This window comes from Anabrus simplex, chromosome X, assembly GCF_040414725.1.
Source record: "Anabrus simplex isolate iqAnaSimp1 chromosome X, ASM4041472v1, whole genome shotgun sequence".
NCBI classification, from domain to species: Eukaryota; Metazoa; Arthropoda; class Insecta; order Orthoptera; family Tettigoniidae; genus Anabrus; species Anabrus simplex.
Window position 1 is genome coordinate 124,928,692 of NC_090279.1, and position 144,179 is coordinate 125,072,870.

Below are 144,179 nucleotides of genomic sequence, written 5' to 3' on the forward strand. Positions count from 1 at the left end.
TTTTGGATCTGTTGACGTGATATTGCGTATTGGTAATTTTACTTGGAAGGTTCATTGCTTGGTATCTCCGAAGCTAGCTTGTAGTATTATTTTAGGCACTGACTTCTTGTCAAGGACCGGATTCGTTTTAGACCTCCAGGCTAGACAATTCTACTTTAAATTTTCCTCAATTTGTAACGTCGATATTATTGATGCTCCTTTGGGTACCTTCAGAATTTCTTGTGTAGGTAGGCCGCCACCAGGGAAGAACAATGAAATCGATCAGTTGGATCTTGATCATTTGGATTATCAACAAGCTAATAAAGTCCGTAACTTGTGCCATCAATTCCCTGAGGTATTTACCAACAAGTTAGGACTGACGGATGTATTGGAGTACGATACTGAACTGTCTGACAACCAACTTGCTAGAACTCCTCCTTACATCTTTCACCTCCTCGCATACTAGAACTCTAAAGGATTATCGACCAAATGCTTGCCAATGGTGTCATCAGACCGTCCATTTCTCCTTATGCCTCTCTGGTTTACCTGGTACCTAAACCCTCTGGAGGATACCGTGCCGTTATCGATTACAGATCTCTTAATCGCACAATCATCCTGCAATCTATTCCTTTGCCAGATTTACATGTTTTGGGTGGTTCTCCGCCCATGTTCTTTACCGTGTTAGATCTAAATCAATCCTATTATCAGATTCCGCTCTCTAAAACTTATATTTCCCTGAACCGCCTTCATCACGGACTGGAATATTTATGAGTACCTCAGGTAGACGTTCGGACTATCTTGCGGAGCAGCTGTTTTAACTAGATTTCTGAATTCTATTCAAGGGGATATCAAGTTTAAGTTTGTTTTCAATTACCTTGGTGACTTGTGATCTTCTCGAATACCTTTGAAGAACACGTGGATCATGTCACGGAAGTCGTTGAGCGTTTGAAATAGGCTGGTCTTACTGTGAAACTATACAAGGTAACCTTCGCCAAGCTATATACACCTTTCCTGGCCATGTCGTGTCGCCCGACGGAGTCTCCGTTGATCAATCTAGGACCCAGGCTATCAGGGAATTCCAACCACCTAAGGACGTAAAAGGTGTTGCACGCTTTGTGGGTACGGTAAATTTCTTCCGCAAGTTTATCCCGAATTTTGCTGTGGTACCTCACCCCTTAACTATCAGAGGCGTAAGGATGTCAAGTTCACCTGTGTCCCTCCCAGCAAGAAGCCTTTGAAACTCTGAAACTTGCCTTATCGAATGCTCCTTGTTGGCCATACCCGACTTTAGTAAACGTTTCATTGCACAAACTGATGCCTCTGGAGAAGCTGTTGCTGGTGCACTCTTTCAGGACCATGAGGACGGTCGTAGACTCGTTGCCTATGTGTTTAAGATACTCAATAATCTGGAGAGTAAGTACTCAATCTATGAGTTGGAATGTTTGGGCGTGCAGTTTGCACTTGAGAAATTCAGACCCTTTATTGAACATGTACATTTCGACCTTGAACCGACCCAAAAGTGCGGGCAGAATCACTAGATAGGCACTTAGGATTCCCGCTTTTAGTTTTCAGGTTAAGCGTATCAGAGGTTCGGAGAATGTCACCGCTAACAGCTTAAGTAGATGTAATATTGTTAGTGTGGGCGCCATTCTTCCGGATCTACCTTTGTTATACCATGAGTTTGGCGATCAAAAAGCTGATCCTGAGTTGAATGAAATCACCGACAAGCTTAGTGACGGAATGGTAGTAAAACCTTATTCTCTGGTGAAGGGTGTTCTATGTTGAAAAGGTCGAATTGATGCTAATTTCATTATTGTTCTTCCCAAGGTCCTAGTGCCAATCTTCAAATATTATCAATGTTGACGCATTGGTGGTCACTTCGGCACATTTAAAACAAGGCAGAAAATTAGAAAATTCTTCATTTGGACAATGGTTAAGTCCTGTAAAACTTGTGCTATCAGTAAACCCAACCTGAAGAACCGTGTTGGTTTATTTTCATCTTCAGAAGCCTCTCGGCAGATGGAAAGGTCATTCATCGATTTTGTAGGTCCGCTCCCTCGCTCTACCTTGGGAAACATTCATATCTTTGTGTGTATTGATGCGTACTCGGTTTTCCGGGATTATTCCCACTAGATTTATGACTTCTCGTACGTCTATTAAGTTGCCTTAATTCTATCTTCGCATCCTTTGGTCCTCCCAAGTTTCTGGTTTATGACAATGCCAGAGCATTCACTAGCCACTTGTTTAAGAAGTACCTATTCGAGTTGAGCATTTCCCATGTTACTACAACTCCAAACTATCCAAACCCATCTTACGCCGAGAGAATGAACAGGAACCTGAAATCTTCCCTGATTGCATATCATCAAAATGACCAATCCAAGTGGGATTCTTGCCAACACTGGTTAGCCCATGCCTTCAATTCTGCCACACACGAATCTCATAGTAAAACTCCCATGTTCCTTATGTTCTGTTACACCCCGTATTCTCCTATGTCCAACGAACTTGGTACTGATAATATTCCCGACCTGTCTAAACCCAACTATGTTCAGAAGAAGAAATTGTCGGTATCCTGTAAGACAGGCAGAGATAAGTACAACGAATGTAGAAAGTCAACTAGGTTGAAAGTTGGTGATCAAGTTTTTGTCAGGTCCTATACCATTAGTACAGAAATTACCAAATTTTATGCTAAGCGTGCTCCTAGGTATCAAAGTCCCTGTACTATATTACATTTTTTGTCTCCAGTATCGGTACTGGGGAGTGACTTCATCACCAAGAGGATTAGGCGAGTTCAATTTTCCCAGTTAAAATCAGGTTATGTTTGATCCCTCATCTCTCTTAAGGGCTTCTTGATAATACGTTTGGTATGTAGTTCGGACCTGCGGATGAGGGCTACATTTCAGTGAGAAAATTTGTTTAATTATCTTTAGATTATTTTGTAACTACTCTGGTTGCCTGTGAATTTTATTTAGTAACTTTTCCATGTATAGTATTTTTGTTTTGAGTATTGCTTCCTGACCGTATGACCTTTTTCTCTCCAGAAATTGTTGTTTAGTAGTGTGCGAATTAATTACAACGTGTTATGATTTTCTGCACCAAATCTTCTGCATTCATGTCTCATGTGAATCTTAATATCACTGTGTAGTAGCTTACTACCGTGTACTTGTTACCATTGTATTTTAAAATGCGATTGTGGTTCGTGGCGTGTGGATCCTTTCACTTGCGCTATTGGCACCTATTTATTTAATCGTTAATATCTCATTGCTCCTTTGGTTTGGGTGCATGCCTGCTCTGTCCATCATAAATTGATTCTATCCTGATCATTGAAGATTACTAAATTTTCATCATTAATTTAATTACGTATTATGTAGTAGCCTTTGTCTTGTAACAAATTTTGGAAAATTGTATATAATATTAGGTCAGTGCATTGTTGTTCACTGGTATGAAAACTGTTAAGGTGTCGTAACCTGTATTTATCTTGAACTGTTCTAGTATTCTATTGCCTATGCCTTGTTATTCGACTTTAATTTGGTGATATAACTGTCTATTCCGGTTGTGGTATTGTTAGGTGTGCATTAAACGAACCGAGTAATCTGTTAGGTTAGTTTCTTTATTTGGGGGGTTGAGTAGGAACTGGATAGTACCCGGTGTTAGATCCCATTTGTTGAGTTTTGGATTTGCCTGTGGATATTGGTTATTGCGGAACTCAGTCGATCGGACTTGGTGGTGGTTGGCTGTTTGCCTTCACGGCATGGACTTAACTGTCTTCACTGCTTTCGGTCTCCAACTTCTGGTGGTATGATTTCCTAATTTCCAATTGGTCCCATGCCCAACTTTTAATAATTTCTGTAATCAGTTGTGAATTACCCGTTAACTGAGTGATCTATTTCTAGTCATTCCTGTCCTTTTGATTTTCTGGTGAGTAAAATTTTACCCCATCTACCTTCTCAAAATTAGGCATCTGGGTTTTCCAATCTGGTAATGGTGGTTAGCTACGTTGTTATTTGTTGTATTTTTGGGGTGCATGTGGTATTAATTCTGCATTCTTCTACAGACCTTACTTGCCTGGTTTCTGTCTCTAAATTGGTGTATTATTCATGAAGTGTGTTAATCTACTGAGTTGTAACGTCCATGTCGTCCTACCTCGTCTACTTGTTATGGTGGTGTTATTTTTCACAAATTGCACCAATGGATCCTCTCCTTTCGAACCTAGTAGGTAATGGTTTTGGTCTTGAGTTAGTTATGTTGTAACGGTACGTGATTTTGTTTTAAGTTTGCATTGTGAGGTGGCATGATGGCTTCACGGCATGTCGTTGAGGATAGTTAGTGCTCCCTTCCCCTCTTTTTTATTACGCATGTCCGTTGCGATTCATTAAGGTTGTATTGTTATTGTGTTGTATAAGTAAATGGTTATGACACTTCGGTATGGTCGGTATTGCATATTATTTACCCCTGTGTGCCCGTAGATTGGGAAATAAATACCGGCATGGGTTTACCACTCTTCTTAGAAAAACCTGGTCTGCTTGCATGTAATTTTTGATTCCTGTATGACCTGGTCTATTCTTGTTTTGTTTTAATTATCTGCATACCCAGGTAATCTGACGTCATCATGTATTTATCCTGTACTATAAAGTTCATTTTGGATTAACCTGCCAGTCTATTGGTCCTTTTCTCTCCGGAGTGTTAGTATCCGTTGCTATTAATATTGGGTCGTTTTGCCGTTCTGCGGGGCGCCAGTTGAGTATGGGATTAACTAGTGCTTCATAGGTGGTACTGAAGCCTCCCACTATTCGATGATCGGGTCTTTTCGTGGTGTTTTCTCTTTCTTCACCGTTCTATTGAGCGTTTTCCGTCCGCCTAGTTCATGATCAACCATTTAAATTTTATTTACCTTGTTTCATATATATTTCGCACGGTACCTGTGGCTGTGTGGCTACAGTGTGAGTCTACGGATGTCACTTGTTACTATTCCGGATTTGTCCGAGATCCCTTGTGGATAACCGGTAGGGAATCGTGTCAGGTCTCTGCTCTCATTTCCAAATTGGCCACTTAATTGAGGGGTATTTCTAAACCATTTATTTAAATGAGTATTCCATTGTTGATGTATATGTTTGAAAATTCGGTGAAGTTGTGAGGAATATAATTTAACATTGGGTGACACTTCTGAATTTCTTTCTGCCATTTTCTGTCCTGCTCCACCATGGTGTTATTATGAGTTCCTATATCCTTATACTATTCTTGACTTGGTGTTGCTGATACGCGTATCCACCATCTGAAAGATCTTGAAGTCTCGAACTGCAGCTAACTATATTCACCTTGCCTTGAGTAATTATTTACCGTAACCCATGGATATTGATCTTTTTCTCATATCCAGTTTCTCAGTGTTTCTCTTATTTGTGAGTATGACTATATCTGATCTTATCTCTTCTTTAGACGGGTTATGCATGGAGTGTATACGTAGCATTACAATTGATTAATTGCAAAATATAATTACTAGATTTTGGTCGTGTATTTAACCCTCAAGCACACGCGCCAGATCTTAGGACGCAGAAACACGCGTGGGGGTGCTTTCCACCCCACATATCATTGTATTATAAAATATGAATTACTGTATTAATTTGATATTTTAAGTTAGATTATGTAAGAATGACTCTCTCTGCGGGGATCCAGCCAGAAAGGTACAAGAGCGGGGTGAGCCCAGGAAAGTTATTTGTACATTTCACGAGGAAATAAAATGACCTGGGATGGATTCCACCCCATACGCGTGTGTTTGAGGGTTAATGGGTTTAAAAATGTATTTATTGGCTCACTGATTAGTGATTCTACTCTACTGATTTAAAAAAATTAATTGTAATTTTAATTAACTTGGATTACTGTGTAATGTGTTATTGCTTCGCAACATGTTCTCCCTTGGTCAACGTCTGGTTATTTTGAAATTATGTGTGGATTGCTGTTCTCTTAGTATTTCAATTCTGGAAATGATTTGACATCTCTGGGTAGGTCATCTATATGAAGAGTACTGTCGGTGTGGCTGTGTTCGATAATTTGATGTGTTTCTTGCTGTGTTGTTATCATGCATTGCTGGATCGGCTGTTATGACCTGTAGCGTGTTCTTACTTGATTGATGCCTGGACTTATTGAAATTACCATGTTTGTGTTTTGTTGTAATCTGTCAGTATCTTCTTTCCTAAGCTTAACTTATTTCCGTGTATTGTGTATGTTTGAAGTTGTATATCTATGCAACGGTAGCTTCTCGTTTTCATTGTTGCTGGTGGTGTCTTTATTATGTGGCATTCCGATAGGGTTGCTGACGTGCACAGAAAACTAATTTGAGGAGATGACTATCTTTAATTTTCAAGTTAATTCTTTTCCTTATATGTTGTGCATCAAATTTCTGCCGATATATTTAATTTTAGCATGATATATTTATGGTTATATATTTCCTAGTACCTGGTCAAGGGCCGTTTAGGTAATTATTGTATTCTATTGTAATCCTGTTCTCCTTTTGCTTTTACTAGTAGTTGTATCCAATGCCATACTGTAGTCTTAAGTCAAGTTAATCCAGTTTAAGATTATGTAAAGGATTTACCTGTTGGATCTTGTGATCTTATTACATGCTCACCAATTTTGTTTTTCTATATTTGTTCATTTCTTTTCCTTGCCCTTCTCGGCGTTTTTAATTTGTTAAATTGGTTTATGAGACCCTGGCAATAATAATAAAATGGAAACCAAATGAAGGCGTTTCTTAACATACGCAAGTCCGATAAACAATACTAAAATGAATGTCTAACATGTGATAATCTCAATTTGGGTTTATAATCGCGTGCATTTAAATCTAAGAAGGTTTATTATTCTACCAGTGAACATTTAAGAAGTTGTTCAGTTGTGTGTGTGTACCACAAAGTAACGAAATCTTTGAACAGTTGATACATATGAACTTGCGAGACTTGTTCATTGGAATTAAAACTTAGCAAATGATCTGGAGCATGAGTGTCACCATTTATCTAGAACATTAACAGATTTACCTGCGACTTGCGTGTAGCACCACTTTAATGCATGGGACTTCTTAATGATTGAAAGTAACTGGACAGCTAGTGTCATTGAAATGCACTCAATTGTTTTTGGTTCTTAATTGACTATTGCATTCATCTTGCTGGTGGTGCATAAACTGGGACATGTGATCGGTGGTCATTTTCTTATTCGTACTATTCCATTAAAAACTCAGCTTGTATCCAGACCACCACCTTATGAAAGTTATTATATGTTGTATATGTGGAGCTTCGGGGAGGGAGACTATTACCGGATTAAGAATTTATACCTCTCTGTGAATACATTACTGCTGGCTGCATGGCCATTGAAATTCGTGTCTTTAATGTGGTTTGCCGCTGCGTTATTCATCAAGTGATACATGGTCACAGATACCATGGTTTTCAATATTTATAAACATTAACTTCCGTCGGCTTTAATGTTATTAATGTGCCCATCTGTGGTGTATGGCCAGACAGTGCCTTTTCCAGTATTCTCATGCATTCTAGTGGCGTCGGTATGAACCATCTCGCCACTCTCCCCCTCCACCGAGCGAGTATGCGCACGTAAACATTGCGACTGTGGTCTGACATGTAGGCTTCTGGCCAGTCGCCATTAAGGTTTTGCTAGTGAGCTGTGATGGAAGGACGGCGTGCTTCTCCACTTGCCGGGATGGATAGAGCGATTATCATGGACCCAGGGTTACGTTCGCTTGATACGGCTTATGCAATCTTGAACTGTGAAAGTTAATTTTAAGTTTTATTACCATTTAATGTACCTCGCCTGGAATTTTGGAGTGCACTCTAAGGATTACCTTTACAATACTGTACCATTACGTTACATTTGAGGCAGTAACTATTATGGAAATACAGTGGACAAATATGGCGCGGAGCAGCTTCAGGCGGCGTAAATGCGAACGGAATATAATCTTACTGCAAATCGATCTTGATCAGTAGGCGGAGGTAGATATTGACCAGCAAAAGAGTAAAGAGTTTCCAAGATTGAACAACTATGGACCATGAAATAATTTAATTGACTCGATTCTTGGATACCTTGAGAAGAAAAACTGCGTGAAGGAAGAACTGTACGTTTTACTACGAGATAGCGAAAGAAAATCAACGAATTATAAATACTAAACTAATTTATATATAATAAATCGAAGGAATAAACCTCCAATATCTGCAGGATACTGAAGGAATCAAAGAAAAACGCCAAGATATTGAAGTAAAGTGTGACTGCAGCCGAGTCAGATATTGACGTAAAGAAAAAGGCCGGAATAGCATAATAAGTGGCCAATCTACACTAAAAACGCAGAAAAAACTATTTCAAGTTATAAGCAGTACCTGTTTAGGCGACATAATTGACGAAAAGCAGACCAAAATTGAGGAAATATATAATTTAAGAGAAATATTTCTATCAGTTATAAAATATATAAACTCAAGTACACGTATTGGAATACCTGCAATTCATCAGAGAAATATGTATTCTACAAAATATTTGCTGTCTTTTCGTTGCACGATCCCTGGTGACGTAATGAATCTCGCCTAAACGGATGGAGGAAGATTGCGCAAGATGAACTCAGCTCAAGCCAAGATGCCCAGGCGAATCCAGCCGTGACGTGATCCTAGGACATGATTGACTACTCCGAGATGTCCTAGTCGATGAAGGAGCCAGCAACGGGAAAGTCGACACGAGATAAATAATATGGTTTCGAACTTTGCATTATAAAATTTTAATTATTCGCTAGGATATATTTATTTGAGTGCAGAAGTGCCTACAGATATATATAAAGTGCCAATAAGTGAATACTATGGTCTGGATTTAAATAATTAACCGCTGAGATGTGCTATTTTAAGTAATACAAACCCTGTGATCGTGAGATATTTGTAGGTTGTTATAAACAAGATCAATATGAGCATATCCATGTTTTATATGCTAATATACTTGAGAAGACCAATTCATATCGAACTATTTGTGGCTAAGAGGAATGTATGCGATGTAACGTAACCTAGTTTTTATGAGCACTTGATCGGCAGACATGGCCAGTACGATTATTGTATTGAAAGGAAATGATGAAATATTAGGGAGTTGCAGTTTATGAATGGAAATTCAGGCTATTGGACTGTTTTCACCGTAACACAGAGGTTATTGAAATGAAGTTGAATTTGTATTGTTTTTATATGAAGGTATCGGGAAGAATTGAAATATGAGAATTGCATAATGTTGTTAGCCTGAGGAAATGTGAATTGTTCTCGGCGTAAGCAAAGCCTAGATGAGGTTATTGCGAGTTTCTGTGTCGGTTACGGTTTTTAATATAGAGGTTAACAATGCAAGAGATGGAATTAGGTCATGTTTATGTGAATGTATGTTACAGTCCAAGCGTTATATGGTCGATAAATAGCATTGATGCCAGACATATCGCTAGGTTATTTGTGTATTACATGCAATATACTCTGAATATACGTACAGATGAAGGAACATCGCATAACTAAAAATATGTCTTATTATGTGAATGTATATCGGTAGAGTAGGTTTTTAACCTAATTTTGGCACAGCGATGAATAACTTGAGAGTTGGTTTTATATGCAATGGCACGTATTTATGAAAACATTTGGCACAACTTACGCGTTTACAACTGATTGATCATCGTAATGGTGGCACTCTATAGTAAGAATACTTGAATTAATCTTGCACATATGAATGTATATAATTATAATAAGCTTGATATCGGTATCGATAGGTACATTTATAGTTGCATTGATATATTTTTTAAACCGTAATTAAGAAACATATTACTGATCTCATGTCGTGAAGAAGTTATAATGAAAATCCAAACCAAAAATTTCAAATGAGAATCCAGTGGATGTCCCAAAGCTAGCCCAAATAATACTAACAGGAAGATATACCACTCCCTCCATGATAAATAAAGAATTATCCCTCTCTTACCCAATGAAACATATTAAAATAATAAAAATGGTTATATGACCGGATGATATTCAGTTTAATGAATATAATATGATGAATTCAATTATGTTTACTATGAAGATTACGAGTTCAAGAATGATATTATAATATGAATCCAATTTCTTTTCACTATTGCTAATAATTTAATTCCTATTTTAATTATAAAACATTAGCATGCTAATAAATTATATCTAGGCTTATTTATCTGTTCCTTTTCCCAAAGTAACTTATAATACGTAGAAATAGGATAGAATTAGAGCTATTTAAGGTTAGATATGCTGAGAAATGAACATCATATCAGGTTTTCACCTACTTGCGGGGGAATTGAATGATTGATTAGAATCATGACTACTCTTCAACGGAACCTACGACTGTTTTGTATAATTTGAGAGTTTAATGAGATATTTTACCCTGAGAACCAAATGTATACCTCCGACCATCGTACTTATACATGCGAGAGACCCCCGCGTACATGATGGTTATCTTAGTTTTGGGTCATTTGCAGCCGAGGCATGATATTATGATCGCCCAACGAGAGTTATATGAGTAGATAGGTGCCGATGACAGGAGAGAAGATGGTTTGAAAGGTGTAATACGTAAGTAAGGATATGACACTGAAGCGAACTCGCGACTATGGCAAGATACTACACTGTAAGTGTTTTTCCAACTCATCCTTAACTTGTTCCAACTGGTGAACTGAATATTTCAAAATGTGAAGTGCGTACCGCAACAGGATGTAACTTTGCATCAACTAAACTCTTAATTTTAGCCCTGCGGTGTTTGAACACTTTTCGAGTCAAAAACTTATATATAAACTACTTTTGTTTACCAGGGACTTGCATCTGCTGTGAATTAATATTAATTCTTATTCTTGGAAATTGTAAATTTAATACTCAATGATTGGTAGCGGTTTTCTAGCCCTAATAAGTAGGGGTTAATGCAATGTTTTGGCAGGGTTATTAACCAAGCGGGTTGCTTCAAGGATGTGGAACAAACGTTCGTTTTCCATATTAATTTTCCTACTTCTGGGTTATATTATTAAATTAATTTGTTTGGAATTTTCGTGATTTTTCGACGTCCTGTTTTTCTTTTGTCTCTTAATATGTACATGCCTATTGTTGTTTGGTGGCCTATGATTGGCCATTTTCTTTAACTGCCTAGCGTGTTTTCGTAGCCATGAGAATATTATGTTGATTGATGGTGATGTTGATTGTTGATGGATGTTGGTGGAAATGAATTGATCTCCCTGTTATGAATTTAGTATTGTGGGTTGTTTGACCTGTTTTTCTTTTAATTAATTTTGGCATTTTTCTCTCCCTGCTGGCATATTTTCCTACCATGTGTCGGGGACCTTATTATTATTATTTTGGGGTAAACTAATTCTTGGAAAAGTGATCGTAATATTCCAATCTTCCTTATGGGAGCTCCTTGGAATATACCCCAAATAACGTTTCAGTATCAAGAAAATCACTATTTAAGTACAACTATATAACCATTCTCTAAAAGAGGGGGTGTTTCACTGACATGGACATGACACATATGAAAAAGATTTCAAAGTCTTCTAAGACTTCCTGGAATCAAAACTGATAACCTCCCTAAAACCAGTAGCTAATTATAATGAAACTGAAGCAAATATTTATTTAAATCAAGAGAATTGGTCAAAAAGACAAAGGTCAGCCTTCCAAAAATTAAAATTACCAAGTTTCGACAGAGACACACTGTTGTGACTATACTTCAAGGGCAATTTTTAAAATGAGATCACTAGAAATTAAGGCCTAACTGGAATCAAAAGTTTCAAAATATCACCTTGTCCCTGAAAGTTTAGACAAAGAAAACCCTAGTAAAATATTGCCATGATTGAACCAAATATAACCATACTGTAGACCTTATTTCATAACCACTACTACTGCCCTAAGCTGATTGTATTGGAGTATGCGAAGCACATCCTTGAATGTACAAATAAGCTCTGCCCCACTTGTAGCATTATAATGAAATTAGACATTATTATCAGCATCTCGACATGTTCATTATGGCTCGTCTCTACGCCATTTAATCCTTCTAATCTGAATGGATTGCATCGACCCACATTTAATATTCAATTGCTTGTAACTGACAAAATATGAACTGTATATGCCAAAAAACTTGTGTATTTGTTCATCTCCTTTAGTAGGTATTGACACGATTTAAAAGTATTTTTCAGTTGCTGACTACTCTACCAGTTCAAAAAATTACATCTATGATGAATGGATCAAAAGGACATATCCATTAATATCACTGCTGCCCTACCTGCTGGTCACTACACAAACAATGTTCGACTACCCCCACGACTAGGGAGTGCTGCATTGTTTCTGTGATCAAATATGGATGGTCATCAGCGGTTAATGAGAAATCTATATGAAATATATTATATGAAATTAGTGAGAGTAAACATGAAGAGGAAGCTGATGATGCATTGGCTTATCCTGAATTTGTTTTTTCCAAAAAACGGATGACGATCACGTTTCTCTGGAGGGAGAAGAAAATGACGAGCTCCAAGTATCTGGTTATAAACTACAAGATGAGACTGACTCTGTACAAAAAGAAGTGTACATATCTCGAAATGGGACGGAATGGAGAAAACAACCATATTGACAATCAGGTGTAAGGTACGTTCCACATTCAGCAGAACCCCTATTTAACGTTTTTACAGGGACCTGAATTTTTATTGTTAAATGGGGGTTAACATATATTGTGCCATCATACGTTATTTACACAATGACAGCAAAAAAAGAAGGAGATATCTACATTATACACTGTACTGTAGTTACAGTTTGTGCTTCATTTTGGCAATTTTTTGTTGATGAATGCAAATTTCTTCCGTTTAAGGTTTTTCTTATAAGGTGATGCATGATTTTTCATAAAAGGCAGGAAAGATACCGAACTCACACAAACCCATTAAAATTACTACAGAACAGCAATCAGTTTGTTTAAACATTATTGCGGATGTTTTCCAAGCAGCAGCTGACTCATTAGCATGTATTTTCTAATTCCAATAGACTGAACACCCATATTACATTTCCTTCTTAAGAACTGCAATAGCATCAGTCCAGAGGATTGTTGCAAACATTGCCAGTTTCCTATTTCAAGCGGCATCACCTAACCTAGGTTTCAATTGCAAGAAATCACCTTCATTTCCCGTATCAAATCTTATTTACAAAGAAACGGTAACAGTAAAAATGTCCACATATTTGATACTTCTATTTGCATTAAGCAAATCAATTAATCACACACAGAACATGTATCATTCCATTTTGGAACATCTTCAGATCTATTACATTGCTTAGGTGAACTCATTAAGTATTTATCTTTTTAAGAACATCTCAAACAGGTACCTTGTTTTTCTTAAAATCTACATAAATTTAAAATTTGAAATAAATTAAAATCAATGTGGATGGTTGAATGGGGTGGTGAAATGAGAGGGAAATGGATCTGTTTATGGTTAGCCTATTTTAAAAAAATCTATTCACTTGAACAGATGTTGTAAAAAATGTTTCTAGCACTTTTATCACCAAAATATTCTGCTTGTCTCCTAATAAAAAGTTTTTTGAAAATATAACTTTCCTTTGTCACTGTTCTGAATATTACAAGGTGTTCTCTTCGTTTGCTCCTTCAAAGGTGATTGCTATTTGTTTTAAATTTACAAAAGTATCTCTTGAATTTGGTTCGTTCAGGATCCCTGAAGCTGATTGCTGTTTTACTTACCCATAATCTTGTTGCTAAAATCTACTATGTCCTTGGAGGAGCACAGCTAATGCAGCCTTCGACCCCATTCAACCATCCACATTCATTTTAATTTAATGCAAATTTTAAATTTACGTAGATTTTAAGAAAAACAAAGTACCTGTTTGAGATATTCTTAAAAAGATAAATACTTAGTGTTTTCACCTAAGCAATGGAATACAGCTGAAGATATTCCAAAATGGAATGAAACATGTACTGTGTATAATTAGTTGATTTGCTTAACGCAAATATAAGTATCAAATAGGTGGAAATTTTTACTGTTATTGTTTCTTTGTTACATAGGTTTACCGCGGACACTTTATAAAAATAAATTTCAAGCTCCCTGTAGAATAATAACAATTTTACTATAAATATACAAGGGAACCGCCATTCTGAAATTTAACAAGATGCAAAAGTACATAACCTAACCTCTGAAATAAGTTATGCACAACACTGTATCTTGAGAAGTATCACATTCTTATTTTATTTCAGAACATAGTAAATTAAGCAATCTTTTACTTCAGCTTTTATTTCTACGAGTTAACAAGTGCTGTCATTGCACTTATTGCAAAAATATGTTATCCCTATGTTTAATACACCAGTCCGTGTTGTGAGAAGACCTCAGACTCACTCAAGATCAATTCACTCATGCGTAGCAATGAATCAACACAGAAGACGATTGATCACATTCAATATAAACCCTGGAGTAGAGTGTATGGATATTGGTAATGGATGAAAACTAACATCCCTGAATTCGCCTGTGATAATGGATGAAACAGTAAAAGGATTCTCAGTGTATTGTAACTAAAAGATATTGCACAGATTAATACAGGGATTCTCATAGATTATAATAACATTGTCATTAAAACGGGGGTTCTGTTCTACTACATCGGCCGCGAACAGATGTCAATCAAAGTCAGACATCTCACTTTAGCTGTAAGTGCCCAGGCTCCAAATTCCTCTTCTGCCTTGAATCCTCCTTAGCAAGCTTATGACGTCTTTTGCAGTGGTTCTTAATGTCCCATAACCAAAATGAATAGAAATATAGGAAAATTTTAACATTTCCTTCCTGCTAAATGTGAGTTTTGCCCTACAGTATTTTGAATTATGTAAAATTGAATATAAAATTGCATTGCTCTTATGGAATAATTTTCAGGACCTGAAATTTCTTCCATTAAATGCGGGTTTATGCTAAACCGAGGTCACACAAAACTGGGGTTGCACTGTAATATGAACAATGCTATTGCTTCATTTACATCATGGACCTATATCTATAGGCCTATATGCTCTTCAATATTTTAGTTGTTTATATTAATAATACTTCAGAGAAACGTAAATTTCAATTATGCATATTCCAGATTGAGTAACATAATGAGAATTGCACCTGGACCCACGAGATATGCTCTTCAGAGGACAGGTGATCCCAGATGTTGGCAATGAAGTTATTCATCATTGATAAAATGCTGGAAACCACTTTATGGGAAACAAATTTTGAAATGAAGAGGGTTTTTGCAGATAAAGAGTAAGCTACAAGCCCATTTCTTTGATAGAGTTTGAAGCATTTCTACATATGTACGATTTACACAATTTGGAAACAATAGCAGTTTCTGTTTTTTGTTAGCTGCGAATAATCACAATCAACAATAACATGCAGTTATCTATATTTGCAGGCTTGATTTTGCTGGAGTCTACAAATCAGTGGGCAAATCACTTCGAGAAGTATGGAATGAAACAGACGGTCACCCTATCCTTCGAGCTACAATATCTCTTCAACTGTCCTAAATGATAACCCAGTTTTGAGCTTCGATAATAAGGAAGAGAGACCAGCCCATAGATGTAATGGCAAGTTAACAGCAAAAAGAGAAGTTCATGACATGTTCGTTTCACAACTACCTAAAGTGTTTGTTCCATATGAAAATAATACTGTGGATGAGCAGCTGGCTTCCTTTAGGGAAAATGCCTCTTTAAGCAGTATTTATCTACCGAACCAAGAGGAAAACATGGAACAAAATTATGGCTCCTCTCGGATTTGGGCACGGTTTATGTGTGCGCCTCTACAGTGGACAACGCTACACCAGTAAACAGAGAGGGAGAAGTGAACAATGGAAGGAATGTGGTATTGAGACTTGTCAAAGATATTGAGGGAACAGGGAGAAACGTCACTACAGACAATTTCATCACTGACTTTACCCTGGCTAGTGAGCTTCTGAAAAAGAACCACAATTTCAACAATGACAATTTCCTACCGGAACATTCCTAGAGACTTAACACTTGCTGATCCCATTTTGCATACTCCTCAAATGGACCTATTCCCAAGAACTCAAATTTTCATACACCATTTAATAATGTATCAGCAAACTCATAAAAACTAACCACTTCTCCAAAACACAAAATTGAGATGAATCTCTGATGGACAGGTTAGTACAATTACTTACGAAAGATAAAAGGTGAACATCCAGGAGACATATGCACGTGCTGGCCAAGAAATAAATAATGCACAAGCAGTCAGGAAAATACAAGGACACTAGTGCATGAACAAGAACTGGCTACTTCAGATGTATTGAAAGACAAGGCACAACAACTTACAAACAGTACAACACAAAAAAAATCAAAAGGTAATTCACAACCAAACACAAAGGAAATATTACAAAGATCAGTGAGAGTGTCACTAATATTTACAATTAGTTTCATTAAACAGAACACACATTTCCTAACCAACAGCCTTTCTCTTGACAAGACTATTCAAAGAAAACATTAAAGGCTCCCAGTTTGAAGTTGCTAAAGATACAAATGAGTGGCACCATGTGCCGTCCAAAGAGAAACCCGCTGACTTAGTGTCCAAACGACCACAAATGAACACAATTGTCAACAATACAGTTTGTTGGCATAGTTCTGGATGGTTGAATCAAGATCCTTTGGGTAGGAATAAATGAAAACATGATGTTCGAATTAATCTCCCAATTCAAAAAATGCCACAAATGCTTTTAGAGACTTGATGATGACTTATTCATAACAAAAGTTTCAAGATTAAAAAAGGTACAGAGAGTAGCTGCATATTGTTTTTGATTTATCTCAGATTGTTATAAACAAGAGTGAAATTCAAGTCCACTGTTCATATCAGAGTTGAACCCTCCACTCAAATGTTGCATTAATGTTCTCTAGAAAATATTAAATCATATTGATTATAACCATAATCATAGATCAAGAAGCCATCTCCTTGTCGGCAGAAGACTGCACAATACCTTAATTCTAGTGGGGAGGAAATATTAGATCATTCTGTATATATATCATCATCTCACTAATCTAATTATCATTGCGGAACAACTTCGACTACTTCATCATGGCACTCAACCCTTAATCACATCTCTGAGAGGCAAGTTTCGGATCCCATCAGCAAGGGGGGCGGTAAAGAAGCAACATTTATGCACGTCTCAAGGGTCGTAAGTTGAATGCAGATACTTCTGAACAATTAACGCGAAATACACAAAGTGTGCGTGTACCCATTTCTTAACACTAGAATAGACTATGCTGGCTCAATTCTCATAAACATTGGGGTGAGATGGAACAAGACCAGACTGCCTAGCTACCAAGTCTCTCTACATAGACATGATACCTGATCTCACAACAACTACATTGCTCGCCTCTCTTTGTTCACTTATTTTTACAGAGGTCACCCCCTGAACATTTACAGTGATAATGGCACAAACTTCTTCAGAGCAGCTAAGGAAATCAAGGCCTTTCTGAAAAACAATCCTGAGAAAAACCAGCTCTTCCCTGCAACTGCAGGCATGGGACTGATACAGCATTCCATCCCTCCTGCAGCATTACACTTTGATAGAAAACGAGAAGCAGCTGTCAACAGTCTGATATATCACCTTAGAAGAGTGATGAATTCTTATTTCTTGACCAACAAAGAATGGACCACTCTTACAACACATACTCACATCTCCTCACTAAAGTTAAATGTCGACCCTTTTGACACTTCTTACCTAACTACATCCAATTTTCTTGTAGGAGAGAAAAATACTACACTCCCTGATCATGATTATACTTCCTCTCTCATTATCCAGATGGCTGTATATTGAGCAGCCAACCCAGAATTCCTGAAAGAGATTGTCAATTAAATATCCCAATAAATAGCCCATAACAACACTGAAAGAAACACACGATGGCAGTGGTCAAATGTGTATCCTAATTCATGTAACAAATGTTCAGGTGAGTAATGGGGAACATAGAAAGCCTATTCACAACACTGTCCTTTACCACATATGAAACAGAAAGGCAAGGTCACTCTTGAAGGGCTCATTTATTCATTGAAAGTTTAAGTAATATTATAAGTCACCATAGACTAGTATCATCACAGACCACATTAGGAAGGATAAGAATGTTTTCTACTTGCCACAAGATGGCTACAATGTGTGTAGTACGTAAGTGAATTCTGACAGTAAGCAACCAATCACCTGCAACTTGTATCTACAAATAATTGTATTATCTAGAAGTCAATAATTAATATAATCAACAAGATTACAATGGTGTTTCACTTGGAACAACTAGTAAAATACCCAGGAACAGTAACAAAAAAGTGCTCCTTATAGCAACTCCGTGTTTGAAAATATTCACTAAGTCAAAAATATTAGTAGCAATGATACCACCTCCCAAATGATATACAGTAGAGGTCTTTGGATCTATCCCAACTGCTGCATGATACATAATGCAAGATCTTAAAGAACATGAAGGAAACATGAAAATTAGGTAAGTAAACAGTCAATCTCATAAAAAAGTGTATCAGTCATATCTATTGAAATGAAGGGTCAAGAACTGATATATGCTCAGCAATTTTCTATTTTCAGTACATAACAATGGCTTATCAAATTATGTACATTACCTCAAGTGAGTTTTCCTGCATTGGCCCTGGATCTGTTAACTCTGATTTGGCTTCTTTTTTCAGTGGTATCATTTCTGATACATTTTCAATATTTTCCTGTGGAAAATAAGATACATAAGTTATGCACGTAACACACATTTACAAATACTGTCACCAACAAATGAGCATGATAATTTACTACTTCCAAGTATTACAGTTAATTTCAAAATTTTACTACTGTTTAAGGGAGATTTCTACCAGCAGAGGAGACTGCACTGAGAATGGTGTTATCATCCTTGTTCAAACCTAATGTCAGAGAAAGCATGAGACTGAGAACCAAATATAAAGTGAGAAGCATTTTCTAGCCATATCAGAAGATATCCTACCAGAGATGGAATTGGGACCATCTCGCACAAAATTTTGGAAGGAATCTGCCACAGACATAAACACTAAATTATATTAATTGATTTTATGTATCCAATTACGTCTATCAAATCATTGAGGTTGTTTGAATCACATCCAAGTATTAAAACTGTCCTAAATCTTTTGCCATACAGTGAGAAATATTAATACTATGCTCTTAACATACATTTTGTTTAGACAGACAGATCAAAATCCCTTGAAACATTTTAATAACTTTCTATAATCTGGTTTTTGCCAAGCTCACAGGGGATAAACACTGCATTGAGACAGTTCTGTTCATCCAAGTGTAAAAATAAAAAACGAACATGAAAGAAGCAGGCTTATCACAGTCATAGACCAGGGAAGGATGTGATGCAGGTCAAACATAAAGCAACTACAAATGAAATGTTTTACTACTACAAGGATGTTATGCAGTGTTCTGTGAAGAACTGTGGGGATGAGAACACCATCAGTGTTGGAGTGTACATCTGCAGTTACAGAAGCTCTTTCGTGATCTACGAAGGTCATCCAGTAAATAATTTTTCCTTATTTTCTCTCTGCAAACCACATGTTTTAGAATTAAATTGATACTGTAGGAATTTCCACTGGCGTATGGCTGGGGTAAGGTGATCTTCAACCGCATGTGCTTGCTCTGTGTTCACCAGTACGGTGCTACCTGTCATGGAGCTACCACTTGAAAGCGTTTCCACTTGTGAACTCTGTCCTGTTATTCGCTTTTCCATGGCAAAAAATGAAATGGCTACCAATATTCATTGCCATTTGGTGTGAGTTTATAGTGAAAGATGCATGCTGGCATTCATGGTTTCTGGAACGGCAGCAAGATTTACATGATGACAGTGCAGCGCCAGGCCCATTAAAGCCACTGTTGGTCAGAATGTGGTGGACAAAGATTAATGCATCAGCACTGATGAGATAATGAATCTACTGCCTCCCGGCATGGAAACTGGCAGTCCTTTATTGCAATGATATTGTTGAATGTCTTGCAGTATTGAAAAGTCTGTGCAAGATGGGTCCCAAGTTTTCTTACTGATGCTCACAAGCAATAACAGAACGACGTAGCCTGAGCTTTCCTACAAATGCTTCAAAGAGAGGGAGATCAAATGTTTTCCCGCATTGTTACTGGAGATGAAAGCAGGGTGCATTATTCAACTCTAAAAACAAAACCACAAAGCATGCTATGGAAGAAACTTGGCGAACATGCTCATAAAAAAGAGCCAAGACCTCAGACTCTTTTTTACAATTTACTTTACATCGCACCAACACAAATAGGTCTTATGTTGACAATTGGAGAGGAAGAGCCTAGGAGTGGGAAGGAAGCAGCTGTGGCGTTAATTAAGGTACATCCCCAATACTTACCTGGTATGAAAATGGGAAACCACGGAAAACCATCTTCAGGAATGCCGACAGTGGGGTTCGAACCCACTATCTCCCAGATGCAAGCTCACAGCTGCGCGGCCTTAATCGCATGGCCAACTTGCCCGGTTAGACCTCAGCCTCTGTAGGCATAGTTTTGGCTACTGCCTTTTGGGACTGTAATGATGTTGTATTGGTTGACTGACTGCCCCAATGCACAGTGGTCACACATGAGAGGTCCTCCACGGTCCTCACGAAGCTCAGAGTTGAAATCGAACGAAAACGTTCTTGTCTTGTCTCAGAAAATATTGCCCATTCAGCTCAAAGGACGCAGGATTTGCTGCAGAACTTCAAAAGGGATTTTTTTCCCCATCCACCTTATTCTGCGGAACTTGCCCTGAGTGATTTCCATCTCTATCCACAACTCAAGTTGCACCTTGGAGGTAAGCGGTTTGCAACTGATGAAGAGGTGGAAGAGGAAGTGCACCGCTGTCTACAGAGATGGGACCCGACCCGGTATGATGAAGGTATCAAGAAACTGCTGCCAAGATAACAAAATGTTTGGACTGAAATAGTGACTATGTGGAAAAGTAGTGTACGAGTTGTAGAATGAAAATTAAATATTTCTCAAAGGTAAATAAAACCAAGCACCATGGGGCAACAGCCCCCATAGTGCCATGGCTTACCAAGTGACCACTGCTCAGCCCAAAGGCCTCCAGATTACGAGGTGTCGTGTGGTGAGCACGAACAATCTTCTCCGTCGTTATTCTAGACTTCCTAGACCAGGGCCACCATCTCACTGTCAGATAGCTCCTCAATTTTAATCACATAGGCTGAGTAGACCTCCAACCAGCCCTCAGATGCAGGTAAAAATCCCTGACCTGGCCAGGAATTGAACCCGGGGCCTCTGGGTAAGAGACAGGCATGCTACTCCCACACTGCAGGGCCAGCACAAGTGTAAATAGCCTGCTTGTATTTTTTGTAAAATAGGGAAACCTATTTATCGGATGGCCCTCGTACTACGAGACCTTTAAATTTTTCACTTGGATTCATGAAACATTTTGACACTACAGGGGTGCAGGAGGGACTGTGATCTAAAGCTTACATTCTATTACAAGTTAGTTTACTAGTAAAAGCAAATTAAAGTATAACATTCCAGAATATACTCACTTATCTCATTTAATACAGAAGAAATCGAACAGTAGCTGAACTAAGGAAAGGAAGATAAAATGACGCACAAAATAGAGAGTTTGTTAAAGATGAAGCCATACTTTCCATTGTAGACTTAGTTAAATGTAACAAAAAAACTTTCTAGTTTGTCAAACATACAATTTTAACATAAATTATTACACTATAAACATACCCGTAAAAAATAAACACTCTAGTATACAAAGAATGACATGTTTCATTCTACAAGAACATCCTGAGACTCTATGAAATCACACAAAATATGCATATATGTACAGCATTATTTACGTTGCATAAACTTGTCAATGATAGAGAGTTCAGTGATAATATGAGCCAGTACTGACAAATAAGAAATTTACAAGTATTAATATATCGAGAAAACTCCTGAACTTATCTAGACTGCCAATGCCAACTTTGTTGTCACCAAATACTATTTCAGGACTGTGGTCATGGAGAGGTAAATGGAAAGTTTTGAGTATAGCACAAACCTTACGGAGAGAGGAAGGGAAGCATGAGAGGGGAGTGCCGAACATTGTGGATCCCTCCTACTGGATGTTAAAATCTAGTACACAGTACCATGGAGAGGAGAGGGGGAAGTAGGATGGAACAAGTGGAGCACTGTGGAATACTCTTTCCACACTGGAGAGGGGAGAGAAGGTTATTAACCTACTTCATGTTATAATGTACTTTTATGTAAGATGGATGAATGCAACTGAATGATTTTAGATGAATAATGTATGGAATTGAAATAGAGAATATGTATAGGATATTATTGTGATAAATGCCAATTTAATGAGTAAGTATGGTCCAGATATTATGTGAGTAGAGCGATGTGCGGGGAATTTTTTAAGTGTGTATGGTCATTTAAGTTGGTTACGTTAGCACTTTTTGCGATGTAGATCTCGATTGCTTCCCTCATATTCGAAGATTTGATTTTATTTTCAATGTGTAAAATTTTTAGATCTGTGTTGATGTCTGTGAAATAGTGTGAACTGTCGTATATGTGCTCCCCAAAGGCTGAATGCTGATTATATCTGTTCGTTTATTGTGTTCTTTGAATCTTGTGTGGAAATTTTGTTTTGTCTGACCTATATAGGTGGCATTGCAGTTAAGTTCTTGGCACTTGAGTTCATAGACTCGTGACTTTGAGAAAGGGTCTTTTTTGTTTAGGTGCACTTGTTGATGTGTGTCTGCAGTGTGTTGTTCATCCTAAAGGTTAATTAAAACCTCGTTTTCTAAAGATATAACCTACTTTTTATGTGTTATTATTAATGTAGTTGAGAACCAAGTGTGGTGGTTTTCCAGGGACTTTTCTTTTGTTTGTTTAATATTTTATCTACTGTGCCTGGAGGGTGGTTGTCTTCTTTTATGATTTGTTTAACAATTTGTGCCTCTTCATTGAACTCCATTGTGCTCATTGGTATGGAAACAGCTCTGTGTATCATTGTATTCAATCCAGCTATTTTTAGTGTGTATGCATGGTTAGACTCGTCAATAGCATGCAACACCTGAGTGGGCTTTCTGTACACCTTGTAAGACAGGTTTTCATTATTCCTGCTGATTGTGGTGTTATTTTCTTATTAGATTCTTGCCCCATTGTGAAGCTGGTGGAATTTTGTACATAATTTAGTGTGTTTAATAACTGGTGTGCATTAGGGAAGTCATTATCATATGCACATGATGTCGCCTACATACCTGCTCCAGTTTAATATTCCTTTTGAATGCTGATACGTTCAGAAGATGTTTTCAAAGTTATTCAAAAAATGTTTGCTATTATACCTTATAATGGTGAGCCCATGGCTAACCCTTCTTTGTGGCAACTAATCTTGTCAGTGAATGCAAAGCAATTTTGGTGTAGCATTGTTCTAATGAGGCTAATTATTTCTTTGGTTTCCTGGAGTGAAGTATTTTCTATATGAAGATTTGCGATAATTTTAATGGATTCATCTATTGTTACGTTGGTGTACATGTTAGTGATGTCAAAGGGTATCTTTAACCCTTTACCACCCACATTTTTGCTCTGCTTATCCCCAGGTTTCAACCTATTAATTAGGAAACATTCAAGCAGAGCACACCATTTCATTTTCAATAATATTAGAAAACATGCCATCATTTACAACATTTAACATACCATCATGTCCATTTCTCTATTCGTTGAGTCATAAGTTTGTCGGTCCAAACCCCCACCCGTGCTGGAGATACTCAACACTGAGGTAGGCTGTATTTGTCATATTCTCATGTTGTCTAAATCCCCCTAAGCCAATAAAGATGAGAATCTGGAAGTGTAATGGTGACCTTGTATATAACTTTCATTTCCTCTAGCAAGTGTCTTCCCATTCTGTTTCTATTTTACTGAAATGCGCCTGTTTGATTGCTGCATTGATATATACGCAATCGGTAATGTCACTGAATAGATTATCTCCGCCTAACATATGTAAAAATATAACCTATTTCTCATAATACTCTTTTGAAATTATTGATAGGTTCAACATAATCCATATAATCATTGAGTAATGAAACAAAATGTTTGTGTTTCCTGAATTGCAGCTGCATCATCATCAGGGCCGATATCTAGATATCCGTTTTCACTTACATCACAGTTATCAGTAAAATTATCTTTGTTGATATGTTATTTACTCACTAAAAATTTACCTCAACCCCTGCTCAACAATTTTGTGTCATTTCTTATGCCGTTATTCAGCTCAGTCTCAATATCCGCAGTATTCAATCCCGTCATGTTTACGAACTAAACAGCTGACCAGCACTCGCGGAAGTTCAAGTCCGTTGCCTAGACAAATTCAAGACAAATTCTCACTCTTCTTTTATTTCCTAAGCCTTGTATATTGTACTGCATGTTCATCAAAGCCTAATAAACAATTCACTACCAAAAAATACAAAACTATTGCATAGATTGCACACGTATGCAGATAATGCAGCTGGGTGTTTTCGGGCAATATGGACCATAAGGCAAAGTGAACAGTCGGGTGCATTCGGGCGGGAAGGGGTTGATTAGTTCTAGGATGATTTTAATTTATCTGTCTTCTTTAATTGAGATTTTCTCTTTTAGGATTTTTTCAGTTGTTAGCTTAAATTGTAAATTGGCACATCATAATTTACTATTGGTCTAATGGGACATGAGCTTTTGTGTATTTTGGGGATGGCTCTTACTGTGGGGAGTTGAGGATTTTTTGATAGTGAGGCTTTCCTTTTCTTGTTCTGTGAGAATAAAGTCTGTTTGCTGGATAGCTTGTTTTATTTTGTTTTGAAATATATTTGTAGGGTCACATTGTAGTTCTTGAATTCCGTTGTTGTTGATAGCAGCTATTGTTTTTTTCTATATACCCAAGAATAGAACATAACAAGAAGTGTCAAGAGTATAGATCTTGAATAGCAGTGCACTCGCATCTCAGATATGTTCAGACACCGTTCTCTTCTGTAGTGTCTATAATTTAGAACTCAACCAGCAAACATTATTCAGAGAACAGTGTGCATAAGCAGCAGAATTTCACCTTTAAGCAACTCCTGGACAATATCACATCTATAAATTAGCAGTTCACAGTGTTGGGAGTAGATTTTTGCTGCCGAGTCACAATTATTCATTGAATATCCCTCTTCCAACTCTCAAGGTTTTCAAAGACTCTGAGGTGCAAGAATGATGTGCAGGAATTCACTTTTATGCCACTATAAATACAGACGTGTGCTGGGATATTCAGCTTCATCAAATACCTCTATAATGGACCCAAATTACACTCCCCAACATGAAAGTAGAATGTTATCACATCACCATGTAAGCTATCAGATGAAGAGAGACTGAACTGTAAGCCACACATTCAGAAGATTACAATGGACTGTGTTTACAGTAGCAACAGACAGAGCAAGGAAAGATGATGACAATAAGTCACTTCTTCTCCAAAATTATTTCACAGCTTCTCCGCCAAGGCAGAGTTTTACTATGAGATCACCCAACATTAGTAACATTGTAAAGAAGTTTAAATGATGCAAATCTTATCTGGAATTTCTTTTGGAGGAAAAATATGTTCACTATGAGATTCAAAGTCCTACTGGCCATAACCGAATTAAATCCAGCACCCACAATTGTCCTTCAGTTCAGCAGCTACTAGCACTAAAATTGGATAATGTATGATAGGAGATGATGTCAATCCCACAACGATACCATTATCAAACCATGGAGAATAAAAACATAACCATACAACCTACAGAAATCCATTTCAATAAACGCCAGAGGTAATCAATAAACAATAAACAGTCATTTGATGGGTACTTAGCTCATGAATTGTCCTGATGCCTCGATCTTGAAACGCTGCCTGTCACAACTTCATTGGTAACTGGACCTAACCAAGGTTCCTTCACTATCAAGTCCACAACTTTAATTCAGCTTTTTGCCACTATCAAACATAGCATGCACTCCTATCTCCCTAGTAAATGCTAGAGGCCAATTGTCCACTTGGCGACCATAATCTGGGGGCATGTGCCACCAGAACCCCTTTTCATGCCCCATGAACAAAGTTTCTGTCACTAGTAGGACCTATAGATGTATATAAATACTGTTGTTTGTACTTCCTAAGAGTTGGCTGCCTTGCGTAGCACATTATCACATACTCCTAGACAAAGAAACAAAAGAGAGACATACTTTTCCCAGATGCCCATGTAGCAAATGGCGACTGCTGGGGTTAATATTGGGGAAGCACATAGTAAATTATGCCCCTGCCAAACTTATTCAGCTACTAAGGGTTAAATTCTGACCTCTATAAAGTTATTTGCCATGAGACTCACAAGTGATGGATTTGCTGTTCTTTCAAGCCAGGCTGGTTCCTCTTTGATTTTTACTTGCAGGTCCATTTCACACTGCAACTGAAGTAGATAGAAGGTACTGGGGTTCTTGATTACTTCCAATGATTTTACACTAAAACATAGGCCAGAGAAATATATTACCTTACTGCTGTCATTGCTACTTAGGTTATCTGTCAACAGACTAAGCATTATGATTGAAATTTTACATGCCGTCAATATTATGAACATACCAAAAAGACTCAAAATTTTACATGACTGTTAATATTGTGATCATACCTATTGGACCTCAAGTTTTCTATGACTGATACTATGCAGAAGAATCTCTATAACAATACTGATAACCATAACAAGAATTCTACATATGATATCCTGAACGGAAACTTCTCAAAATTTCGAACCCTACTACCATATGTCGCAGCCTGCAGTGTAAAGAACAACTCAACATTCACAGCGTCACTATTAAATTGCAAACATAGGTAAATAACACAGCAAAACAATAATTAAAATTATGCACTACATATTGTAATTTCTTTCTGAAACTAATATCCGCGATTCTTCACCTGCGTAGCCCTTCAGAAATATTCTTCACTCCAAAAAATTTTGATAGGTGAGGTAAGTTACGTTATATTGCTACAACACACGAGGAACAGATTTGCTGGCACTTGTGACACAAAGGCCAGGAGTTTTCAAAAAGAATGCCAGTTATATGCGTATACAGTTTTAATGCTTAAGTAGAAATAAAATTTAAGAAAATTAAAAATATTAAATGTTAAAAATATGTAGAATGCTGAAACTGAGAAAGATTAGTATTAACTTTTTACTGTTCCCAATTGAGATGTATAATTTTCGCAAAAGTAAATTATAGAACTTGAACCTTACCGACAATAGAGATTGTGGACACAGTGTAAATGATAGAAATCACAATTTCTCAATGAAGAAAATCTGTAGCACAATAAATTAACGGAACAGGCTGTACAAATGGCTAATACGCGTCTTATGTTACACATACCTCACACCTAGAGACAAAACCTGATATTTTAATTCAGTGTAATCACTTAAAACAAACACTTAAAGAACGGATTTGATTTGTATCAGTCAGTAGAACGGGCTGAATTTAGGAAAGGATGAATTACCAGTGAGAACTCCAGAGTACACGACACTTCTTGAAAACAGCACTGGGTGCAATGTCCCGTTATATTTGTAACTATCAACTATCAATACAATCCTGTTCTAGTGGGCTTTACACGTGGTCAAAGAGAATGAGTAAGAGATGACTCTCAACGTTATTTTTCACTTCTGAACGCAACGGCTGCGCAAAGATCGCCAGGAATTGCACACCAGCGCCTCTAGTGTAAACAGGGCTGAACTAAAATTACCGGACGGGTGATTTAAATCGTTTAGCGCGCGGAGGGTCCCCAGGTTCTCGTCCCCCCTCCACTCTTAAATATTATATTAAATATATTTTTTCTTTTTTTATTTCTCTTATATTTTTCTTTCATTTCCTTTTCTTTCTTTCCTTCTTTCTGTTACCTTTTTCTGAAATACTGCATTCTGAACAACAATACACCTGGAGGTTGGCCTGTGCATTATTATTATATTAATAAATTTTTTGCTGGAGAAAAGAAGCTTACCACTTGTGCTGCTTATTATAATTATTTCAATTGTGGAGCTATATTTTATTTTTACTAATTCACAAAGCCTTCAAGGATCGGAGTGACTGGCCTTGCCTGTGCTGCTTTTGTTTGTTTCTGCTGAGGAAAAAGGAAGCTCACTCACAAAGGGAGGAAGGAAGTGACCTGAAGGTGAGTTTGATTGGCAATACTTATCTCAGATTAAGACCTATGAGAGAAATAGACACTAACATCCCCTCGTACATCAGTCCTCTTTAACACTACTTAAGCCAACTGTAACAGTCAATAGTATCAAGATATGCCACTTATGCAGGAAATAAAATATAAATACAATGTAAGAAAGAAAACCATGCACAGGAACCAAAATGGTGAAAGGAAACTCATATGCTAAGGAGGGAGTTTGTAGGATTCAAAGGTAAATTGAAATGAAACATGATCTTTTGATTTATGGAGCTATATTCTACCTACTATCCACAGTGTTACAGGTATAAAATTGTGTAGAAATTTGAACAAAAGTTTTAGTGATCATAGTATATCATAATCTCATGACATTATATTCAGCAGTGTTAATCATCAATTAATATTCATCAGCCAGAAAACTATTCAATACAACACAAATACAAGATCATTAATTTATGAAAGAAAGACTGGAACTGACAAGGTACAACATAATACTTTTCTCTCTTATTGCAGTTTAACGTTGCACTGACATTGCAAAAGTTTTCAGCAACACCATTTGTATTTTCCCAACGAACTTACTATATGATACATCTTTCAGTCTGTCAAAAGAGGCACCTAGGGCCACACACTGAAAAATATTGAGATTTGTACTTCTTTTGCATCTACTAGAGGACGGCAAATCTCTGGCAGAGTAGTGTTTGAAGAAACCAAGACATGATAGCACATACTCTGTTCCTACATACTGCACCAAAACCCAAACATATCATTCAATCAGTCATCTGCATTTAGATGATAAACAATGTCAAGCTACAAAATTGTATGCATCCCTTGTATTCATTAACCTACACTATTTACAATAAAAAATGTTCTATTTTATGTGACAGTAGGATATATCAAAATTTTTCTGCTACATGGAAAAGGATGGAATCATGAATATATTTGAGAGTTTAAAAGACAAGAGAGAGTTTACAGATTCTGTGATTGCTCCCTCTTACAACATGCAGGAGGTACAAATAATGCTTCCTTTCAGTCCATCCGCAGGAGAGGATTTCTAATAAATTTACAGAAATATGTAGCATTAGGATCTACATACAATAATATGACAGCTGATCCAGCACAAAACATTCCCATGCCAAGTCACAACATAGCTCCACCTATTAAGAGCTATGTCAGAGGAATTGCTTGCTAATTTAGTACAGTATTATGAACAATATGCTGCTACTTCCACAACATTACGGTGTGCAAGGGACTTTGCTGTGACCTAGACGAAATGCCAGTTGAAGACAGTGGAAACTCACTTCAGACAGTGCCATTTGTACCTACTGTATATCAAAGGCAGAAATCTATGTTGGTGGTTGCAGAGTAGGCTGATCTGTGGTCTGACAGCATGCACTCCAACCGGCCAACCAAGCAGAGGAGGGGTGGCTATGGTTCCACCGTGTTTCTACACCTCTGCATTTCGGACACAGAAACGGGCTGTTCCCCTACCACTGGCTGTCCTGAGAATGGTTTTTCCTTTCGCCTGCAGTAAGGCGAATGATGGGACAGTTCCTAGTATATGTGATGGCCACCAAACATCTTGCCCTCACCACCAATCTCCTTGCTTAAGATGATGATGCTTGTTGATTAAAAGGGCCGAAAATCTAGTTCATTGTTTTAAGAGAAAGTACAACTAGGCAACCATCCCCTATATATATTAGTAATCGGAGAGAAGAAATGGAAGGGGGCTAACACTAGGAAAAATGATGGTATCAGCTAAGGAGGACCAGGGCCATAGAGGGAAAATAAGACTCCCTAGGCCTCCATACATAATACAATCAGGGGCAGAAAAGAACAGGTCGTGATCGAGGTAGATCAGATAGGATAGATGAAAGTGGGGAGCCTTGCACAAGTAAGCGGAAGCAGTGCCAAAATTCAATTAAGGGCTCCGTGGTCGCCTACCCAAGCTCCCAAGTGCAGAGCCCACATGGGACCCCTTTTAGTCGTCTCTTACAGCAGGCAGAGGATGCTGTGGCTGTTATTCTACTGGCCCTACCCACAGGGGGACAACTATGATAAGGCTAGTTGCTTTACGTTGCACCGACACAGATAGGTCAAATGGCGATGATGGGACAGGAAAGGCCTAGGAATGGGAAGGAAGCAGCCATGGCCTTAATTAAGGTAAAGCCCCAGCATTTGCCTGGTGTGAAAATGGGAAACCACAGAAAACCATTTTCAGGGCTGCCGATAGTGGGGTTCGAGCCTACTATCTCCCGGATACTGGATACTGGCCGCACTTATGTCTCAATTATCCGAAATTCATTTGCCTTGGTGTGGTATGTTTTCATGTTCTGGCCTCAGGAGATTAGTAAAACAAGAACAGTAACGATGCTTACCTCAAATATCTTGTACTTTCCCTTCAAACACGCAAACGAAGATAACAGATATGCGCATACAAATCAAAGTAAAGCAAAATGTCACAAACGTAAAAAACGTGGTCGTCCCACGTGGTCCAAGTTGTCAAACTCAAATCGACCAATAGCAATCGGGAGATGTTTCTACTAATAGGAGCTGCCGTATTCGTCACGTGGGCTTAGAGTGAGTGACGTGATGTAAAACAGCGCGCCCACGCGGGTGGAGGGCAAAAGTATGCAGTGTGAGCGGGGCCCTCGGAAGGTTAGGACCTATGCCGCTGTCAAACCCTTGCACGTGGTAGTGGTGGGGGTAAGGTTCGGCAGTACGGTTCACTGCCGTCTCAATCCTACATATATAGATTGAGACGGCGGTGGTTCGGTTACTGATGTTGGGGAGGGAGGGGCGTTATCGTTGAAGGAGGGATTGGATATGGGTGGGGTATAGTAGCCATTACTGAATGAAAACAGCTCATTTGCGAGCTTTAATCTGAAAATGCCCCCGTGGCGCAGTCGGCAGCGCGTCGGCCTCTCACCGCTGGATACCGTGGTTCAAATCCCGGTGACACCATGTGAGATTTGTGCTGCACAAAGCGGAGGTGGGACAGGTTTTTCTCCGGGTACTCCGGTTTTCCCTGTCATATTTCATTCCAGCAACACTCTCCATTATCATTTCATCGCATTTATCACTCATTAATCAAAATCACCTTGGGAGTGGCGACCCCATAGTAATAACAGCCTATATATGTTTCATTCATTACATCCCTGACCCGGTCAATGACTGGAAAACAGGTTGTAGGTTTTCAATCTGAAAATGCAACAACCCGACAACATTATCGAGATCATTTTGCAGTTGCTCACAATCTTGTAACTTATTTATTACTCTGTAGAGAATAACATCATCTGCGAATAGTCTTATCTCTGATTCCACTTCTTTACACATATCATTGATATATATAAGAAAACATAAAGGTCCAATAACACTGCCTTGAGGAATTCCCATCTTAATTTTTACAGGGCAGGATAAAGCTTCACATACTCTAATTCTCTGAGTTCTATTTTCTAAAAACAGAGCCACCCATTCAGACACTCATTTATCTAGTCCAATTGCACTCATTTTTGCCAGTAGTCTCCCATGATCTACCCTATCAAATGCCTTAGACAGGTCAGTCGCGATACAGACCAATTGACCTCCTGAATCCAGGATATCTGTTATATCTTCCTGGAATCCTACAAGTTGTGCTTCAGTGGAATAAACTTTGCAACAGTATGGCTTCTCTTCTGTTTGTGTCCGCATATGAACAGTTAGATCAGACTGCTTTCCTTTGAGAATGATTTGCCACAGACACTGCAGCTGTAAGGTTTCTCGCCTGTATGGGTCCGCATATGTTCGGTTAGTTTGCCTCTCTCCTTATTACTCGCCTGTATGTCTCCGCTTATGTTCGGTAAGTTTGCCTCTCTTTATGAATGATTTGCCACAGACACTGCAGCAGTATGGCTTCTCGCCTGTATAGGTCCGCATTTGACCGCTTAGAATACCTTTCTGTATGAATGATTTGCCACAGACATTGCAACTGTACGGCTTCTCGCCTGTATGGGTCGGCATATGAACGGTCAGACTACCTTTCCATGTGAATGATTTGCCACAGACATTGCAGCTGTATGGCTTCTCGTCTGTATGGCTCCGCATATGATCGATCAGACTGCCTTTCGTTGTGAATGATTTGCCTTTGCCACAGACATTGCACCTGTATGGGTCCGCATATGATTGATCAGACTGCCTTTCGTTGTGAATGATTTGTTACAGACATTGCAACTGTAAGGCTTCTCGCCTGTATGGGTCCGCATATGTTCGGTTAGTTGACCTCTCTGTATGAATGATTTGCCACAGACATTGCACCTGTACGGCTTCTCGCCTGTATGGGTCGGCATATGAACGGTCAGACTACCTTTCCATGTGAATGACTTGCCACAGACATTGCACGTGTATGGCTTCTTCCCTGTATGAGTCAGTATATGACCGGTTAGAATGCCCTTGAGTATGAATGATTTGCTACAGACATTGCAACTATAAGGCTTCCCGTCAGTATGGGTCCGCATATGTTCGGTTAGTTTACCTCTCTGTATGAATGATTTGCCACAGACATTGCAGCTGTATGGCTTCTCGCCTGTATGGGTCCACATATGATCAGTCAGACCACCTTTCTGTGTGAATGATTTCACACAGACATTGCAGCTGTATGGCTTCTCACCTGTATGGGTCCGCATATGTTCGGTTAGTTTACTTCTGTTTATGAATGATTTGCCACAGACATTGCAGCAGTATGGCTTCTCACCTGTATGGGTCCACATATGTTCAGTCAGACCACCTTTCTGTGTGAATGTTTTGCCACAGACATTGCAGCTGTATGGCTTCTCGCCTGTATGGGTCCGCATATGTTCGGTTAGTTTACCTCTCTTTATGAATGATTTGCCACAGACATTGCACCTGTATGGCTTCTCGCCTGTATGGGATCGCATATGAACCGTCAGACTGCCTTTGCTTGTGAATGATTTGCACTTGAGGGGTCGATTTTCCTTGTGTCTCTTCAGATGTCGCAATAGGTCCAACTTCCTAGCCAGGACTTCACTGCACACACTACACCTAAAACTAGATGATCCGCCGTCCGGAGGTTGATGATCTCTATAGCTCACCTCGGGTCTCGATCTACAGTGACAAATTAAAACCATGTGACCAATAGTTCAACAGCCAAATCCAATACAACTCTCACACAGGGGATTTGCTACTGGACATTCCAATCACTGATATCCAGTGCAGAGAGCTCGTTACTCATAAACATTACATTCCTGAGAGTAAACATCATCTGAGGTTAAATTTCAAAAGCTCTCACTTGTTACGAGAATATGTTGCGTCTTTTCTTAATCACGATATCAGGCGCAAGAAACTTGTCACGGTTTAGAAATGTACGAGTTAATTTTGAAGAAAGCATGAGAAGTGGTCCAGCCTAAAAGGGTAAATACTCGTACAAGCTCTTTAATCCAGCACATATAATTCTATCGAAATCCGTAGTCTGTTCTCCTACATAATGAACGGCATATGCTTTGGAGTTTTGATCTTGTTGAAGCACTCTGCGCTTTGTCGCAGGCAAGTAATAATTTTTGTAAAGGACCTTGTTCTTGAGGTTGTTTGAGAAAATGTCTGTGTTGTAGATATTAATAAAGTTGAGAACGTTTGTCGACATTCAGCAAGATCTGTTGAAACATGGCTAATATTTTATGAATGTTATTCTGTCACACAAATATACATATTGTATTTGTGCATTGTTATCATATCACTATACCATTTTATTATGTCACTGTGTCGCTTTTCCGAAATATGTATCTTTGATGTACAATCAAACATAGCCAACCTATATATAGGACGGTAGGTTTATACAAGGACGTTCATACTTACTACCATGTACTACATCAGTCTACATCTTAATTCCTGTATTTAACACGGAAGCCACTAATCCTGATGAAATCCTGGAAAACTGAAATATAACAAGTATACGACGGCTCTCTCGCTAGCATTGATACTGTCTTTTCTCCTCAAGACACTGCTGTTAAAGACATTATGAAGGCAACACAGAATATGGCATTGGTGGTAGCGTTTTATTACAATGTTCTAATATTCTGATTTTAAAACCTAACGCAACCTATCATGCCCTTGATTATTCTTACACGTATTACTTTAACAATACGGATAGAAGGAGCATGAAAATCAAGGCTTGAGCCTAAATTCGAGATGACAAGACGTTGAATTGCAACGTAGTGGATATTGCTGCTATGCAAAAGAAGGAATATTATTCTATTTATTTCAAAAATTCACGGGCAACGTGATTATTTTTAGTGGATTCATAACATAGTTGGATAGCATCCAATTTTGAGCCTGTCTCCCCACCACAGAGTAGTTCTACATATTCTACGGAAGAAGGGCGGGAAATGCAAATTTCTTGGTTAAAGGTGAGATCCGCTTACAACTGTCACATGGGAAAATCGATCACGCAAGCTAAAATATATCGTAACATGAACTGGTACTTTCCAATTCATGCTGTATGAACTGAATTCACATGGCCCAGTCGAATGCATGACTGGCTCACAAGCAAAGTAATGGGAGGCTCGACCATGCATTGTTACTGCACTCTTTGGAGAAAATAAGTGGACAAATGAAAGGGGGCATAGATTCCAGATATGACAGACTAAATCTCTTGATCATCAAACAAGATATTGATGTTGACACCACTAGACAACAGGGGGCAGAAAATACGACACTGGATTGTATGTCATGCGTTCTGTGGCATATCACACCAAGCAAAGGTGCAAAAGCCTGTAACCCTTCTTCTTTACGCGAATACGTGATTCCTGTAACAAGTAATTTATCAGGTTCACAATTAGTTTTCAGTAAAATAATGTTTCATTTTGCATTGATAAATATTCTACACGAACCAGCTATATTGCTGTAACACGTGGCGCTTCCCCGGTGACGGATACGGGTTCCCGGCTGGCCTGCCGATGAACATGAGCAAAATATAAAAGCTCTCGCGTACCAAACATGTACAAAGTCTTTAATGGCAACTTTGGCGGAGATGGAGACTTTCACTAGGGACCAGATGGCGGAAGAGGTACACTAAATTTCGGGAAGATAATGCAGAAAAGAGGGTAGCGTTTCTTCTCTAGAGGAGTAGCTGCAAAAAGCATCTGTTCTCAATGTCCGCAGCTGCGTTACTTCCTTCCGTCATGAGCCCTTAAATGCTTCAAGACAAGCCGGCCGTAAAATAATACCGTCACATCATTACAGAAATATGTCTCATGGTATCGGAGCCAAGGTTAGTGCAGCCCCTGGAAGGGACGCGCATTGCCAGTGCCCGGTCAGCATGAAAAGTATGCTAGGGTTACCGTCGCACGGGCTGTGACGGCTAACCATGCTAGTACCCCCATTTTGTATCCCATCATTGAATTATGCCTGGGTGAAGCAGCGAATAAGCCACTGCGCTTGAGAGAAGGCTTGTAGGCATCTGAGAGGTGCGGAAAAAAGATGGAATAGAGAAAAGTCATGTGAAAAGAGGTGTGGTTACTAACTGGTGTACAACAGAAACCGAAGAACAGCTCATGGTGTTGATATTGCCATATCAGCTTAATTTGACGGTTCAGTCTCCGAGGTGCAAAAGTTTGACAATCGCTTGATGTAACTCGTCCGCATTGGGGAGAGAAGGAAATTCCAATTTTTCAGCGCAACGCTCCACAAACTGACGTGCGCATGAAAACCAAAGATGCGTTCTGGGCACTGCCTGACAAGAAGACCGCTGACTATCTTATCGCTGCCGATGATCTGAATGGACGTGTCGGACCGAGGACAGAAGAACAAACAGTCCACGGCGTTCATGGATATGGAGAAAAGAACGACGATGCCCAACAAATTCGCGATTATGCAGAAACTGATCATCGCAAACACACGGTTCAAAAAGAGTGATATTCATCTACTCTGTACTACAGTGGCTCCCATCCAATTCGCATTGACTACATCCTTGTGAGGGGGTGAAATCTCGAAGATGTTCTAGAGATAACAGTTGTCCCTTATTAAATCCTTGCGATGCAACAACGACCAGTCATCTAAGCTGTGGATAGTCACCAAGAGCCCAATACTTCACAGGAAATAGACAAATTGGGATCAAATGGTTGCCCCTGAAGAAGGAGACTAACGTCGTTGCAAAAGTTACAGAGTCACAAATCACCATAGTTGAAGTGAGCCGGACTAAACTGAAAGACGCCTTTCGCTCTATTCCTGGAACAATTAAGTCAGGGCGACGACAACGAAGGATTAAACATGACATATGGCCAAGGAATGAAGATGTAAAATATGCAGTACGGTTGAAGAAGCAGCTGTACCACGAGTTTCTTGCTCGTTGGAATGCCTACAAGGCAGCCACTCGTAAAATGAAGGAGGTATTTGCCGTAACAAAATAAAAACATGACATGCGCGAATTCGAGCGGAATTTTTAACGGCTAGTCAATCGAGCCATCGCAAAACGTCAGAAGTCCAACGTTTTTACGGCATCAATGAGGAAACAGACGATTTGCTACTGGACAGGCGGGAAGCGCGAGTACACTGGTGGAACTATTTTGACAACATCTCAATCATGGAATTTCCGTATCTACCAATCCTAATCACCTCCTCTGTTGAAGGTCCAACGTAGGAATATGACGTCACTAAAGTCCAGACTATGCTGAAGGAAATGAAACCAGGGAAAGCCATCTGTCCCGATTATCTTCCAGCAGAGTTTTGTTTCTCTCAATGGGGGGATGCAGCAGTGTGGCTAAAGCAAGCTTTTCAACCATATCATCAAAGAACGTCAAAAACAAACAGACTAGCGACGGAGTAACAATTCAGAAATAAGGGAAGCCCTGGCGATTTTTCTAATCACGGCCCGAACATACTTCTGCGCCTCGCAATGAGAGACTTAGAACAAATCTTCGACAAAAGGATTAGCGATTTAGACCAACATACAACAAGCCAAGCTGGCTTTGTGTAAAATTGTGGCGCAATAAGAGAAACCCATGCTGCCGGACTATTACTTGAGAAATACTGTGAAAAGAATAAGAGGCTTCATCACAAATTTCTGGACCCTTAGAAGCCCTTCCATCGGGTACTTCATGACCTAATCAGTCAGCCCTACAAGTACATCGTATTCCAGAGCACCTTGCTGAGAGGGTATAATTGCTCTACAAAGAACAAATGAGTTGTGTTCAAGCTGCCGCAGGAGCGTCTGATGACTTCCGCATAACTGTAGGAGTCCATGAAGGCCCCGGCGTATCACCACTGCAGCTTATTCTTGTGATGGACAAAATTACCACAAACCTGCGCAGTCCAATACCATGGTCACTTCTCTAAGCAAATGATATCATTTGGCTGAAGAGAATAAGCTAGACCTGCAGCGTCAAACAGAAGACTGGAACAATCGACTAGCACAATAAGCTCCAAGCCCCAACAAGAAAAAGACAGAATACATTGCATTACATCGTCGAGAAGTTGGAACCATGCATGTTGACGTTGAAGATATTGCACGAGTAGAGATATTTAAGTATATTGGCTCCACAATCTATGATTTGGCCGACTTACTGATGAAATCAACTTAAGGATATACAAAGCCTGACTGAAGTGGAGAATGACAACAGGCGCCCTTCCGAACTTTGGACGAAGGGCCATCTCTAAACTAAGTTCTACCGAACTGATATCTGTCCTATCGATATCCATCGTGTCGTTTTCTACGGCAACGACTGCTGACCAGCTCTAGAGGTAGAACGCCAACTAAGCATCATGGATACAAAGTTGCTTAGGTGGAAGGCTGGCATAATTAGACTAGATCACATTTCAAATGATGTTATTAGAAAACGTTTTGGCATTGCACCGATCCAGAAGAAAATTGAGGAAAGGCGTGTGCGCTGGTTTGGGCATGTGTTGCGTGCAGAGGACGATACATTGGGAAAGTCAGAGTATTACACAGAAAGTCGGTGAAAAGAGGCGCTAGGGACGAACCAGACAGCACAGACTGATACAGTGCACAACGGCCTGAAAGATGGAAGACTACATGCACACATGGCCCGAGACCGAACTAACTGGAGTCAATGAACCACAACACCGGACCCTGCCACCAGATGCAGACTGATGAATATTCTGTTACAAAAATGAAATGCAATGGATATTTTACACATCCTAACATTCAAATTAGTTTATTGTATGATCAAATTTTCTCCCCTAATGCCTATGTCCAATATCTATAAAAACGTATTTTCACAAAATAGTGTTTGAATGGCTGAACGCTTCTGGATTTCGTGTTTATGTGACTCCTATAAATGCATTGTGAATAAAAACTTATAACTCAAAAAAATAAAAAATTTGTATATATCTGTGTTAAATGGGAAGGACAGTTTGAATATCCGGTGAAATTCTATGAGTACCTACAAGAGGGGAGTCCGTCAGTGTATTCTAGCCTGAATAGAATTTTGCAATTCATATGTCTGCTTACATACGTCATAGACAGCAGACGATCATATTAATCAGTTTGTTATTTTCACTCCGATCACGCCTATAAATATGAAGACTATGGAGGAGTGGCACAAAGTGGTCAGCTCAGGGCCATGTGACACTCAACGCCCTAAGCCTGGAAGGAAGCCACATAACTAAGTGGTTAGTTCAGTACCATGTGTCTCTACACAAACGGAAGTAAGCCTCACCACTATTTAGCTCACGGCGATGTGTCTCTCCACAAATGGAAGGTAATCTCATCACTAATTGGTAACCTCAGAAATACCTGTATTTCCACAAGTCAGCAATTAGGAAATTTTATGAATCTTAAAATCTTTTCTTATGTAATTCAATACCCAACTGGCATGGCAAATAGTTTAGACATTTTAAAGGAAGTAATTTAAGTTGCAGCATGATATTTGTAGACTGCTGAAATGAGAGTGAGGAAACAATAGCGCCTGCGGTGAGATATAAAACAATGTGGGAAGTAGCAGATAAGATCCGGTCGACTGAATCCTTCAGAAGCATCTAAAATCTATGATGTAAAATGGACTAAGCTACGTAAACAATGGACTGTCCTCTGACATATATGCCTAGAAAAAAGAAGACACATAAAATGCATGTCGCTTTGCTGGTCTCTGCACAAAATATGTTTAGAAAGTAGAAAGCTAATTTAGACTCCATCAAAAATAGAAATATGATTTTGTGTGTGAAAAGGATTTATAAGCAACATTTTTACTGGTGGTCATAATACAAGATTGTTCTCTAACGTAGCCTATTGTGTCCCGTTACACATGAATGACAAAGAAACAGAGAGTGTGAGCTGGTACTTGGTAGTTCTGAGGACCGACATGAATATTTCTTGCCACTAGTTGTGAAAGTACAGTAGGAACAAGTCAGTGCATCACATAAGAGCCGAGAAGACTCTAACCACTCACAAAATCAAATAAACCATTCAGAATTCATAGTTTCCATCACAAATCTGGTTTGAAGTCAAACCTTAGGCTATGACTAGCCATTGCATGACCTGCTGATACAAGGGCTTGGTTAAGAGCACCAATCCGAGACTATACAATCATTTCCCATGGATTATCAAAGATCACTTCACACGGTAACCAACAAAGGTGTGACAGCAAAAAATTAATTAGCAATGTCACAACTACAGTTCAAAAACACTACTGTATTAAATGTTTTAAAACAGGACATACACTTGTGGTACTTTGTAAGGTCAGTGACAATAATTACAATTTTGAAAGAATATTATATCACTACGTTATTTACCTATTATTATTATTATTATTAATATTATTATTAGCATAGGGCAACAAGTTAGATACATATATACAAATATATAGTATTTACAAATATACACAGACAAGAAACATGTTTTATAGCAGAATGTCCAGTTGAGTGATCGACTGTATAGCTTCCTCTGTTGGTTCCAAAAAGTCACTCGGGCTACCTGTGTAGGAACGTCGTGTACATTCACTTACAATATGGGGATCATCTGCCGAGATGCACCAAAGTCACACTCTGGTGATGAGATATATTTCCACTTATAAAGGGCATCCCTGCGTCGTCCATGATTTGTTCTCACCCAATTCAGTGGTCCAAATCTTACGCGGAAGATGACGTTCACCAGAAAGGATGTTGTGTAAGGAACTGTCTGTGGCAACTTTCCAGCGACTTCTCCATTCTTCTAAAGGGTGAAAATTCCCATCAGCCAATGCGACAGCATCATGCAAATATGGATGTCGTGACTCCAACCTCGTTACCTTGAGAACAGGAATATCATCCAAAACAGGCAGTTGAGGGTTCATTTCTACCTTCTTGAAATCTCGGATGGGAGCATTTTATCTTTTAAAAACTGGTGGCATTATACCTGACAGAATTGGGAGCCAATAAAGGCATGTGGACTGGATAGTACCAGATATTAACCGCAAGCTAACATTCAGTTGAGTATCAATTAGTCTTGTATATGGGCTATCCAGCCAAACTGGTGCACACGAGAATACCAGTCCCAAAGCAGATCATAAAGTCTTTGCTGATGAGCCCCAACTTGAGCCATACAATTTCTGAAGGATAATATTACGTGTTTTGAGCATTTTTGACAGATTCATAAGATGTTGTTTGTAAGATAGTGTGCGATCAAGTGTAATCCACAAATATTTGGTATAGCTGCTATGCCTAAGTTCTTGGTGACAAAAACATATGTGAAGTTTAATGCCAGCTTGGCGATTATTCTGGTGAAAACATGACACTTCTGTTTTCTTAGAGTTAGGACACAGTTGCCATTTCTTGAAGTACGTTTCAAGTGAAATCAGGTCTCTATGTAGCACTTCTTCTGTCACACTAAGGTATCGATTTTGAGTGGCTAGTGTTATGATATCAGCATAACAAAATGTTTGAGATGATCTTTCTGGGAGATCGGAGATATAAAAATTGAACAGTAGTGGAGACAGTACCGATCCTTGAGGTAAACCATTTTTGAGCTTCCTTTCTCTACTCATACTATTTCCCATACACACTCGAAATTTTCTGTCATTGAACATGTTGCTTATAACCTGCACGATGGTCCTACGGGGTGCAATTCGGAGAAGCTTGTAAATTAATCCTTCCCTGCAGACTGCGTCAAATGCTGCTGTAAGATCAATGAATACAGCTGAGGTCTTGAGTTGTTTCTGGAAACCTGCTTCCATGTGGAATGTCAGTGAAAGCACTTGATCGCAGCAGCTGCGATTTGGCCTGAATCCAGCTTGATCAACTGTAATATGCTGAAAAATAGTTGCGCTGATTCTGTTGTGGAATAGCCTCTCAAAAAGAAGGGCAACTGGTCTATAATTGCTTGGGTCATTGGCAGGCTTACCTGGTTTCAAGATGGAAATCACTTTCGTTCGTTTGAATTCTGCTGGGAGTTGTCTGTTCTGTAGAAGGTCGGTAAAAAACCTTAACAGCCAACTTCTTGCATTCTTCCCTAAATGAATGCGAAATTCTGGATGAATGTCATCAAAATTGGAGCTGTACTTGGTTTAACGTATTTGAGAGCAGCATTGATGTCTTGCACCGTAAGCGGTTGTGAATACCTTGATGTGCGAGGTGTTCTTGATTCCAGAGTTTGGAGCTGGCGCCGTATGTATTTGGTATGTCTCTTATCTGATGGAGTTTGGGAAGTTGTGACGATGTGAGATGCTACTTCATCCGGAGTAACTCCAGGCTGTTGCTTCACCAAAGGTGTCCTTCCTCCAAGTTTTCTGCGATGCCCCCAAGATCTTCTACTGGAATGAGTTAGGTCGATATTCTCCAGTGTCTCAATCCACCGTTCTCTCCGGGTAGTATCCATGCTGGAAAGAAGTTCATCAGTTATGTCTTCATCACCAGTATGCAGATATTCGTTATAGAGTGCATCAGTCTCTACATTCCAACCAGGGATGTATTCTTTTCTATGGCATACTCTTCTTATAATACCAATATAAAGGTCCGTTATTGGACATTATAAATTTTCCGGCTAACTCATTCCTGGTTGCCTGCATTTCGCCCTCGTGTGCTAAGTTGGGCTCGTCAGTTGGGACTTAGCACACCTCCCAAGACGCAAGGCTAGTGCATACCGTGGAGGCCACTGCATAGGCTACTTGAAGCCACCAGCAGTGCCAATGCACTATGAGAGCTATGTCTCATTTCCAAAAAATTTGATGCCTGCCTGGCCATCAGATGACATAGATGTTGATTCCCATAGGAAACTTGAAATATTTGTCCTGAATGAGTAAATTTATAATACCAATATAAAGGTCCGTTATTGGACATTATAAATTTTCCGGCTAACTCATTCCTGGTTGCCTGCGTTTCGCCGTCGTGTGCTAAGTTGGGCTCGTCAGTTGGGACTTAGCACACCTCCCAAGACGCAAGGCTAGTGCATACCGTGGAGGCCACTGCATAGGCTACTTGAAGCCACCAGCAGTGACAATGCACTATGAGAGCTATGTCTCATTTCCAAAAAATTTGATGCCTGCCTGGCCATCAGATGACATAGATGTTGATTCCCATAGGGAACTTGAAATATTTGTCCTGAATGAGTAAATTTATAATACCAATATAAAGGTCCGTTATTGGACATTATAAATTTTCCGGCTAACTCATTCCTGGTTGCCTGCATTTCGCCCTCGTGTGCTAAGTTGGGCTCATCAGTTGGGACTTAGCACACCTCCCAAGACGCAAGGCTAGTGCATACCGTGGAGGCCACTGCATAGGCTACTTGAAGCCACCAGCAGTGCAACACAGGCAACCAGGAATGAGTTAGCCGGAAAATTTATAATGTCCAATAACGGACCTTTATATTGGTATTATAAATTTACTCATTCAGGACAAATATTTCATATTCCCTATGGGAATCAACATCTATGTCATCTGATGGCCAGGCAGGCATCAAATTTTTTGGAAATGAGACATAGCTCTCATAGTGCATTGGCACTGCTGGTGGCTTCAAGTAGCCTATGCAGTGGCCTCCACGGTAAGCACTAGCCTTGCATCTTGGGAGGTGTGCTAAGTCCCAACTGACGAGCCCAACTTAGCACACGAGGGCAAAACGCAGGCAACCAGGAATGAGTTAGCCGGAAAATTTATAATGTCCAATAACGGACCTTTATATTGGTATTATAAATTTACTCATTCAGGACAAATATTTCAAGTTCCCTATGGGAATCAACATCTATGTCATACTCTTCTTAGCCGCTATCATAACTGCATCTACGAAACGCTTGTAATTGTGCTTGGGAGCAATCCACCGAACACATTTATCCAGTTCAGTGGTGAATGTTGACCAATTTGCTTTTCTGAAGTTCCTCCGAGCATGTGGTATTGACCGTACAACAGGAATTTTGATGCCAATGTCCACTACAATGGGGCCATGTTGACTGTGGGGAAAATGTCTTAACACTTTACGACTGGTATGTATGGGCTGTCCTGCATCATTGCAGCTAACAAATCACAAGTCAGGATTGAAATCCCTATTTCATGCAGCTGACTGGAAAGTACCAAGATCTTTTGGGTCAAAAATCAGATGGAGATTGTTCATTTCTGTCTATTCTACGAGTTTCTTTACACATTCATTGTCATTCGAGTACTTCCATAGTTCGTGATGGCTGTTGAAGTCGCCTATATAAACTGCAGGGTGTTGAGCAGTCGGGAGTAAGGTACCTGACCACTGTGCATTTGGGGGTTTATAAATGTTAAAAATAGTAACATGTGCCACTCGCACAGCAACACAATGGATGTCTTCGTCTTCGTTTTGAAAGAGCAGTGAGGCATCTTGGATATTATTACGAACATAAGTAGCTATACCATGTGCACTGTGAAATGTTGCACCAAGAGCTGTGAAACCATTAATGAGGCCCCTTTTCCGAAACTCTTCTTCATTGGCTGTATGGGTTTCCTGTATAGCCACAAAATCTATCTTATTATCCAGGATAACTTTGGATAGGTAGTCACATTTTGCTCTGCTGATGCTCTCTACATTAAGCTCGAAAACATGGATGAAAGGTCCGATGTTTCTTGTCTGGTAGCTCTGAGAAGAGCCATTTCCATGAAATACTTCCGCCATTGCTGGAGGATCTTTACAAAGATAGGTCCAGCAGCCACAGTTATTGCTTTCTTAGCACCACCCGGGGGGTCACGTGTAGGGCACTTTGAGGGTAAACCTACAGACGTGAAGCAATAATGTACCGCCTATTTATCTACTTTTATGAGATAATAAATTCACTTACTTGAAGAATTCTGAATTTTTTTAGGCAACCTGCACAAATTTAAAACTCCACTTGTACCTTTCCATTTTATTAGTTAATACTAATTGTGTAAGTATGTTTGCAATCAACACACTAGAAGCACCTGATTGACAATGAACACTAAAATGAATCAGAAAGTGTGAACACATCACTGGAATGAACATAAATTCAATAGCACAATTTTTTTACGCTTACATCAATGCACAAGTTTTATTTGAAAACTATGATACCGAAGATGTAGCATAACTGACCTCAAAGTTTCATTTCTACAACACATTATCTGCTTTGGCGTCCACAAATGGAGGAATCTGACTTAACACACAAAAGAACAGAAATGATCAGAAAAAAGGAATCTATCCAAATAATTTCAAAATGACATTCTTTGAGTCATCACATTATTGAACTCAGCCATCATTATATTGATTAATGAAACTGATTATGTTAGTTTTAAATATTTATTGTTTACAATGAACATAAATCTTAACAATTTCGAATTTGTAGATTTAATTTTTAATCTACAAATATCGCTTTTTCTGTGTGTCACTGTTGGCACGAACGTATAAAAATATTACTCAGAATATCTGGAAGCAATAGCTTCAGATAGCATTTCAGATGATACGAATGTGATGAACAAATGATGCAGAGAAAGTGAAAGAAAGAACACATTTTCATGGTTGCTTAAAGGTATTGTAAACAAATACACTTCAAAAATATCTAGCTTTACCAGAGATTCTTTTTGTAGATATATATTGAATAAAACTACGAGTACATGATGGAAAATTAAATATGACCTTAAAGTTCCTGAATATTTTAGATAATTTTAACCAATAGAATTTTCAGATATTAGTTTTAAATGTAACCTTGTAAAGACAGGATTGAACTGATGAAAATGGCCACTTTTGGAGATAAACCAACCACTACTGAACACAACTGTGAATAGGTACAACATATTCCATATTGTATAGGACTTGTAGTGTACGTACTTTGTTTCTTCTTTGATGTATGACAACAGCTGATCATCAGTTTGTTCCTTTATGAATATTTCCTCCTTAGTATCTTCGGAAGGCTGTCAGTAAGAAATAAGAAAAGTAGAATAAAGAAGTAAGGAAATAAAAATATATAGGCCTAAAATAGAAACCGCTGAGAAAATAAATTTCATAGTGGCACAAGAAGACTATAATTAATTTATCTCCCATTTAAAAAATATATAATGGAAAGGAACAATCAAATGAAAATCCCATTAAATGCAAGAGAGGTGTCTCACCTTGGTGGCAAATGGTACACAAAAACACATTATCATCAAGCACTAAATTTTAAAACAATAGAGATGAAGAAAATTGCCTAAAAACAGTATTATACAATTTTTGCTATTTTTTTCTCTATTAAGCACACAGCTCATCCTTAATAAATGTAAAGAATTTACAAACTCTTACTCATAATATTTTCTGTTTTACAAACATAATCAACACACATACCACTTGTGCAACTACTTCAAATAATACTGTACAAATTCTATTAGGTTAAAATTTACATTGCATTTACTTATTTATTTTATTTTTTACCCTTTTTGGAACCTAACTTGCACAATGACCTGCTGTGTTTTTTAACCTGAGTCCCTTTTGCCACTGCTTTTCAAACAATTGATGAGATATAAGAACATGAAAAGGAACACACTGTTGGACAGCAGTAGACACAGTAGCATAGAAAGGGGGCAACATTGCAAATTTGTAAATTTAAAATCACCTACATATTTGTGAATATTCAGCAGAGCATATGTACACATACGTGTATGTGAACATGTACAATGTTAGGAAAATAAATAATAGTAAGCAGTATCTCCAAATAATTGCCCAATACCATTCCTTGCTTCTGTTTCTCTTTCTGTTGAACCCTAATTCCACAATGACTAGCCATTTTCTTCATCCTCTTATATTCATATTCCCCTGTTCCCAACTTCCTACATATGACTTGACTTGTCACCTCCTTGTTCATTTCCATGTTCCTATATACTTTCTTTCCAAAAACACTTCACTGTAATATCAAATAATCCCAAAGTACTCCCACCACTTTCCCAAGTGGACAATGCTTATATCATAAGCATAGAAATATCCATCATCCCCCTCTGTACATCACATTAAGACCAAAAGCATAAATCAGTTAATGTCCTAATCAATGAATGAATCAATCAATGAATCAATCAAACCACAGCAATTAGGGCTGTTGGTTGTTTAAATAGAAAAAAGATTGTGGAAATATATGAAACAAATTATTTCAATCACTAAATCATCATCCTATAAGTGAACATTTGCCAAAATTTGTCCCCTTGAATTCAAACTTATCTTCATGTTGCGACCTTTCCTAGACTTAAAGAACATGATTTAAATGTATTCATCAACTAATGTCATTCCAAGCCATCTCTCCAATGACATCTCAGAATATACTGTTTAATCAAAAACTTGTCTCCTTTCTCCATGTCTCCCCAGCTGAAATTTTGCAACATCTCTGTAACACAACTCTTTTGTTAGAAATCACCCCCAAGAAATGGAGCTATTTCTGTGGATCATTTCCTGTTCTCTACTCAAGTAATACTGGTGATGGTCTCACACTCTCATTGTGGCTTTGCTGGAGATTTATATGGCCTCTCCTTTACAACCCCTAAAAAACCTCATTATCATATTAAGAGATCTGTAAATTTTATTTTCAATATTTTTAAATGATTACCATAATGAAGCTATATCCTTATTATGAATAGCTAGGTACTTACAGAGATCCCCATGCAGAAATTTCACCCATCAATACAATAATAAAACCGGAGAGGACTCTTTCTATTTGTGAAACAAAGAAACTGACTTTTCACCACGTTTACAAATATAGCATTGCCCGATGTCCATCTTACAATATTGTCAAGGTCTTTTTCAGTTACTCATAATCCTGAAACTTATTTATTACAAAGAGCCTCATCACTTATTTCAGTTCATTATTCATATTGTTTATATATATCAGAGAATAAAGATCTCATAATACTATCCTGTGGGACCCAATCCCATAATTGTTACAGGATCAAATAAAGCTTCACCTACTCTTATGCTCTGAGTTCTATTTTGTAGAAATACACCAGACGTGGCCGAATTTTAATGGTAAAAGGTATATTTCTACCTTTATATAAACTATCGACCTTTATAGCCTAATCCTTGAACTTGTTTGGAGGCAAAGTTTCCACTTGGGATATCCTGGTCCACACTATTGTATTTTTTCATACAGTGGCTACAGTGAGAACCACAATGTAATTTCATTATTCACATAGTTTTGTGTCATTTTTGTTAGTGAGCATGTTCTGTTGTTTATCTTTATTATCTACATATTGTTGGTGTTTGGAAGTAAATAATGTGACCTATTGTTAAGACTGTGCATTCTGTAAATTACATGTATTATTGATACTATTCAGGAGTTCAGTTGTATTTCTTAAGAGTGGTTCTAGAGAACTGTCAAATTTTGAGGTTATGGGAAGACGAAGAGACCTTTCACCAAGAAAGGCACTGTCAGAGAGCTACTTCTTGAGAAACGTCATTCACAACAAGAAATAGATTCTAGATTGCAAATACCACAGCAATCTGCATAGAATTTTAAAATGTGAAGATAACGGGACGACAAAATGTGATGATGATGATGATTGTTGTTTTAACGGGCCTAACAACGAAGGTCATTGGCCCAAGACAAAATGTCAACAACGTGTTGGAAACTGTGGGCAAAAGAAGAAACCAACCTCATGGAGGAAGCAAAACTGATTAATTTGTCAGTAAACAACCACAAGGTTACTAGTTTGGATTTACGTAAGAAATTAGAAGAGTATGGGTCATTTGTATTAGCCAGGACTCTGAGGCGAGAGCTGTTTAATGCTGGAATGAAAGCAAGATGACCGCAAGGCAAAGCGAAGTTTACTCCTGCTATGGCTGCAAAGAGGTTCCGGTGTGCCAAAACTCTCCAGAATTGGTCATCTGATGAATGGAAACAGGCAAGTCCATGACAATTACTGTAATTCCTAAATTATCATTCATTATTCCATTATAACCCAATCTAAGTGATGTAACCCTACAGCACAGTAAATGTATGAAATTCTTCTTCTAAACTTTACAGCTTATTGCATTTAATGCTAGGCTTATTTGTTTTATTTATTTCAGGTTTGCTTTAGTGACGAATTGGTATTTCCTGTCGAAGAAGAGACAAGTCAATATGTCAAAAGATAAGCAGAAGCATTCCATCCAGATTGAGTGAGGCATCCAACTTCAGTGATGGTCTGGAGTGTGTTTTCTTGGTATGGCCGTGGACGATTATATATTGTAGAAGGAACTATCAGACGTGAACAGTATAGTATTGAGAACCCGTTTGGTAGCTCAGGTGCAAGAGTAGTTTGGCCAAAGTGAATTTATTTTTATGCAAGATGGGCCTCCTTGCCACAAAGCCTAGAAACAGTCCAGACATGAACCCCATAGAATATCCTTAGCCGATAGCAAAGAAAAGTCCAAAGGAAAATAACGACAAAAATTGGCTTGATTAAGAAGCTCGGTCAGATGTGGTGTCATGATGACGATTTAAAGAGTCAGTGTAAAATACTGTTTGAGGGTATGCCCAGTCTAATCAAGTCACTCATGAATGCTAAGAGGGTGCATAACAAGTACTAATGTCATGAACTTAAAAATTGGTAACATCTCATGTGTTCAATTCTCAAATTTTTAATGTTTAATAATTTGGCCATATCTTTATAGTCACCCATTTAGCCATTGTTTTATCTATCCCAAACGCACTAATTTTTTGTCAGTAGTTTCCCGAGATCTACCTTAAGAAAATCCTTAGATATGTCAATCGTGATACATTTGACTTCCTGAATCTAATATATCTGCTATATCCTGCTGGAATCCACAAGATGAGCTTCAGTGGATTAATATTTCCTAAACCTGAACTACCTTCTATCGAGCCAGTTGGTAATTTCTTAAATGTGTATAAGATAATCAGAAAGAATGCATTCCAAGAGCTTGCATGCAACACAAGTCAAGACGACTATTGTGTAATTACTAGCTTTAAGTTTAGCACATTTCCTCTATACACAGAGTGCTACTACACTAAGTATTCATTCATCTGGTATAGCTGTTTCATACATACTCTAATCAATTTCTCAAAGAACTGACTTTCGTATATGCCCAGAAATTTTACCCATCTCAGCAGCATTTCTAGTTTAAATTTTTTGTATATTACATTCAATGTTCCTTATAGTGGATATTGTAAAGTAATTTCAAAGGATTAGGTGAAATTGTCAACTGCGTCAGGTACTGCAAAAGGACATGATCATACCATTGGTGACATATCCTATGCATCACGAGTGACGGCTGCGATGCCCATTTACTAATGAAGTATACACATTCCCATGTTGTGTAATTGCTACTTCATACCTTTCTTAATCTGTCAACATTCAACACCGTACACAGCAACAAGCCGTAGTAACACGGCTGAAAGTAATTCCAGTATCAAGGAAGACAATGTACACTGCCGGCTGGTGCTCTCAGTGCTTTTCAATTAGCATTCTGGCAGTGAAAATTGCATGAGTTGTTCCAACACCCTTAATGAAGATGCATTGGATAGCAATAATGCCGGCGATTTCACCCAGTCAATAATGAAGGCTACTCTAAAAGATCTTCTCATGTACAATTGGGTGCAATTTGGATGGTAATTTGCACATTCTGCTGAATCGTCATTTTGCTCAAAAATAGGCACAAGGATGTTTACAGTCCAGTGACTGGGAACAGAGCCAGAGTGAACTCTGGCACTGAATAAGCTTGTCAGCCAGTTGATAATGAGTTCTTTAAACTGCCTCATCTTCCAGAAGTTTGCTGGATGGTCATCCGGTCCTGGCGCTTTTTGGTCCTTCATACTCCTAATGGCACTCTCCACTTCCTTTGATGTGATGCATAAGATGGGACTTACCATCAGGAATAGGGTGATGTGGTAATTCAATGCAGGAAATATCTACAAATGTTGTTGCCAATGATAGAGGATTTCTTGTTTGTCCTCTAATCACTGGTCATCTTTGTCTCTAATGCAGACAGTGTGCTCAATACTTGTGTCAATTTTCGTCAGATGGAAAACAGTTCTCTTCTTCTTCCCTTGAGCTCTGTGGTGTACAGAGTTTATCAGGACTACACCGACAAAAATTCAAGGATGCTCTGCGTATTATGTTAAGAATAATGGTTCAATCAGACTGGCAGGAAAAATTCTATTTTTGAGAAAATGAGGTTAAATTGTTACTTCCTGGTGCGCGATTGAAATTGAAGAGCTGCTGCCGCCCTTCAGGGAAGATAAGTGTAAGGAGGCGTTGTGGAGTGTATGAGCAGACAGAGATAATGCTTCCTCATACGACTTCAATATTATTGTCTCTGACAGGCAATATCCACAGTCCATTTATCTAATAGCTGTAACTGCACACCAGTTAAAGAACACACTGTATTTAAGACACACATGTTAGTCGAGGAAAGCACCAGATTGTTTCTCCTCTCGTCTGTTTGTCGCAGTAATATTCTATATTAATTAACATGCTCGAAGATTGTGTATTCCTTCCCTCATACTATTGTAAACTCAATGAAATACTGAATGAAGGAATCAACACGCCGAGTGATTTGATTACAGTGTATGTTCAATAAGGCCCCCTCCTACTTTGGTGTATAGTTCACTATGGCGTAGTAGTGAGTGACTATGGACTATGTCCAGGATGTGTAGTGTGTGGCGAACAGTTTGGAAAGCAGCCTGTATTCTTGTTACAAGATGTCTTCTCTTTCTATAGGGTTCACATAGTAGTCAATTCGTGTAGAACAAACTGGACAGTGCCTACCGGAGTGTGGAAGCGACTATGCGAGAAGAACAAGAAACTTGTGCATTCGTATTGAGAATTACCTATTTCTCCAAATTTCACTTCCCCTCCCTTCTCTTTTCTGACGCACTGCGGCTGACTCTCTGACATAGCAAATAGAGCAAGTTCATCAATCGGAACTGCATGACCGGAACTAACAGGGTCACTTTCATTTCCTCAAAAGGAAACATTTCCCCGAGAATCTGACTGCACCATCATTCTCAACATTCCACGAAGAGCATCCCTGATTTCTCTGTCAGTATAGTTCTTATACACCTTGTTCACAGGTCATTACATTGAGTGCGTCTCGATTGAGATTTATATACAGTATGCCTTCATCTTATCCTACAACTCTTCTTGGACAGCAATCATCCATAGGAACGTTAGATATTCAATACAAGAGGAACTAAGTTATATCGTACCCAAGTTTACTGTGGCGGTTGCAGTGAAAGATCTGTAGAATGTGTCTACATGTTGTCAAATGCATTAAGATCAACAAGAGGAAAATTTATGTTGTTGCTAGGGTCTCCTTCTAGTCTTTAAGCTTCCACCACTTGATGTTCTCAGGGGCATGGAGGTCCTTAAATCCGCTATGCCTACCTTATGCAGAGGTGGAATACAGTCAGATGATATGACATTCACATCCTTTCTTCGTTGTAGATCACGGTGCTGAACGACGATCAGGTAAATTTGCTTGCTGCAGTCACCAAAAGTGAAACCTCAAATATGAGCTCCATCATCATATCAGGTACCGAAAGTATTACCACCATGACAGCTATAAAAATTCTTAGTGACCATCATGCGCATTAAGGTCATCACAGAGAAGTGGAAACTCATCTTCAGGATACGCTGCAACATGACCTCGTAGTTCCTGCCAATGCTCTTCCTTATCCAGGTCATCACAGCCAGATTGTGACATAGAAAACACAAGTTCGAGAGGATGCAACATTGAATGTAATTCACATAAGGCTGTCGGAATAACACTGAACCTCAGCAACTCAATCTTGCATGCTTGCGCACACAATGAAATCAACACCATACCTGCTGGATGTAACCTGGCAGATAAGTTCACAGACATCTTTGATGTCATGAGATTTTTGGCCTTTGCAAAGCGAGCAACTTAAAATCTAATTACATAGCTACACTTCAATTCTAAACCGGACTTACATTATTCAAATTGCAACAGGTTAACAGGAACAATAGAATGAAAAGATTAAGTAATAATAAAGCAAGAATGATATTTACTAATAAAATAATTATTCTACAATAATTCTAAGCCACATTGAGATGTATCCTAACTACAATAGTTTAACTGAAGCAACAAATATTCCTAAAGTATGAATTTATGGAACTTATGAGAATGTAAATATTCATTGACTATGTACATAAAATTTAGTTTCCTTGATTCATCAAAGAGACAAAAAGGTGAATAATTTGAATGTAATTATCAGTCAAAGAACAGTGGCCAGTTATAATCATAAATTTAAGCCATATTAATAAAAGTTAATTGAACATAAACTACGGCATATTGTTTATTTCATGGTTTCTACCATTTCTCTTTCACACTGACACAGATAGGTCATATGGCGATGATGAGCTAAAAATGGCTAGGAATGAGAAGGAAGCAATTGTGGCCTTAATTAAGGTACATTCGCACCAATTGTTTGCTGTGAAAATGTGAAACATGCACTTCAGGGCTGTCGACAGTGGGTTCGAGCCCAGCATCTTTTAAATGCAGGCCATAATAATGGCCAGTTATTCAGTACAACAAGGAAGCAATTGCTTGAATTCCTTCTCTTCCAATACTTACTGTGAGAGTATATTAATATGTAATTTCAAACAATACGTTAAAAAGTAAGTTTTTATTTTAGAAATTCAGCTTTCACAGTTCCCCAGATGTACATGCACATTTGGACATAAGTTTTCATATACATGTCCAAAATTTTACGATACATGGGGTTACTTTGGAAAAGTAAAGAGTAAAGTAAATTCCCAAAATTCTATGCAGAGCATGCCTTCCTCCCTTGAAGTCAAGATGGGCTGCCTACGTATGCTCTTCGGATCTAGGATCGAGGTGGCCCTTACTTCTTCGCAGCTTCTCTGTATGCCCTTCACCAAGAATCCCTTTAAGAGACTTATCAAGCTTATCGGCATTGTAATTACGTTAGACAATGCTTCCAAATTTATGCTTAAATTCTTGCAACACATTCGGAAGTAACCCCATGAAAGAACCTTACTCAGAAGAACAGCCAAAGACATGATTCTTGAGGTGATCAAGCTAATGCAAGTTGAACCTAACAGCACTTCAGTTAGAGTAAAACAATTCACTTCAACTAACATTTCTTGACAATGTGAACATTTGGCACCACACGATACAACAAGCAACGTCTCTCAATGAGGGACAAAGAAAAAGGTTTATCACAATAGTTCTATGAACTTGGACTGTCCTACATCAACACATATCTATCCATATTAAGAAACAAAGTACACACATATGTGAAGATAAACCGACGTCCAGAATTATCACATGGAATATTTGGAAGAGAAGTGTACGAAAATATTAATAAATTGCAGGGTATATGCTGTAAACGGGAATCATAGATCAAAGGTATCTGGGCATAGAGAAATACTCACAGGTCAATTTATCTCCAAAAGTGAGGAGACAGGGTTGGATCAAACACATTTCAATGACACTTGGGTGAAATATCAATTAAGAAATAGTAAATGTAATGATTATCATAATTTTACTGTAAAACCAATTATAGTATTAACATTAACAGCTAAAAGATAGCTGGGCCTCTCAGAGAAGTTAACTGTTAACAATGTAGAATGACACTATATAAGCACTGTACAAGTCTACAGATAGTTTCACCTTAAAGTTCTACACAACACTTTATACTGAAAATGCAGTTTTCACACCACACACAGGATTTCTACAAACCAATTTTACTAATTCCGCATCAATATATCAAAATAATACACTTTTAATACTTCTGCATCATTTATACAGCAGTGTATACTGTGGAAAGAAATCTTTCACCTACAACATATTGTAACCGAAAATGGCATAACTGGAGTAAAAATTGAGATTGCCGCAAAAGCCTAATTTAATTCGGTCAGTGGGTCATTTACAACAGCTGTGGTGAAGGCCAGGATCTGATAACATTGGAGAAATTCGCCTTTAGGCTCATTGCTGCATGGCCGCGTGGCGATCCACTCCTTTTCTCTTATTGGTTAGGAGGTTAGCATGCGACAGATATGAACAGTTAACATTTTCAAGGCTAACACCGCCCGGCAAGTTTTCAGAACTCTTCACAAGATCAGTTTTGAACCATGATACTTTAAGAAGACGTGAAAGAAATTATGATCGGTTTCCAACTAATCACACTTTCTAGGCCGAGAACTGATAAAAGCAGTGTGTAATCGACGCTCAACTTACTCAGAGCTCCTACACTACTGATTTCATACTGCTCTACTTTAGAGCACAACTTCACTTCGCTTTCCCACTACAATTCTACAAGATATTCTTCGCCAAGAGACGTTTATTAGTCATGATGTCCCATAAAGGGAACACTTTATTTCGTCTTCTACAAGACATAACCACGACTATATTTATTCCAGAACACGTGTGGTATGCATAAATCATCTGAACCCGCAAGTTAAGTGTCGAATGACATTTAAATAGGCATGGTTGGAACACATATCAATGTGCCACTTCAGAGAGAGAGAGAGAGAGAGAGAGAGAGAGAGAGAGAGAGAGAGCGCGCGCGCCTACACTTACAAGAAGCCTGCAAGACAAGGAACAAGGGGAATCATCACGCTGCTTGAAGGAGGAATCTTTACTTTCATCATGGTGCACCTTGCAAGGGATATTCCTTCTGGAATGTCTAACTTAAAGGGGAGATCCCACCAAACCCTAAAGGGTGGTAAAGGGACCAATCGTGAGACGTTGCCAGCCAGGAATAAATCAACTTTAAAGTAATTTTTAAAATATTAATTTCATTTCCAGAGGGACTTCATTCTTGAAATAATATTTTCTATTACTTTCTGCTGTTGCAGATTCTTATCGCTTCTGATCTACTTATTTATGTTGGTAAAATTTGTGAATGACTGAAATACACTCATGTCCATAAAATCCAGAACACCTTGAAAGACTAGAGATAGGAAATCTATATTCATAGCACATGTGCATTAGTATGTTCTGAAGACAGGTCCACATCAATATCTCTGTGCAACACCGACTGGTAAATTGTGCCTGCTCTGTTTTTAGTCTTAAGGTCTATAAAATGTGTTTAAATGTAGCTGTGTATGCTTTTATAATATACTTTATATTAGGCTTATACCTTGTCAAATTAAGTAATATAGACCTTAAGACTAAAAACAACGCAATATGACAAAGTCATTCTAGGAACTTGTTTTACTCGTAGAACTTGAATGTTAATGATATTATTCAAGGTCATATGTACATAGCAAAGTTTTATCATACATTGTGATCCTTTTAATGCGTTCAAAAAGTGGTATCTCTTTAATATATAATAGTTTTCTAAACTTAGACATAAAACACAGTATTATTCACTCTTAAACATATTACCTAATGACAACCTGTCAACCTGCTAGTCCATTCACCCTAATCTCCCCCTCCTTGAAGTTACAACTCACATTGTCCAGTCAGCCCTAAATAGACATAAAAGCACACTTCACTTATGTCACCTTAATGCCAAGAGTTTATGGGCAAGGTACAACTATTAAAAAAATGTATTCTAATGTGAATGTACACGACAGCTGAGGATGACTTGTGAATAGTCGAAACAGGTCCTATTATTAAGAAGAAAATTTTAATAAATTAGTATTGATTAGGTGGATCTCATTCTTTCTATGACATATTTAGTTCACCTATATGAGTTGAGAAACTAAACTCTTGGCACTAAGGTGACATAAGTGAAGTGTGCTTTTATGTCTATTTAGGGCTGACTGGACAATGTGAGTTGTAACTTCAAGGAGGGGGAGATTAGGGTGAATGGACTAGCAGGTTGACAGGTTGATGGGATAGCTGGGGAAGGGGAAGTGTGGCAAGGGAAAATATTGCTATGATCAGAGGGATTATGGCTGTTTGTGGTATGCATTGCCAATTGCTAAAATGAAACTAAAACACAGCATGTGACTACACCCTATTAATGGTCAGCAATTAACACATTTTAGGTAATTATATTGTCAGTAATAATAATAGTGATAATGTGCAACAGCAGATTAGGCATACAGAATACTCAAGTAGGAGCTTTTTCTATGTAGTGTTGACGTTAGAGCTATGTACACGTAATATGGAGGCCTGACTTAAAAGAGAACGAGTTAGGAAAATTTTATTAAAGAGTATGTAGATCGACAGGTGGTAGGATAAGAAGACAAATTAAGTGAATAGATATTTAGACAGATAGATAAATACAGTAAATGGATAGACAGATAGATAGACAAATTTACGTGAAAAAAATAAAAAAGCTAGCTCCTCAGCTGTGACTTACGGTAAACGATGGGTTTGGACTCACATAGCCAAGTGATCAAATAGCACTGCAAGAGAAGCTTATGCCATAGGAAGTTCCTTTAACTGGCACACTTTTAATTTCATCCCGTCAGCCTTCTTGATTATGATGTCTCCTGAGTCAGTCCAAGTGTTTCTAAGACCAAAACACTGGATTGCTGTCGTCATGATGGACATTCTGGTAGCTGTAAGATCTTCACAGATTGTTGCGGATGAGCCTTTCAGTTTCCTTTTCCTAGTGAAGACATTCTGCCATGAGTGATAAGACCCAAATTTGAATAGGATTGGTCTTGTTTTCCATGGTGATCAAGGACCTAGTCTGTGACACCTATCAACATCATTAAGTGTAACATATGCACCTACTGCTTTGCACACGCTGAGCACTAGTTCATCTCAGTTTTCGTTCAAACATTCGGGGATGCCGAAAATCTTACATTATTCCTCCTGCTGTATTGCTCCAATGAATAACATTTGGAGTCCATATCCTCCTTCATTTTGTGGATTTCCACCTCCTTTTTATCAAGATTTTCAGTTAAATCTGAAAATGCTTCGACATTAAATATTAAACTTTTTTCAAGTTCTCTTATAACCATTTCTGTTATGCAGGTCAAAATGGCCTGCACAATTTTTTTAAGGAAGCTGTCCGAGTTAATAAAGTCGTCCAGCGTGCACTTCATGAGGTGGTCTACGTTGGCATCATTGGTAGTGGCTGGGTTTCTAAGTCTGTTGTTTTGGCGGCCCATTTTGTTTACAATGCAAATTTGGAAGAAGAAGAACAATACCGACAAAATGTGATGGTACGATTCATAAATACAAACGTAACACTGCCGCAAGTTTTTAACACTTCCACTGCTGTATAACACCTCCAAATCACTTGATTACTGAGGAGCCTCACTCACCCACGTCCGTGACGAACCATTTCATCAGATAGGTTAGAAACACAACTGGCGCGGCCCGAATGGTGTCACGATGCATTACACATTTACACAAGGTTTACCTACGTCAGCACATTTAATAATTGTAATAATAATAATAATAATAATAATAATAATAATAATAATAATAATAATAATAATAATTGTTCCGAGGTATCTGTGGAACAGCAGAGGTGAAAGAAGTTGCGGGGGTGAACGGGCCTCAAAATACGAAATTAAAGTTAAGATAAAATTTAACAAGGTTATATTTTCTTAGCAAAATCAAGAAATAACAATAATGGCAGGTACAGAGTAGCAAAGTAACAAATTACAATTACAGTATTTACAGGATTTGGGCTTCGAGCCCCGAACTCACAATTCTTGGGCAATTAGCCTAACTTTACCCCAAAACAAGTTTTAACAGAGGGGCAGAAAACCCCATTCATGCCCAGGAGCACTTGCTCCAAATTACACAGAAAAGCCTCCTCGAGGCATACAACACTCGATTTTCAAGAAAGAGCCACTCGCTCTCAAACTTTAAGCCTATCAAAGGCCACACCAAACTCCACCTTCAAGTTGTCCTCTAAGGACATAAACACAGGGGTAAAATACCCAACCTACTGAGGCCTATTAAGTGAGAAAAGGTTAATTACATGGCCTCTAAAATACCAATTTGAGAGGAGGCGTACTTGCACTCCTAAAACACTTTGCTTAAAACCTACTTGGCACAAGGCCATTAATGCAAGGGCTAATCCCATACTAAAGAGCTGACTTTTAGAAGGAAACAATTTACATTACGTTAAGGAAGAAGCTGTTGTGAAAATAAGTTCACCTCAATGCAATGTGAATGGGAGCTCGAGAGGGTTAAGCACTCTCTATCCCAATATGTGGTTTAAAAGATAGAATAGATACTAAGTGTCTATTACATTTAAGGGAAAAGTTACATGGTGGAAACACTTCGGACCCGCCCCGAGAGTTAAACTGCTGAGCTAGCAAGAAAAGAAGTTATTAAACGGCCATTACCTTGTGGTTGTACTGCTGCCCGAAGAAAGAGGCGCTTCCCGCCCCCTGCTACGTACTTTACACTTTGAAAGTTGGTACTGAAGTGGCGCGGAGACCCGAAAACCACCAGTTTATATACTCTCGCGGAAAGTTCGAGGCGTTTCAGGAATGAGAACACCCTCCCACAAAAACTTTATTGGCTAGGGTTAAGCAAGATATTCAGGTTGGAGAAGATACACCTGATTGGTCATAAATTAATTAAAGAAATTCGGGATTGGCTAAATTCAAAACAAGGGGAAAGAAAGGGTTATATAGCCAACTTAAACAATAACAGAAAGAAATTTAACAAGGAACAAACTTTTCAAATAAAAATTTCTCCAAAAAAAAACAGTTCTTTCACTTCGCACTAGGGTGCACCATTGTAGTTCTTCAGTAGTGTCCTCTGGAAGAGAATTTTCACACTTCTTACTACAAGCAAAACAAAAATACGTCAAAAACGACCCAGTTCAGAAACTTCAAAATTTCCAAGTAGTGACATCTTCTAAGAAACTTGAAAATTAACACATTAGATAAAGTTCAGACTTCCTCCAGTAGAGGAGTTTCAACAGGCGCAAGGTTTGAATTAGCGGCGTGGAGGTGTACCGCCCAGTACAGACCTCCCCCCCCAAAAGTTCCTCCAGGGGTGACACATGAAATTAGTTTGAAAACAAGGTCCAAGTTATGATATTGATATGGAGATTAATTGCAGAAGTATTTGCAACCAAATTTTCTTAAGCTATAGGATCCAGATTCAAAATTCTTTATAGTTATTGCTGATGTAATGTCTTTATGTTTGTAGAAGTTTAATTCAGAAGGAAAAACTTTAAATTCTTGAAAGAGAAGAAAATTTTCTAAGTCCACCAGATATTGCAGTAAAATCCAAAAAGGTAATAATCATTGACGTGAGACGTCCATGTAACTGACTAAATATATCAGTTGCCGATGACTTTGACGGCCAGGCCAGCCGCCGCTACTTGAGTCCAGAGGAGGCCGCTCGGGTCCCTCAAGTACCCTGAGATACCGTTCGCCCGCACTATGAGAGGAGTAGTGGTGTTGAAGCACGCCACGCCCGCGGCGAACATATACAGGCTGCGGGCAAGTAGCAGGTTGTGCGCCGCACATCAGCCTTGGCCGGGAGGAGGGCTCCAGCTCGCCGTGCACAGGTCGACCTCGCTGGAGTAGAGGGGGCCCTTCCTCTATCCCAGTCGCGGCACGGCGCCGCTCGGCTGCGGGGGCACTGAAACATAAAAGCTCGACGGCAGAAATTTTGTAGGACCAGAATGATAGTAGGGTACATTCATTGTGGTGAGGTTGAGGGGCCAGCGGCGTGGAGATATTTATTTCATTTCCATAAGCCACAGTTTTACGTTAGCAGGAGACGGGAGCATGGTAATGGCCGTGGCAAGGACAGGATGGCAGTTTAACAGTGCGGGGAAGGTTTACAATAAATAATTACACACAAAGGAAACAGATTCAAAGAGCAGAAGGCCTTAAAAGTGAAACCCCTCAAAAAAATATAACCTTCATATTTCCTTCAAGATTATATGAAGCAAGTTAACACAGAATTTACACCGGTTTCACCTGTGACAGGTGAACCCTAAATATCCTCTCGGTGGCTGGATTGCTTAATAATAATGTGACTGGCTTAAGAAAATCGAGAATTATGCACGGCCCATGAAATCTGGGGGCAAGCTTGCCCGCGGGAACAAAATTTTTGACCATCACCTGGTCACCTATCTTCAAATTGGTGGGTCTCCGTCCACGATCATATCCTTCCCTAACCTTTTCATGAGACACCTTAAGATTGGCTTTAGCCTTCTTCCAAAGATCTTTAATGTTATCGGGATCTATTGTCTCAGGTAGAATGTCACTCAGAGACCAGAGGTTAGAGAGCGGCGTGTTGGGAACGAACTTGGACATCAAGGAAGCTGGCGTAAACTTATGAGATTCATGAACCGCCGAGTTCAAAGCAAAAGCTAACCAATGCAGGGACGTGTCCCACCTGGAATGATCTTCATGATGATAGGCAATAAGCGCGGACCTGAGATTACGATTAACCCGTTCAGCCAGAGATGGTTGAGGGTAATAAGCAGAAGTTGTCACATGAGAGATGGACAGGTCGAAGCAGAATTTACGAAATAAATTAGATGTGAAAGCCTTAGCATTATCAGACACAATATATTGACACGGACCAAAAGAAGCAAAGATTGAATTTAGACAAGTAATGGTGGACTGAGCGGTAGCCAGCTTAGTTGGAAATAACCAGGAAAATCTTGTAAAACCATCTACACACACAAAGATGAACTTTTGGCATTTCCCTTCGACAGGGGGGAAGGGTCCTACATAATCATTCTACAGGCGTTCCATGGGGCACGGAGCCTGATGAGAAGACAACAGGCCTACCTTGGTGGACATGGTGGGTTTACTAAGCAAGCAGGATTTACAAGCTTTTACTAGTTCACGGATTTCACCGTCCATACCTTTCCAGATGAACATTTCACGAATCTTCTCACGAGTTTTAAAGATGCCTAGGTGCCCCCCTAATGGGGTCTCATGATAGTGCTTAAAGATCATAGGTACAAGAACAGCTGGAACGACAACTTTCATCATCTTATCATGCCTCGATGGGCAACATAAAACACCATTCCTCAGAACATAAGGGACGACATGTTCCCCAGAAGAAAGGGTTTCCATTATAGGAGCCAGCGTCGGATCTTCACGTTGGTATTTCTCGATATCCCTAAAGAGCATGGGAGCATCTGTTAAGATGGCATTAATATCAGATAGCATGGACTCGGGAGGAGATGAACTATCGACCGGTTCATGGGTCTCGACGTCGTTGGAAAACATACGGCTGAGTCAATCAGCAACAACATTTTCGGTACCTCTGATATGCCTGACATCGAATTGGAAGGCAGAAATGCGGATGGCCCAACGGGCTATACGACCAGTACGACGCGGCCTACCTAAGACCCAGCTTAAGGCTTGATTATCTGTCTCCAGGTCGAATTTGACATGTTTCAGATAGAGACGGAACTTTTCTAAGGCAAATAAGACTGCCAAACCTTCGAGCTCATAGATGGAATACTTGGCTTCTTGAGCCGATAGAGTCCTAGATGCATAGGCGATGGGTCGCCTCCCTAGTTCAGTCTCTTGAAGAAGGACTGCAGCTACCGCCGACGACGACGCGTCGGTTTGGACGATGAATTTCTTCGAGAAATCAGGCATAGCAAGGACAGGGGCATTACAGAGAGCTAATTTAAGATCTTCAAAAGCGGCTTGTTGAGAAGGTCCCCACTCGAATTTGATGCCTTTCCTACGAAGAAGGTTCAAGGGCGCCGCTCTACTAGCGAAGTTAGGAATAAACTTCCTGAAGAAATTCACCATTCCAATGAACCTGGCGATACCTTTGATGTCCTTAGGAGGTTTAAAATCACGGATGGCCTGTGTTCTAGAATGATCGACTGCCACACCAGCAGGTGACACAATATGCCCTAGGAATGACATGGAGGGCTTAGCGAAGGCAACCTTGGACAACTTAACAGTTAACCCAGCCTTACGAAGGCGATTGAGGACTTCTCGCAGATGATCTAGATGTTCTTCAAAGGTCTCCGAAAATACGACATCATCCAGGTAGTGATACAAGTACTCAAATTTGATGTCGGAGAAGACCCTATCTAGCAGCCTAGTGAGTACAGCTGCTCCCGTGGGGAGCCCGGAAGGCACGCGGTTGTATTCGTACAAATTCCAATCCGTGGCAAACGCTGTAAGGTGTTTAGACTCTTCGGCAAGGGGTATTTGATTGTAGGCTTGATTCAAATCCAAGATGGTGAAGAACTTGGCCTTATGGAACCATGAAAAACAAGAATGAAGGTCGGGAAGGGGCACAGATTGTAACACCACCTTCCGATTGAGAGCCCTATAATCAATGACAGGCCTGAAGCCCCCTTGGGGTTTCGGGACTAGAAAAATAGGTGACGAATACGCCGACTTAGAGGGCCTAATAATACCATCCTTCAACATCTGATCGATGATTTCTTTCAGAGCCTTCATTTTAGGTGGAGATAGCCTATAAGGTGGAAAACGGACAGGAATAGAATCCGTGACCTCAATTTTGTATTCAATAAGGTCACTAACACCAAGAGTATCAGAGAACACCTCTGGAAACGACTGACACAGCTTACGAATACTATCAGCCTGCTCCTCAGGTAGATGTCTAAGGTCTAACAACATCTCATCCTGGGTAGGCGAAATAGATGAACATGATGCAGAATTACATTTCAATAATGGGACTTTACAATTAGACGCAAATTTGAAAGTGCACGACCTACTCTGAAGATCGAGCACAAGACCAGTGTGAGAAATGAAGTCAGCTCCCAATATAATGGGGCAAGACAAGTGCTTGGCCACAAACAATTTAATTTTCCATGTAAATTTAAAAATGCGAATTTTGACATTTACAGAACCTAGAATTTCTAATGGAGATGAATTAGCCGAAACATATTGGATCGCAGACAAACAATAGTCAGGAAGCTTAAAAACAGATTTCAATTTTGCATACCATTCAGCAGAAATAATAGAACAAACACTTCCTGAATCTAATAGAGCTGTTATAGGCTCATTATTTAACTCAATTTTAAGAAAAGGAACAGGTGCGGGGGCATCCGCCGCAATCCTAAGACATTCTTTGGGGCATTCAAAAGATGAATTTGAAGACTGATCGTTCCCTGGATTTTCGACCTGTTTACAAGGGGCTGAGCCTCGGAAGGACGGATTAGTCGACTCAGCCGAAGCCACTAGTCACATTTTATTATTGGCATTGGTGGAATTTGCACCAGAAGTTGAGCAGGAGGGGGTGCTACTTGAATTTGGGCAATTCTTGGCGATATGTGAGAAAGCCCCACATTTAAAACAGCCTTGTGATGAACCAGCTCCATTATTTGCCCTACTAGATTTGATCAATGGACACTTGTTCTGAAGATGGTCAGGCGACCCGCAAGCATAACATTTACGAGGTGTGACTGGTCGGCGAGGTGGCGGCCGAGGATTACCAAAAGAAGGAGGGGGTTCTTTCGCGACACGCAAGGAATCGGCGTATCTAACTCCTTCCGCTGAGACGGCCAATGCTTCAAGTTCAGAGAAAGTTTGCGGGCACGCCGCGAAACACAAATATGACCTATAGGATGGTGAGATACCTTCCACAATAGCCTGTACAATCTGATCTTCAGGGAAGTGAAGAGCAAACACCCTAGTATAGAACTTAATGTCTTGTATGAAATCAGCGAGATTTTCATCCAGTCTCTGTACTCGATAATAGTACTTCTGAATCAGAGATGACCTCACGTGAGCAGGAATAAAATTTGCAAGCAGGTGTGCATGAAAATCTTCAATAGATGACTGGTCAGCTATGGCTCTTACTATTTTGTCTGAGAGAATACCAATTGCATAGGGATAGATGATTTGCAAAATCTGACATGGAGAAAGAGAAAAAACAAGGACATGATCCTGAAATTCAACTAAAAACCTTAAGAATGAAATTACTTCACTGGTAATGTTAACAGAAAATTTCGAGATACCTCTGAGCAACATTGCCAATGGATGAGGCAAGCTGCTGAACCCAGGTGACATAGTAGGTAAAGGTTTAAGTGGCAAGGATGTCAACTCAGAACGTACATTATTCAACGAGGTTCGGCGTTCAGACTCGTTGTCCAATGGGGCAGAGGTTGTTTCAGCTGCAACAGTTTTCCTATTGATTTCTCCCTTAGGAGGCTCTTCCTCACTACCTACATTCACCATGGTGGATTGGTCGATTTTGGGAGGAACTTCCCCAGTTAACAATTGGGTAACCTTACTAAATAAATCAGAAAGATTTTCAAGAACCATACTAGCTTCCTTCCTCTGAACGTCATTCAACTTCAGAGACAACAGATTGTTAACTCTATTTGAAAAATGAAATAGCCTGGCTTGCACACGCTTAATTTGATTAGGCGAAGGATCATTTTCTTCAAAAAAACTAACTACAGATGCTAGCTCAGTAGTATTGTCAGTGATCGTGGAGAGAGAGTCGTCAATTTCTTTCTCTCCCAAAGTGGGGATGGAAATGGGCAAATCAAGGGACTCTCTAAGCTTATTTGTGTCTACCGCAACCGTGCCTCCAGATTGCACATTTCTAATAGTTAACTCATAGATCAACTCCTCCTTGCGCAAATAGTTAAGATGGAGAACATCGCGAGGGCCGGGCATGATGACAGAACAATTTTGAAAAAGGAACAATTAAAAATTCTAGCAAGTGAGAAAATAGTTAGAGTTGTAATCAAAGCAATGTTTAGCCGTCAAAAGGAGCTAAATTGAGACCCATTCAACCACGCTCTGCTACCACTTGTTCCGAGGTATCTGTGGAACAGCAGAGGTGAAACAAGGTGCGGGGGTGAACGGGCCTCAAAATACGAAATTAAAGTTAAGATAAAATTTAACAAGGTTATATTTTCTTAGCAAAATCAAGAAATAACAATAATGGCAGGTACAGAGTAGCAAGGTAACAAATTACAATTACAGTATTTACAGGATTTGGGCTTCGAGCCCCGAACTCACAATTCTTGGGCAATTAGCCTAACTTTACCCCAAAACAAGTTTTAACAGAGGGACAGAAAACCCCATTCATGCCCAGGAGCACTTGCTCCAAATTACACAGAAAAGCCTCCTCGAGGCATACAACACTCGATTTTCAAGAAAGAGCCACTCACTCTCAAAGTTTAAGCCTATCAAAGGCCACACCAAACTCCACCTTCAAGTTGTCCTCTAAGGACATAAACACAGGGGTAAAATACCCAACCTACTGAGGCCTATTAAGTGAGAAAAGGTTAATTACATGGCCTCTAAAATACCAATTTGAGAGGAGGCGTACTTGCACTTCTAACACACTTTGTTTAAAACCTACTTGGCACTAGGCCGTTAATGCAAGGGCTAATCCCATACTAAAGAGGTGACTTTTAGAAGGAAACAATTTACATTACGTTAAGGAAGAAGCTGTTGTGAAAATAAGTTCACCTCAATGCAATGTGAATGGGAGCTCGAGAGGGTTAAGCACTCTCTATCCCAATATGTGGTTTAAAAGATAGAATAGATACTAAGTGTCTATTACATTTAAGGGAAAAGTTACATGGTGGAAACGCTTCGGACCCACCCCGAGAGTTAAACTGCTGAGCTAGCAAGAAAAGAAGTTATTAAACGGCCATTACCTTGTGGTTGTACTGCTGCCCGAAGAAAGAGGCGCTTCCCGCCCCCTGCTACGTACTTTACACTTTGAAAGTTGGTACTGAAGTGGCGCGGAGACCCGAAAACCACCAGTTTATATACTCTCGCGGAAAGTTCGAGGCGTTTCAGGAATGAGAACACCCTCCCACAAAAACTTTATTGGCTAGGGTTAAGCAAGATATTCAGGTTGGAGAAGATACACCTGATTGGTCATAAATTAATTAAAGAAATTCGGGATTGGCTAAATTCAAAACAAGGGGAAAGAAAGGGTTATATAGCCAACTTAAACAATAACAGAAAGAAATTTAACAAGGAACAAACTTTTCAAATAAAAATTTCTCCAAAAAAAAACAGTTCTTTCACTTCGCACTAGGGTGCACCATTGTAGTTCTTCAGTAGTGTCCTCTGGAAGAGAATTTTCACACTTCTTACTACAAGCAAAACAAAAATACGTCGAAAACGACCCAGTTCAGAAACTTCAAAATTTCCAAGTAGTGACATCTTCTGAGAAACTTGAAAATTAACACATTAGATAAAGTTCAGACTTCCTCCAGTAGAGGAGTTTCAACAGGCGCAAGGTTTGAATTAGCGGCGTGGAGGTGTACCGCCCGGTACAATAATAATAATCGCAATAGCAATAAGCACTTGAATGAGTATTAAGTTCAAGTGATTTTCACACTTACCTGCATTCAGTCAGTGTTTTTTGTCTCTTTTTATATTGTACGAGGTAGTGACTATCGCACACGTCATTACATAGTAAACAAACAGAGTCATCTGTTGTCTATGTACATATTTTGCTGTGGAAGCCATATATTTAAGCTATTAGAAAGCTGAAAACGCAATATAGGCCTCTCCATTCAGCAACAACACAGAATATACAATAGTAAGCAAATCAAAACATTGAAAATTGGATCAACCGATCAGAGCGCTATAGGCTACCCATATAGCTACTGAAGCTATTGGTTACTTCACATTCAATATCACACTTGGTTTTGTTTGAATGTTTATTCAATTTCCTTTACAATTTATTCCTGGCATAAAAGACATAAGCCTACCCAAGATTAGTGTTATAAAAATTAAAAAAATGTGCTTCTATTAAGGGATAAATAAGGTATGTCCATTTTATCTGGCCAAAGAGTGAATTTCCAGATTTTTTCTGAATTCCCTGACATTTCCTGGTTTTCCCGCTATTAATCGAATTCTCTGACATTCCCGATTTGCGGTTTTCCATGCAGGTGGACACCCTGTTAAACCCTTATTTGGGCCGATGGCCTTCGATGTTAGGCCCCTTAAAACAACAAGCAGCATCAAACCCATATTTGTATGGGGAGGCCACTCACTTTTTATTTTCGTTGAAGTGAAAAAAGGTTCATGACCGTGTGTTGCTGTGTATGTTTTTACTAGTTGATGTGGTAACCTCCTTTTGTCAAATTAGTCAAGTGGAGACGCTCATGCTTGAAGTTGGCTACAGCTTCAATGTTGAAATTGACTACTGAGGGATGTGTAATGAAGAATCAGTAATGAGAGGAGGGTAGAACGATATTTTAGATCAGAGAAAAAAGGGTTAAATTTTGTGAAAAACACTGTGTATACATTTACCTACACCGTCAACATTTCTGGTATGAACTAGTTGCCTTTGTAGCGTCAGAACAAATGACACTTGCACTTCTTGTATTGTATCTGTGTGGTATTGAGGGAAGGGGGTGTGGCGGAGGAGAGGAGATGGGCAGAGCATTGAGCTTATGCGCTGTTGGCTGTAGGCTGAACATTAACAGCGATAATGGCACAAATTTCTTCAGAGTAGCTAAAGAAATGAAGACCTTTCAGTAAAACAACCTTTAGAAAACCAACTCTTCACACAACTGCAGGCTTGGGACTACGTTTCCTCCTTTTTATAACACACGGTCCTCTATGTAACACTGACTAGAGTAATCAGGATCGTGATTTTAATCCCTTAGGCATGAGATCACGGCTGATGATGCACATGCAATGGGCGAAACATGTCCCCTTAAATTAGTATGACAAGATGAAATTCTTAATTTTAAGAACCCAATGTGTATTGAATACGAGGATTTCAATAAACTTTTGTAACCTCGTTGAATTAATGTACATTTCAATATGGACCAGTCATGAGATTTGTAACATATAATTATCTGAGATTGTTGTAAACAACCCACGGAGTGAAATTAAAGTTCACTGTTTGTATCGGAGTTGAACCCTTTACACAAATATTATATTAATGTTATATATTATATTGTGCAGGAAACTAACAACTCATATAAAGACTATTAATCCAATCATAGATCAAGAGGCCATCTTCTTGTCAGTGGATGACTGCACAATACTCCAATACTAACGGACTGGAAACATTAGAAATTCTGTATCACCTCACAAATAAAATTATGATGGCAGAACACCTTGGACCACTTCATCCTGGCACTCAACACTCTGAGAGACAAGTTTAGGATCTCTTCAGAAAGGGGAACAGAAAGAAGCCACACTCATACACATCTCAGGTGTTACATCGTGTCATACTAATTTATGTTTCGCCCATTGCATATGCATCATCAGCTGTGATCTCACGCCTGGGGGAATAAAAATCAGGATCCTGATTACTCTATGCAAAGTGTTACATAGAAGAATAATTAATGAGAAATACACAAATGGTGCCTTTAACCCTGACATACCCATTCCTTAAAACTAGAACAGACTATGCTGGCCCAAATCTAATAAAAAAGTTGTGTGAAATCGAACAAGACCAGACTGCTAGCTAATAAGGCTCTCTACTTAGACATGATACCCGATCTCACCACAACATTTCTCTCCCCACTTTATCAACTTAGTTCTCATAGAGGTCAACCCCTAAACATTTACAGCAATAATGGCACAAACTTCAACGGAGCAGCTACAGAAATCAAGGCCTTCCTGCAAAATAACCCTCAGAAAACCAACTCTTTGCACAACTGCAGTCATGGGACTGATGTGGCATTTCATCCCTCCTGCAACACCACACTTTGGTGGAATCTAGGAAGTAGCTGTCATGAGTCTGATTTAACACCCCAGACAAGTGATGGATTCTTATCGCTTCACCAACAAAGAATGTACCATTCTTGAAACACATACATCCTCTCACCAAAGCTAAATGATGAACCTTTTGACACTTCTTACCTAACTACAACCAATTTCCTTATAGGAGAGCCAATTACTACACTCTCTGGTCATGATTATACTTCCTCTCTCATCACAACCTTGCCCACATGGCTATATTTTCAGCAGCTAATCCAGAACTCCTGCATGAGATGGTGAAATGAATATCTCAATAAATGGGCAATGAAATACCCCATAGCAACATAGTCATAGTAAAAGAAGATGACACGCATGCTATGAAGTGCACGATGACAGTGATCAAATGTGCATCCTGGTAATGATGAATTATTCATGTAACGAATGTTCAGGTGAGTAATGGTGAACTTACAAGGTCTATTCACAAACACTATCCCTTACGAAGTATGAAACAGAAAGGCAAGATAACTCTTCAATGGCTTATTTATTCATTGCATGTTTAAGTAATATTGTTCCGAGATTATCTGTGGAACGCAGAGAGGTGAAAGAAGGTGTCAGCATTAATGGGTCTATCTACGATATCAAAGATTAATTTAAACTTTAAAACAAAGGTTATGTTTCTTTTCAGATCTCAAATTTAACAAAATTCTTCACTAGGTGAAGGAACAAAATATCAGATACAAAATAGCAAACAAGAATAGAAATCCAAGGGTTGGAAATTACAAGTTTTGAGCTTCCAGCTCCAATTTACAAGTTTACAACGTCACAAATGTTGCGTTTGGTTAGATAACGAGAGATATCTCCCAAGACACAGTTCCAGAGCACCTTGCTCCAAACGTTACACATACGGCCTTCCAAAGGCCCGACTGAAAATTGCACCAATATCAGACAAGAGTTTACATGCTCTTTAAATTCAACCAAGGATGCTGTGCTCCCAATTCATTACAGCCTACTCAAGGAAACATTACACAAAACTATACAATTTCTGGCATCTCTAGGCACAACCTACAATTCCTTTACACAGCGGTATCTAGTACCCATACTTCTGGACCTTCATGGAAGAGAACAACAGGTTATATTACTGGTCCAAACTCAAAATGTATGCAGTCATAAACTTGCACTCCTTGAAAACCAACTTTTGAAACCCTACTTGGGCTTGTGGCCCGATGATGCAGAGGCTAATTCTGCACAACTGAGGTGACTCGAAAGAGAAGTTAATGAGTGATTTACAGAAGAAAAAGGTTACAAAATCGTATAGTCACCTCAAGATAAACTGAAGGGGAATTCAAGTGGGTAACACACTCTCTATCCCCAATTTACAGTTTAAGTCTGTATGAAATTTTACATTAGCAGAATGAAAGCTTACATTTTTGAAAACAGATGATTACATAGTTAAACATTAGAAGCTTCCCCTCCTGTGAGTTTAAGGAGATAGCTACAGATATAGAAAACTGGTGGCCATTACATGGGCTGACGTTCTGCCTGCCAAAGAATTAGGCCTCCTGTCTTAACACACACTCAGAAATTTGACGAGAATAAAACAAGGTAACTAGAAAAAGTCGCGGCTTTTATACCCGAGGGGAGGGTTCGAGAAAGCTCTGGGCAAAATCTGACCACACACTCTCATTTTATTTGATACTCAAAAAGTTACAAGAAGCTTATGATTGGCTGAAGAATAAATACAGAAAATTTGTGATTGGCCAGACTTCAAAGCTAGCGAGATGAGAAGGAAGTGTTGCAAAACACTGAAGTATCAAAATAAATGAAAGTTAATTTAGTTGAAAAAACTTATAAACCCAAAACTTCTTTAAATCAGTAATTATTCCACCTTGCACCAGAGTGCATGACCGTAGCTTTTTGTGGGGACATCTATGGAGAAAAATTCAAACATTTTGATGTACACCAAAACAAAACAAACAAATCCAGTCAGTTTAGGAAACGTTAAAATAACACACTCAGTTATTCAGTAGTGACATCTTCTGATCAATGTCCCAACTTTATGCATTAGTGGTTTCAAGTTTTGTTTGATAGATAGTGTTCCCTAAGGCGCTTCTTTTCAATGTGCGGGGTTGAGGTGCACCTCCCGGTACAAATATTATAAGTCACATTGGACTAATACCATCACAGACCACATTAGGGAGAAAAAGAATATTTTTCACTTGCCAAGAGATGGCTACAATGTGTGTAGTATACAAGCGAACAATCACAGTAAACAAGCATATCACCTGCAACTTGTATCAATAAATTACTGTATTATTTAGAAAACAATAATTAATATAATCAATAAGATAACAAAGGTGTTTCATTTGGAAACGACTAGTAAAATATTCTGTAACAGTAACAAAAGAATGTACCTTTCAGCTACTTTGTGTTCAAAACTAATTAAAGAATTCAAAAGTATTAGTAGGAATGATACCAGCTACCAAATGACATAGAGTAGAGTTCTTTGGAATAATCCTAACTGCTACACAATTCATAACGCAAGATCGTGGAACAACTTGAAGGAAAAGTGAAAACTAGATATGTAAACAGTCAGTCTCATAAAAAAAGTATATTATCGGTAGGACTATCAATCATGTGCACTAAAAAGATGGATCAAAACCTGGTATCTGTTGAGCTATTTTCTACCCATTTCCATTATCTGACGATGGATTATCAATTTATATACATTACCTCAAGAGAGTCTTCCTGCGATGACTCTGGCTCGGTAAACTCTGATTTAACTTCTTTCAGAGCTATCACTTCTGATACATGTTCAAAATTTTCCTGTGGAAAATAAGAAATATTAGGTATGCTCATAACACGCATCTACAAATACAGTCACCAACAAATGAGCATCTTAATTCATTAATTTCCAGTATTACAGTTACTTTCAGAATTTCACTAATGTTTAAGGAAGATTTCTACCAGCAGAGGATTGTTATAACCAAAGGCTGTACTGAGAATGGTGTTACTATTCTTGCTCACTCCTTATGTCAGAGAAAGGATGAGACTGAGAACAAAATATAAAATGCAAAACGTTTTCTAGCCATACCAGAAGATATAATACCAGAGATGGAATGGGGGCTATCTCACACAGAATTTGGAAGGACGCAGCCATAGGCATAAACACTAAATTGTATGAACTGTTTCCATATGTTCAATCATATCAATCAAATGATAAAAGTTGTCTGAACCAATTAGAAGCGTTACATTTCTAAATGATTTTTTGTTCTCAGCATAGAGTTTGTTTATAGACAGATTAAAATTACTTGAAATAATGGAATCACATTCCCTACTATGGTTTTGCTGAGATCACAGGAGCTACATAAAACATTAATACAGTTCTGTTTGAAACAGCATATTTCAATGCTTCCAAATGTAAAATAAAAAACATAAACATGAAAGAAGCAGACTTATCACAGTCATATAACAGTGAAAGATGTGATGTAACCCAAAGTCAAAGCAGCTAGAAATGAAATATTGCACTAATATAAGCATGTTATCTAGTGTTCTGTGAGGAGCTGAGGGAATGAGGACACCGTCAGTGGAGAATCAGCAGTGTTGGAGTTAATATCTGCAGTTTCAGAAGATCTTTTATGATCTACTACGATACATTTAAATTTCACTCTTAGATTCATAAAACCTTGTCAGCATTACAGGGGGGAGGGACTGTGATTAAAAGCTTATGTTCTAATGTAAATTAAGTAACTAATAAAAGTGAATTAAAGTAACAAGTTCTAGAATATGCCAACTTAACACATTCAATACAGAAGAGAAGAGTAGCTGAACTAACGAATGGATGAAAAGGATGCACAAAAAGGACAGGGAAATAATGACAAAGAGGAAAGAAAAAAATCTGTTTAATGTGCCTTAAGTCCTTAAAGTGTTAGAGCCCACTAAGAAGGGGCATATAAAAGAAATCATTCTCAGAAATCATACATTCTAGAGCCCTTACACATGGTTCTCTATATAACATAGAATCTGACCTGTATTTGAGGAATAAAATGAACTAATCACTATTCTGTCTTTCTAGAAGAATTCAACATCTGAGCAAAATACTTATTTTGAGAGAACGTACATTCAGATTTTGAGCTATTTCATCCCTCGTATGTCATAGGCAAATCTGCTAATTCCTTAAAACACATAATATCTTCCAGCACATTGTGGATGTGAGGGTAAACCAGAATAATCACACCTGTATTGACATTTCGTTTAGCAGACTGGTGTATCCAGGCTCTAAAACACTAATGAAAGATTTGTGATTTAACTTCTTCTACACTAATTATGGTAGGAGTAATAATTTTTAACATGTGGTGCTAATACTGGTGCAGTAGTGTAGGAGGATATTAGTTTTTTAAAGTACATTTGGCCAACCATCCTCTATTTTAATCAGAAGGGAAAAATAAAAAAGTGCAACCCCTAAACCAAAGTAATTTCGATACTGACAGTAAAAAGTACAGACTAATCCAAGCCCAACCTTAAGTTCCTAAGTGTTGGCAGCTTTGTGTAGCGCGTTGTGGTGTATTCCCAGACAAATAAGCAAAACAGAGTTGTACTACGCATAGATGCTCATTCAGCAATTGGTGACTGCTGCTGTTAATACTGAGGAAGCACACAGAAAATTATGCCCCTGCCAAACTTATTCAGCTATTAAGGGTTAATTTCTGACCTCTATGAAGTTATCTGGAATGAGACTTACAAGTGATGCAGTTGTTTTTCCTTCAAGCCAGGCTGGTTCCGCTTTGATCTTTGCTTCCAGGTCCATTTTGCACTGCAAACTGAAGTAGTTAGAAGGCACTGGTATGGTTGATTACTTCCACTGACCTTACACTGAAACATAAGCCAGAAAAATATATTACCTTATTGATGTCATTGATACTTATGGTGTTTGTCAACAAACTAAGCAACAATCGTGTCATTTTATATGACCATCAGTATTATGATCATACCAAAAAACCCGAAATTTTACATGACAGTTGATATTATGATCATACCTATAGGACTTCAATCAAAGCTAAGGACCTGCAGTTTTATATGATTTCTAAAACAGTGATCACTTTCATAGGAAATATAATTTAACTTATCTGTCGATATCAAGATCATAGTCAAAGGACCCCTGGTATTACATGACCGAGCTTGATAGCTGCAGTTGCATAAGTGCGGACAGTATCCAGTATTCGGGAGATAGTGGGTTCAAACCCCACTGTCGGCAGTCCTGAAGATGGTTTTCTGTGGTTTCCCATTTTAACACCAGGCAAATGCTGGGGCTGTACCTTTATTAAGGCCACGGCCACTTCCTTCCCACTCCCAGCCATTTTCTGTCCCATCGTCACCATAAGACATATCTGTGTTGGTGCAACGTAAAGCCAATAGCAAAAAAAATTAGTATTACATGACACCTTATATCGTATTAATAGCTATCTAACATACAGTTTTATATGGAACTGAAACCGCAACAAGATGATTTTTCTTGAAAATTCAGTGACTGTACGGTTTGCATATCACTCTGATCACCGGGGTCCATATACTGGAATCTTCCTACCATTTTTATCCTTTGCAATCGGCTTCAAAACTAACTGAACAAGTTCACAGTTCTTTGAGATGTGTTCTATCAAAATTTTCCTTCCCAGGATCAAATTCTCTCAAACCATTCTCCTCTCATTAAGCTTATTCACTATCTCTTTATTTGAGACATGTTCTATCAAAATGATCTTCAAGAACTTCTGATAACACGGCATTTAAAAGGCTTCAACTCTGTTTTTCTTGGCACCAGTTATTATCTGTGTTTCACTTCCATACGGTGTCATACTCCTTACTCAGTGTAAACATAATTTTAAAAGTTTTCAATCCGTTCAACCTAAAGAACATGATATTGAACAGATTGGAATTTAGGCTGGATTCAGTGATGATAATTATCGATATTGAGAAGGCATATGTCAGTGTACCATGTCAAGTGGTCTCGGATGTATTGATAAAAAAGAAGGCAGGGAGAGGTGAAGAACATATTATAAAAGCCATGAACGAAAAGTGAGTAAGTAGTATGAATACTAAGATAGGACAAACAAACTGGTTCAAAGTAGAAACAGAACTTCAAAATGGATGTGTTTTATCCCCTCCAATCTTAATTACAATCATTGATGAAATCCATAAGAGTATACAACAAAAAAATGGGAACCAAGGAGGCAAAGGCCTCACTCTTTGCAGATAAGACAGTAATATGTGGAGAAGATGAAATGGAAGGACAAGAACAAGATAATGTAAGGAATCAGGAGATGGAGGAATATGGAACGAAAATCAGCGTGGAAAAGAGTACGATAGTAGTGGTGACGAGAGGTAATAGAGAAGGAATTGGGAATATTGAAGTAAATGGAAGACCATTAGAAGTTGTGGAAAGCTTCAAGTATTCAGGGAGAATAATTGAAGAAGATGGGAAAATAAATTAAGAAACTGGATAGACTTGAAGCAGCCAATGAGTTTTACCAATGTGTGAGATGTATATGTAACTGGGACATCCAACGGAATGCAAGAAAATTTTGCACCCAATGTATTACACACCATGGACAACAAAAATACATGATGAACACAGAATGCAAGAGGCCAACATGAAATTATTTAGAGAAGTAATGGGGAGGGCATAAAGGGATAAAGTCAGAAACATAGAAATGAGGGAGTGAATTGGATTCCCTGAACTGAAAGGCAAGATAGAGACACATAAGCTGAAATGGTATGGACACATGATGAGAAAGGAAGAGAATAGAGTTCCACAGTAAGTATTTACAGAGAAAGTCATAGGAGAATGACATCGGAGAATGCCCAGAAAAGGGTGAATGGATACGGTAAGGAGAGTACAGAGAAGAGTGGAGTAAAATTAGAAAAATATTCAAGGAAGGAAAGGAGTGGTGGAGAGAGAAGAACTGAGGAGGTTCTTGATTCACATTTCTACCCAGAAGACTGGAAATGGAAAATGAAGAAAATTCTGTTGAAATGAAGACAAAAGTTTATACAATACTGCTATCAGCTCATTTCATCTAACAATGCCAGCAAACTTTACTTAAGTGCCTTTTCTTTATTTTTCTATGCATGTCATGTCTAATGACACAACCAAGTGGTGTTTAACAGAGAGCCCCTTGTAGGGAGTTCCATGTCAAATGAGTGGTTTAAATGTTAAGCTGTTTTTATTTTTCGCAGGTGGTACGAAAATTGTCTATGTTGAATACACACAATATTAAACAGAAGGAAGGATCAACCTTTCAATACTCAATTTTAAGTTGAACGAAATAGAGGTTACAACTTGTTGATTTGGGACCGGTTTCAACACATTTGAAGTGTCATCATCAGCCAATTGGCAAAGCAGTGCAAAAATTAAGTCATAAATGTCTAAAAATCTAACACAGTGATCACAACTTAACAACGGAGTATTGAAAGGTGGATCCTTCCTTCTGTTTAATATTGTGTGTTTCTCTATTCAATATGGGAAAATCATGAAATTTTTAACTTTATATGTTGAATACCTCGAGTAGTGCCCCAGAGAATTCATTTCACCCAATTGCAGTGTTCATTAGTCACTTTGTGATATTTTACTGTAAATGTAAACATACTGCACAAACAATGAATACTACAATTTCTCCTACAGGTAATACAAGCTTCGTTCCTGTGGCTAATTTTGTAGATTCTTACACACTGCCAGGGAATACATTTCTATGTAAACACATATCTATTCAGGAAACTATGCTCATTTGTATTTTGTATATTTTAATGTAGGGGACAATACTGAAATGTGCCGTGTTTACTTGTTCTGACTACCGTTTACAGTTTTTACAGCCAGAATTTATTCCTGAAGATTGTTCTTCCATTCCTGAAAGCAGTTTAATAATGCACTAATAACTCCAAGGTAAAGGGTTAAGATTAGGTATGCAGTGGCATTAATTAAGGTTAATTAATGATAAAATGGGGAAACCACGGAAACATTTTTCAGGGCTGCAGATACTAGTATTTGACCCCACGCAATCTCACCACCACTCACACCTGAAAATCTTTTACACAGCAATAAATCAGAAAGACAGCCGACAGTAACCTAAATCATCACAAAAAAATACCAGAAATTGCTGCTGCGGGGTATTGATGTGACACTGAAGAATCTCCATAACAACACTGATAAAACAAGATACAGATATCCTAAATGGAAACCTCTCAGGAATTTGAACCCTACTTCCATATGTCGCATCATACAGAGTAATGAACAACTCAACATTCACAGCCTCACTATAAAATTGCACACAGAGGTAAATAACACAGCAAAACAATATCGGTAGTTAAAATTACACACTAAATATTGCAATTTTTTGTCTAACTACCATCCGCATTTCTTCATCTGCGATGCTCTTCAGAAAAAAAAAAATAATCATTCCACAAAATGTAGATAGCCTACATGATAGATTGCTACTACACACAACTTGCAGGCACTTGCAACGCAAAGGCTGGGAGTTTTCTAAAAAGCATGCTAGTTATATGCGTATTCATTTTTAATGCTAAATTAAAAATAAAATTTAAGAAAACTAATAACTTTAAATATTAAAAATATGTAGAATGCTGAAACTGAGAAGGATTAATATTAACTTCTAATATTCTTACTTGAGATCTATACATTTAGCAAATGTACATTATCGAACATGAACATTACCGACAATATGTTAGAGGTTGTGGACGCAGTGTAAAAAGACATAAATCACAATTCCTCACTGAAGAAAATCCGTAACTTTCTTAACGGAATAAGCTGTAGAATTGGCCTTATATAACAACATACCAGCCACTTCGAAACAAAACCGAATATTTGAATGTTGTTCAACCACTTAAAACAAACCCTTGAAGTACAAATTTGATTTCTAACAGTCAGTAGAACCTTAGCCTACAATGGAATACAAAGCCTGCCCGATAGCCACTCATAGCTGTCCGCCCTGTGGATGCTATATTTGCCGCTAGAGGCGCCGCAATTCCTCTTCTTCTTCTCCTTCTACCTCTTGGGATTTTCTTGGGCGCTACTAAAAAGCCATTACCCAGTCGCAACACTTATTTTATCACTAATCTTCAATAGAAATTTATACTGAGTTTTACTTATGACTGATAGAGTTGATCAACACTTGTAGAAACACTCAAGAAACACTAGGGTCGAGAACGTGACGTCTTCATAGGTTACAGCAAAGAGATTGAGTTACAGTTATGTAGAGGAGGATGCGAGTTAAGTAGCTCATAAGACTCTCTAGTCAAAAGAAGTTAGAGTTTAATGTTACAATTATCCAAAAATTCTTCGCCGCAATTCAACCTCACATCAATACCTTGGTTGGCGGTATTTCTACACGTTGTCTGCCTACTGGTGACGTCGTATTGATAAAATAACTCAATTATATGACAATGGTGTACTGTTGCGTACTGCTTTGTAATCAAGGCTCTAGAAATATAGTACCTGGAACAAGTTCCTGGAATTATGGGTTAGAGCAATATGCAGACAAGGTATGGTACAGTAAATACGCAGACCATGTGACGGCAAAAGTTAGGTTACTTATTATTAGACTATTGCTCCTGTTCTGATGATAATAATATTATCTTCGATATACATCTCCTGGCTCGAGGGACAGTGTCACCGTCTAGGAAGCCCACCACACTCTTCAGGGGAGGAATGAAAGTATTTAGTAGTTACATGATCCGCCAACATTAGCATCAATGGCGTATCCTGGAATCTCCACTGAGGCATGCAACTAGTAACCATGCAGTTAACACAATGTATTACGTAAATTTCAATTCTACTCACCCTAATTACATGTAGGTGAACTCTAGCCAAACAGTTTTACTGTAAGTTTCTGGATTGAACGTGTGTATACAATTCTTGTTTTCTCTTTCTAAATTTACGAGGATCCGCCTCTGTGGTGTAGTAGTTAATGTAATTAGCTGCCACCCCCGGAGGCCCGGGTTCGCTTCCCGGCCCTGTCACGAAATTTGAAAAGTGGTACGAGGGCTGGAACGGGGTCCACTCAGCCTCGGGAGGTCAACTGAGTAGAGGTGGGTTCGATTCCCACCTCAGCCATCCTCGAAGTGGTTTTCCGTGTTTTCCCACTTCTACTCCAGGCAAATGCCGGGATGGTACCTAACTTCAGGCCACGGCCGCTTCCTTCCCTCTTCCTTGTCTATCCCTTCCAATCTTCCCATCCCCCGCAAGGCCCCTGTTCAGCATAGCAGGTGAGGCAGCCTGAGCGAGGTACTGGTCATCCTCCCCAGTTGAATCCCCCGACCCAGAGTCTGAAGCTCCAGGACACTGCCCTTGAGGCGGTAGAGGAGGGATCCCTCGCTGAGTCCGAGGGAAAAGCCAACCCTGGAGGGTAAGCAGATTAAGAAGTAGAAGAAGAAGAAATTTACGAGGGAAGGTAGAGGTCTCGCGGCTTTAACTATTTGCATTCAAACTGATTTACAATTATATCCGTTTTAGACTCATCCATCGTTAATACCACATTGCGCAAAATATAATAAAACAACGAAAACGACGAATACCACAGGAACAGCGCACACAGAATGGACTCACTAATCAGCAAAACACACAATGAATTAACTCACTAGTTAGCCACAACTCAAGCACTGGAGGTAAGTCGCCCCAGTGGCATTGGTCGGTTTCGTCACGTTGGGTTCTCGGTAGGGGGTAATCTGTGTGTCCCGTTCGCTGTAAACATGTCGACTTTCTCCAAGTTGCTAACAGATGGCAGAGGGTAGCACGGGTATGGGGTGACAAATTCTGACCAAGTTTCAATTGCAGCGACATCGTTCGGAGGGTTTCAGAACTACGTCTGCCACTGAATGCAATTTTAAGATTGAATGCCTTACGTCGTTAACTCCTCCATTTGCTGTCTCTTTCTTCCGAGAGTGGAGTAGACGGCGAGACTACACCAGCACCACACGTAAGCAAGCAACGGAACTAGTACAGTTGCGCGGACCTTTTGAACTTCTGAGAGATGAAATCTTTAATATTTGACCTGAAACAACCTAAAATCGTAAATCAGACAGTTCTTTGTGTTATCATAACGCATGCAATGAATGGCTTGCATTCAAGGAGAATATACGCCCCTGATTAGCATATTATTTGGGAAGGTATAAGCAATGCCAAACTCCTAGGGTGTCATGGCCATCGTATTTGGCACAAATATTGGAGTAGGTACCCCGGACTTGAAGGCTCTCTCATGCTTCCATTATTTCCGTGGTATACTCTACATGAAACTCACACTGAGAATTGCCAGTGTCGAAACTGTGATTTGAAACTTGGAATATTCGAAGTGTGCAGCTGGCCATTCTTATCATGGAGCGTAAGTTAATGTGCTGGTCTATGCAGGAGGAAGAGAGGAATAGTTGTGGAACGTAAAGTGACACAATATACTGTACAAGTAGTTCCTTTTTACCTTTCAGTTTTTCGTGAAAAACAACCAGAAAAGGAATAAATGGTCTCCTATAAGTTTCTAAATGGCTTTCGTCTTATTTTTCGGAACTAAATAAATAAAATGTGTCTTTTCCAACTTTTGCAACCGTTAGTTAATGAACAAATCACACACGCGGATGAACCGGCAGCAACGAATCCTGAGTTAGCAAGATATTTTTAAACACAACTGGAAAGCATCGAAAAGGAAGCCGAAGGAGCACCATGAGTTTCTATGTAGAGTGCTGCAATGGCATATGTTGGAGGGTATTTGGCAAAAGTCGTCAAAGATTACATGCCATGTCAAGAGTGTGTTGATGAAATTAGTAGTATCAAGAGTCAATCTCCACTAACGTCATTAATAAAAATCAAAGACAGAGGTGGTCTCAGGTATCCACAGCCAAGGTTTGTCTCACTGCTGATGAAACTGGGGAAAGTAACGGACGAAATTATATCGGTAACGCTGGGCGGTCCAAAAATAGCACAAACATTAACCGAAATACTGTTGCCCCATGTTGCTAAAAATCATATTCTACAGTGTGGGAAAAGTGATCATCCTGTGGAACTAAGCAGAATAATACTGCACAAGTTTCTGGGCTCCTCTGTCACTAACTACGATAATGACATGACAGATGAGTATCGCCGAGAATATTTCTTGAGAAGAAAAACAATCTATGAGAAGAAAATATCAAGAAAAATTGTTAAAGTAGTTCCTTTTCAGTGAAAATCTACGGTGCGGAAGTAAAAATACCTAGTGCAGACCTTATATCCTTTTAAATGCCAGACATAAATTTCGACAGTTATGTGTGTTATCTGAAATTAAAATACACAGCTGAATTGAACTCCTAGGGGTAAAAGGTGAACATTTATTATTTTCTACTTCATTCTGTTCAGTAAGGTGTATAATATACAGGAAGTATGGTTTTTACTCCCGTTAGCAATGCTAGTGAGTGCTGATTTGAGGTGGTATACTAGCGCTGCAGTGGTCAAGGCGCGCACTGCCAGGCGGACACTGTTTCTGAAGAGAGCACTGCGAGTGAGCAGGCTTTGTATTCCTTGTAGGCTAAGGTAGAACAGGCTGAATTTAGGAAAGGATGTATTACTTAAGACTTCTTCTTATTATTATTCTTCTTGATACTTATGGACTTTTTTACTGTCGTCCAGCCACTATGCGTATAAAAAGGAGATCACACGCCAAATAGAGTCCAAAAAACATAAGATAAGTGCATTTTGCACATATTATAGAGGGTTGAAAAAACTTATGTCTTGAAAGCAATCTAAGGGTTCACTGTTCACATACAACCAAAACTTGCACTGGATTCAAAGATGGAAGCCAGAACAGCACGCAATAATGATAGGTATAAACTTGTGGAGAGAACAAAATATATGGAGCACCAGTAAATATGATCGAACTGCGAACATGTCGTGTAAATTCTTGTATGGAACGTAACAATGTAAAGCAGGTGAGAAGGGGGAATATAAGGGTGTGCGACACAGAAAAAAGCACAGGGACACAAAGGTACTAAACTTCACGCCGAAGTGGCCTGTCTTGGCGACTTGTCTACTACTCAAACACAACACCGGGCCTACAATTGGGATAGACAAACACTTAGGAAAAATGTAGTAGAGAGAAAGGAAAAAATTAAAGCTAATAGGAGTATTAATTGAAGGAATATGGATGAGTTGAGGTATAGGCCTATACCAGAGAATTTAGTGCAGAAATGAGAATACTATCCTAAAAAAAGGTAGTGCGCAATGTTCTGATTTAGTTGGTGAAAGACGAATGTACCGGAATTACGTATAGTAATGTTTGAAGCACGAGGAACGGGAGTAACAAAAGACTGTAGCTGTGGAAAGTAGCAAGACAAGCAGTAGCAACTAAAGTGAAGTATAACGGGAGCCAAATGAAAACTAAGATCAAATGAAAATGAGTGAATAAACGTATATACCAGTGAAATATGTAATTAAAGGACCAAAAGCGTGGAATGATTAGAGGGTCAAATGAGCATCTTCAATAAATTGATTAAGAACTGCAATGATATCAGATGAGAGATCAACTAATAGACAAGTAAGACTTGTAGGAAAGGGAATTTTCATTCGTGTCAGGCTAGCGAGTATCTTACGCCGGGGTGCAGAATAGACAGGACATTGAAAAAAGAGATGGTTACTATCCCCTTCTAATTCACCACATACACAGTTAGGATGATTAACTAAATGAAAACGAAACTTGTATTGCGGCGTAAGGGAATGATTGAAACGTAATCGAATTATGTTAGTGATATGTCGACGTGTGTATGAACCCTTGGCAAACCAGGGTTTTGTGGTAATATGTGGTTATAGCTGATAATAATACGTGCCTCTAGAACGTGCAGTTTGATTCAAGTCATCTTGCCAGGAGCTGTAGGCGGTGTCCTTAAGACTGGGATAGAAATCAAGAGGGGGTATAGCTACTGTAAGAGGGGGCGTGGGGAGTCGACTAGCTTCTTTAGCAGCAGTGTCCGCTAGATCATTACCAAGAATATTGGAATGTCCCGGTATCCATACGAGTGTAATATATATGCCATTTTGTTCAGGGTGATAAAGTAGGGATTTAACAGTATAAATATATAAATTTAAGGATGGAGTAACAGAGGATAATGCCTGTAATACACTTTTAGCGTCGGTATAAATAGTAGCTTTTGGCAAGGAATGTTGTTGTATGTAAATTAATGCTTGTTGAATGGCAAATAACTCTGCAGAAAAGATGGAGAAAGTAGTCGGAAGATGAAAACTTTCAATTGTGTTGGAATCTCTAATAACAAAAGCAGCACCGACTCCTTGGGGGTGTTTTGCCCCATCTGTGTAAAAGTCTACACCGATAACAGAGGGAGATATGCGCATTCTTTTTGACATGGGGTAGGCGCAATCAGCGATAGCTGACGTTCCTGTTAATAAAGATGTATGAGAGAAAATTATTGTGGGTGTGTAGTGTAAGCTTGCAAATGGAGTAGAATACATGGGTATGGAAGGAGTTCTAAGGATCGAAGTGCAGAATCTGTTTATAATGGTATATGCAGTATATATAGCTGGCACGCGTCCCGATCTAGGCGGACATTGTTGATAGTAGTCATGTAAGAGCTGTAGCTTTGGAGTTAAAGGGGAAGATGAAAAAGCAAGCCTTTTAATCAGATATTTTTGTGAGAGCAGTAAACGCCTTATCACAAGTGGGACTTCACTCGTTTCCACTAATAATGCATTGGTTGGGGTAGTCTTAAGTGCTCCAATACAAAGGCGTAAAGCTTGAAATTGGAGGGTATTGAGTGGAATAAGCGAGGTAACTGAATCGATGTCTATTATGTGAGCTGAATAATCAAAAATGGAGCGTATAAATGCTTTGTATAAGGAAAGAGCAGTATTGGGGTCGGCGCCCCAGTTACGACGAACTACAGTTTTAAGAATTTTGATAAATCCATCAACTTTTTGACGTATCAAAGTAATATGACATTGCCAGGTGAGTTTGTGATCAAAGATTATGCCAAGGTATTTATGATGAGTAGTGAGAGGCAGTAGCGTAGCCAGGATCGCCCAATGGGGGGGGTTACAGTTACAAAATTAAGATATAACATAATGAAACTGCTTGTGCGTGTCTGGTACGCGCATGTATGACTGTCACAAGGATACGCCCCAAGGGCTCTGAACTTTGGAGCGTGGGTTAGCGACCACGGGGCCCTTAGCTGAGTCCTGGCATTGCTTCCACTTACTTGTGCCAGGCTTCTCACTTTCATCTAACCTATCCGACCTCTCTTGGTCAACTCTTGTTCTTTTCCGACCCCGACGCTATTAGGTTTGCGAGGGCTAGGGAGTCTTTCATTTTCACGCCCTTCGTGGCCCTTGTGTTCCTTTGGCCGATACCTTCATTACCTTTGGCGCTTTGCTATACGAGGAATGGTAATTTGTGTGTCCAATTGAGAAGCTTTCTTGCTTGCTTGCATAAATATGTTTATGAACTCCTCTTCTGCGTTTCCTCTGATCTTGATAATTCTGTCCTCCACAACATTAGCATATGAAAATGCTTTTGCAATGTCCAACTCTTCACTTTGAAAAAATCTGCTAAGAAGAGCACTTACATTAAATACTTGATTTAGTATATGTAGAGCATTAGTGCAGGCTTCTTTATTATTCCATTGTACTTATTTTCAAGAACTGCAACGACGGCATCAAACAGTTCTAGAAATACTGCAATTGAGTCATGGTGCTCCACCCATCTTGCTAGACACAATGCTTTAAGCCTCGTTTCGTCACTTTCAGGAACAGTGGCATCTATCGATTCTTTAAATGCATTTAACCTTTTAGGACACCTAAGAAATGAACAAATATTCCCCACAGTACCCAAACAGTTTCTGATTCCTTGGATTGAGCATGCATGGGTTATAGCAAGATTGAGAACATGTGAGCTGCAGTGCACGTACAAAGCCAACGGGTAGGTCTCCCTTATTATCGCTTGGACGCCATTAAACTGCCTACTCATAGCGTTAGCTCCATCATATCCTTGTCCTCTTAAATAATTTAAGTTGACTCCTATCTTCTTAAGCCCTAACTTCGCCACAAATGTAAGTCAGGAATAAATAAATAAATAAATAATTATTTTGGCAGCCAAACCTCTTCCAGAGGCGTCAGTGATCGGTACAAACTGGAGGAAGTCCTCCCTGAGTGTCTGAGAGTCAGGGTTGACATACCGAACACAACGTGACATTTGTTCCATTCCAGAAAAGTCACTTGTCTCATCGGCCATTATAGTGAAACACTGTGATCTGTTCACTCTGCGCACGATGTTTTCAACAATAAAGTAATTGCATACGTGAATGATCTCGTTTTGAGTTTGTGGGCTAATGTACATAGCATTGCGGCTGCTTGTAAGCAAATGAGTTTTTAAATCCTCATCCCCATTTCTTGCACGAAAATGAAGGAAAGTACTAAAATTTCCATCATTTTCAGTAGGCTCTTCATCATTCAATATAATGGGTCCATCGTCTCTATGTCCTCTAAGGGGTAAACCTTGGCGGCCACACAAAATGATAGTTTCGATAATAGGAATAATCTTCTTTCTGTTGTCTTCAATTTCCTTTTTCATGTTCTTCTTACAATTTACTTTTCGTCGCACCGACGTAGATAGGTAGATACGTACATGTGACAGGGAAGCAACCATGGCCTTAATTAAGGAAACTATGCTCATTTGTATTTTGTATATTTTAATGTAGGGGACAATACTGAAATGTGCCGTGTTTACTTGTTCTGACTACCGTTTACAGTTTTTACAGCCAGAATTTATTCCTGAAGATTGTTCTTCCATTCCTGAAAGCAGTTTAATAATGCACTAATAACTCCAAGGTAAAGGGTTAAGATTAGGTATGCAGTGGCATTAATTAAGGTTAATTAATGATAAAATGGGGAAACCACGGAAACATTTTTCAGGGCTGCAGATACTAGTATTTGACCCCACGCAATCTCACCACCACTCACACCTGAAAATCTTTTACACAGCAATAAATCAGAAAGACAGCCGACAGTAACCTAAATCATCACAAAAAAATACCAGAAATTGCTGCTGCGGGGTATTGATGTGACACTGAAGAATCTCCATAACAACACTGATAAAACAAGATACAGATATTCTAAATGGAAACCTCTCAGGAATTTGAACCCTACTTCCATATGTCGCATCATACAGAGTAATGAACAACTCAACATTCACAGCCTCACTATAAAATTGCACACAGAGGTAAATAACACAGCAAAACAATATCGGTAGTTAAAATTACACACTAAATATTGCAATTTTTTGTCTAACTACCATCCGCATTTCTTCATCTGCGATGCTCTTCAGAAAAAAAAAAATAATCATTCCACAAAATGTAGATAGCCTACATGATAGATTGCTACTACACACAACTTGCAGGCACTTGCAACGCAAAGGCTGGGAGTTTTCTAAAAAGCATGCTAGTTATATGCGTATTCATTTTTAATGCTAAATTAAAAATAAAATTTAAGAAAACTAATAACTTTAAATATTAAAAATATGTAGAATGCTGAAACTGAGAAGGATTAATATTAACTTCTAATATTCTTACTTGAGATCTATACATTTAGCAAATGTACATTATCGAACATGAACATTACCGACAATATGTTAGAGGTTGTGGACGCAGTGTAAAAAGACATAAATCACAATTCCTCACTGAAGAAAATCCGTAACTTTCTTAACGGAATAAGCTGTAGAATTGGCCTTATATAACAACATACCAGCCACTTCGAAACAAAACCGAATATTTGAATGTTGTTCAACCACTTAAAACAAACCCTTGAAGTACAAATTTGATTTCTAACAGTCAGTAGAACCTTAGCCTACAATGGAATACAAAGCCTGCCCGATAGCCACTCATAGCTGTCCGCCCTGTGGATGCTATATTTGCCGCTAGAGGCGCCGCAATTCCTCTTCTTCTTCTCCTTCTACCTCTTGGGATTTTCTTGGGCGCTACTAAAAAGCCATTACCCAGTCGCAACACTTATTTTATCACTAATCTTCAATAGAAATTTATACTGAGTTTTACTTATGACTGATAGAGTTGATCAACACTTGTAGAAACACTCAAGAAACACTAGGGTCGAGAACGTGACGTCTTCATAGGTTACAGCAAAGAGATTGAGTTACAGTTATGTAGAGGAGGATGCGAGTTAAGTAGCTCATAAGACTCTCTAGTCAAAAGAAGTTAGAGTTTAATGTTACAATTATCCAAAAATTCTTCGCCGCAATTCAACCTCACATCAATACCTTGGTTGGCGGTATTTCTACACGTTGTCTGCCTACTGGTGACGTCGTATTGATAAAATAACTCAATTATATGACAATGGTGTACTGTTGCGTACTGCTTTGTAATCAAGGCTCTAGAAATATAGTACCTGGAACAAGTTCCTGGAATTATGGGTTAGAGCAATATGCAGACAAGGTATGGTACAGTAAATACGCAGACCATGTGACGGCAAAAGTTAGGTTACTTATTATTAGACTATTGCTCCTGTTCTGATGATAATAATATTATCTTCGATATACATCTCCTGGCTCGAGGGACAGTGTCACCGTCTAGGAAGCCCACCACACTCTTCAGGGGAGGAATGAAAGTATTTAGTAGTTACATGATCCGCCAACATTAGCATCAATGGCGTATCCTGGAATCTCCACTGAGGCATGCAACTAGTAACCATGCAGTTAACACAATGTATTACGTAAATTTCAATTCTACTCACCCTAATTACATGTAGGTGAACTCTAGCCAAACAGTTTTACTGTAAGTTTCTGGATTGAACGTGTGTATACAATTCTTGTTTTCTCTTTCTAAATTTACGAGGATCCGCCTCTGTGGTGTAGTAGTTAATGTAATTAGCTGCCACCCCCGGAGGCCCGGGTTCGCTTCCCGGCCCTGTCACGAAATTTGAAAAGTGGTACGAGGGCTGGAACGGGGTCCACTCAGCCTCGGGAGGTCAACTGAGTAGAGGTGGGTTCGATTCCCACCTCAGCCATCCTCGAAGTGGTTTTCCGTGTTTTCCCACTTCTACTCCAGGCAAATGCCGGGATGGTACCTAACTTCAGGCCACGGCCGCTTCCTTCCCTCTTCCTTGTCTATCCCTTCCAATCTTCCCATCCCCCGCAAGGCCCCTGTTCAGCATAGCAGGTGAGGCAGCCTGAGCGAGGTACTGGTCATCCTCCCCAGTTGAATCCCCCGACCCAGAGTCTGAAGCTCCAGGACACTGCCCTTGAGGCGGTAGAGGAGGGATCCCTCGCTGAGTCCGAGGGAAAAGCCAACCCTGGAGGGTAAGCAGATTAAGAAGTAGAAGAAGAAGAAATTTACGAGGGAAGGTAGAGGTCTCGCGGCTTTAACTATTTGCATTCAAACTGATTTACAATTATATCCGTTTTAGACTCATCCATCGTTAATACCACATTGCGCAAAATATAATAAAACAACGAAAACGACGAATACCACAGGAACAGCGCACACAGAATGGACTCACTAATCAGCAAAACACACAATGAATTAACTCACTAGTTAGCCACAACTCAAGCACTGGAGGTAAGTCGCCCCAGTGGCATTGGTCGGTTTCGTCACGTTGGGTTCTCGGTAGGGGGTAATCTGTGTGTCCCGTTCGCTGTAAACATGTCGACTTTCTCCAAGTTGCTAACAGATGGCAGAGGGTAGCACGGGTATGGGGTGACAAATTCTGACCAAGTTTCAATTGCAGCGACATCGTTCGGAGGGTTTCAGAACTACGTCTGCCACTGAATGCAATTTTAAGATTGAATGCCTTACGTCGTTAACTCCTCCATTTGCTGTCTCTTTCTTCCGAGAGTGGAGTAGACGGCGAGACTACACCAGCACCACACGTAAGCAAGCAACGGAACTAGTACAGTTGCGCGGACCTTTTGAACTTCTGAGAGATGAAATCTTTAATATTTGACCTGAAACAACCTAAAATCGTAAATCAGACAGTTCTTTGTGTTATCATAACGCATGCAATGAATGGCTTGCATTCAAGGAGAATATACGCCCCTGATTAGCATATTATTTGGGAAGGTATAAGCAATGCCAAACTCCTAGGGTGTCATGGCCATCGTATTTGGCACAAATATTGGAGTAGGTACCCCGGACTTGAAGGCTCTCTCATGCTTCCATTATTTCCGTGGTATACTCTACATGAAACTCACACTGAGAATTGCCAGTGTCGAAACTGTGATTTGAAACTTGGAATATTCGAAGTGTGCAGCTGGCCATTCTTATCATGGAGCGTAAGTTAATGTGCTGGTCTATGCAGGAGGAAGAGAGGAATAGTTGTGGAACGTAAAGTGACACAATATACTGTACAAGTAGTTCCTTTTTACCTTTCAGTTTTTCGTGAAAAACAACCAGAAAAGGAATAAATGGTCTCCTATAAGTTTCTAAATGGCTTTCGTCTTATTTTTCGGAACTAAATAAATAAAATGTGTCTTTTCCAACTTTTGCAACCGTTAGTTAATGAACAAATCACACACGCGGATGAACCGGCAGCAACGAATCCTGAGTTAGCAAGATATTTTTAAACACAACTGGAAAGCATCGAAAAGGAAGCCGAAGGAGCACCATGAGTTTCTATGTAGAGTGCTGCAATGGCATATGTTGGAGGGTATTTGGCAAAAGTCGTCAAAGATTACATGCCATGTCAAGAGTGTGTTGATGAAATTAGTAGTATCAAGAGTCAATCTCCACTAACGTCATTAATAAAAATCAAAGACAGAGGTGGTCTCAGGTATCCACAGCCAAGGTTTGTCTCACTGCTGATGAAACTGGGGAAAGTAACGGACGAAATTATATCGGTAACGCTGGGCGGTCCAAAAATAGCACAAACATTAACCGAAATACTGTTGCCCCATGTTGCTAAAAATCATATTCTACAGTGTGGGAAAAGTGATCATCCTGTGGAACTAAGCAGAATAATACTGCACAAGTTTCTGGGCTCCTCTGTCACTAACTACGATAATGACATGACAGATGAGTATCGCCGAGAATATTTCTTGAGAAGAAAAACAATCTATGAGAAGAAAATATCAAGAAAAATTGTTAAAGTAGTTCCTTTTCAGTGAAAATCTACGGTGCGGAAGTAAAAATACCTAGTGCAGACCTTATATCCTTTTAAATGCCAGACATAAATTTCGACAGTTATGTGTGTTATCTGAAATTAAAATACACAGCTGAATTGAACTCCTAGGGGTAAAAGGTGAACATTTATTATTTTCTACTTCATTCTGTTCAGTAAGGTGTATAATATACAGGAAGTATGGTTTTTACTCCCGTTAGCAATGCTAGTGAGTGCTGATTTGAGGTGGTATACTAGCGCTGCAGTGGTCAAGGCGCGCACTGCCAGGCGGACACTGTTTCTGAAGAGAGCACTGCGAGTGAGCAGGCTTTGTATTCCTTGTAGGCTAAGGTAGAACAGGCTGAATTTAGGAAAGGATGTATTACTTAAGACTTCTTCTTATTATTATTCTTCTTGATACTTATGGACTTTTTTACTGTCGTCCAGCCACTATGCGTATAAAAAGGAGATCACACGCCAAATAGAGTCCAAAAAACATAAGATAAGTGCATTTTGCACATATTATAGAGGGTTGAAAAAACTTATGTCTTGAAAGCAATCTAAGGGTTCACTGTTCACATACAACCAAAACTTGCACTGGATTCAAAGATGGAAGCCAGAACAGCACGCAATAATGATAGGTATAAACTTGTGGAGAGAACAAAATATATGGAGCACCAGTAAATATGATCGAACTGCGAACATGTCGTGTAAATTCTTGTATGGAACGTAACAATGTAAAGCAGGTGAGAAGGGGGAATATAAGGGTGTGCGACACAGAAAAAAGCACAGGGACACAAAGGTACTAAACTTCACGCCGAAGTGGCCTGTCTTGGCGACTTGTCTACTACTCAAACACAACACCGGGCCTACAATTGGGATAGACAAACACTTAGGAAAAATGTAGTAGAGAGAAAGGAAAAAATTAAAGCTAATAGGAGTATTAATTGAAGGAATATGGATGAGTTGAGGTATAGGCCTATACCAGAGAATTTAGTGCAGAAATGAGAATACTATCCTAAAAAAAGGTAGTGCGCAATGTTCTGATTTAGTTGGTGAAAGACGAATGTACCGGAATTACGTATAGTAATGTTTGAAGCACGAGGAACGGGAGTAACAAAAGACTGTAGCTGTGGAAAGTAGCAAGACAAGCAGTAGCAACTAAAGTGAAGTATAACGGGAGCCAAATGAAAACTAAGATCAAATGAAAATGAGTGAATAAACGTATATACCAGTGAAATATGTAATTAAAGGACCAAAAGCGTGGAATGATTAGAGGGTCAAATGAGCATCTTCAATAAATTGATTAAGAACTGCAATGATATCAGATGAGAGATCAACTAATAGACAAGTAAGACTTGTAGGAAAGGGAATTTTCATTCGTGTCAGGCTAGCGAGTATCTTACGCCGGGGTGCAGAATAGACAGGACATTGAAAAAAGAGATGGTTACTATCCCCTTCTAATTCACCACATACACAGTTAGGATGATTAACTAAATGAAAACGAAACTTGTATTGCGGCGTAAGGGAATGATTGAAACGTAATCGAATTATGTTAGTGATATGTCGACGTGTGTATGAACCCTTGGCAAACCAGGGTTTTGTGGTAATATGTGGTTATAGCTGATAATAATACGTGCCTCTAGAACGTGCAGTTTGATTCAAGTCATCTTGCCAGGAGCTGTAGGCGGTGTCCTTAAGACTGGGATAGAAATCAAGAGGGGGTATAGCTACTGTAAGAGGGGGCGTGGGGAGTCGACTAGCTTCTTTAGCAGCAGTGTCCGCTAGATCATTACCAAGAATATTGGAATGTCCCGGTATCCATACGAGTGTAATATATATGCCATTTTGTTCAGGGTGATAAAGTAGGGATTTAACAGTATAAATATATAAATTTAAGGATGGAGTAACAGAGGATAATGCCTGTAATACACTTTTAGCGTCGGTATAAATAGTAGCTTTTGGCAAGGAATGTTGTTGTATGTAAATTAATGCTTGTTGAATGGCAAATAACTCTGCAGAAAAGATGGAGAAAGTAGTCGGAAGATGAAAACTTTCAATTGTGTTGGAATCTCTAATAACAAAAGCAGCACCGACTCCTTGGGGGTGTTTTGCCCCATCTGTGTAAAAGTCTACACCGATAACAGAGGGAGATATGCGCATTCTTTTTGACATGGGGTAGGCGCAATCAGCGATAGCTGACGTTCCTGTTAATAAAGATGTATGAGAGAAAATTATTGTGGGTGTGTAGTGTAAGCTTGCAAATGGAGTAGAATACATGGGTATGGAAGGAGTTCTAAGGATCGAAGTGCAGAATCTGTTTATAATGGTATATGCAGTATATATAGCTGGCACGCGTCCCGATCTAGGCGGACATTGTTGATAGTAGTCATGTAAGAGCTGTAGCTTTGGAGTTAAAGGGGAAGATGAAAAAGCAAGCCTTTTAATCAGATATTTTTGTGAGAGCAGTAAACGCCTTATCACAAGTGGGACTTCACTCGTTTCCACTAATAATGCATTGGTTGGGGTAGTCTTAAGTGCTCCAATACAAAGGCGTAAAGCTTGAAATTGGAGGGTATTGAGTGGAATAAGCGAGGTAACTGAATCGATGTCTATTATGTGAGCTGAATAATCAAAAATGGAGCGTATAAATGCTTTGTATAAGGAAAGAGCAGTATTGGGGTCGGCGCCCCAGTTACGACGAACTACAGTTTTAAGAATTTTGATAAATCCATCAACTTTTTGACGTATCAAAGTAATATGACATTGCCAGGTGAGTTTGTGATCAAAGATTATGCCAAGGTATTTATGATGAGTAGTGAGAGGCAGTAGCGTAGCCAGGATCGCCCAATGGGGGGGGTTACAGTTACAAAATTAAGATATAACATAATGAAACTGCTTGTGCGTGTCTGGTACGCGCATGTATGACTGTCACAAGGATACGCCCCAAGGGCTCTGAACTTTGGAGCGTGGGTTAGCGACCACGGGGCCCTTAGCTGAGTCCTGGCATTGCTTCCACTTACTTGTGCCAGGCTTCTCACTTTCATCTAACCTATCCGACCTCTCTTGGTCAACTCTTGTTCTTTTCCGACCCCGACGCTATTAGGTTTGCGAGGGCTAGGGAGTCTTTCATTTTCACGCCCTTCGTGGCCCTTGTGTTCCTTTGGCCGATACCTTCATTACCTTTGGCGCTTTGCTATACGAGGAATGGTAATTTGTGTGTCCAATTGAGAAGCTTTCTTGCTTGCTTGCATAAATATGTTTATGAACTCCTCTTCTGCGTTTCCTCTGATCTTGATAATTCTGTCCTCCACAACATTAGCATATGAAAATGCTTTTGCAATGTCCAACTCTTCACTTTGAAAAAATCTGCTAAGAAGAGCACTTACATTAAATACTTGATTTAGTATATGTAGAGCATTAGTGCAGGCTTCTTTATTATTCCATTGTACTTATTTTCAAGAACTGCAACGACGGCATCAAACAGTTCTAGAAATACTGCAATTGAGTCATGGTGCTCCACCCATCTTGCTAGACACAATGCTTTAAGCCTCGTTTCGTCACTTTCAGGAACAGTGGCATCTATCGATTCTTTAAATGCATTTAACCTTTTAGGACACCTAAGAAATGAACAAATATTCCCCACAGTACCCAAACAGTTTCTGATTCCTTGGATTGAGCATGCATGGGTTATAGCAAGATTGAGAACATGTGAGCTGCAGTGCACGTACAAAGCCAACGGGTAGGTCTCCCTTATTATCGCTTGGACGCCATTAAACTGCCTACTCATAGCGTTAGCTCCATCATATCCTTGTCCTCTTAAATAATTTAAGTTGACTCCTACCTTCTTAAGCCCTAACTTCGCCACAAATGTAAGTCAGGAATAAATAAATAAATAAATAATTATTTTGGCAGCCAAACCTCTTCCAGAGGCGTCAGTGATCGGTACAAACTGGAGGAAGTCCTCCCTGAGTGTCTGAGAGTCAGGGTTGACATACCGAACACAACGTGACATTTGTTCCATTCCAGAAAAGTCACTTGTCTCATCGGCCATTATAGTGAAACACTGTGATCTGTTCACTCTGCGCACGATGTTTTCAACAATAAAGTAATTGCATACGTGAATGATCTCGTTTTGAGTTTGTGGGCTAATGTACATAGCATTGCGGCTGCTTGTAAGCAAATGAGTTTTTAAATCCTCATCCCCATTTCTTGCACGAAAATGAAGGAAAGTACTAAAATTTCCATCATTTTCAGTAGGCTCTTCATCATTCAATATAATGGGTCCATCGTCTCTATGTCCTCTAAGGGGTAAACCTTGGCGGCCACACAAAATGATAGTTTCGATAATAGGAATAATCTTCTTTCTGTTGTCTTCAATTTCCTTTTTCATGTTCTTCTTACAATTTACTTTTCGTCGCACCGACGTAGATAGGTAGATACGTACATGTGACAGGGAAGCAACCATGGCCTTAATTAAGGTACAGCCTCAGTATTTGCCTGGTGCGAAAATGTGAAACCACGGAAAACCATTTTCAGAGCTGCCGACAGTGGGGTTCAAACCCACTATCTCCCAAATGCAAGATCACAGCTAACTGTACGGCCAACTCGCTCGGTTTTACGTACATGTAACCATGTAGTTACGAAAGCATGGTAAGATAGTTAACAAGTGAACTAGAATGATTATAAAATGAGTAATTCATCTAAGAAGAGTCGAATATCGGTATTATTTTTATTTCATTTTCAAAATCCACTTGGTGGCTGCGTAAAGACAAAGAATACACTATAACAACTTCGTTAAATACACTGACTGACAGTGACAATGCAACACCAAGGAGGAGTGGTTCGAAAGGGATGAAAGTTGGGGAAAAAACGGAGACGGCACGGATGAATAATTGATGTTTATTTCAAACCGATATGCAGGTTACACAATGCGCACGGCATCGACTCAGTAGGATGTAGGACCACCGCGAGCGGCGATGCACGCAGAAACACGTCGAGGTACAGAGTCAATAAGAGTGCGGATGGTGTCCTGAGGGATGGTTCTCCATTCTCTGTCAACCATTTGCCACAGTTGGTCGTCCGTACGAGGCTGGGGCAGAGTTTGCAAACGGCGTCCAATGAGATCCCACACGTGTTCGATTGGTGAGAGATCCGGAGAGTACGCTGGCCACGGAAGCATCTATACACCTCGTAGAGCCTGTTGGGAGATGCGAGCAGTGTGTGGGCGGGCATTATCCTGCTGAAACAGAGCATTGGGCAGCCCCTGAAGGTACGGGAGTGCCACCGGCCGCAGCACATGCTGCACGTAGCGGTGGGCATTTAACGTGCCTTGAATACGCACTAGAGGTGACGTGGAATCATACGCAATAGCGCCCCAAACCATGATGCCGCGTTGTCTAGCGGTAGGGCGCTCCACAGTTACTGCCGGATTTGACCTTTCTCCACGCCGACGCCACACTCGTCTGCGGTGACTATCACTGACAGAACAGGAGCGTGACTCATCGGAGAACACGACGTTCCGCCATTCCCTCATCCAAGTGGCTCTAGCCCGGCACCATGCCAGGCGTGCACGTCTATGCTGTGGAGTCAATGGTAGTCTTCTGAGCGGACGCCGGGAGTGCAGGCCTCCTTCAAACAATCGACGGGAAATTGTTCTGGTCGATATTGGAACAGCCAATCTTGCACATGCTGAAGAATGGCGGTTGACGTGGCGTGCGGGGCTGCCACCGCTTGGCGGCGGATGCGCCGATCCTCGCGTGCTGACGTCACTCGGGCTGCGCCTGGACCCCTCGCACGTGCCACATGTCCCTGCGCCAACCATCTTCGCCACAGGCGCTGCACCGTGGACACATCCCTATGGGTATCGGCTGCGATTTGACGAAGCGACCAACCTGCCCTTCTCAGCCCGATCACCATACCCCTCGTAAAGTGGTCTGTCCGCTGGAAATGCCTCCGTTGACGGCGGCCTGGCATTCTTAGTTATACACGTGTCCTGTGGCACACGACAACACGTTCTACAATGACTGTCGGCTGAGAAATCATGGTACGAAGTGGGCCATTCGCCAACGCGGTGTCCCATTTATCGTTCGCTACGTGCGCAGCACAGCGGCGCATTTCACATCATGAGCATACCTCAGTGACGTCAGTCTACCCTGCAATTGGCATAAAGTTCTGACCACTCCTTCTTGGTGTTGCATTTGCTCTGTCAGTCAGTCTATAAGGATTTTTTTGTAAATGATAAATCCATGATCTTTGTCTGGCGAATATAAGTGGTGTCTGAATGAGTGTCAGAAGAGAATCCCTGAGCGCTTTGAGGTCCTTGGTACTGATGTTGAAACTCGTCTTCTTAGGGATTGTCCCTCTTGCACCGATCATGAGACCCCTCACTTCTACGTCGTCAAGCTCGTATTTATTGTTGTTATATGGCTCTGTAGGCAGGTAGATATACTTCTTTTCTCTGTCTACTTCATCTGGTTGGTCGTACAGTAACAGATTTGGCCTAATCCAGCTTTAAAATCTAGTTCAATTTGAAGTTTAAAAACATAATTTTCGAAACGTTTGCACTTGACGAATGGGAGCATAGTATGACCCTGCTTTGAGAACAATAATGTCCTTTTTCTATGTACAACAAATACCTTACAATGCGGAGTACATTGTTCTTTTAGTAACTTGACTTGCGGTGCGGAATATGAAGCGTCTATTAACGAGTGTCAGTTCAACTTCAGGACAATGTCAATCGGAGTGTTTCTATTGAGGCGAGAAGATAAAGAAACCACCGTCACCGTTTCAAAAATCTTTTCTGTTTCAAAGCATCGATGTAGCTGACATGTACGGAAGGACTGAGCTTCTGTTCACGCGACACACGGTACACGAAACGTTGTGGTGTCGAGGCATCGAGACAGCTGATTGAGCCGGCGGTGTTTCGAAACACACACACACTACGAACAAAGAGCCGGCGCGGCAGTCATGCAGACACTGAATCACCTCCATACTGAATTTGCATACTCCAACAGTTAATAGACATTATCTAATTTCCATTATCTATTATCTATCTATTTTAAGCAATGTTTATTTAGTTTATTGTTAACTGTCAGTTTATACTTATTTTCTTTTTGTGAAAGTTCCATGGGGGGGTTTCTAACCCCCAGTAACCCCCCCCTGGCTACGCCCCTGGTGAAAGGGATACTATATCCCTCAAAAGTAAAGGGAGAGTGATCATATGAACGCTTGTGAGTAAATATCATTGCCGCACATTTTTCGATGGATAGTTGAAGGCCATTATCTTGAAACCATATATACACGTGACTCATGACCTGGTTCATCAGCTGTCGGGCAACATCAATGTTGTCTTGCGATGTGTAAAGAACTATATCATCTGCATAAATAAGTGCTCGGGCATATTGTGAAATGAGATGTTCCAATTCACTGATATAAAGGGCAAATAAAATTCCGCTTCATATATCACTCTGAGGCAAACCATTACAAGCAGAGCGGCTGGATACGTGATGATACGATTATTTAACATTTAATGAGCGATATGTATATAATTTTTGCAGGATAACAATAAAGGCGGGATGTATGCCTTTTACCGCTAATTTTTCCCAAAGACAGTGGAGTCATATGCACCTTTGATATCTAAAAATACAGAAAGAGTCCTTTGCTTTCGATGTTTGGCTAGGAGCAGGTCAATAGTAAAAATATTAATAGGATCTTGGGTGCTTTTGCCTTTAAGGAAAGCATATTGATATTTAGGTATTAACTGATATTACTCAATAGTCCATAATAGTCTTTGTAATAATACTTTTAAGAATGTCTTACGAATACAAGATCCAAGTACAATACCACGATAACTGTTTGGATCTGTTGGGGATTTTTGTGGTTTGAGGATCGGTATCAAAAAAAAGTTCAGTCCAATGCGGTGGAATATGCTTATTCAGTAAAATATCATTATAAGAATTTAGAAGTGCATTTTGTGCTCGTAAGGGTAAGAGCCGGAGCATAGTGTATGAAATATAGTCCGGGCCTGGGGTGGATTTAGAGGCGGAATGAAGGACAGCTGATATTTCACTTAATTGAATGGGTTGAATTAGAGTGGAGTACTGTGAGCGAACATTCTACGAGGGAAGTTCAAAATAAGGTATCACATAGTCGGGGGTCAGAGAATGCAGAAACTTATTGATGATATCACGTGGGATGATTCGATGTACTTGATGTTGAGAGGCACGTGACAACATACGAATAGCGTTCCATAAATGCAGAGCTAACATATGAGAATTGAGAGAGGAGATGAACGACTTCCACGCAGCACGTCTTTTCTGATTAAGGATAAGTTTAGTTTTGGCAATATGATTCTTTAAACGTAAATAATTATCTCGCGTTAGAGAACGACGATATGTGCGGAATAAAGCCTTGCGGGTTAATATTAATTGGTGACATTCCTTATCCCACCAATGGATATAATGGAACGGGCGAGGAGTAGAAGAGGCGAATGGTTTGGGAGGATGATAGATATCAAGATACTGATGAAGAAGTGACATAAGGGAAGAGTACGTGTTGATGCGCTCGGAGCTATGACGAAGATGATATTGCCTATAAGATGTATGTGTCTGTTCATCTAATGATCGTATTGAACGTACATTGCTGGATGACATTGAAGTGGGCTGGTCTTGTGTGGGTCTACCAACCCCATACGTAATACATATGGGATAATGGTCGCTGGTGTAGGTATCTGAGAGTCTTGACCACGTAATTATAGGGGTCAAGATTGATCGACAGAATGTTAAATCAACCGCACTAGGTGGAGATCCAGGTACAGTGATGCGAGTGGGGGATCCATCATTAAGAAGAGTTAGGTCATGTTGCTGAGACGCTATGAGGAGATATGAGCCTCGTGGGGTATCTCTAATGCCACCCCATGCTGTATGGTGCAGATTGAAGTCCCCAAACATGATAATATGAGACAAATGACGAAATTGATGGAAAAAGCGAGACCAACTCGAACTCGAAATATAAATATCAGGGGGGCAATACAGGTTAATAAGGTGTAGTTGCCGATAAGAAATGGCGAAAAGAAAAGTATGTGGAATGTAATACTGTATAGGTAATGATTGATATGAGATCGTATAATGAATAAGAATTGCAGCCCCTCCATACCCCGGGCCATCATGCCGCACAAGATCATATCCGGGAAGTAGAAAATTTGTTTGTTCGGAAAACCATGTTTCCTGTAAAGCAATAACATGTGCATGAGTTTCATTAATTATTAACTGAATATCACTCTTCATATGAAGGACACTCCTAGCATTCCATTGGACGATATTGATCATATAACGAAAAAATATCACTTAACCTGTCACGTAATTGGTAAATAACATGCTGTAAAGAAGGGTGACCGCCTACCGCCTGCAGTAGGAGGATAAGAATTTTATGAATGTCCTGTTGTAAGTCGTCTTTTTGGCGATAAACGGGACGTTGTGGCTGTTCAGAAGATGGAAGACCGGGCGAGTTGGCTGTTCGCGTAGAGGCGGGCGGCTGTGAGCTTGCATCCGGGAGATAGTAGGTTCGAATCCCACTATCGGCAGCCCTGAAGATGGTTTTCCGTGGTTTCCCATTTTAACACCAGGCAAATGCTGGGGCTGTACCTTAATTAAGGCCACGGCCGCTTCCTTCCAACTCCTAGGCCTTTCCTATCCCATTGTCGCCATAAGACCTATCTGTGTCGGTGCGACGTAAAGCCCCTAGCAAAAAAAAGAAGATGGAAGGGGGGAAATTACATTCGCCAAAGGAGCCGGGAATTGCGGCTGTGAAGGGGCTGGGGGGAGCATTACGTTCATAGGCACAGTAAGTGGATTAGGGGTATCCCGAAGGCTAGCCATGTGTTCGGCTCGATCATACCCCTGAGCGGGTTGCGGTCTGGGTGATTGAGCAATAATCTGAGTAAACTTTCGTTTTCTCGGATTTGAAATAGGAGGAGGGGAGTGTTCAGCAACAAGAGGGGGAAATTGTTGGGGGTGTTGCGCTGGGCAGTAGCTAGGTGGTGAAATCTTGGACTTGGTCTCAAGAAAAGATACATGCTCGGTGCTCATTATTTTCTTAATAAGCTGTTGTTGTTTGTGCTCGGGACATGACTCATGTCCTGTGGGATGGTCCCCATTATAATGAGCACATTTGGTATACTGCTCCGTACACTTATCCGTAGCATGCGACAAGGTGCATTTGCCGCATCGGAACGTTTGCGAACGACACTGACGTACTGTATGGCCGTATCGCTGGCATTTTTTACAAATTATGGGATTAAAGATAAATGGTTCCACCTCCAGAAAGACACTATATAGAGAGACATATCGTGGCAACTGCTGGGATCGGAAAACTACTTTTACTGATCCAGTAGGAAGGTATTCGATAGCCTCATTAACAACCGCTTTACGTTTTAATCTCTGGACAGATTTTACAATGTAGTCAGATTTGAGATGTTGGAGTAGAGATTCCTCAGTCAAATTTTTATCAACCCCTCTTATGATACCAACACGGAATATGCTTGTGCTTGGAATATATGCCCGTGCACAAATCGATTCTAATAACGGGTGACTCAAAAATTTATTTGCTTGGGTAGCATGCTCAAATTGCACCTGAAGACGATTTCTGCCCTTACGTATGATGGATTTTACTGGTAAATTTCGATCATAAAATAAACGACCTAAGGTCATAGGATGAAGCTCTCCAACATTTTTGTCCGTTACAGATTCTACTAGAACAATGTAAGGACCAGAATGTTCTCGAGTGTATTCGTACGAACTAATCAAAGATGTCGACTTTTGAGTATTCTGAGTGGTTTGTTTGTTAGGTATTGGATCTTGAGAACTTTGATTATTAGATTGAGTATTTAGAGAAACATCGTCCATTTCCACCTCAGTCTCCTTTTCAACTGGTAACTTGGAGATATCCAGAAGGGACCTCCCATCACTGGCGGCAGCCATCACACGCTAACTTCACAAGACACAAAGCAGAACAAACTCCTCGCGACCACCAAGTAAATACCGTGCACACTGTACAACCGAACTGATTCGCAGCACAGCGTAGACTGTATTACTTAAGACAACTACAGAGTATGAGACACTTCTTCCTCTACTTGAAATGTGAATGGGCTTGTTATATCACCCAGTTCCATACTTGTAATCAATCACACTGTAACACTCATATATACTAAAATACACAACTGTGGGGAGAGTTGTAGTTGAACACATCCGTAATGTCTACAATTGTAGTATGAGGCACTTACTGAAAAGTGCACTGTTGGCACTGAGTGAAATGAGTAGTGTTTAAGAACCTTGTGTCCCGCTATGTCTAGCTCAAAGAGCATATATAAGGGAGAAGGAACCTCTCCGGGTGAAAGAAAGAGAATACGAAAGCAGGTCCGTAAGTCTAAACGAATGTGGACAGCCATGGAAGGAGGGATCAACTGCTTGAACTTTACGATCCAATTCTTCGTACACTAACGGAAATAAAATCATACAGTTTTAATACATATATACATGCATTATCATTAAAGTCCGTTATGCCATTCAGCGTACAGTCCGCAAGCCTCCGTTAATTTACCAAAAAGGCACGTCGCGACAATGCTCTATTTGCAAGCAGTGCCGTGGCCTCATTTAGTTCTATACCTCTTATCATTAAATCGTTAGAAACTGAATAAAACCATTGTCAACTTGGTCTCCCTCTACTCCTCTTACCCACCATAATAGAGACTATTATTTTTCTAGGTAACCTATCCTCCTGCATTCGTCGCACATGTGCCCACCACCGAAGACGGTTTACGCGTGCAGCTTCATCCATCGAGTTCATTCCTAACATGGCCTTTATCTGCTAGTCCCGAGTAGGCCTACTCTCCTGCCATTATTCCCACCTGTTTTAAAAGCAACAATTCTCGCTATTTTCATGTCTGTTACTTCAATTTTATGAATAATATATCCTGAGTCCACCCAGCTTTCGTTCTCGTAAAGCAAAGATGGTCTGGAAACACACCGATGTAAATACAGTTTCGTCCGGGAGATGACTTCCTTCTTACAGAACAATGTTGATCGCAACTGCCAACTCACTACATTGGCTTTACTATACCTTGATTTAATCTCACTTACTATATTACCATCCTGAGGGAACAACCAACAAAAAAACTTAAAATTATCTACCTGTTCCATGTTTGTATCACCAATCTGACATTCACTTCTGTTGACTTTCTTACCTACTGACATCAATTTAGTCTTGGAGAGGCTAATTGTTATTCCATACTCACTGCACCTATTTTCAAGTTCCAGGACATTAGACTGCAGGCTTTCGGCACAATCTGCCATTAAGACGAAGTCGTCAGCAGAGGCCAGACGGCATACTAAATTTCCACCCGCCTGAATCATTCCTTGCCAATTTATACCTTTCAGCAGATGATCCACGTAAACTACGAAGAGCAAATGAGAAAGATTACAGCCTTGTCTAACCCCTGTAAGTATCCTGAACCAAGAACCCGTTCTACCATCAATTCTTTCTGGAGCCCAAATGTCATCACGGAGGCCTTTGATTGATTTTAATAATCTACCCTTAACGTCATCCCCCCCGCAGTATTGTGAACATCATTTCCCTCGGTACACTGTCATATGCTTTCTCTAGATATACTAAACCAATACACAGCTGTCTATTCAATTCCTCACATTTTACATTCACCTGGTGCGTACTGAAAATTGGATCTTGACAGACCCTCCGTGCTCTGTAACCACACTGGATTTCATGCAACTTCCTCTCTGATCGCACCCTCTCTTCCGAGATGCCGGTGAATACTTTGCTTGGTATAGTAATCATACAGGGAACGGATTTATATCTACTAATATTTATTGAAATATGTACATATATATTTAGTTATTTTTATTCAAATATGGAATTATATATGGACTTAAAATTGCACATATAACATTCATTTCTATTTTTATCAAAGTTCAATGAAGCTAAACAAAGTAGATCTACATGCAACTCTTCTGTGGGCTTTGAGAAAAACTGTTTTCACTGAGGAAATCAATAAATTTACCTTTGGGTAACTGCCTTTTAACACTTCAGCCACACAATGAAAGGCATGTGCTACACATGTTAAATGAGTCATCTTTGGATATACAGCACATAATGCTTCTCCGGCGTTCATCATATAAGGTGCAGAACCGCTAATAAAAAGTAACACTTTATTATACTTAACGCCCTGTGGCCAGAAGATACCCATAGCCTCACTGAACAGTTTTGCTATAGTTTTGTTATCGCACTTTTCTAGAACATCACAGTGTAAGAGAATCCGTTTACAATAATCTTCGCTTAAAAAGCCAATGATTACGTTGCCAATTAGCCTGCCTTCTTTGTCTGTTGTCCATCCATGGAAATAGAAATTGGACCGTCTTTAATCTCTTGCCTTATCTTCCGAACAGTTTCATCGTATATGGCTGAACAGTACGTTTTTCTGAACGTTGACTCATCCGGGATGGATCGTTTGGTATATTTCCTGAGGAATTCCCTGAAGCGCTGATTATAAGAGAGGTATGTCAGCAGAGATGAGAGCACGGCAGAGATCGGTGTTGAACTCGAACGTTACACTGGATGTTGCTGGTTGTATCAGAAACAACTGTCTCTGCTTGGAATCTCCTTGTTTGTTAGCCTGGTGTTTACTGGTTGAAACATGCTGTTGCACTAGGAACATTCGAGTAGATGTCACTGCACAATGACACAAATTACAAAATAATATCTTACTGTCAGTTGATAAACCATCTTCTTTAAATTCTGATACGTAACTTTTCAATTTTAAACTGGTTGACTGAGCTACTTTAGGCACATTGTAACAATGTTAATGTCTTCAGTGAATATCAATATACAACTGACACACTGAACGTACTAGAACACTATGATCCGTCTCACTGCTAATTCAAACTGTGAAGACTGGTAGTGAACTAGATGGAGTTATGAAGCAATCGACGGGAATGCCCGAATTAAGTAATCCGGAAACCACTAGCACATCGTCGTTGAATGAGATTTCCCTAGTTACGAAAGCATGGCACAGACACAGTCGATGTTATGTAATGCAGCTTATCAGTGCTGTAAGTGTGATTCAGATAGTCGCGGTACTGACCATCTGATCTCCACCACTTCCGGGCTCAACCTCTCTCTTTCTTCGCACCGCTTTTCAGCTTACTTTATCAGCCCAGACCTGGACAGGCGTGATAATGACCTGCACACCACTTAAAAAATTAATTTTAATATTGATTTTTAATTTATTTCTTCATTATTGAGATGACTGCTATTTTAATATAATTTAATACTTTTTAACCGAAATATGGACTATATTGATTTTAATGACGAAGAATATCGAACATGTGTACTAAACTCCGAAATATGGAAAAATATGGAAAATGAATACTCAATTTTTCAACTCCACGCGTCATGATTCGTAAAGATAATGAAAAATATAATTAATTTTATCTTCCTAAAGAGATATGCATTTACATATAAATCCGTTCCCTGCTAATCAATGAGATACCTCGATACTTTTTGGAATCCTTCCTTTCCATTGCTTATAGATAGGTGCAATTACTGCTTTTGTCCAATCTGAAGGTACTTGACCAACACTCCATTCTTATCCTACTACTCTATAAAGCCATTTCATTCCTGCCTTCCCAGTATTCTTCACTATTTTGGGTCTAAATTCATCTATTCCTGCTGCCTTATGACAATGGAGTTTATTTACCATCCTTTCCAATTCATCAAGCGTAATTTCACCAACATCACTTTCTTCCTGCCCATTAGCTAGGTTGTTCGCGACACCACCAGGAAGATTTCCTTTTACATTGAGAAGATGTTCAAAATATTCCCTCCACCTCTCCAGTGATTCCCTGGGATCTATTATGAGTTCACCTGAATTACCCAAAACACTGCTCATTTCCTTTTTCCTTTACTTCCTAAGATTCTTTATTACTGTCCGGAAAGGTTTCGCTGCTGCTTGACATAGTCTTTCCAGGTTATTACCAAATTTCTCCCACGGTTTCTTTTTGGATTCAACAAATATTTGTTTCGCTCTGTTTCATTCAACTAAGTGCAATTCCCTGTCTGCATCAGCACTTGTGTGGAGCCATTTCTGATAAGCCTTCTTTTTACGTTTACAAGCTGCCGTCACTTCATCAATCCACCAAGATATTCGCTTTTCCCCACCTTTACACATACGCGTTCCTAGGCATTCCCTTACTTTTCCTGCTACAGCATCCCTGTATGCCACCTATTCTCTTTCTATATCCTGAACCTGCTTACCGTCCACTGTTCGAAGCTTCTCACTAATCATATCCATGTACTTCTGTCTAATCTCCTCGTCCTGGAGATTTTCTACTCTTGTTCGTTTGCAGATAGATTTCATTTTCTGTATTCTAGGCTTAGAGATACTTAGTTCACTACAGATCGGATAGTGGTCTGTATCACCGAAAAATCCCCGTAAAACTCATACTTTCCTACCAGACTTCCAGAATTTAAAATCAGTTAAGATATAATATATTTTGTGGATCTGTTACCCTTAGCTCCCCATCTGAATAGCCTTATGCTTGAAGAATATATTCGTAACAGCTAAACACAAACTAGCATAGAAGTCCAACATATGCTTCCCGTTCCCATTAGCTTCCATGTATTCCCCACATTTACCAATTACCCTTTCGAATACTTCAGTTCTGCTTCCAACTCTCGCATTCATATCGCCCAATCGGCTAACGTATGCGGCTGTTGGCCACAAAATTTGAAACCAACTCGCCGTTTCGTCTCGGCGCATCACAGTGTAATGGAAGGAGCCAGCATTCCTAAGTTACACCCTTCCCCATTAGGCGGCACGGTTTCCAGAAGTGTCCACGACAAGGAGGTGCCCAGTGTGTCTTCTAAGTTCATAGGTGTCAGATCGCCGGCTGTCTGCCGCACGTTAGCCAGTGTGTCTCAGCTCTTGGTCACAATGTAAGTGTATGTTATTATTATTTTGTTTTGTGGATTGCTTTGTAAATAGGTGTTTTCAACGACATTAATTATAACATTATTAATGTCTAATACAAATAAGTACATATTATAAAACTTTTGTCATAATTTAATATATACGCATCCTTACTTAGAAACTTGACCAGCTACTACTACTTCTGTAGCTAACCGCTTGCTGAGCATCTTCTGAAGAATAGCATTACATTCCTTGGGATTCTGCGAGAAGTCTTTGCAGTGTGATTTTCGAAAGTTCCAGAAATTACTTAGTGACTTTACTTTCTTTTGTACGAGCGTCAATCAATCAATCAATCAATCAATCAATCAATCAATCAATCAATCAATCAATCAATCAATCAATCAATCAATCAATCAATCAATCAATCAATCAATCAATCAATCAAACAATCAATCAAACAATCAATCAATCAATCAATCAATCAATCAAACAATCAATCAATCAATCAATCAATCATTAAAGCAATCAGTCAATCAATCTATCAATACTGGTCTGCATTTACAACAGTCGGCCAGGTGGCAAATTCCCTATCTGTTGTTCTCCTAGCCTTTTCTCAAATGATTATTAAGAAATTGGAAATTTATTGAACGTTTCCCTTGGTAAGTTATTCCAATCCCTAACTGCACATCCTATGAACGAACATTTGCCCTAATATTTCCTCTTGAATTCCAGCCTTATCTTCGTATTTTAATCTTTCCTACTTTTAAAGACACCACACAAACTTATTCGTATAATGATGTCATTCCACGCTATCTCTCCACTGACAGCTCGGAACATACCACTTAGTCGAGCAGCTCGTCTCCTTTATTCCAATTCTTCCCAGCCCAAACTTTGCAACATTTTTGTAAAACTATTCTTTTGTCACATATCACCCAGAACAAATCAAGCTGCTTTCTTTTCGATTTTCTCAGTTTCTTTCTCTCATCAATAACCTGTAAGAGAGATTATGCGTCATATTTTCAGTTTACAGGCTGGTTATGTCTTCAAGCTTATCCAGGAAACATAGAGGAGAACTAATGTGCTAAGCTATGTGAACGGAAATTAGGTCAGCTTTCAAGCTCATTTCTTAATTGAGAATAATAATGTTAATATTTCTACTAACTAAATCTATGGTTTTTATAAAGGACGAGGAGCCAGAATTTCGTCCCACAAGAATTATTTTACGTACCGATATGTCTGCAGACATGAGACTGGCGTATTTCAACACCCTCAAATACTGCCGGACTCGAACCCGCCAACCCGAGCTAGTCATACGTTCCCTCCTTCATCAGCTTAAATTAAATGTTAATATTTCCTGCCTTTAATTTGATTTAAGCATTAGTATGACCGTATTGTCAACGGGAGGGGGGAGCGAGAGGGAAAATGAGAGAGATCTAGATTGTATATTTTATTGCAATTTCCATAAGTTCAAGGACTTACCACGTAGGACCTATACATCCTTCCTTTGGCTTGGATGTTGTTTTATACTTCTTCTGTCTTCAATAAGCAGTAGGGGACAGGAGGGTCATTTTAAACATATTTTGACCTTACAATTTGGTGTATCTCAAGCTTACCACATTATGGAAGCCCAGGAATTCTCCAGGGGCACTAATGAGTCAAACAAAATTACCAGATTTTTTAAATATATTGGCCTGAGTCACACTGATAGAGGACAGGTTGTAAGGCAAGAATGGGATAGGAAAGAGGTCTAATACTAAAATGAAAGGAAGCGGTCTTTGCCTTAATAAAGACACTGGTCTGGCTAGTGCCAACACCAATGATCTGGATAGTGACAAGACCACTGGTCTGGCTAGTGACAAGACCACTTGTCTGGATAGTGACGAGACCACTGGTATGGCTAGTGATGAGACCACTGGTCTGGAGAGCGACGAGACCACTGGTCTGGCTAGTGACGAGACCACTGATCTGGATAGAAACGAGACCACTGGTATGGCTAGTGATGAGACCACTGGTCTGGAGAGTGACGAGACCACTGGTCTGGCTAGTGACGAGACCACTGTTCTGGATAGAAACGAGACCACTGGTCTGGAGAGTGACGAGGCCACTGGTCTGGCTAGTGACGAGACCACTGGTCTGGCTAGTGACGAGACCACTGATCTGGATAGTGACGAGACCACTGATCTGGCTAGTGACGAGACCACTGGTATGGCTAGTGAAAAGACCACTGATCTGGATAGTGACGAGACCACTGATCTGGCTAGTGACGAGACCACTGATCTGGCTAGAGACGAGACCACTGATCTGGCTAGAGACGAGACCACTGGTATGGCTAGTGACAAGACCACTGATCTGGATAGTGACGAGACCACTGGTCTGGATAGTGACAAGACCACTAGTATGGCTAGTGACAAGACCACTGATCTGGATAGTGACGAGACCACTGGTATGGCTAGTGACAAGACCACTGATCTGGATAGTGACGAGACCACTGGTATGGCTAGTGACAAGACCACTGATCTGGATAGTGACGAGACCACTGATCTGGCTAGTGACGAGACCACTGATCTGGCTAGAGACGAGACCACTGGTATGGCTAGTGACAAGACCACTGATCTGGATAGTGACGAGACCACTGATCTGGCTAGAGACGAGACCACTGGTATGGCTAGTGACAAGACCACTGATCTGGATAGTGACGAGACCACTGGTCTGGCTAGTGACGAGACCACTGGTATGGCTAGTGACAAGACCACTGATCTGGATAGTGACGAGACCACTGGTCTGGATAGAGACGAGACCACTAGTATGGCTAGTGACAAGACCACTGGTCTGGCTAGTGACAAGACCACTTGTCTGGATAGTGACGAGACCACTGGTCTTGCTAGTGACAAGACCACTGATCTGGCTAGTGACAAGACCACTGGTCTGGCTAGTGACAAGACCACTGATCTGGATAGTGACGAGACCACTGGTCTGGCTAGTGACGAGACCATTGGTCTGGCTAGTGACGAGACCACTGATCTGGCTAGTGGCAAGACCACTGGTCTGGCTAGTGACGATACCACTGATCTGGCTAGTGACGATACCACTGGTCTGGCTAGTGATAAGACCACTGATCTGGCTAGTGACAAGACCACTGATCTGGCTAGTGACGATACCACTGATCTGGCTAGTGACGATACCACTGGTCTGGCTAGTGATAAGACCACTGATCTGGCTAGTGACGAGAGGAGGTCGGATCCGGGCAGTCACAAAACTGTTGGGATGGTGTCTTTCATAATTTCTGAAAATTGTCACCCGTACATTTCAATACATGTGCCGACAAGCCTGCCGTTCTATATTTGTTCCTGTTGTTTGAGTCATCAGCCCATAGACTGGTTTGATGCAGCTTGCCATTCCACCCTATCCTCTACTAAACTTTTATTTGTACATAATTGTTGCATCCTACTTCTGCTCTAATCTGTGTGTCATATTCACACCTTGGCCTTCCCCTACCTCTACCGTTCTTACTGGCTACACACGCTGAAGAAGTGCTGGGTGTCTACCATTTTATCTCTTCCTCTCATCAAATTTAGCCAAATCGATCTCCTCCCACCAATTCGATTTAGGGTGACGATGTTAGTCTCCTACGTATCTTATTGTTTTTGGTGAAGGGAGTGATCATAACCTTCAGAGCTACAGATTTATGTCGGTTTCAAACAAAATGTACACGATTTTTCATTTCATTATTCTTACCGTGCACCACAGAGATTCATACCTCGGCAATTTCGGTTATGAACCCAGTTACTGTATCGCCCTCTAAACCCCACCCCGCTGACCTAGAAAGTGTGCATCTTCAAATCCCCTTCAAAAGGGAGGGAAGAAACTACACTGCGCATCAAGCTTGAGGCTGTCTATTTCTCTATATTGCATTTGGTGTAACGAATTGTGTAATAAGATCTCAACGAGTTATCAAAAAATCATCCAGGAAGAGGCATTTCCCTTTGTGGAATGACAAAGCTGAAATCCTTTCTTAACGTGTCGAAGCCGAATGTCACCTACAGGTGACACCTAATATTAATCATATTTCATGCTTGAACTTCTCTGCCTGTTGGAAGTATTCAAAGAAAGGTCTTGCAGTTTGAAATGGAGCATTCTTTAATTCGCAGCCTGCACTGGTCAGTCAGCTCGCGCTCAAGTAAAAGTGGAAACAGACTCGATTGGAGTGGAGAAGCAAATGCGCGTTATTATGGCATGGAAACCGTGTGATAGAAGATAATTATACTTTGAAGTTTATGCTTGTATATTGCTTAAATGGTCAGAAATGAAAGTGATGCATTCTTAAGCATAATATTATAATTTAAGCATGTGTTATTGATATGAAAAGGCATGATGTCACATAAAGTAGACCTTTTGGTCCAGTTTCGGTTATGAATAGTATCTGATCTTCATGTCATGTTTTCTCTCCCTTTTCGGTCTGACATTGGATGAGGTAATAGAAATGTTGGAAGATATATAGATCTATAGATGATATTACTATGTTTCTACTAAATTATGGATATTTTACGAATGAGGAAAGTTTCCATAAGGCAACTAATTCTGTCGATCTCAATCCCTTTCCCGGTAGAATGTTGATATTGACAGTGGAAATAATTGTGATCTCAGCAGATGATGGTACATCGGTACCTTCTAATGAAATGCAGCAGGTACCTGGTTTTTCTGGGGAAAATACTAGCATCTTCTAAGAAAAAATACAATAAGTTGTAGGCAGCTACAGAGGAGAATTTTATTTTCCGATTGGATGACGTGACGTGCATGAGGAACCTTCTGAATATGACGGACCGCAACTGTCTCCACTTCAGTGTTTTGAGTTACTGTTCATTGATGAAGCTGAATCTTATTGCGAAAATGTCAAAGTTATACGTTGTGCACGGGAACCACATGTTAAACATAAATTCAGATGACATAAGGGTTTATATCAGTGTACTATTGACGACTGGCAAAATGAATCTGGAAAACATAAGAATGTTTTTGGAAACAAAATCAGATGTTTATAGTAACTTTGTTTCCAACAGCATGAGAAGAAATACCCTTCCATAAATGCATGAGTATTTGTGTCCTTCAGATAATATGAATCTCTCCCTCAATAACGAACTCGGCAAGGTACAAAATTACTTAAAATCTCTTAATCGAAACTTTGAGCAGTAATTTGAGGAAATCTGTTCAAGTGATCTTGCAGTTGATGAAGCAATGGTTTTCTATTACAGTCATCACAGCACAAAGCAAAGGGAAACCTCAACGGTTCAGTCTTAAACTGTGGTCAGTTCCTACGCGATTTGGTTACTCGTAGGCGTTGAGCCTAACCAATGATATAAATCGGCTCAGCATCCGCGACAGTCCAATATGCGTTAGGAGCAGCAGTTTTCTTCGCACTTGAGAGTAGGATACCAGCAGGCTGCAAACTGTAACTATACTGACCAACGTCACCTACAGGTGGCAGCCCTGTTTTTTTTTTTTTTTTTGTGGAACACATTTCCTCTTGATTTCTAGTTTTGCATTGTTTTTCGTACTGTAGCTAATATAATCTAAAAGGAAATACATAAATCTATTTCGTATATTGTGTTTGGACTTTGACGCGTTAACCTGGTGTGTGTGTGTGTGTGTGTGGTAACTATCGCAGAGTCAACGACTGTACTATACCTCACACCGATGACTTCAGTTACTTTCTTCAAGGTAAAACAGTGTTTTTTATTAAATTAGACATGTGACAAGCCTTCTGCCAGATAAGCTTAGCAGATGAAGATAAAGGAAAATTAGCCCTAATCACCCCTGTTGGACTATTTCAGTTCAACTTCATGCCGTATGGGCTTAAAAGAAATCACATTTATTGGAATGTTTTGAGAAGATTGAGATCGAAGATGGTTAGGATGATGTAACAACTTAACAATCCAGAATTTTTGTTTTCTTCTATGAGACGATGAAACATACTGATAATTTGTATAACGCAGAGTGCCAATGCAGTTACCATAATCAATGCATTAGAACGTTTTGAATCAGCTGTTTATGAAATAAGAGAAAATAATGAATGGTATCAGGAAGAAGATGATGATGAATGTTGTACCACAGCAACAAAAAGCTCTAAATAGAGTTCTGGTTTAAATCTGATTGTAGATGCCAACGAAGTGTGGGATATAGTGATCAACCAAATGAAAGAACAATTCCAAGAGTCTCATATATTAAGTAGTTTCGAAATTTTGTTCCGAAATTTTGCTACGGTCGGGAAATTTTCCCAACGAATTTAGTCAATACTTTTTCATTAAGTTGCTGTCCATATATCTGCCAAGATAAACTGAGAAATGAACTTTCAGTGATTTATCGGAATGATACTTTAAGGATATTCCTTCTGCCTGTGATTTGTTCACATTCTTCATGAAGCATTCCTCCGAAGAATCGTTCTCTGAGGTACACAAAACTCTACAAATTGCACTAACTACGCCAGTTTCAACAGCGAAAGAAGAGCGAAGTTACAACACATAAAAATAGTCACTGATTATATTTGAATAATATTGGTCAAAACAGACTGAATTCACTCACTGTTTGTTCAATTCATAAGGAGGAATCTGGTGGATGCCCAACTTTAACAACAGAGTCATTGAAATGTTTGCCAGTGCTCAACCGCTGTATAAGTAATGTGCCATTTGGTGAGTTCACTTCTATGTCTTCATTATTAACTACTTAGTGTATATATTTAGGCCGATATATTTTGCTATATGTACTCTCCTTTGGAGTTTTTGTGGTACAGTATAGGTACCCATGTTTCAAAAATACCTGCCGCAATCCCATTTCCATGGCCGAAAACTCTATATCGGGCTCCACTGTTGGATTTGATCACGAGCCACCACTGTATGCATTCAGGTCTGATAATATTGTAATTGGCCTTGGTTCACGCTCGGGACTGGGTGTTTGTGTTTGACCCAGGATTTTCCTCTTAATATTTACGCAACACTACCAACACGCTCTAGGGATTACATCCCATCACGTAGGCTTGACGCCGGGAAGAGCATCAGGTCGTAAAACAGAGTCAAATCCACATGTGCGACACATCTCGCACCCACTGGTGAGGTAGAACACAACAGATCCATGCCGTGGTTACTGTACCGGAGGTACACCCGCACCAGCACCTTGTAGAAGGATCATGAAATCTGAAACTCAATTTGGAAATAGTGTGGAACATTTCTCGACAGATATCACTAATATCATGTTCCACCGCTGGGGTGGAGATGAACTACTATATTTCGAATAAATTTTGTGTGTTAAGTTTTCCTTAACCGAAATCAGGGAATAGAGGTTGATTAACTCTATTGTGTTGCCTCTCAACTTGATATTGAGATGACTATGATTTTATAACCGTTAAAATCAACCTGACATTTCTGTAACTTACATTTTTCTCCATGCAGTCACCTCCGTAGTATCGGCTTAGCCTCTGTAACGTCGGGTCGTAATCCCAAATAGGGTTTTAAGGATTTAATGTAAATCTCAAGGAGTGCAAGTGTTGGCCTCCTTTAGGCCAGTAACTTTACCTTTTGCTTTTACCAAAGGTCAGGTATGATGGGTACTTGTTACAGTTAACATCATTGATTTCATTTTTAAGCAATTAGACTGTTGAGCAGTTAGGGCAGTGACTACTGTTTACTTTTGTTAAATGTAGGTTGTGCCTGAATAGGCCTGGAACTAGAATAGTCTACTAAAATGTGAATTTGTAGAACAGAAAGCTCTTCCACTGATGTAGAAATTGGGAGATCCGCCTCCTTGACTGTTGATTGAAAGGATCAGTAGCGCTCATGTAAAAATTGTAATTAGGGAGCTTCATGCTCATATTGTTAATTTAATATTATCCGATATTTCCAACATTGTACCAAAGATAACGAGCTAGTGCTGTACCTGAATCGTTATTTGTTTAGCAAAGTGTAAAATTTAAAATTTGAAAAGGAAAAATAGAAGAGGAAGACATATAGCTCCAATTTTAAAGCAGCTGCCATCCCTCCTCGGGATCCATCGTGTTGTGAGGTGATTGCCGTAATATTTCTGTACTTATCTACGACGAAACACTTCGAGGTACTGTCATGCGCCTCGTGTTCCGAGATATTAACGAGGTGGACATCTGCCAACACTCCTGCGTGACGGTACAAGCTACAGGGATGTATGAACATATGCCATCCACTCTGAACGTTCATAAGCGAAAAATATGCATTTAAATTTCAGAGGAGACGTATCTACATCACCTTACATCTATACCGTAGGCCCAGTAGGCTTCAAAAGACTGTGCCGGCGCAATCAACACATCAAGGCTCCACTGTTTCGAAGCATTGAGATCACTTCGTGTGTCATATCGGGTGAACAGGAACCAACACACGTCAGCTACATCGATGCTTCGGAACAGCACAGCTTCGAAACTGCGACGGTGCTTTGTTCTTCTCCTCGCCACAATAGAAACACTCCGCGTGACATTGCCCTGAAGATAAGCCGAGACTCTTTATATTCCGAATCGCGAGTCAAGTGATTAAAATAACAATGCACTCCACAATGTAAGGTCTTTCACACGGAAAAATGACATTATTGTTCTCAAAGGAGGGTCACATTATAACAGAAAGAAGGGCAAAGTTTCTAAAATTATGTTTTAAAACTTCAATTTGAAGTAAAATTTTAAACTGGAATAGACCAAGTCTGTTACTATACACATAATACCGATCTTGGGCTCATCTGAGATTTTATTACTCATTTTATAATTATTCAATTTGGAATAATAACAATAAAATGTTACTTGCTTTACGTCCCACTAACTAATTTTACGGTCTTCGGAGACGCCGAGGTGCCAGAATTTAGTCCCGCAGGAGTTCTTTTACGAGCCAGTAAATCTACCCACACGAGGCTGTCGTATTTGAGCACCTTCAAATACCACCGGACTGAGCCAGGATCGAACCTGCTAAGTTAGGGTTAGAAGCCCAGCGCCTTAACCGTCTGAGCCACTCAGGTACCGCATGCTTTAGGTATACACAGAATAACTATTTTAAACTGTTTTTAAATTTCGTTAATTATTTTATAATTATTCACATTAGTTGCTGTTTAATGTGCACTTAACGGCTTTTAGTACCATTGTAAGCGCGTAATGAAGAAGGAAACTCTGTTTAATACCGGTACTGTATACTGCTACTACAATACTGTGCATCATACATTTATCATACTGTACGTTGTACATCTGCTCATTAAATATTTCATGAACCTCATATTTTATTTGTAATTGAACGTCGAATATTTTAGTCAGTGAATTAGACTTAGCTATGAAACGTGGTTCATGTTCCACCACGCCATCGCGAGGCACTGTTTCTCTTTCATAACGAGACGGAAGTGCGCCGTGTGTCGAAATGCGCTGCCGTATGAAACATTCAGCAGTGACATGTCTATTACTAAAGCAGTATTTAAGCCACGCGAGGCGGAATAATTCAGGCTTATTGCATTCTAAGCTATACAGATATATTCACAATATAAAACTAGCAATGACTCATCTTCTCTTCTACAATATCGTCATCGTATGTCCGCTGTCATCAGGGTGATCTGACCCTTGTCCTCAGCAAGTTGGAAAAGCGTGAGGGTACCGAGTCAGTACCATTCTTGCACAGCCCGTAGCCAAGATTTTCTCCTTCTTTCGCTACACCTCTTTCCCTAAAGTGTATCTTTGAGATAAACTGAAGGAGGTCATTTATTTATTTGTGTCAGTCGCATAATACAGTAAAAATTACAAGAAAGATTATACATATTACAGTGGTGCTGCCTAGTGCCAGATACGAGCACTAGTATCAGGTGGATGTTATAGGGATGTACTGAAACACTACCGATAGATGTCTCACGTGTAGTACCCGGTATGCGCTTGTCGATCGTCATTTGTTCATATGTGTTTTTAATGGAAGTTACCTAGTTAAATGCTGAAGTTAAAGATTTAATATATCGTTACGACAGCAAAGATGACAAGAAAATTGTGATGCCTGACTATTGCTGTGTCCCAATGTCCCAAAATCAAGGTCGAGCGTATTCATACCATCAATTTCCTAAGCAAGATGCTTTCCGTAAAAAGTGGTTGCATGCGATTCGTAGGCAGGACCTACGAAATAAAAATATGACTCCTAATATCAAAGTCTGCTCGAAAGATTTTACAGTTGAAGATTATGTCATTACTGAAACTGGTAAGTAAGCTAATTAGTACTAATTAAGAAATAATTTTATAATAAGGTAGTTCATCCCGAAAGTTAATATGACCTATAACAATAATTTTAGGCGAAAGACGAAGACTTAGGGAGAACGCTGTACATTCGATATTGTCATGGTATGGCACCGGTACCTTGGAAATAACTCCGAGAGCAAGAAGATATAGAAGTATAAAAACAGCCATAACACCGTGTGCGGTACGGTGCCCTGAATCACACAGTGACCTATAATTTGACACTGGAGCATCATCAATTTCAGACTTCCTGAACATTACTTCCAAATTTGAAATTTTTATACCGGTATTTGACTTATGGTCCGAAACAAGATCCTGAAACTCGTGCGCTACACGGAAATGAAGTTCAGTCGTACTGGATGTAGCCCCAGGCACTGCTGTCACATAAATGTCGTGGCTTATGTACGCCTATAACCGGTAAAGAAAAGAAAAAATACCATATTAGGAATGTTTTCAAAATGCTATTTGTACTTTAAGAATTCAATCTTAACAAAAACGCTAAAAGAAGGAGTTGCTGCATTTGTTCCTTACTGGTACCTTTCAATCAACTCTTGCATTTTTCCGGATATTTTCTCGCCTCTTTTCTTCAATTCTGCTTCCAAATGCACAATCGTCATTGCACCTATACCATTTCCCGTCTTGTTGAAAACATTAGCAGAATATGGTAACTCCATTTTAATGCATTTAAAGCAAAACTTTCGTATCGATGATCGCAAATGTAGGAATACTCCATATAAGTCTCATGTAAAACAATCGAGCAGCGGAAAGCGCATACCGGGTGATACCATTACGCTGCCTAGCGGACAAGTTTTGCGTGATACATCCCTATTCTTTACGTTGTCCCTATTCGCAGACTGTTTAAAGACATCCACGTCGTCCAGGGCTCTTCGTAGTTACGGAGCAACTTCTGTTCAAGTTTCACAAGTTCCAGGCGATCTGGATGAGCAGCCCTACCTGATCATGTCGCAGCATCGTGAGAGAGGACTTTTGCCTCGGATTTGGCGCAGTGGTACCTGCAAAGTGTGGCCGTAGGTACATAGGTGTATCATTGCACCAGTACCTCTCCCATCCACTTGATCTGTAAGTTTCAAGATGCTTCTTCATTCCTCACGTGAAAAGCATGGATCTGGTTTTGTGATGGATTTGGTTTTAAATTATTCTCTAAACGTATAAACCACTGCACTACGTCATAATTTCGAATTATATTGATTTCGATATTGTACGTGACCTCCAGCTCGGAGTACTGTAGCCCCACATCTCAAAGGATGGTGTTCAGGCCTCAACAACATTAAGTAAGACACGAAATACACAACACCGAAGTAAACATGGACAGAGAATATGAAGTCCCTGTTACAGAGGATTTAAATAATTCTCTTGAAGGCATTCCTTGGGACCCAGTTTCAACAGGACTGCTCAAGCTGTGATCAAGTACGCAGGTGAGAGACCTAAAGTACTGGACTTGCTTTAGTGATGTGTCAGCTACTCTCAACTTTATAGGTTGAATGACATGTTTTCTTACGATCATGAAGTTAGTGTTTTCGTGTTTAAGCGCACAACTCTGTTTGACCACACAGTTCGCTAATATCTCTGGACCTTCAGCACTTATTGCAAACCGAAAGGTATCATCCGCGTATTGCAGATTATTTATTACGAATCCTTTAACAATACTGATATCAGAAAAGCACCCTTTCATAGAAGTTATTGAGGAGGAGTGGAGTTATAACAGAGCCTTGCTTTATTTCAATAGCACAGGTGTTGGTGTTATCAACCTTGAGAGATGCGGACTGATTTTAATACAGGTTGGCAACGGTTCGTATGTCTTTCCCATCCAGACCAATATCATATAGTATAGTCAATTTACCACGTAACAAAAGAAGTCTCTGGATAGCTGGGAATAAAGCAACACCAAGATGAATTAGACTCTTCTGCAAGGAAACTTCCTGTCTTTCATGAACATATACTGTATACCTTGATCATGACCAAAGGTTTCTAGTGTAATGTGGAATCCGAACCAGAGGATGCCTTCATTTCATAACTCCCAAAATCCGTGGCCAGAATTCCAACCGAAGCCAGCTCAGCGACAATGATTCTAGGCTATCATGCCCCCTGATCTTTATCGCCAGATTAAGTCAGCAATACCCTTATGATAGGAATCGGCTCTGGTCGAATTGAGCCTCTACTTTGTGTCAAAATTGGATGTCTTTATATAAGGCACCATTTGGATGGTCCACTGACAGAACACTAGCAAGGGAGACGTGGAGCTACAGGAAGAGACCAACATAATTTAAGTTTTGTGTAAATGTGTTGGAAGGAATATATTTTAAGATGTCCTTGGTGATGCGGGTAGTCACTTCACCGAAGCTCGAGAGCTTCCTGAACTCTTTGAGATTGTCAGTTTAGTCTTTCACGGCCGGAGTCTTGGCTGTATGCCGTGGTCGAATTGCGTTAGTAGTTGCCAATTTCCCACCGGAAAGCTGCCTCTGTGGATCAGTGGTAGAGTGTCGGCCTCCGGATCCCAAGATAGCGGGTTCAAACCCGGCAGAGGTAGTCGGATTTTTGAAGGGCGGCAAAAAGTCCATTCGACACTCCATGTCGTACGATGTCGGCATGTAAAAGATCTCTGGTGACACATTTGGTGTTTACCCGAAAAATTCATTAAATCTCAGCCATAGACGCCCAAGAGAGTTTCGGTTTCCTCGGTCTGCCATCTAGCGGGCCTAGAGTAAAACGGAACGTCGAAATTGACGAACAGACAGCCAGATGCCGTCAAATGGAAATGTCTGCACAATGTAGCTGAGGCCATACGATTATTATTATTATTATTATTATTATTATTATTATTATTATTATTATTATTATTATTATTATTATTATTATTATTATTATTATTATTATTATTATTATTATTATTCCCACCGGAAACTGAGCGAGGCATTCCAAGGAATCCGCTCCGTATGAAGGTCAGTAGTGTACTGAAGGTGTGGCATCCAGTAAGTGGAAGAGCAACCCGAAGCGGCAAGAAATTTCTCTGAAAGGAAACATAAAACACTTTGTCGGTGTAGCTCTGATGATGTAGCAAAATGAAACTGCCGTGAAAGTGGGAATCTGGCAACGCTTGTGGCCGTCGAGTGTAATGGGCGTGTTCCTACAAGCTGTGGCTCAGTTTACCTCGCCTTTCCGTTATGTATAATAGAGGAAGGACTGTTTACTACTCGGCCATGTGTACATATTTAAAACTGCACTCAACATACAACAGCCATACCCAGAAATCTCCTGAGCTATACAGTGATTACCTTCCTCATGACGGAACTGCAACGTGTGTAACAATTAGCCAAGTCTACTCCATCTCTTCGTGATGTGATGATGATGATGATGGTGATGATGGTTGTTTAAAGAGGCCTAGCATCTAGCTCCTCGGCCCCTAATGATACGAAATATAAGAACAATTTCAACGTCCAAATATTCCACCTCTGACCAGAATTCATACCTTGAATGTGAATAATGAATGAACGAATACGAAAGCAATATAATCGGCGGATAATATTGAATATTAAAAAGAATTCCAATATTCAATTCTCCGAATACAATTATAAACACGACGATGAGCAATTATTATGAACTTAAAACAATCAGCGGATCCGGTCCGCAATGGCACACATTTCCATAAGCTAACTTACAACAATGGTATATACTGACCAAGGAGCTGCTTTCAAAGCACATCCCCGAATCGATGATGCTTTTGGTCTAAAGAGGTCGAAAATCTAGGTGAACGCCCCCACATAAAGGTACCTATCGCTAGTAAAGAAGAACTATGGTATTTCTCAAAAGTAACGTACATTTTCGGCTCTCCACACATAAGGGCGCAACCCATAGGCAAAGCAAACCCATGGTGTTCCCCACATAGTGGGTACTATTCACTGGGACCCGTTCTATACCGCGGTATTCCTGACATAGTGGATAGTAATCACAGTGACTCGTACTATACAGTAGTGTTACCCACATAGTGGGTACTAATCACCGGGACCCGTATTATCCCGCGGTGTTCCTCCCACTGTGGTACTCATGACAGGTAAAACCGACACACGTGGTGTTCCTCACATAATGGGCACCAATGAGAAGTAAAACCCAGATCCGTAGTGTTCCTCGGAGGCAAACCCAAGTTTTCCCACATATAGTTGAACAAATCTCAGGGAACAGTACTATCCGTTGTGTTGTTCACATAGTTGTACAAATGACAGGTAAAGCCCAGACTCGTGGTGTTTCTCGAAACGCAAACCCATGTTATTCATCACATAGTGGCACTAATCACAGAGACACTTACTATACCGTGGTGTTCCTCACATAGTGGGTAATAATGACAGGTAAACCCCAGACCCGTGGGGTTCCTGAGAACGTGCAGCCATGGTGTTCATCACATAGTTGTACAAGTGTCACACACTCGTACTATCCCGTAGTGTTCCTCACATAGTGGGTACTAATGGCAGGTAAATCCAGACCCATGGTGTTCCTCGGAACGCAACCCCATGGTGTTTCTCACATAGTGGGTTCTAATGACAGGTTAACCTCAGACCAGTGGTGTTCCTAGGAATGCAAACTCATGGTGTTTCTTACAAAGTTGTGCATATCTCGGGGAACCGTGCAATCTCGTGGTGTTCCTCACAGAGTGGGAAATAATCACAGGGTCCCGTAGTATCCCGTGGTGTTCCTCACATTGTGGTACTAATAAGAGGGACCTGTACTATCCCGTGGCGTCCCTCATATAGTGGGCACTAATGACAGGTAAACCTTAGACCCGTGGTGTTCGTGAGAATGCGAACCCATGGTGTTCGTCACATAGTTGTACAAATGTCAGGGACCCGTACTATCCGTGGTGTTCCTCACATAGTGGGTACTACTGACAAGTAAATCCCAGGACCACGGTGTTCTTCGGAACGCAATCCCATGTTGTTCTTCACATAGTGGGTACTAATGACAGGTAAAACCCACACCCGTGGCATCCCTAGGAATGCAAACCCATGGTGTTTCTTACAAATTTGTGCATATCTCTGGGATCCGTACTATCACGTGGTGTTCCTCACAGAGTGAGAATTAATTAGAGGGACCCGCACTATCCCGTGGTGTTTCTCACATAGTGGGTACTAATGACAGGTAAAACCTGGACTTGTGGTGTTCCTCGAAACGCAATCACATGGTGTTCGTCACATAGTTGTGCAAGCCTCAGGGACCCGCACAATCCCGTGGTGTTCCTCACATTGTGGTACTAATAACAGGGACCTGTATTATCCCGTGGCGTTCCTCATATAGTGGGTACTAATGACAGGTAAAACCCAGACCCGTAATATCCCTAGGAATGCAAACCCATGGTGTTCCTTACAAATTTGTGCATATCTCTGGGATCCGTACTATCACGTGGTGTTCCTCACAGAGTGAGAATTAATTAGAGGGACCCGCACTATCCCGTGGTGTTCCTCACATTGTGGTACTAATGACAGGTAAATCCCAGACCCGTGATGTTCCTCGGAACGCAAACCTATGGAATTCATCACATAGTGGTACTAATCACAGGGACCCGCACGAACCCGTGGTGTTCCTCACGTAGGGGTACTAATGACAGGTCAAACCCAGATCCGTGGTTTTCCTCGAAACGCAAACCCATTGTCTTCTTCACATTGTGGTACTAATCCCAGGGACCCGTACTATCCCGTGGTGTTCCTCGGAATGCAAACCAATGGTGTTCCTCACATAGTGGGTACTAATTACAGGCATATTCTAGACCAGTGGTGCTCAATGCAACGCGCACCCATGATGTTCCTCACTTAGCGTAACTAATCACAGGGACCCGTTACTATACCGTGCTGCTCCTCCGAACGGAACACATGGTGTTCCTCACATAGTTGTACAAATCTCTGGGACTCGTACTATCCCATGGTGTTCCTTGGAACGCACACCCATGGTTTCCACAACCAGATGCTGAAGCACCCGAGCGAGGTTAGCTTCTTTTATCTCCCTGGCATCCTCTAACCGAGTCTAGGCAAAGGTTAGCCTCCGTCATAGTGGTGGGTACTATACATGGGTACTGTAAACACACAGTGATCCTCTAACAGACCCATGGTATTCCTCAGTTTGTGGTACTAATAACAAGGATAGTGGAACTAAGCACAAGTCATTTGATACAAATTCAGCATCCCTTGGTCTCGCCCCCACCCACAGAGATCTGTGTGTTTGGTCCGCGAGAGCTATATTATTTCGCTCATGTCGACCGGCAAGCCAGGTAAGACCCCCTACACGCCACCTGGGATGCAGCACGTGGCAGTAACACCTCTCCCCATGCTACGAGAGCGTAGCAGGTTCGTGGATAATCTGCTGTTATCTGATGTCATCTACCTCACCCTGCCTTACCGCTCTTACAACTGCCAATGGCTTCCATACAGAAAAGCCGCATACGATGACTAGACTCTAATTCTTCTCAACGTAAAATTTTGAAGTCTGTTGTTGAGGTTTTCACGAGCTGACGGGCAATCTGTTTAGCTGTTACATTCTCATGACCCTCTCTAGCTGCTGGGTTACAGCTCAGACGTTTAACAAACCCCCAGCCTTTCTGGCTACCCTTCCTTAGATCAGTCTTCCCCATAGCTCCTGTCATTAGATATAGCTTTTAAGAAATCTTCACCAGCTTGGACGGTATCGGATCTCAAATGATCGTTGTCAAAGAGATCACGATAGTTTCTCAATATTTCAGTAGTTTCTGTATATAGTGTTCACCGTCAGCGAATTGAGATACGAGAAAAAATTTCACGATATTTAGATAATCATCACATGACTAAGGAAAAGGCTCTATATTCAGAATGTTCTCCTGCAGTGAAATATTACATTCCCCCCAATCAGCCTTCTTAAAATGTCATCATCTTCGTAAAGGAACTCAGATTCTAACGATTTTAAGGTATGATGTATTGAACTAAGACGAGACCACAGAACTAGTTGCAAATAGAGGATTGTGGGGGTGTTTAGTAAATTCACGTAGGGTCGCAGACTGAACGCTGAGAGGCATAAAAGTCTGTAATGAAGATGTATGTATGAAAAGGAACTGTCTGTGGTCAGATTGCAGCATATATCTGGCATATAACAGGACGATGAGGGATTGCTTGCCCCACTGATTTCGCTGAAAACCGAGATATGTGTTTGCTTACGCAGATACTGTAATATAACATCTGGATAATATCCATCCTCCATCTCGCACTATTGAATGATACTGGAAGTTTGTTATCATGCTGTAGAATTAGATTGCACGAATCTGTCCATTCTACGCTAGCCTCTCCCCTTTCGTCGATACCTGGGTAGCCCCATGTTGTATTATGACTGTTGATGTTACCAACCACAAAGTTCACATATTGATGCTGGAAGGCTCCACAAGTTTAAATACAGTACCCGGTAGCTTATTAATTAAGATCTACTGTGAGAGTCTCAATGTCATCACGGGAGATGATCTGGATGTTGGATATCACTGAGGGTGTTCAACCACTAAAAGCATGACCTTGATTTTGGGACGGCGAAGATACTAGCCTCGGCCAGTTTCCTGAATGCATATTATTAGAGCGTCGAGTAAATTGCAAGGCTATACATTTTGTGTTATTTTTCAGATTCTTAGAATTAAGTGAATAATAGAAATAAAATAATCAAAGTGCAAAATATTATTATGAAAACTTGCGTAAAATAAACCAGTAAACCCATACATACAGAGGACGACGCTGAGCAGAAAATGGGAGCTGATAAGAGTTAAATATAGTCTGTGTATTCCAGTAACTTCTACAACGTATTCCGGTGTATTTTTCTATGTGTAGGTGTGATTTGACCTTGTAATATTTTAACGGAGGTTTATCACAGTTTCAGCTATTAATTTTTGTGCTGACAAGACACAAGTAGAAATTTACGATACTTGCGTGTGTTAGAAGTGTCACTGTGTTATAGCCGATATTTAGTCATATTTTTCTTCAGAATGGGACGTTAGATTGAGTAATTTCTCATAAAATTTGTTCAGACGTAATGCGGAATATGTTTGCAGTATAGCAGTGAAATTTAGAGGAATTGTAAGTATGTTAATTTGTGAGACTTCATGTCCACAGACGTAGAATCAGTTGTGTATGCAAACTGGAAAGTTCTGGTCAATTTCTAATTCGTAAATGTCAGTAATTACAATATTTATTTATTTATTTGGCGTGTGGCTACATCACGAAAGCAAATAATATTTACAAGTGTTATCTCATACTAATAACGATAATTGATTTCATCACGCTAATAAGATGAAGACAGGGGAGAATTCGATTTTAATCTATCTCAGCAGTATAACTAAACCTGAGGTTGCCTCAAGACATTTTCTGGCAAGCTAGTTAAGCATAAAATTCATATCAAATGCTCCGCCTTCACAAAAGGTCTCATTATTTTATCCAACAATAGGCCGGAATGAATTCAGTCCTGGGAAAACTTCATGAAATTGCGTCTAAAACGAATCTAAGACTCATATTAGAAAACCCAATACATGGAAGGATCTATTCGATAATTACACAAACAAAATCTGGTAACTCTGTTTAGCAAAATTACTCAAGTAAATAATTTCAAATGCCTGGGGAAGTCATCCAACCATCTGCATTAAATAATGAAGCAAACAGAGAGAGATTTCCATATTACAAATAGGCCACAGAATCACATGGAAAAGGTACGAGAAAAAATCAGTATCCTGGAACCTTATATTAAAACATTATAACACCGTAATTAAGCCTCAAATATTACACACGGCAGAAACCTTGATCAGTGCAGAAGGATCATTATCTAAAATGATCGAAAAACAAGAAAGAGAAGTCCTCAGGGTAAACGTGGCCTAGTATTCATAGGAGTGTGGTTGAATAGGAGGTCTCCGAAATTATATCACCATACTGAGAAAATGATTGTAGATTGATTGCCATACTCAAAGAAAAGATGATGAAAGACTCACTAAAAATATATTTAATAATGCTTCCTCACTAAAAGTCAGAATAACTGGATAATCGAAATTGAAAAGGACCTTCAAGAAATCAACATACCAGATGAAATTATATGGGACACGCCTAGCTTTAGAACGTTGGTGAACAAATACCATTTTGCCGAAAACCCAAGATGAGAACACAGTTACACAGAAGGAAGAACAGATGATAAACACAGAGAGGGAAGAAACTCTGGCAGAAGAAAGCACAACCATCTGCAAAATCATAATTAATGGAATGAGTAATAGTTACCATCTACGTGGTATGCTTTTTTTTGAAGGGTCAGTCTGTGATACATTTATCAGGAGGTGATAGCTCGGGTTCGGTCTATTGAGGTTTTGGGTCTATGTTGAAGTCAGTGTCATATGCGTCTGGAGTATTGTATCTCCTAGTGAAGTGAGAAACTTCGTAACTGTCCATAACTGTCGGTGGTAGATAAGTTCTATTTGTCCATGTAGTTATGAAACAATGCGACTCAGTTTGTGAGACATGCTCCTAGTAGATACTCGAGAGGTAACACTGTAGATAATGCCAAGGTTTCTTTGTGAAAATGCTCGAGGGAAAATCATCAGGACAGAGTGTTTTGAAATACGGTAAGGTCCATTGTTTGAACACTGAACAGGATCCTATATCCAGAGGGATTCTTTGCTCATCCAATAACTCCATTAGTACCAGTGAAATGCATATCAAATTCCACAGGTCTCATTAGACTTGAAATCATTCGTGATGGAAATAATGTTGACTGATAAATTCTGATAATACAAGGAGTTGGATGACGATTTGTGCTGTAGTAAATGGCCATCCATGGCGAGATTGGTTTGCTCACTTGTAAGCCAGTGGAGAGCTGCAGGTATAAACCTGTTTGACGAGATAACAGGTGTTCACATTTATATGAGGTGGAACCTCTTTGGAAATAGAGGGCCGTGTTACAACATTATTGTTGTTAAAATAAATGTCAAAAACATATCAGATACAAGGCTTTTCCGGCGTTTGCTCTATTAACCAGCGTTTCGTCTTAGGTCCGACACTAGAGCGGGATGTGTCAGACCATACCCACTGACGCTGGGGTGTATGCAGGTGAACTTCTCAGAAGCCCTTATAAGAGGCACAGTCTGATAACTGCATTCGGGAGGTAAATCTCCACAATGGAAGTATAAATGGGGAGTAATTTGAATTTCAATTCTACTGCATTAGCAAATGATAGAGTGGATTCTCAGTAACATTCCCGAACACTTGACTATGTATTCTAGTTTCGATAACACAGTCATAGTTCGTATTGTCACTGAGCATTTAAATAATTACTTTGGTGTCAGAAGGTTGTCCTTAGATATTAAGATTTGCATTTGTTGATATATTCGTAGTGCAGCTAGGTATTATAACAGCCGATGGCGTGTCCTTCAGTGGAAAGCAGGATCGTGGTTGAAGTGCATGGAAGGGATACTTCGGATTGCTCGGCCATGCTAGGATCGTGAAATTATGTAGCTAGCCAACTGCTCCTAGATGAGAGGTGAGTATTGTAGTTTGACACAAAGAGTCGGTACCACACGGTATTCCATAAGATGTAGTAGCACCCTGCCATTAGTCCATGTGCTACTCATGATTTATGGCCATGTTGTTCATAAAGGAGTTGTAATATTTTGTGTTTATATTTTTGAAGGACTATATAAGTGGCTGTAGTTGAATTCCGTGACCTATAACATGTGAGGGTTACACACGAGTCGAGTTTATTTTGGGGTTTGACTGAAGGTTATAACTAAATGTTAACAGGATTCCTTTTCACAGGTTTACATGAATTTATTCCAATCACTGACTTCAACCTGTTGTTTTGGTTCATGAAACATCATTCATTTAAAACAAATAACACTATTTTATGTTGTGTAATTTTGCTATTATTCACTGGCACTTGAAGTCCACTTGTTTTTGAGGGTCACTTCGGTCATCAAGCACGTTCAATTAATTTCAACGAGAGGTCACTTTGGTCATCAGGCACGTTTCCTCAACCTTGAACATTAATATAGTGAGTGACCATGATAGCTCAGTGATATGCATTCGAGGTTACTCAGATTCCATTGAGTGTCCAGGTATCTCGTCCTATGCTGATGGACAGTTAAGGGATGGACTAAATTAAAAAGTGAGGAAAACACTTCCTGATATTTGACAATCGAGAAATCGGAAGCATAACGCACAGTTGTTTATGGAGCTGAGCAGGTTGAATCTCATGTTGTTTTCTAGCGAACCATAAACTGGTTTTCTGTAAATAGCCCTTCAGGCTTTTTTTGTGGTGGATATTAATCTTAACCCGAAATCGTCCAGCCGCAGCGTTATATTAATGTCGCTGACTGCATATTTGTAACCACACCCGCCATCATATTTCATTGTCTTTTATTGAAGAACCATCGTCAGATTAAATTAAAAGAAATAAGTTTCATAATGATAGATCTGTATTGAACTGTGATTACAATAGAGTAAAATAATATATTATTATTGGTCCACATTTTCAATACAAAATGAAAATTACATAGGGACTAGTTTCGACCTAGTGATAGGTCATCATCAGCCTGAAGTAAATTAAAGCGTAAATATCGAAGAAATCATAAACAATGTAAACACAAGTACAGTCTTTTTAAAGGTACATACGAAGTGGGAAGTTGAGTAGAGATATATTAAAAATAATAACTCTTCCAATTGACGAAGCACTGAGCGGAAGTTATGTAAAGTTCGGTGCGCCGTATATTATAAAAGACCACTGTGCACTAAATGATGTAATAAAGAAGAATAGTAGGTTGAATGCTGGCTTTTTCTTAGCTGTTGTATATTCGAAGAAGATTACGTCGTATTTTATAAGGTATTGATAGACGTCAAAATACATGGATGTTGGATGTTCCAACGCCCCTCGAGAATTACGTGTTCTTCATTAATATCTACAGGCACTGAGGTAGAACTTTCAATTTGCATTCAGAACCGGCTAACAGACTCAAAATTATCGTACAAGTGCTGAGGGAGCATGTACAGCTTTGAGCTACTGGTCTATTCATAAAAAAAGGAACACACGACGTGTAGGAAGGGGCAGCACTGGTGTGCTCCGGTTTCAGCAACAACTTCCTCAATTGCGCCCTGTTATGACTTAATTCGGCACTTACTTATTCCCTTGAATTGTTTATTCAAAAGCTCAAATACTTCTTTCCTGCGCTTCTAGCCTTTTACCACTTTTCTTTGCCAATGATTCTTCTGTGTTCATCCGGATTACTTCTTTTCCTCGCATCTGGACGGCTCCCCAATTATTTTTAATGAGGACACTTCCACTTTAGTCCGAAAACAAAAAGTGTCGTCTATGGTTGAGAAAAAGTGGTAATTCATGAAATATCCTTTGCTCTTTTCGCACACGGACCTGGCATTATGTTACCTGAAGATTTTCTCACAGAGAGAATGACACAAGTGGATGGACCGCTCTCCGGTCTACATTATGAAGTATGCAGAAAAGGTGCCGTTCTAGCTGAAGACTTATTACTTCTCTGCTGTGTGCGATCGCATATGCCTCGCTACATCTCCGGAATTGGAGAAGGTCTTCTGGAACTCCGGACACTTCTGAAGTAGTTAGTGGGACGTTAAGCAAAATAACAATATAAAATCACGTGCGGCTTAATCACGACGTGACGTAACGCTCGTAAGCCATCTCGCCCGTGTGAACCGACAGCGTGTTGCTACGTGTGAACAATTTGCCAAGAAACACGGAGCAGTCCGGCATCTCTCCAGTGTGGTATACATGTGCGTGGTTAACTTACATGATTCTCCGAACATTTTATCGCACTACTGGGCATTCGTGTGTGTTCTGATATGAAATGTCAGAGTGACTTTCTTGGCTGAATATTTGCCACAGACATTACACCAGTATAGCTTGTCACCTGTGAGTCCGCGTGTAAACTGGTAGGTCACTTTTCTGGATAAGGGAATTGCAACAGATACTGCGGCAGTGTGCCTTACGCCCGTGTGAGTTCGCACATGACGTGCTAGGTGGGATCTCATGCTGAAAACCCTGCATCAGACATTGCAGGAGATTGGCTTCTTTGCTGTGTGAGTCAGCATATGAACTACTAGGCTGACTTTGATTCTGAAGAATATGCCACAGATATTGCAGCAGTATGGCTTCAAGCCTAGGTGAGTCCGCACGTGAACTCTTAAGTCGCGTTTCTTGATGAATGATTAGCCGAGCACATTGCAGTAGTGTGGCTTATCGCCTGTGTAGATACGCATATGACCGGTTAGATGCATTTTCTGGCTGAAAGAATTCCCACAGACGTTGCAGCAGTATGGCTTCTCATCTCTGTGTGTCCGTATGTGAATTGCTTGGAAAGCTTTCTTCCAGGACTTACTACAGACATTGCAGCTGTATGGTTTCTGGCCTGTGTGAAACCGCATATAAGTTAAAGCGCCCTTCTCGATGAATGATTTTCCACAGACTTTCCAGCAGTATGGCTTAGCGCCTGTGTGAGTAAGCATGTCGCTTGTTAGGTGGACTTCTTGGCTGAAAGATCTCCCACAGACGTTACAACAGTATGGCTTCTCATCTGTGTGTGTCCGCACGTGAATAGCTAGGACGTAATTACTGCTGAATAACTTGCCACAGACATTGCACCAGTATGCCTTCACGTCTGTGTGTATCCGCACGTGAATAGCTAGGACGGATTTACTGCTGAATAACTTGCCACAGACATTGCAACAGTTTGGCTTCTCGTCCGGGTGAGAACGCATTTGATCAGCAAGGTAGTCTTTCCTGCTGAATGATTCACCACGGACATTGCAGCTGTACGGTTTCAGCATCCGCGTATGATAAATTAGAGTGCCTTCGTGGATGAATGATTTCCCACAGACGGTGCGGCAATATGGGTTTTCCCCTGTATGAGACAGCATGTGATAGAATAGACCTCATTTCTGGATGAATGATTTGCCAGACATTGCATCAGTGTGGCTTTCGCTGGTGTGAATACGCATGTGACATGTTAGATGATATTTCCGGCGAAAGGATTTTCCGCAAACGTTGCAGCAAAACGGTTCTATCGCCTGTGTGAATGCGCATGTGACCTGCTAGGAAATCTTTCCGAGTGAAAGATTTTCCACAAACGTTGCAACAGTATGGCTTAACACCTGAGTGAGTATACATGTGAACAGCATGGTAGGCTTTCATCCAGAAGGAATCACCACAGATATTGCACCTATATGGTTTCTCGCCAGTATGGGTCCGCATATGATAAATTAGAGAGCTTTTCTGGATGAATGATTTCCCACAAACGTTGCAGAAATATGGCTTTTCTCCTGTGTGAGACAGCATATGAGCAGATAGACTGCATTTCTGGATGAACGATTTGCCACAGACATGGCAAAAAAGTCGCTTATCGCCAGTGTGAATACGCATGTGACCTAGATAAGTTTTCAGTCTGAACGATTTTCCACAAACGTTGCAGCAGAACGGCTTATCACCCGTGTGAATACGCCTGTGACCTGCTAGAATATGTTTCCGGCTGAAGGATTTTCCGCAAACGTTGCAGCAGTAGGGCTTATCGCCTGAGTGGAAAATCGTACGACCTGCTAGATAATATTTCCGGCTGAAGGATTTTCCACAAACGTTACAACAATATGGCTCATCGTCTGTGTGAATACGCATGTGACCTGCTAGATGACTTTTCCGGCTGTAGGATTATCCGCAAACGTTGCAACAGTATGGCTTTTCACCTGTGTGGAAAATCGTACGACCTGCTAGATAATATTTCCGGCTGAAGGATTTTCCACAAACGTTACAACAATATGGCTCATCGTCTGTGTGAATACGCATGTGACCTGCTAGATGACTTTTCAGTCTGAACGATTTTCCACAAGCGTTGCAACAGTTTGGCTTATCGTCAGTGTGAATACGCGTGTGACCCGCTAGATGATCTTTCCGGCTGAAGGATTTTCCGCAAACGTTGCAGCAGAATGGCTTATCGCTTGAGTGGATAATCATATGACCTGCTACATGATTTCTCTGGCTGAAGGATTTTCCGCTAACGTTACAACAGTATCGCTTATCGCCTGTGTGAATACACGTGCGACAACCTAGATGATTTTTCCGGCTGAAGGATTTTCCGCAAATGTTGCAATAGTATGGCTTCTCGCCCGTGTGAGATTGGATAAGGTCTGAACATTTCCTGAACTTTTCGTGACATCCTGAGAATTCGTTAATAATCCCACCTGTATGCAATTGCGTGTCCTCGGGCAGCATATTCCTCTGTGTAAAGCATTTATAAGAAAAAAAGCACTCTAGGAGCTGGTGGATCCTGAGGTGTTCTGACAAGCTGCCTCGGCTACCAAACACCTTTCCGCAGTGATCGCACTTGGATGGACGATCATGCTTGTGTCTCTTCAGATGTCGCAAGAGGCCCAACTTCCCAGACAGGACTTTACTGCACACACTACACCTAAAACTAGGTGATCCGCCATCCGGAGGTTGATGATCTCTATAGCTCACCTCGGGTCTCGATCTGCAGGACAAATTAAAAGCATGTGACCAATAGTTCAACAGCCAACTCCACTACAACTCTCACACAAGGAATTTGCTACTGGACATTCCAATCACTGATATCCAGTGCAGAGAGCTCATTACTCATAAACATTAAATTCCTGAGAGTAAACATCATCTGAGGTCAAATTCAGAGTGTGCTGTTAAATTTCAAAAGCTCTCACATGTTACGAGAATGTGCTCCGTCTTTTCTTAATCACGATATCACGCGCAAGAAACTTGTCACGATTTAGAAAGGTACGAGTTAAGAGACAACCTCATTTAAAGAATGCATGAGAAGTGGTCCAGCAAAAAAGGAGAAATACAAGCCCTTGAATCCAGCACACATTATTCTATTGAAATCCGTAGTCTGTTCTCCTACATAAAGGACGGCATATGCTTTAGTGTTTTGATCTTGTTGCACCACTCTGCGCTTTGTGGCAAGATAGTAATAATTTTTGTAAAGGACCTTGTTGTTGAGATTGTTTGATAGATTGTCAGTGTTGTGGATATTAATAAATTTGAGAACATCATTTGCGACAGTCAGCAAGATCTGCTGAACCATGGCTAATCATTTATGAATGTTATTTTGTCACACAAATATACATATTGTATTTGTACATTATCATCTCACTATAGCATTTTATTATATCACTGTGTCGCTTATCCGAAATATGTAGCTTTGATGTGCAATGAAACAGAGCCAACCTTCATATAGGACAGTAGGTTTATACAAGGACGTTCATAATGACTTCCATGTACTACACCAGTCTACGTCTTAATTGCTGTATTTAACACAAGCCGTTCGCAACACGGAAACCACTAATCCTGATGAAATCCTGAAAAAGCCGAAATATAACAAGTATACGACGGTTCTCTCCCTAGCATTGATACTGTCTTTTCTCCTCCAGATACTGCTGTTATAGACATTATGAATGCCACACAGAGTATGACTTTGGTGGTAGCGTTTTATTACAATGTTCTAATATCCTGAATTTGAAACCAAACGCAACCTATCATCACCTAGAGTATTCTTACAAGTATTACTTTAACAATACGGTTAGAAGGAGCATGAAAATCAAGGCTTGAGCCAAAATTCGAGATGACAAGTCGTTGAACTGCATCGTACTGGACATTGCTGCTATGTAAAGGAAGGAATGATATTCCTCTTATTTCAAAAGATCGCGGGCAACGTGATTATTTTTAGTGGATTGATAACATAGTCAGATAGCATCCAATTCTGTGCCTGTCTCCCCACCGCAGAGTAGTTCTACATATTCTAGAAAAGAACGGCGAGAAATACAAATTTCTTGGTTAAAGGTGAGATCCGCTTACAACTCGCAATGGGAAAATCGATCACGCAGGCTAAAATATATCGTAATATTAACTGGTACTTTCCAATTCATGCTGTAGGAAGAACTGACTTCACATGGCGCAGTCGAATGCATGACTGGCTCACAAGCAAAGTAATGGGAGGCTCGGCCACGCATTGTTACTGTACTCATAGGAGAAAATAATTGGACAAATTAAAGGGGGTCATTGATTCCAAATATGACAGACTAAACCTCTTGTTCATCTCACAAGATATTGATGTTGACACCACTAGACAACAGGGGGCAGAAAATACGACACTGGATTGTATGTCATGCGTTCTGTGGCATATGACGCCAAGCAAAAGTGCAAAAGTCTGTAAGAGTTCTTCTTTACGTGATTACATGATTCTTGTGGTAAGTGATTTATCAGGTTCACAATTAGTTTTCAGTAAAATAATGTTTCATTTTGCATTGATAAATATTCTCCACGAACCAGCTATATTGCTATAACACGTGGCGCATTCCAGGTGACGGATACGGGTTCCCCACTGGCCTGCCCATGAACTTGAGCAAAATATAAAAGCTCTCGCGTACCACACACATACAAGGTTTTTAATGGCAACTTTGGCGGAGATGGAGACGTTCAGTAAGGAGCAGATGGCAGAAGAGGTACCCTAAATTTCTGGAAGTTAATGCAGAAAAGAGCGTAGCGTTTCTTCTCTAGAGGAGTGGCTGCAAAAAGTGTCTGATCCCCATGTCCGGAGCTGCGTTACTACCTTCTGTCATAAACTCTAAAATGCTTCAAGACAAGCCGGCCGTAAAATAATCCCGTCACATCATTACAGAAATATGTCTCATGGTATCGGAGCCAAGGTTAGTGCAGCCTCTGGAAGGGACGCGCGTTGGCAGGGCCCAGTCAGCATGAAAAGTATGCAAGGGTTACAGTCGCACGGGCTGTGACGGCTAACCAAGCGAGTACCCCCATTCGGTATCCCATCATTGAATTATGCCTGCATGAAGTAGCAAATAAGCCATTGCACTAGAGAGAAGGCTTGTAGGCGTAAGTGAGGTGCGGGAAAAAAGATGGAGAGGAGAAAAGTCATGGGAAAAGGGGTGTGGTTACTAACTGATGTACAACAGAAGCCGAAGAACAGCTCATGATGTTGACAATGTCGTATCAGCAAAATTTGACGGTTCAGTCTCAGAGGTATAAAAGTTTGACACTCGCTTGATATAACTCGTCCGCATTGGGGAGAGAAGGAAATTCTAATTTTTCAGCACAACGCTCCACAAACTGACGTGCGAACGGAAACCAAAGATGCGTTCTGGGCACTGCCTGACAAGAAGCCCGCTGAATATCTCATCGCTGCCGATGATCTGAATGGACGTGTCGGACGGAGGAAAGAACAAACAGTCCATGGCGTTCATGGAAATGGAGCAAAGAACGACGATGACCTACAAATTCGCGATTATGCAGAAACTGACCATCGCAAACACACGGTTCAGGAAGAGTGATATTCATCTAGTCAGCACTACAGTGGCTCCCATCCAATTCGCATTGACTACATCCTTGTGAGAGGATGAAATCTCAAAGAAGTTCGAGAGATAACAGTTGTCCCTTATTAAATTCTTGCGATGAAACAACGACCAGTCATCTAAGCTGCGGATAAAGTCACCAAGAGCCCAATACTTCACATGAAATATACAAATTGGGATCAAATGGTGGCCCCTGAAGAAGGAGACTAACGTTGTTGCTGAAGTTACAGAGCCAAAAATCACCATAGGTGAAGTGAGCCGGACTAAACTGAAAGAGGCCGTTCGCTCTATTCTGGAACAATTAAGTCAGGGCGACGACAACGAAGGATTAACCATGACATATGGCTAAGGAATGAAGATGTTAAATATGCAGTACGGTTGAAGAAGCAGCTGTAACACGAGTTCATATTCGTTGGGATGCCTACAAAGCAGCCACTAGTAAGGTGAAGGAGGTCTTTGCCGTAACAAAAGCAAACCGGTAGGCAGGTGCTTATGTGAAACTTGACACGCGTGAATACGAGCGGAATTTTTTAACGGCTAGTCAAATCGTTCCATCGTAAAAGGGCACAATTTCAACGTTTTTACGGCATCAATGAGGAAACAGACGATTTGCCACTGGACTGGCGTGAAGCGCGAGTACACTGGCGGAACTATTTTGACTAAATTTCAATCATGGAATTTCCGTATCTACCAATCCTCATCACCTCCGTTGTTCAAGGTCCAATGTAGGAAAATGACGTCACTAAAGTTCAGGCTATGGTGAAGGAAACGAAACCAGGAAAAGCCATCTCTCACGATTATCTTCCGGCAGAGTTTTGTTTCCCTAAATCGGGATGTGCAACAGTGTGGCTAAAGCAAGCTTTTCAACCAGATCATCAAAGAAGGTCAAAAACAAACAGAATGGCGACGGAGTATCCATTCAGAAATAAGGCAAGCCCTGCCGATTTTTCTAATCATGGCCCGATCATACTTCTCAGCCACGTAATGAGACACTTAGAACAAATCTTCGACAAAAGGATTAGCGATTTAGCCAAACATACAACAAGCCAAGCTGGATTTGTGCAAAACTGTGGCGCAATATGAGAAACCCACGCTGCCGGGCTGTTACTTGAGAGACACTGTGAAAAGTATAAGAGTCTTCATCACAAATTTCTGGACCCTGAGAGTAGTATAATACAGGGATTCGGCGGCCACCTCCACCTCAGGCTCCCAGTGGCCACCTCCACCTCCACCTCAGCCAGTGGCCTCCCAGTGGCCACCTCCACCTCCACCTCCACCTCAGCCAGTGGCCTCCCAGTGGCCTCCTCCACCTCAGCCAGAGGCCTCTTCCAGTGCTGCCAACTTAACCTAACTAGCGCGAGATAAACAAAGCCACGTGCTTTTTGACAGACAACAACGCACCGCTAACCTCAGTACTGCCATCTTGACGGGCCTAAACCTCAGTAGTGCCAACTTAACCTCACAAGCGCGAGGTAAACAAAGCCACGTGCTTTTTGACAGCCACGTGCTTTTTGACAGATTTGTAAACAAAGCCACGTGCTTTTTGACAGACAACAACGCATCGCAAACCTCAGTACTACCATCTTGACGGGCCTAAACCCCAGTAGTGCCAACTTAACCTAACTAGCATGAGGTAAACAAAGCCACGTGTTTTTTGACAGCCACGTGCTTTTTGACAGATTTGTAAACAAAGCCACGTGCTTTTTGACAGACAACAACGCATCGCTAACCTCAGTACTGCCATCTTGACGGGAATAAACCTCGGTGGTACCAACTTAACCTAACTAGCTCGAGATAAACAAAGCCACGTGCTTTTTGACAGCCACATGCTTTTTGACAGCCACATGCTTTTTGACAGCTGCCATCCGCCATCTTTAAACTACAGAGCGCTGTGCTTCCCTCTTGCATCACCTGTCATCGGCAGTGCTGCCATCTTGGCGGGCCTAAACCTTAGTGCTACCAACTTAACCTCACTAGCTCGAGATAAACAAATCCACGTGCTTTTTTGACAGCTGTCATCCGCCATCTTTAATCCATAGAGCACAGTGCTGCCCTCTTTAGCTACTTACCTTTGAAATGTGGTGGCGGATAATTTGAAAAATGCTTTTTGACAGCAGCCATCCTTGAGCGCCGTGCTACACTCTTTAGCTAGATACCTGTGGTAGCAGACAATTCCACGTGACAGCAGCCATCTTTAATCAAGAGAGCACCGTGCTGCCCTCTATGTGGTGGCGGCAAATTGAAAAATTCTACATGCTCTTGTTTGGAAACAAACTCACGCGCTTTTTTGACAGCCGTCATCCGCCATCTTTAATCAACAGAGCACAGTGCTGTACTCTTTAGCTAGATACCTTTGAAATGTGGTGGCGGCAATTTGAAAAATTCTATGTGCTCTTGTTGGGAAACAAAGCCACGTGCTTTTTTGACAGCTGTCATCCGCCATCTTTAATCAATAGAGCGCTGTGCTGCTATCATGCGGGCAATTTCATCAGCTGTCATCCGCCATCTTTAATCCAGAGAGAACAGTGCTGCACTCTATGTGGTGGCGGCAAATTCCACGTGCTTTACAAACCCATGTGCTTTTCTGACAGCTGTCATCCGCCATCTTTAATCCAGAGAGAACAGTGCTGCACTCTATGTGGTGGCGGCAAATTCCACGTGCTTTACAAACCTATGCGCTTTTCTGTCATCCACCATCTTTAATCTAGAGAGAACAGTGCTGCACTCTATGTGGTGGCGGCAAATTCTACGTGCTCTTATTGGGAAACAAATTCTACTCGCTCTTCAGCTGTCATCCACCATCTTTAATCAAGAGAGCACCGTGCTGCCCTCTTTGTGGTGGCGGATAATTTGAAAAAATTCTTTTCGACAAGCAGCCATCTTTAATCCAGAGAGAACAGTGCTGCCCTCTTTGTGGTGGCGGTTAATTTGAAAAATTCTTTTCGACAAGCTGCCATCTTTAATCCAGAGAGAACAGTGCTGCCCTCTTTAGCTACTTACCTTCGAGGCGGTTAATTTGAAATATTCTAGCTGCCATCTTTAATGAAAAGAGCATCGTGGTGCTATCTTGCGGGTAATATTTTACGTCACAGCTGTCATCCACCATCTTGCATTGCTAACCTTAGTGCTGCCCTCTTTAGCTACTTACTTTGACGAGCTGTCATCCGCCATCTTTAATCCAGAGAGAACAGTGCTGCACTCTACGTGGTGGCGGATAATTTGAAAAAATCTTTTTGACAAGCAGCCATCTTTAATCAACAGAGAGAACAGTGCTGCCATCTTTAGCTACCGCCATCTTACATCGTTTACCTCGCTGCTGCACTCTATGTGATGGCGGTTAATTCGAACAAGTTTAATCACGCATCGGGCAAGCTAGAGTAAGCACGTGCTGTTGTGATGACGTCATTGTGCATGTTTAAACCCGTTCGTTGACTAAAAGTTTAGTCTTCGAGAAACAGTGATAGAGTGTAGAGTGCAAACATGACGAAAACATTAATAGTTGATGTGCAAGGCTTTAAAGTAAATGGAAACAAATTTGTGTTTAAAGAGGTGGCTGTGTTAGATTGCAGTGTGTTGTGGGCTCCAAAACTTGTTAGTTTAGTATTTAGTCCACCGTTCCCTTACTGTTTGCAAACAGATGAAGATAAAAAGCAGACTCAGTGGATTGAAAACAATTTAGGTTTGAAGTGGGAAGAAAAAGGAATACCTTATCGTTTTCTACCTTTAATGATGAATGCACATTTGTCAAGAGCAGATCTTGTTCTTTTAAAGGGTTGTGAAAAGAAAGAATGGTTGCGTGATTTTCTACCATCATCATGTGAAGTTATCGACATGCATGAATTGGGGTGCCCATCATTTAAAACTCTTCCGAAAGAGCATAGTAGAGAAACAACTAAACAGTCTTTACAACATGTATGCATGCTCTTTGATTGGTTGTGTCGCAGTGCATGCCGGGAAGTGAACAACATATGTAAACTGCAGTGTCGAAATAACCTTAGTGTAAAAGAAACATTTGTAGAGTAAAGACATCATGTCATTTCTAACAGATACTAAGTGTAACGCAGTTGAAAAGGCGATCGTAAAGTTTTATGCATGCAAAAAGAAACTAAACACTTTTACTGAAGAAGAGTTAAATGCATTACCAAAGGCATTTTTGGTCAATGTAGCTGCGAATGCTGTAAAGAAGATTTGGGATAAGGTGCCTCGTGAGTGGACTCAAGATCCTGTTTTGTCAGAGCTTCAAACGTGTAGTTTACATCATGAACACGTGAGTTTAGCTAGAAGACCTTCTGTGAGACAGTGCCGTACATGTCAACTAATTAAACTGTATCACGGACCTAAAACTAACGAGTTGTCTTCGCTTATAAACACTTATCATGGCTGTGGAGAGAGTAAACAAGGAAAAGGTGAAGAAACGTGCTGGGAGAAAGATGAGGAAGCATGTTGGGCGTGGACTCATCAATAGAGTGATTGATCTTCTTTTCTTCGTGCTTCATCTCCCCTGCGGCCCTAGAACACGTTCGCCTGACATGTAGTTACATGCTGCCTGCATAGAGTGTAGCTGTTAAAATCTGCTTCGTAAAGTTATGCTGTGTGTTATTACCTAGTGTTTTAGCTGCTCAGAAGAATATAGCAGCACTTGTCGTTGTTGGTGTAATAAAACGAAAACTGAGTGTCAAAGACCGTAACATGAACAAAGGATAAAAATGTATGTATATAGTCTAAAATAAATATGAATTGTCAAAACATATTACAGGTGTTGTTTAATCCTACAGCATGTCCTAGAAGAAAGGAAACGTAGAGGATTAAAAGAAAACACACATAAGATTTAAAGTACATCCTCTTTATTAATCCATGAATTAAAGCTGTTATTAAAACCAAGCCATTTAACATACAGTTTATTGCCACGACGTCGAATAACACGTTCAACTAAATAGTGATCAGGATATTTTGTTTTCTGCAGTTCTTCGATGTAGAATCCTCCTTCAATAGGCTGTCCTCTGAGATCGCGAAGTAAATACGTAACTGGATTAGTAAGCTTAACACTTCTGATTTGAAAAATTTCAGTGCTCCAGTTAGGTGTGTATCCTTTTGCAAAGATAGACTTGTGTTTGCTGATGCGAACGAAATCACCTTCTTTAAAGCGATAGCGACGTGGATCAGCTGTTTTGATTACAAGATGAATAGCATCTAGACGAGGTGTATTCTTTGTAACAAGACGTGGCTTTGTTCCGATAGTGCGATGAGGTGTATCGTTGTAGGTAGATAAAAGTCTAGGTAGCAGATCAATCCAACGATATGAACCTTGCGCTGTAAATTCTCGCCACATCATTGTTTTGAGTGTACGATTAAAGCGTTCTACAACACTTGCCTTGAGATTACTGAACGTAGAGTAGTGTTGAATGCCAAGTAACTTGAGGTAAGAAGAAAAATCCTTGTTGTAAAACTCTTTACCTTGATCAGTTTGAAGAAGCCTTGGGCAGCGTTTCGATTCTTCAACAATATGTTTAAATGCTTCTTTAACTTGAGCTGCTGTTTTAGAACGCACGGGTTGTGCAAAAGCAAACTTTGAGTACACATCGATAACAGTAAGTAGATACTTATAGCCCTTATTACTAGAAGCATATGGAATCATTTCTACTAAGTCTGCTTGCCAGAGATCATCTTTTCCTCGTGTAATAACTCGTCTGCGACAGTAGGTGCGACGTGCTGGTTTATGTAACTCATGTGCGATGTTTACCTTTACAGGTGAGATCTTCTCTTGACGAGCCATTACAAAATAATACCGGCATAACGTAGTTCTCTTTCTATTTCTAGAATTTCTGATCCGTGACCAGTGTGACCAGCCTCTTGCGATGCTCTTAAAAGTTGTAATCGTTCAACGAGTAAGTTTGGGTCATTCCAGTATCTTACATCCACATACGGCAACAAAGGCTTGTAGATAACGTCTAGACTACGTGCAGTCGGAAACAGCTTAGAAATAAACTCACGATACTTGTAACTCTTATTCGCATTTACAGCTTCTGTTCTCTTGTAATTACGTCGTGTTGCATCGGTAGCAAAAAGTATTGCTTTATACTTTTTAAGATCATCTTGTAAAATTATATCCTTGTCAGGTATTCGTGAGAAAAGAAGTTCTAAGAGTCCTTTCGTAGGTTTATAGGTAACACCTTTTACAATGAGTTTGTTGCTATTAATCTTAACATTTGAATTTCCTATCCGGAAACAGTCATCTTCGTAGCGAATACCATAGGTAGTGTCAGTTTGTCCTGTAAAAAGTTTTTCTATATAGGGTGCAAAGAGAGATCCATAGGTATCTTGAATAAAAGTTCTAAACTGATTGCGATACTCTGGTGTAATCATAACCTCAGACAAAGATGGTAGATTTTGCGTCGATGTAGTAGGTGTTTCTGCAATAACATCTGTAGTTAAAAACTCAACACGCTTAGATGGTGATGCATCATTAAGTTCTTCTTCTTCTTCTTCGTCCTTATCTTCCTCTTCTTGATCTACATCCTGCTTCTTCTCTTCCGTATCTTCTTCATGCTTTTCTTCTTCATGCTTCTCTTTATGATATGATGTTTGCATAGAAGCAAAACTTGAAGTAGACTGCGGTAATGAAGTAGAATTAAAAATTTCTTTGAGTGGTGTACTTAGTTGTGTTTTTAAAAATAAATCCGTGTCTGCTTGAATACGTTTAAGCTCTTTAAATTTCCGTCGAATATTGTTTCGAGCTTGGATGATATGTTTTGTGATCTCCTTGCTAGATGTTAACATGATGGTGGTTTTTAATCAAGTAGTTACTGTAATTCTGTGTTAATGCATATAAAATGATCGAAACCCATGCGATATCGTCCATGCTGTACATCACTTTCTTTATCAATAACTAAAAAGCTGTAACGGTGTAATGACCAACATTTAGCACACATACGTTTAAAGTCATCGAATGTCATATCAGTGTTAACATGATCGTTATACACATGTCGCATGTTGCGCTCATCTTGCCGAAAAAGCACAATAACATTTGCGTTGTCGCGTATCAACTGCTTGGGCACACGAGAATAGGTTTGGCATAAATAGATGCAATCAACATATTTATGTCGACCCATACTAAAGAATGCACGAATAACGTTTTGCTGTTCTGTTGCGACATCATCAAAGATTATTAGAGAATTAGGAAGCACATCGTCTGGTGATGGTACTTGCTCATGTGAATTAAATTTAAAATATCTTATTCCATCTTTAACTAGATCGTGCATTACAGTTTGTAGAATAGTATATAGCGGCTGATAGAGTGACTTTGCGAAAACGTAAATATTCTCGAAGCGTACACCATTTACAGAAGTAATAAATGTGAGTAAAAGATTTGTTTTACCGCATCCCGACGGACCTGATATAATACATCGAACAGTAAAAGGAAACAACGTTCCATGACGTTTTCTTGTAGTTGTACTAAAACTAGGTAAGAGATGTGGTACAATGTCGGTAACAGGTAGCGTGTCTTGCTGCTTTATAATCTTCATGATAACTGAATCATAAAGTACGTAATAGTAATATATATATATTAAACGAAACAAGAGGCAACGGTTAGTTTATGATTTGCTCTTGACTAGTAAAGTCGTGTCCAGCATGGTGAAACAACGATATCCAAACGACATGAAGAAGAAGAAGAAAGTAAAAACTGTTGGATGGAAAGATGTTATAAAGGCTGCGCAAAAAGCTATTCGAGGGGAATACAATCCTCGTGTAGCTATTACTAAGGCGTTACGCGCAGCAAGAGCGAGAATTTCTCCAAAGTGCAGAGCAATATTTAGTAAACGTGCGCGAATTATTCCTGCACCAAAACGAGGAGGATTTCTTCCTGCGCTGTTTGCTGGCTTGGCAGCTTTAGGGTCATTGCTAGGTGGTGCTAGTGCTGTAGCGAGAACTGTCAAAGCTGTAGAAGAAGCGAAACAACAGTTGAAAGAGAGTGAACGTCATAACAAGACGATGGAGGCAATTGCGTTACGAGGCAAAGGTGTGAACATGAAGCTAGCGCCATACAAGAAAGGGCTTGGTATCTACATTTCTCCAAAAAACGTCTACTGAATGCACTGCCATATCGAGCTCTAACGCATGATGAAGTTTTTACGTTTGCTAAACAACTAGGAATTCATTATTTTCGAGGAGTGTATATGCGTGATCAACTACCAGCACGTCCACGTGAACGTGAAAGTGCCGTAATTAACTTGGACGACAGTCGTGGACCTGGAACTCATTACGTTGCTTATGTAAAACGTAAATCTAAAGTATGGTATTTTGATAGCTATGGAGATTTACCTCCTCCTTTTGAGCTCATACGTTATTTCGGAAGCAGTGCAGACATTGTTTACAATAAAAACCGTGTGCAAAACTTTAATACACGCATGTGCGGACGATTATGTCTTATGTTCTTATATCAAACCCAGACAGTAGAGAAAGTGTATTAGTGTCTACGTGATGACGAACAGTGAAAGAACGTTTGCTGTACGTGGAGAAGGACCTGAAACAACTATCTATTTTAAACCGCCAATCGAACTTGGTTATCAGCCGCATAGTCTTGGACTAGTATCGTTTGAAAGCTACAATAAAATCTATAATGTGCGTGATGGTTTAAACAAGTTCTATTACGATGAGTATGTGCTAACACTACCCTCAGGTAGTTATACAGTAGATGATATTCACGACTATATTGAAAGTACGTTAATTGATCAGTTTGGGGAAGATAGTTTTAGTAATCATAATTACAAGTTCTCAATCACTATAAGCAACATTACGCATAAATGTGTTATTGAATCATCATTTAAGATTGACTTCAAATCACAACCTGATTCGATTGGCTCACTGCTTGGATTTTCATCGAGGGAGCTCCTACCGAACGTACGTTACGAGTCTGATCAACCTATAAAACTCTTCGATGATTATAATGTGAACATTACTTGTAATATTATTACAGACTTGAATAGTAATCTACAAACTTCGCACGTCCTGCACGACTTTATTGTTACAGAGGAACGTGGATATACTATTTGTGAGAAACCAGCAGTAGTTCTTTATCATCCTGTGTCTGTAAAACACATTAGCAACATTACTCTTAGACTTGTAAATAAACATAATCAGCTTATTCATTTAGATCAGCACGCGTACGTAGCTTACAAACTACATCTTAAACCAGTATGAAAACCATCTATAAAACACGGTGTACATTCCGAAGACATACTACATGTGTGCAGAGACTCATCGAGTTAACAGATACCCATAAGCAGATACTCCAAGATTTAGGATATACACTACTACAACAGAATGGAAGAAATGCTAGACATTACGAATACAGTAGAAAGTCGTGAAGGTGTAGTACGA